Below are 114,834 nucleotides of genomic sequence, written 5' to 3' on the forward strand. Positions count from 1 at the left end.
ACCTTTCCACCGATGGACATATCTTATTTTGTCATTCTCTTGTCGATGGGCGTTTAGGTTTCCACCATTGAGCTATTGCAAGCATTGCTGCTGTGAGAATCCTGGTACCTGCCTCTTTTGTATGTAAAGTAATAACACAACATCTTACCCATTGTAGGTGCTCTTTTTATGCCTTATGGACAGGAAATTAAAGTTATTAAAAGCTCTAGGGCAAGTCCCCTGGTGTCTCAGCTGGTTAAGGATCCAGGATTGTCTCTGCAGCAACTTGGGTCACAGCTGTGGCATGGGTTTGGTCCCTGGCCCCAGAACTTCTGCATGCCGCAGGCATGGCCAAAAATAAAAATAAAAACTCCTAGGGCTTTGGAGTCTAACAGAACCTGGATTCAAAACCTGACTCTACTGCTTCCTCTCTGGGTGCCCTTGGGAAAGTCACTTCACTTACCTGAGCTTTAGTTTCCTCAGTCTTTTGGAAGAGAGCAAGTGCATGCAGTTGTGAACATTAGCTCTCTAAGTGGGAATCTGTCTGAGTCACGATCTGACTGGAGTTAGATAGAGCTCGTAATAATAACAACTGCCATTTGTTAGTTGGAATGTTAGGCTAACATTTATTGAGTGTTTCTTAACTCTTATGAAGTATTGGTATTATTCCCACTTTGCAAATGATGAATAAGACTAAGGCCCCGACAGAGTGACCATGCAGAGGCCACATAGCTAGTAAAGTGGTAGGAACAGAATTTGAAGCCAGGTCTGACCAATTTTCAAACTTGCATTCTAACCACTGGGCTCTAGTGCCTGAAACGCCTTCAGCAGCTGCCCATCATTCTCAGCAGTGATCTGAAAACTTCTTTAGGAAATGGAAGCATTTTGCCCCACAACATCTTCTAGAGAATCCCAGTTTGGAAAGCAAATGAAGGTTGTACAACTCCAGTTGAAGTGGGGGTAATGTCATAGGTCCATGTGGGTTTAATCCTGTCTCTGCCAGGTACTGGCCGTGTGCGCCTAAACCAATGACTTCATCTCTCTGGGATTCAGTTTCTTCATTTCCGACAGGGAGACAATGATCAACCAACAGCCTTGTTATGTGGATCAACTGAGATAATGTATGCAAAGCACTTGATATAAAGCTTGGCTTGTGATAAGAACCAAATGAGAATGGCTGTTGTTACAGTTTGGCTGTGGTTGTTACCACCTGCAGGACTGACCACAGGATGGAGTGGAAATTTCTCAGCCTGTATTCAGGGCCCTCCATCATCTGACCCAACCTGCATTTCCAGCCTTCAGCACCTACACTGTAGCCCCGCTAAATTACAGCGTCCCCAATCCGGTATCCTGCACCACCAGTTCTGTGTTTATGCTCTGTCCTCCCCCTTGCTCCAAAATTATGAAAGTATGCTATTTGGTGGGGGGCTGCATTTGCAGAAGTTCCCAGGCCAGGGGTCAAACCTGCACCACAGCTGTAACCAGAGCCACAGTATTGACAATGCCAGACCCTTAACCCACTGAGCCACCAGAGAACTCCAAAGTATGCTTCAAAAAAAATTTTTTTTGTCTTTTTGTTTTTTCTAGGGCCACACCCGTGGCATATGGAGGTTCCCAGGCTAGGGGTCAAATCGGAGCTGTAGCCGCCGGTCTACACCAGAGCCACAGCAACGCGGGATCCGAGCCTTGTCTGCAACCTACACCACAGCTCACGGCAACACCAGATCCTTAACCCACTGAGCAAGGCCAGGGATCAAACCCACAACCTCATGGTTCCTAGTAGGATTCATTAACCACTGAACCACCATGGGAACTCCCTTATTTTAAAAAAAAATTAAAAATTGTTAATACAAAACAGGAAAGAATTCAAGGGTGAATTGTCAAGGTCTCTATTATCCAGAATTCAGTTTAGGTTTGAGTATTTTCTAATTAGATATGGATCATGGTGGGAAAAAACAAACACTCTGTGAATATGAAGCAATTTGTACAGTCATCTCTTTGCACATTTAGTAGAAAAACAATCAGTAGATATTTGCTGCACACCTACTGTATGCTTCTAACTCTGCTAGGTGCTATGTGAGGAGAAAAAAATAATCAAACCAAAGCCAATGTCCTTCATTTCTTGACTTCCTAATTCTGAAATTCCTAAAGAGATCAAAGTAACACCTCTCAAAAAAATTTAAAAATTTCTTAATGTCAACCTGTCCAATTTTCCTTCATCTTATAAATCTTTTTTTTTTTTCAGTTGATTTGTTCAAATCAGGATGCCATCCAGATCTATATACATTGTGTTTAAGGGATACACTCCTTAAATTTGTTTTTATCTTTTAAGTTCCTTCCCCTCTTCTCTTTTTTTCCTACAGCATTTTTGTTGAAGAAATGGGAAATGCCAAAGGGGGTTTGCTAATTTCTTCTCTACAATCTCTTAGGTGGGGAATCAGACATGACTTACTAGGCGCCACCAAAACTCTAATCAGACTTAAAATCTAGAAGGCTGATTCCCCCAGAACAATGAGCTGTCTTGGAGGCCAGTTCAACTTAAACTATCCTTCGAGTTCATGCTCCTTTACAACTTCCCTCTACCCCTACCCCAAACTATTACCCACCTTCCTAAGGAGACTGCCTCCCCCAATCCTTGAATACGGACTTAGCCCAAGAACAGACCTGTGCTAAAAATAGAAACTGCCCCTTTTCCCCTCTAACTAACTGCTCCCTAAATGGTGGGGAGTCTAAATTCTCTCTCAGTGCTCCTGGCCAATCCGTTAGTCAGTAAAACTCACTTGAGGTCTTGGGTGTGGCCTCTCGCTCCTACTTTGATTTTCCATCTAACAGAATCCTTTACCAGGTTCTTATTTTCCCTGCAAATTGGTAGTTCTAGATTCCAGAGGTTTCTATTTGGGGTTAACTTTTGGCAAGTTAGCCTTCATAGGTGGTGCTCTGCATAGGTAGGTCTCCTGAGCTTTCTTGTCGCCTTGTATGAATCTGGGGGTTCACAGATTGTCAGCCTCATCCAACATTCTAAAGTTCTCCCCCTCCCCTGCCAGTGTTTCACCTGACAGTTTTAGGGGTCATTGGTGCTAGCCTAGACCCATTATCTTTTTGTTTTGCAAAATGATGTTTCTGTAATTCTATTGTTCCTTCTGCATTTAGTAGTTTCAAATCCTTGTATAAAGAAAGACTTTTGTTTTGCCGGGAGGTACGTTTCATACAGGAAAGAGAATAAATGCCTGGTCCATTCCCCTTATTTAGCAGTTTTCAAAATAATGAATTGGTTCCCAGCAGTCTCTAAAGGTAACCAATGAGTTTGTTATTCTTTTTTAGTCCTATTATGAATTCTTTAACGCCTAGCTCAAAAGTTACCTCCCCTAGTTTTTTCGCCCTGACTCAAAAGAAATTCTCCCTCCTGCTGAATTTAAACACATCTTTTCTAGTGGTATCCAGGGCTTTCTAGTGTGCACTGCCTATCTTCAGCTGGATCAGAAGCTCTTTGAAAGCATTCTGTAGCACTTGACATAAAGCCTCAGGCAGTCTCAAACTTCATTGTATTATATTGTATCAAACTTCATTTGAATCATATGTTAAAACGCATATTTTGTTTGGTTGGCTCTGGTGTGGGCCGAGATTCTGCTTTCTCACAAGCCCAAGTGATGCCGCTGGTCCAAGGACCACACTTTGAGTAGCCAAAGTGTATGGGAAATGTATGGGAAATCCATTTCATTCACTCAGTAACAAGTGCCTCCTGTGGGCCAGTTCATGGGCTAGGCCCTGCCACCTTAACATGCAGAGGGGTTGTTGGTGTGTTTGTTTTTTTAGAGCTTTGGGTTTTTTGTTTTTTGGGTTTTTTTCGTCTTTTTTGCCATTTCTTGGGCCGCTCCCGAGGCATATAGATTTTACCAGGCTAGGGGTCGAATCAGAGCTATAGCCGCCGGCCTAAACCACAGCCACAGCAACTCGGGGTCCGAGCTGCATCTACAGCCTACACCACAGCAACGCCGGATCCTTAACCCACTGAACAAGGCCAGGGGTCGAACCCACAACCTCATGGTTCCTAGTCGGATTCGTTAACCACTGAGCCACGAGGGGAACTCCTAGAGTTTTGGTTTTTTAATTTATCCTTTTGAATATGAAATAGTGCACATGGTTAAAAAAAAAAAAATTCCGTAAAATCCAAAAGGGCACACAGTGAAAGTACATCAGTCCCCAGAGGCGATCACTACCACTTCTTGAATTTTATTCTAGAGATACTTTATGCATATAAGAGCATATATTTGTACCATCTTTTAAAAAAACGCATTCACACTGCTCTGCCACTTCCTTTTTACTGTATCTTAGGGATTTTTTTCGTATTTCAGCGTATCTCTACATCCTCTTTGATGAGTGGCATGGTGTCCACATAGAATGCATTTGTTGTTTTTATGAAGTATAAAGTATGGCTACTTCTTGGCATCTTCCTCATCCTTCCACAGTCTCCAGAGAGAACAGGTTCTCATCTTGTGCTCTTTGAATCCTCTGAATTATCTCCCTCACGTTGGTACATTTTTGTCAGTTTCATTTGCTTTGGAGTACATCCATCACCTACTTACGCAAGCATGTCTACATCTTCCCGGACTCAAATTATCTCTTTATTCTATAACCCCTCAGCCCTCACAAATTACTCAAAGACATTTTCTTATTTTGGTAATATACTCTTGTGGACTACTGTGTACATAAGTGTGTATAAAATGTATGTTGGTGGTGGGGAGTTCACATCGTGGCTCAGAGGAAACGAATCCGACTAGGAACCATGAGGACACAAGTCCGATCCCTGGCCTCGCTCAGTGGGTGAAGGATCCGGCATTGCTGTGAGCTGTGATGTAGGTCACAGATGCGGCTCAGATCTGGCGATGCTGTGGCTGTGGCCGGCAGCTGCAGCTCCAATTGGCCCCCTAGCTTGGGAATCTCCATATGCCCTAGATGTGGCCCTAAAAAAAATTTTTTTTAAGTGTATCAGTGGGGTTCAGGACCCACTACCCCCAAATATGGTGCCTTAGCATATTGAATATTTCAAGCTGAAGGAATTCTAGCCAATAGATGCAGAAAGGACTCTCTACCTTCTCTGGAGGAAGGTCTTCCCAGGTACTAAGACCCTCATGTGAGAAGTGCCCTCCCTGCACCCAGAGGAGGGGATCATCCTCATCTCCAAGACGGAGGGGACCCCAAGAAGAACACACCTTGCTAAGTTTCCCGACTTTACCACACTGAGCTCGTATCCCTTTTGTCCTATCCCATTTTCCCATGACTCCACACTCTTCATGCAACCTAGAACAAAACTAAAACCATACAGGTTGAACTGCTCCCTCAGGTCTTCATCTACTTAAGGCTCCCGTGTCATGTGTAAAACTTACACTGGATACATTTGTGTGCTCTTCTCTGGTTAAACTATCTTTTGTTACAGAGAACCAGCCAAGAACCCAAAAGAGTAGAAGGAAAAGAAGTTTTTTCCTCCCCTGCAATATGTTTAAGGAAAAAAGCAAAACACTAACAAAAGAAGACTTCTGTCACTTCCCTCCTCCTCCACGTGCCTCTTCCCTGTCATGCGATGGTTTCTCCACCAACCAGGTAACTACTGTCCTGAACTTTACATTAATCATTCTCTGCCTTTCCTTTTTTTCTCAGTGGTTCTCAAGCCATTAGAAACACCTAGAGAACTTGTTAAAACACGGATTTGTTGGGCCCCACCCCCAGCTTCTGATTTAGTAGATCTGGGGTGGAGCCAAGTAATTTGTGTTTCTTATAAATTCTCATGTGATTCTGATGCTGCTGATCCCAGGACTGCGCTTTGAGAACTGCTCTGTCTCTGAAATACCCTTGCCTTGGGTGTGATAACTCACATACATCTTCCCCTTAGGGAACCCAGCTGCCCAACCAGTGGGGCTTACTCGGACTTCCCCTCCTCCTTCCCCCACGCCCTTCCCTATCATGCACTTTATGAGTGTTCAGTCTTTTCGAAATATTTTAATCGATTGGGGCATTTGACCCGTTTTCTCTTTTTTCCTTCTCTGTTAATGATGCTATTTATAAGTTACTTCTCAGTAGTGTGTGCATGTCTCTTATTGTTGGTTAACCAGAAAGACGGGTATAAGCATGTCTTGTACATCTAGACTTTAAGCTCTTTGAAAGCAGGAACCAAGTGAAGGGACTCAGAGCGCGCCACCCCAAAATATTCTAGGATATTGATTATCTTGGCACATTGATTACTTTGAACTGAAGATACTTATGAAACAGCAGACACAGGAAGGGCTGTCTGACCTTCCCCTTTCTACCTAAATATGGATTGTAAGTTTTTCCTTGAGAAAATGCTCTCCTGTGCCCGGAAGAGAGGAACATTCTTATCATCAGAGACTGGGAGTCAACTCCAGCCTGTATAAACAAAGCTACTAAAATAACCCTTCTCTTCCATTCGTTCCCTTCACACGCTGCCTAGTCACTGGCCCACAATTTATTGCCCCTAGTCCAAGCTCCTTTGCTTCGTCATATCCCTACAATTTACCTTTTTTTTTTTTTTGTAAGGTATATAAAATAAGCTTTCGGCCTAATGGCTTCTTCAGTCTGAAGACGACCATGTATATGTAAAAAAAAAAAAAATTAAATTTGTATGTTTTTCTCCTGTTAATCTGTCTCTCATCAGTTTAATTATTAGGCCAGCCACAGAACTTAAGAAAGTGGAAGGAAGTTTCTCTTCCTCTTACACAAGTTTAATTTCCCTTGTAGTCCACTTCCCCAAGTAAGCTACAGGCCAAAATTTGCAACATTGGATGTTCCCAAGGCCAAAAGGCAAGTAAATAAGTGAAACCTGCAGTATGGAACTTTGCTGATCTGGAGACCGTGTCCTGTGCAAAGAGAGCAGCTGTTACTTGGATTTAAACCAATCATGGGCCCATTGTTCTCTCATTTTCCCAGTTTTAAGAGAAACCAGAAATACCCCAACTAATGCAACATTTTAAGTACACAGAGGCGGCACATTGAGTATGTACATGGATTCCACACCGAAAACATCTGCAGGAACCGAAGCTGAATCCATGCCATGTTTCTATTCCTCTGTAGTGAATGGATGGATGAATGGATGGATGGATTAGTGAGTGAGTGAGTGGATAATGAATCCGAGTCTTTAGGCAGCTCCCGGGGTAGAGATTGTTGAGTACAGACTATATGCCTGGCCCTGTGAAAAGCACTTTACACACTTTATCTCATTTGACCCCATAACAGCACCTCAAGGTCATTCTTGTTTATTTCCACATTAATTTCACAGATACAGGAGGCTGAGAAAGGCCCAGGGTCACACCACTCGTTTTCTTTGTTTATATCCTACCTGTTTCTTCTCCTTTTTTTCTGTTTTATTTTTAGAGGCACACATGCAGCACATGGAAGTTTCCAGGCTAGAAGTCGAATCAGAGCTGCACCTGCTGGCCTATGCTACAGCCTCAGGAACTCGGGATCCGAGCTGCATCTGCGACCTACACCACAGCTTGTGGCAACGCTGGATCCTTAACCCACTGAGCAAGGCCACGGATGGAACCTGCCTCCTCATGGGTACTAGTCAGGTTCCTAGCCTGCTGAGCCCCAACAAAAACTTCATAACCTACATAATTTAAAAAAAAAAAATCAGGAGTTCCCGCAGCGGAAATGAATCTGACTGGAACCATGAGGTTTCGGGTTCAATCCCTGGCCACACTCAGTGGGTTAAGGATCTGGTGTTGCCATGAGCTGTGGTGTAGGTCGCAGATGCAGCTCGGATCCTGTGTTGCTGTGGCTGTGGTGTAGGCCGGCAGCTGTATCTCCGATTGGACCCCCTTGCCTGGGAACCTCCATGTGCCATGAGTGCGGCCCTAAAAAGACAAAAGACCAAAAAAAAAAAAAAAATCAGATGGGCTCTTATAATTTAAGCTGGGTCCGGAGCCTTGGATTCCAGATAGCTCTCTCTGCCAAATTGCCACCCCCAGAGGAATCAGGTTCTCAGAAGGCAGGTCACAGAGGGTGCCAGGAGTTCAGGGAGCAGGTTTGATTCCTTGGGGGACTTACCAGGCAGCTCACAGCCTCGTGCTCCTCGGGGGTGTCAGCCAGCACTGAGGAGCCAAGACGCAAGGGGTATCTTGCCATCTTGATACATCCTTCCCACTTCCTCCTGTCTCACTACTCGCTGCCCTCTCAGAAGTCAAGATTTCTGCCTACCATCCTTGGATCCCACTCCATCTTAATCCCTTTCTAGAGCCTAGTAGGATAAGGACAGGATAAGGATAAGATGCAGATACAGGAGCTGTTTGGAAAACATTTTATTGGCCTTCCTGAGTGATTAGAGGACGGTGACCAGATCCCACACCCGCCCCATCTCTCGTGGGTATCAGCAGTGCCAGGCCTCTAAGGGAGTGGTCACTGGGCATCAGGAGTCGAGCTTCTCAGTCCTTTCAGCTGGAGGGAGAGAGGGTGTGGTCAGGCGGGCGTCCTGAGGAAGCCCAGGATGGGGTGTGGCAGTGGTGGGAAGAAATCCTCTGCCCAGTCTCAGTTCCCATCCCCTAAATAGAGCAGCTGCTGTGCCCCTTAGTTTGGGTCCAACGAAGGAGTATCGTCCTTCGGCTTCCCCACCCTCCCCCTCGGCGCCTGGCTTCTTTCCCTCACCCCCGCCACCTCTTACCTTAGGAAAGGCATCCCAGTTGAGGAAAGGAAGTTTCCTTTTGATAGTCTAAAACGGGAAAAGATGTGTTTCAGGGCAGGTGAGAACGGATCCGTGCGCACTTGCCCAACGAGCTCTGTCGTGGGGATGGTGTTAGCGATTTATAATCACAGTAAGAACTCCTGTTTCTGGAGCCCTTACTCTGCACTTGCCTCGTACTAACTGCTTTAAGTCATGATTTCGTTTGGTCTTTGCAGCAATCTTTTTTTCTTTTTTCTTTTTTACGGCCACACCCTCGGCATATGGAAGTTCCCAGGCTAGGGGTCGAATTGGAGCTGTAGCCGCCGGCCTGCGCCTACACCACAGCTCACAGCAAGGCCAGGGATGGAACCCACATCCTCATGGATACTAGTCGGGCTTTTAACCCGCTGAGCCACAACAGGAACTCCTCGAAGTGACCTTTTGATGTCAGTATTGTCATCACCCCAGATCACAGATGAGGAAACGCGGCTCAGAGGACTGATGACACCCGCGTGCAGGCACACGGCGAGCATGCGCGGGGCCCTGCCCCACAAGCTCTGACTCCAGCGCTGTCACTGACTAAGCCTCCTAGAGGCTGAAGGGATTCAAGTAAACTCATGGCTGTTTCAGTTCTGCCTTTTCAGGGATTGACTTGATGGGCCTGCTCCCCCACTGCCACGTTAGGAAAATAAACTGTGGTCACGACGGGCTCCCGGGGACGCTGTCTCCCACCGGGTAGCGTCCAAGTGGGGCACTCACTCCCTCCTAGAACCCAGGAAAGAGCCAAAAGGGCTAGAACTCGAATGTGTCGTCACTACCCAGGCAAATAGTCGGGAGAGAAGAGGCACCCAGCACGTACCTCAAAGAGGGCATGCCAGTTCAGGAACTCGTCGGGCTTCAGGACCTGTGCAGAGAGACCAGAAGAGGGTCAGTTCTGAGGAGGGGGCGGGGGAGACAGAGCGTAGCCCCTGGTCCTCTGGGGAAGGTGAGGGACCGCGGCAGCTTTGCAGCCTCTCTACCCAGGCACTGATGTCCCCGAGGATGTGGCTCTTTGGGGTGAGGGGGCGCGCTAGAGAACCGAACTCACAGATCGCAACTTGTCAACGTTCAGGAACTGGGCGTTAAAGGCCTAGGCAAAGGAGCAAGGCATTAGGAAAGTCACTAAGGAACATGAGAAAGGGGATGAGGTCACAGTCACAGGTGGAAAGCAGGTGTTTACCTCAGGTTTTGCCTCGTAGTTGTCCACGGTGGTTTCTTCCTGGAGAGCGAAGGGGAGAAAGGGGCCAGATGATCACACGATGGCAAGTCCCTCTTTCCCAACCTTCTCTGCTAGCTCTGCCCCCCACCTCAGGCCGGTTCCACTGTCCACCCCCGGGGGGCCTCAGCGAACCCGCTCTGTCCCAGTGAGGCAGATGGTTGGCAGACATGCAGATGACGAGAAGGGATGGGAGAGGGGCTGCGTGTGTGGGCAGAGACCCTGCCCCGCATCCCGTGTGGGCAGCAGGCGGAAGGGTGGAGAAAGAGGACCCCTCCCAAGAAAAACAAGCTCGTGTTGTCCTGCCCTTGCCTCGGGGTGTTCCTGAGACACCCAGGCTTAGCGGTGGAGCTGGGAGGGGAGATTAGCATGCAGCTGGGGGCCGCTTTTCTGAGAGGCCCTGCCTGCCTTTGACGGATGGAGGTCGGTACACTTTGTGAATTTAGCGCCACCAGAACCCAAATCCCCCTGGCCCTCCCCCGTCTGGTAGCCCCTAAGACCTCAGTGCATCCCCTCTGGTCACCCTCGTAACCTCAGTTGGGGGCTTCCTTGCCCCTTATTCCTTGCTTCCCACAACAGAAGTCACAAAGAGGTAGCCCACATGCTTAGACCTCATAATAAAATTTGACTTGTTAGTTTCTCCATTTGAATCAAACATTTCTAATTGGTAAGAAGTCATACATCAGATTTCCAGTTTCTCTTGAAAACTGTTCGACTCCGGCCACACTGGGTACATTTTCCCACTTAGCGGCCGTCGAGTGGAATGCAGACCGTCCCCTCGCGGGTGGGGCAAGTCCGCGCCACCTCCCCGGAGACCCCGCCAGCCCTCTGACATCACTTGCTTGGATGGTAAGCAGTTGAGTCCAGGACCCCTACCAAAGACATTTAATTCCAGCACAGGTGGTGGGGTGAGGACGGGGGAGAGCGACCTCAGGAAATTTCCCGGCTGGAGATGGGCTCCTAAGGCTAATCTTGCTGTGCCCGAGGCTAAAGGACACCTCTGGCCACCTGGGCGCCATTCCCAGGGATGCAAACAAAACAAAGGTGGGGACTGAACTCGGATGACCAAGCTCGGCCCTGTCGCCGTCGCCTCCGGAATGTGCAGCCTCTGCCTCACCCTTCTCATCCCTCCCAGAGACGGGAGCCTCTCCATCCCCATGTGTCTTCCCAGAGATGCCTGTCTCCTTCCTCCCTTCCTCCTCTCCCCAGAGTCCCAGCTCCCCAGTCAGCCCCTGGTCCTGCCCAAAGACCAGAGCCACTTATCAGTAACTGGCAGAAGGTAAAGAAATTGAGGGGTAAGTGAGCTCACAGGTGTCAGCGAGGGAGAACCCAGGGGCCGTGCTCACCTCAGCCCCGCCCAGGGCAGCCCCCTGAGCCGAGTGGAGCGCCAGGACAGAGAGGAGGACCATGGCGGGAAGAACGGGGATCTTCATGGTGTCGGGTTTGGGGCGCTCTGAGGCCAGGCCTCACCACTTGCCCTTTATATTCCCGGGGAGGCAGCTGTGAGCAGAAACGGGATCCCCACCCCACTGACTCACCCCCAGATCCCATCGCCCACCCCCGGGGCTCTGGGGAGGGGGGGTGGAGACTACTCCCCACTTACCTTGGGTTTCTCAATTCACATTCTGCTCCAGGCACTGGGCAGGGGCGCCGGCAATGGGGTTCTGCATGCAAATGGAGCTGAGATGCAGACAGGTTGGACCTGTCCCTCCGAGGGGTTGGCAGTGGCGCCCAAGCAACCTCTCCTTTTGTCTTTGTCTCTTTTCCTTACATCTTTTCGTTCCTCTCTTATAATTTAGGCTGTCTTCCACCCTACCCGATTCTGCCCAGACTCCTTACATGGGCCTGCCACGTGCTGGCCTCCACTGGCCTTTCTCTTCTCCTGCTTTTACTCCCGTTGCACATACCTCACATTCCGGCCAGACTGGACACCTTAGCAAAGAGATCCTTCTTTTTCCCCCTCCAAGCAGCTGCCCCTGCTGCCCCATATGCCTAGAATGCCCTTCCCTCATCTCTTGTTCTCGGAGCCCCGCATCCCTGGTATCTCCCATCATCCGCCTCCACACCCCCTCCAGACCTTTTCCTTCTGGGAATTGCCACAGCAGTTCATTCCATCTTTCTGGCGTTGTGCCTAGAGTAACCTGCGTTCTTCCCTCTGAGAACATCAAGTTCCAGAGCTCCCTTGTGGCATAGTGGCTTAAGGATTCAGCATTGCCGCTGCTGCAGCGGCTTGGGTTGCTGCTGTGGCGCAGGTTTGATCCCTGGCCCAGGAGCTTCCACATATTGCAGGGGCAGCCAAAGCGGGTAGAAAAGGAGGAATTCTCACTGCGGCGCAGTGGGTTAGGAATCCAGCTGCAGTGGCTTGGGTCGCCGTGGAGGTGTGGGTGGGACCCCGGCCAGGCCTAGTGAGTTAAAGTATCTGATGTTGGAGTTCCCGTCGTGGCGCAGTGGTTAACGAATCCGACTAGGAACCATGAGGTTGCGGGTTCGGTCCCTGCCCTTGCTCAGTGGGTTAACGATCCGGCGTTGCCGTGAGCTGTGGTGTAGGTTGCAGACGCGGCTCGGATCCCGCGTTGCTGTGGCTCTGGCGTAGGCCAGTGGCTACAGCTCCGATTGGACCCCTAGCCTGGGAACCTCCATATTATGGGGGAGCGGCCCAAGAAATAGCAAAAAGACAAAAAAAATAAAAAAAAAATAAAGTATCTGATGTTGCTGCACCTGCGGCTCAGATTCAGTCCCTGACCTGGAAACTTCCATATGCCCCAGGTGCGGCCATTAAAAAAAAAAAAAAAAAGTTAGAAAAATATAAAAAAGAGAAAAGAATGTAAGTTCCTTGAGGCCAGGAGCTATGTCTTCATCATCTTTATATCCCCTGAGCCCTGAGCCTTACACAGCAGAGGTGAAGTCAGTATTTGCTAGACTGGCCATCTTAAAACTCAAGCATCCTTCCACCAAGTTGCACACTTTCTCCTTTTGAAGCTGGGTGCATTACCCAGCTGCCCATCTTTTACTCTTGGGTCTTCAAAGATGTAACTGTCCTGAGCTAAGAAGACAAAGAATAGAGAAACAAAAAGCAAGCAAAAGCGGGTCTTAGAACCACCCAGGTGGAGATGGGGTCTAGGGCCTGAGTGCCTGCTCCATTTTCACTGGGCTTGTCCAGCTCCCCGACCCACTCCCCCAGCTTGCAAGTGGTGTCACTTCAAAGTAACAAAACCTCCTAATCAAGCAACCTTCTCCACAGTGAGGCTCAAGTGGCGCAGCTGGTTCCTGGCGTCATAGGGAGGTGCTGGGACAGAGACTGGAGCTGCCAGGACAAAGCAAGACCTCATGTAAGAGGAGGCTCTTAACCCCAGCCCGCTGCAGCGCAGGGATCACAGGCCGAGGGTGGGAGGCCTGGCTGCTATTCACCGGCTGTCTTAGGATCCGAGCCTTGTCTGCGACCTACACCATGGCTCACGGCAACGCCGGATCCTTAACCCACTGAGCGAGGCCAGGGGTCGACCCCAAGTCCTCATGGATGCAAGTTGGGTTCGTTAACCACTGAGCCAGGACGGGAACTCCGACCGAGGGTCTTTATGGACCCCGGAAGCTGGCACTTCTGTCCAGCTCTCCTGCCACCCCCGCAGCCAGCCCCTGACCTCCTGCCCTTCTTTAGCCTCAGGACGCCTCCTGTTTCTCTAAGCCCCTCTTCGCAGAGCTTCCTGAGGACATTCGATAAGCACAGGTGACCGTGTCACCGTGGACGTCGTGTGTGGTTGGTGCTCCTGGAGGGGATGAGTGAGAAAATGACAGGTGGGTGGAGCACCTCCCAAAAAGGTTTTCTGGAGGACACAAGTTTTCATGTGTCATGAATTCTTACCAGCCAGTCAACAGGGACTGAAGGAGCTCATTAACCACCGCTCTGTCAGCATAGGGTCAGCTCCAAGAGCAGAAGGAAGAGGCGACACAAGAGGACCGAAGCCATGTAATGAAGTCCACACTCACGGATCCAGAGCCACAGCCCGACGCCATCAGCTGTGGGGCTCCAGAGGTCTTTTGCAACAAATTGACTTCCCCATGTTTTCCTTCCCACCTCATGCTAAGGCTGCTAATAATAACATTAGCCAATTTATTGACGCCTTGCTATGTGGCAGGTCTTGCGCTAGGTGCTCTAAATGCCTGAGCTCATTGAAAGATCACAGTGCTCCTGTGAGGTTGGTGTTCCAGTTACCCATAGTCTGTAGGCCGGCAAACCTCAGCACCTAGAGGCTAAATACCTCCCCCAGGTCACGCAGCCCATGTGTGGCCAGGCCAGACCCCAGGATTCCAGAGCCTGTACCTGCATTGCTCCTTAGCTTCCTGTGAAGTAGCATTCTACGGAGACCCTGGGCCAGCCCACGTAGCACCTTGTTTGAATTAGACCCATGCCCTGGAGTTGGGGACAAGGTGGCAGTTAGCCCCCATTTGTCCTCTCAGCCAGGTGTCCTTTTGCAGTGCACAGCCATAGGTGGCAGCTCTGAGCATAAGTGCGTTCATTGCAATGAATTAAACTGTACACTCCTGCCCAATGGAAACTGAGACCTGAGAGGTGAGTGGTGCTCGCTGAGCATATGCCCCGCAGTGACCTGTGATTGCTTCAGATTCCAGGTGCCTTTTATAGAACGAGCATCTCAAGCATCTCGCCACACCAAGTGTGTGTTTAAAGATAGACTTCTCGTTCTAGTTCTAGTGTTTAAAAGATAGATACTTCTGTAAACACAAGCCTACTACTTCATGCGCACAACCAAAGAAATACTGTTCTTACGCTGGAGGAAAAAAAAACTGTGTTGGACTTACTTGTTTCCATTTGGTAACATTCCTGATAGGTTTTTGTTTCATTTTGTTTTGTTGTTTGTTTGTTTGTTTTTGCTTTTTAGGGCCACACCTGCGGCATATGGAAGTTTCCAGGCTAGGAGTCAAATCGGAGCTATAGTTGCCAGCCTACAACACAGCCACAGCAACGCCAGATCCTCAACCCACTGAGCGAGGCCAAGGATTGAACCCACATCCTCATAGATACTAGTCAGATTCATTTCCACTGTGCCACCGCAGGAACTCCCCTGATAGATTTTCAAGGTGATTTGGGCTTTACATGATTTAGGCTGTAGGCGTGAATCTAGAATCTAGTGTCTCTCTCCAAGCTTCCTCCCCTTCTCTCATCTAAACCGCCTCGGTGAGCTTGTGTTCCCCAGGTGTCCAGGGGTCGGCGGTCTGGGGAACAGAGGAGTAGGGGGATCTTTACTGGCAGGGGCTTCCAGCAGTTGGGGTGATGGGGGCAGGAGAATGTGCCCAGGCTTGAGCGTTGGAGGCATCCCCTGGGCTAGTGGGTCAGACAGAGTCCCAGAGCCTGGCTCTGCATTGCCCATCCCAAGTCAGGTGGACCTCCTAGCTCCCACTCTGAGAATACCAGCAAACCCCTGCTTTCCCACAGGCCTTCCCTTACCCCACCCCAAATCTGCCAGAACTTGAGCGTGGGTAGCAGGCGAGGCCCAGCCCCGATTGCCACATTACAGACACACCTCGGGGCTGGGAGCCAGCCTCCTGGGTTAGGGAGGCAGGAGGGGTTTGAAGAGATGAACACTGGGGCTCCAGGGCCTGGGTGAACATCTAGGTGAAAAGCCTAGAATCCTTGGCAAGAAGGGGGTCTGGGATGTGGGGTATTGGGAGGCAGAGCTCAGGCATCCCTGTCCTGTCCTTTGCTCCCTCTGCCAGTGTTATTGTCACACCCCAGAAGGCAGCCACGTTGCCCAGCAGGTCTGGTTTCTTCCTTTGCCGCCCACCCTCTGCCCTGTGTTCCCTTGGCTTAAACGTCTCCCAAGAAGACTTCCTGGACTGAGCCCACTTAATTCGGATCCCTCCTTCCATTCTCTACTTCCCAAATATTTTATTTATTTATTTATTTTCTTTCTAGGGCCGCACCTGCGGCATATGGAAGTTCCTGGGCTAGGGGTTGAATCAGAGCTACAGCTGCCGACCTACACCACAGCCACAGCAACACCGGGTCCTTAACCCGCTGGGGAGGCCAGGGATTGAACCCTCACCCTCACAGAGACAGTGTCTCATCTTTAGCCTGATAAGCCACAACGGGAACTCCCCCAAATATTTATTAAATAGCTACTTTGGCTCTTGGTGCTGGGAATTCAAGATGGGCAGGGCACCTGTCTTGTAAAGCTCCCAGAAGGAGAGACAGATCATAACCTGATAAAAAAAAAATTTGGGGGAAACCAGGTAAGTTCAGAGAATGACAAGTTCTGTAAAAAAAATAAAACAGGGTGATGTGGTAGTGATTGGGTAAGTGTCTTTGGTTAAGCTGGCTTGGGGAAGGACATTTGAATTTAGACCCAAAGTCGTTTAAGTTCCAGCCTTCTGAAGATCTGGGGTTCCAGGGACAGGTCACAGTAGCATTCCTTGGGCCCCTTTCCCAGCAGGTCCGGGATGACGTTGGAGAGTGCGGTCAAAGCCAGATCTCCCTGAGCCTGGGTAGGGAGAGGGGATTTTATTCTAGGGCTGGTGGAGCTTGTGGGGATTCTGAGCAGGGATCCTCCCTGGCTGTCATGGGAGAATGGATTTTAGGGGGAAAATGAAAGTCAGAGGCTACATCAAGAAGCTGCTCCTGGAGTTCCCGTCGAGGCTCAGTGGTTAGCGAATCTGGCTAGGAACGATGAAGTTGCAGGTTCAATCCCTGGCCTCGCTTAGTGGGTTAAGGAGCCGGCGTTGCTGTGAGCTGTGGTGTAGGTCACAGCTGTAACTCCGATTTGACCCCTAGCCTGGGAATTTCCATATGCCTTAGATGTGGCCCTAAAAAAAAGAAGAAGCTACTTCTGGTGTTCCCCTTGTGACTCAGTAGGTTAAGAACCTGACATGGTCTCTGTGAGGATGTGGGTTCTATACCTGGCCTTGCTCGGTGGGAGAAAGATCTGGGGTTGCTGCAAGCTGTGCATGGGTTACAGACGTGACTTGGCTCCTGCGTGGCTGTGGCTGTGGCATAGGCCAGCAGCCACAGCTCTGATTCGACCCCTAGCCTGAGAACTTCCATGTGCCACCAGTACAGCCATAGAAAGAAAACAAAAAACTACTTCGCTGAGTCCTTTACCCAGAGGGCCTTAGCCTGCTTCAGCTGGTACTTTAACCTTTAGAGGGTGGCTTTTAGCTCTCTGGACCAGGAACATCCCTAGTCCAGAACCATGTCAACCACCTCAACTTCTCCCTCCAACCCTCAGGGATTGGCAGGAGGCCATCTGAGGTCCAGCTGTTTCCCATCCCTCACCGGCACTCAGGAAGCTTGCTGTCAGTAGCTGGAAGGACTCGCCTCAGCCCTGGGGCGGCCGCGCTCGCCTCCCTGTGGCTTCAAGTAGGTACTGCAAGGCTCTCCCTACACTCTTGAAACCCTAAGCAGCCCCAGTCTAAGGACAAAAGTGAGAGAGAAAAGGATCACGTCGGTTTCCCCAAGTCCGTCTTGGGCCCCGTTTTCTTTCATTTATCCATCAACTGTGAGGCCTACCCTGCGGCAGGCCCTGTGCTAAGCCCTGGGGATGGAGTAATGATCCTGAGGGCAGGGTCATGCCCTCGGGAGCTTGCAACCTCGGAGGCCTGGCAGGGTGCTTCATGTCTTAGGTTTGTTTGGGTATATTTTTTTGGTAAGATTTTTATTTTCTTCTATTACAGTTGATTTACAATGTTCTGTCAATTTCCATTGTACAGCGAAATGACCCAGGCTTGCATATATATATATATATATACACATACATTCTTTTCCTCACATTATCTTCCACCACGTTCCATCCAAGTGACTAGATATAGTTCCCTGTGCTATACATCATGTCCTTTTATTTCTCAGGTCCCCCAGGGATGTCAAGAACATGAGAGACGTCAGGGGGTCTCGGAACACGTAGGACTGCTTTAAGTGCGGTAAGCCTCGTATTCGGATGTAAGTTGGGCAACGATTCTTTCTTTCTTCTTCTTTTTTTTTTTTTTTTGCCTTTTTAGGGCCACACTCGCAGCATATGGTAGTTCCCAGTCTAGGGGTCAAATCGGAGCTCTAGCTGCCAGCCTGTGTCACAGCCACAACAACACCAGATCTGAGCCGTGTCTGCAACCTACACCACAGCTCGCAGAAACTCCAGAGGCTTTAGCCCACTGAGTGAGGCCAAGGATTAAACCCACGTCCTCATGGCTACTAGTCTGATTCTTAACCCGCTGAGCCACAACGGGAACTCCGGCAAAGGTTATTTCTTCCGGATGGAGAGGCTGAGGCCCAGTGAGATCAGCTAGCTACTTCTCGTCAGGACACCCAGGCTCCTCTGTCTCAGCCCGTCACTCTGTCCAGCAGGCTCAGGAGGGAGGCAGATCACTACCCCGAACCCCTCTTCCCTCCTCCCCATCCAGGCTGTCAGTGGAGCACTAGAGAATAAAGCTTGCCAAAGTCAGGGAAACAAGATTCATGTTTTATTTCCACAGAGAAATTCTAAAGTGGGACACTCCTGAATATCTGTCACAGTGGCTTCAGGTCACAAAATGGAGCAGGTGAAGAAATGGCCGGTGTATCTGATAAGGCTGATGGTCAAGGAGACCCCACAGTGGGTGGGACGAACCCAGAAAAAGCAGGTGGCAGCACCCAGACCAGGAGCAGGTGATGGATGTTCCTCAGGGCCTCATTTGTGACTGGCGGTGATTTTCTAGAAGAAAAAAGCCAATGGCAGAACATGGCCACTCCTAGATCTGTTGAAACCAGGCATCTCTCACCCAGCTTCTGTGTCCACAATTCCCCCATGTCCTGCCTATGTCACCTGCCCACCTCCCTGAAACACCTATTTCCTCTTCACCACTGGCGCCTCACTTCTTCCCGCCTTGGAACCTGAAAGGCTCACCTCTCTGCAGTTCCTCCCCTGTCCCTGCTGCTTCACAGAGCCCGTGTTCTTCTCCTGCTCACAGCTGCCGCCTGGCCCCGCCCAGCACTCGGGCATTCTAGATTTTCTTCTTCTGGGCCTTCCTCCACACCCCACACTGGGGTCTCCTCCTCTCTAATATGTTTCTCGCATCCACCCAGAGCCAAGGTAATGCCCGGCTCCGAGCCCTGCCCTGGGTGACTCTCGGCTCCGGCCGCAGCCTCGCGCTGCCCCCTCTGACACTCACCTACCAAAACTTCACCCACTGCAGCAGGCCAGGTTTTGCCCGGGAAGCCTGCGGGACAAGGGACAAGAGGGGTCAGTGGCTGGTGCCCGGTCCCCAGCACCCCTTCTCTCGGGGGCGGGACTTTCTCTGCCCCAGTACTTACCGAGGAGGAAAGCGTGGCTCCCCCCTGCAAAGAGAAGATCAGAGGAGGTGAGGCCGCGTCTACCCGGCCTCTCTCCCCCCGGCCGCGTTCTCGGGGCTCAGGAAGAGCCCGGGAGGGGCAGGCTCGGACGGATTATTAGCAGATGTATCATCCTGAGCGCGTTCTCCCCAAGCTGGTATTGGCTGTGGTCCCCGGGCGCACGGGGCATGAACAGAGGAAGGGTGGGGCTCCTCTGCCTGCTGGGGGGCTAGAAACTGGCCGCAAGTAAAGGGCAGAGGGAGATCCACAGGCGGTGTTTCTGCCTCGGGCTCACTGCTCTTTCGGCAGCAGTGAGCCTCTCATCTCTCAGTCCAAGTCCCTCCCCGGGGCAGGGGCTTTATCCTTCTGAGAGATGGAGGGAAACGCTGCCGCCGCTTTCTCCTTCCCCAGCCTTATAGTATTCGGCACCTTCATTTACTGAATTCAGGGGACTGCTTTCTTTTCAACTAAATGAAACAAGATCCTCAGATTTTTTTTCCTGTTATTGCCTTTGTGAAATGAAGCATTTATTTTCCCACCAATCAAGAGCTGTTAAGCTAACCTCCTCTCCCCTAGAAGTCAGCAGTTAAAGAGGTAGAGAGCAGACACTGCAGAAGAAGGCTGTCTTTTTGCCGTGTGCTGTGTGATTTGGTGGGGTTTGGGGTGCCTTATAGTCCTCATTTTGTTTTTAATTTGGCCGCACCCGCAGCATGTGGAAATTCCTGCACCAGCGATCGAACCCGCACCACAGTAGCAACATGAGCTGCTTCAGTGATAACACTGGATCCTTAACCCACTGAGCTACAAGGGAACTCCCTTATATCCCTCTTTGAGAGGTACTGGATGCTGGTTTTGGCACATGATGCAGCCACTGCTCCCTTGGGACCTTTTCTGGGTGGGTGGATATGAACCTCCTACCCGCCTCTTCCAAACTGCTCCCAGGGACCAGAGTGTCCCCCAACACAAGCGTAGAGAAACCTGACCATCAGAGTGAACAGGCCTCAGCCTCAGCTGCCCTACGTGGAGGACCTTGGCTGTGAACACCTCCCCGCTCCCCCCCCCCCCACAGGCCCCAGCGCGGGCAGGGCAGTTGGGAGTCTCACCTTAGCGGGGATCTTGGCTGGGTACTGCCCTCCAAAGGGCATGGGGTACGCCTGATGGTTATAGTTGTTCTGTGGAAGGAGGCGGGGAGCGGTGGGCAGGGGCCGGGAGAGAAGGGGGAAGGCGGCCTGCTCCCATCTCCCTGCCCTGGCCAGGCCCTTCTCAAAGCCCCTGCCTCCCACCCGCCTCATGTCATGCGTTTTCTTCCACAGAAGCCCCTGCACCCAGCGGGAGCCACACGCTCGCCTCCCTTTAGGGTCCCAGCCCAGAGGGTCCTGCCTCCTCCCCCCACCCTACCTCTGCCACCTCCTTGGCTTCCTGCGGAGGTGAGGTCGTGCGACCAAGGAAAGAAGCGAGTCTAAATCAGGCGGTCGGCCGGCAGTTTTCTTACCTTAGAAGTCACAGCTGCCACGTTCTGCCATCCTGCGCCAGGCTGAGGAAGGAGAGAAGGGGGCGTGAGGAGAGAGAACTTCCAATGGGCCAGACCCCGGAGCAGGCTGAGAGGAGCCAGGGCCTTCCCAGGGCAGGGCGAGGGGGCAACTCACCTGGCCGGCCCCGCCTGCCCTCTTCTGAAGCAAGGAGGATGACGATGACGCGTCAGCGCCCTGCAAGCGAGAGGGAGCCCCGGTGAGGGCGTCTCCTGGTCCTTGGGGCCTGGCCAGGCTCGCGGGGCTCCAGCATCCCACTGCCACCGAGGCTCTGCCCTCCTCCGGGGACCCCAGCGTCCCACCCCTCTCCGTGGCCCGTGATAAACGCTGCCTGCAGAGAAGGCGGTGAGCCCAGGACACCGATGGTCCAGATGGACAGAGGACAGATTCCCACACTCTGTGTCGGGAAGTGAGGCCAGAGAGCAGGTTTGGCAGCACCACCGCCACCGTGTACCTGGAGCGCCGGCCTGAACCTGAGCTAGAACAGAGGAGCGGTGCCCACACGGGCTCTGCCCAGCCCACCTTCTGCCTGTGACAAACCCTGCTCCCCTGCTCTCAGGCCTTCTAATTCCCGTTCCCAAGTGCTGTTCTCTACAGGGTCCTTACAAGGACGGGGTGTTATCCACAGAAGCAAAAGTGAAGGGCATTCGGTTAGCTCCGGGTCAAAGGAGAGAAAGGAAGGTGCGGAAGGAAGCAGATGGAGCCCTTAAGAAGCGCTACCGATGCGCTTGCCACCTCCCCTCCCCCAGTCAAGGCAAAGTGCAGTAGGAGAGACGTTTAGTGCCTGCCATGGTCACTTTTCTCCTGGGAACACGTGTGCACACACACACACACACACACACACATGCACACACACAGATGCAGGGGCAGGATGTTCTTCCCAAGTCCGGCTTAACTTCCTTTCTAATCCACCCGACCCTGAATTCTAACCCCATTATTAACCCTAACACTGAGGGCACAAACTGGTGGCCAGCAAGCCTCCAGATTTTTTTTTTTTTTTTTTTTGCGTGATCTGCATGTTTAAATTTGTTGCATACAATTGGAAACCAGATTTCCAAGTTTTCTTGAAGACCGGTCCCATCTGTCCAGCGTCCCGTGCCTGGCCCACGTGGACCAGTGAGTGGGCAACTCTTGCCTCAGTTCCCAAGGGTCCTGATTCCCAAAGGCCACTGCCCATGCAGAACCTGGGTCCTTCTACAGGACCCGGAGGGCCTGCCCATCCTTCCCAGAACCCAGATGATCAGACCCCCTGCGCCTGCCTGCCCTTGACCAGCACCTAGCCTCCCTCCTTATCCCTCCTGCCCTCCCCTTTCCCTTCAACTTTCCTCCCTAGCGACCCCTTTCCAGCCCAGAGAGTTGACCCAGCCCCCGCCCTCTTCCCCACCTCGTGGTCCCTTCCACCTGTTCACGCTGCTGTACCCACCCAGATGTGGCTCCCCCTGAGCCAGGCCACGCCCAGCAGGAACAGCAGCAGAGCAGAGACAGTGGCCGGCTTCATGATCTGGTGCCTGTGGAGGCCCCAGCCCTGGGCCTCGGCTTTTATCCTCCAGAGGACCTCCCACCCTACTCCTTCTTCAGTGACTCACAGCGTTGCATCAAGGGAGGAAAGCTGGGGGGGAAGGCACCCTCCCTCAGCCAGGCGGGCAAGGAACTGGGTCAGAATCTGCAAGCCACTGCCCAGGGCCCGGGATCCCCTGTCTCCAGAACCGAGAGTTTCCTGATCCCCAAACCAGAAGTTTGACCGCCCTTACCTCGGTAATTTCTTTCCAGTTCAAGAAAGGAGTTTTGTGTTTGAAATCCTGGAGGGAGAAGGAGAGATGAGTGGGCCACAGGGAAACAGGATTCAGAGGGTGGAGTGTGGCAGCTGGTTGGGAAAGTTTCAAGTGATCACATGCAAGAATGGCTTTGGCGCCTGGGCGTAGTTCAGGCTTAGATGAAGATAAGCCGACAGCAGGAGTTCCCATTGTGGCACAGCAGAAATGAATCCAACTAGGAACCATGAGGTTGAGGGTTCGATTCCTGGCCTCGCTCCGTGGGTTAAGGATCCGGCGTTGCCGTGAGCTGTGGTGTAGGTCGCAAACGCGGCTCGGATCTGGTGTTGCTGTGGCTGTGGTGTAGGCCGGCAGCTACAGCTCCAATTGGACCCCTAGCCTGGGAACCTCCATATGCCACGGGTACAGCCCTAAAAAGACAAAAGCCAAAAAAAAGATAAGCCGACAACAGACTGAGGGTGTTGGAATTTCTGACCGGTAGGTGATAGGACTTGGCTGAGATTACCCATCTCAGAAGGGAAGAGGCGGGAGTTTTGTGACAGCTAGACTGGAGCTCGCAGCAGCTGCCTTGAGGGAGAGAGGCTGGGGACAGGGGGACCAGGATCCCAGGTCTTCAAAACATGAGAATTCTCCTACCTCCCAGAGTCGACTGAAGTAGAGGAGGGCACGCGTGCTGGGGGGTAGGACTTGGCCCTGTGGATGAAAGTGGGGTGCAGGTGAGCAGCCAGCCTGACCCCCGGCTCACCTAAGCCCCTGTTCCTGCGACCACCATTCCTCAGCCTTCCGAGTTCACTGTGACCAAGGCCTCGGGAGCTGGGCGTCTGGAGACAGAGGGGGAGAGAAGCTGGGTCTCTGGAGTCATTAACAGCCCCTCATCACATACACAGCGCAGGGCAGCGTCCCGTCCCCCTCCGGTCCCCCAGCCCCAGTCAGAGCACAAGTGTGGCAAAACCTCAGAGCCAGGACCTTCCCACCCTTCACCTGCCTCGCCACGTCCAGCCCATCCTCCAAAGCTGTGGGGCGGAAGTCACCCCTTCCCACCCCGCTGGGACAACAGTGGAGGCATCAAGAAAGGAGCAGAGACCAGGCGTGTGGGACAGCTAAGGTTTATTTCCAGGGTGGCGGGAGGTTAGCGGGGAGCTAGGGGTGTCTTAAGAAGGGGGTGGGGACTCCCGTCCTCTGGTAGCTCCTTGTCTGGAGGTCACGGGAAGCGAAAGTTCCTCTGGTCCTGGGCAAAGAAATAATCCTAAGAAGGAGCTCAAGGAGTAGAGATTCAGGGCGTAGCGCCAGAGCAGACTGCGCCCCGGCTCCAGAAATCAACAGGGACCGTTTTGCCCACAGCTGTCATCCTGCCAAACCCGGATATTCCAGCTTAGGCTTGAAAACCCCCATACTTGCCCCCTGTCCTTACTCCTCACGCCCCCCAACTCTGTGAAGGTGCTGGAGCGCCCCCTCTGCTCTCTGCCCCTCCTGCCCCTTTCCTAGCAGATCTGCCCCTCGGGGAAGCCACCCCAAGGGAACCCTGCCTGGCTGCGAGCACTGCCCCCGAGAGGTGCAGGGAGGCCTGACTGTCGGTCCTGGCCCTCTGGGTCCTGGCCCTCTGGGACATGTCTGAGTGTGCCCTGGTTCTCCCGCCAGGCCCTAAGTGCCCCAGAGCAGGGGCCTGGCCTCCCCAGGGTCCAGAGTAAAGGAGCCTCGCCCCCACCAGAGATAGTTCTCTATGAAAGAGAAATCATCTGTTCTGTTCACTTTGTTTTTTTGTTTTTTTGTCTTTGTCTTTTCTAGGGCCCATCCTGAGGTATATGGAGATTCCCAGGCTAGGGGTCTAATTGGAGCTGTTGCTGCCAGCCTACACCACAGCCACAGCAACGCAGGATCCGAGCTGCGTCCTCGACCCACACCAAGGCTCATGGCAACACCAGATCCTTAACCCACGGAGCGAGGCCAGGGATCAAACCCGAAACCTCATGGTTCCTAGTCGGATTCTTTAACCACTGAGCCACGATGGGAACTCCTGTTCTGTTCACTTTGTTCACCCAACCCAGGACCCCGCTGTGGCTGGAGCTCCCTCACCTTCCCACCTTATTCCCAAAAGGTGATTCTCCTGAGGCTGGACCTCCCCACCTGCCACTACCCCTGTCCCCATAAGTTTTGGGGGGACGGGGATCCTCGTCTGCATTGTTTTATGTTAAGGGGTAGCAACTCAGCTGCTCACAGGAGCCAGTCTGATGGCTACAAGAACTGTGACAGGAGAGGGAGTCTGACCACTGGAGAGCAAGCCACCGCCCCCTGCCCCCCCCCGCCCCCCGCCAGGCAAGAAGCAGCTGCCACTCAGCTCCACTGTCACAAGCCCTAGAAAGAGGGGCCTGTTGTCACCATATTGTTTTTTAAGAATGAATCAAACAAAACAGTCAGTGGGCTGCAGACTGCAACTTCCGCCTTGGGAATTTGGATTGTTTGTTTAGCCTTCATCCCTTCTTCCAGTCCAGCCCCTCTGCTCCAGGGCTACACCTGCTATTCTGGCCAGGGGTCCCCTCAGGGGGAAGGGGTAGGCTGGGAGGAAGGAGGAGCCAGTTCTGGGCCCCAAGTTTCTCCTAAGGTCATGTATGTGCAGGGCCCAGAAGGAAGCTGGGCCCCATCAGGCTCTCAGCAAGCGTTCCCTTCTTTTCCCTTCTCTCTCGGGTCAGTCCTCAGGTGGCCCTTTAGCTGCACCTGACAGGTCAGTCCATCCCTCGCCTCTGCCTCCCACGTGGTTCCCGAGGATCTGCTTCTCGAACCTTCTGGTGTCAAAGGGGAAACTGAGGTTCAGGCCTGTTCGGGTCTGAAGGTTAAGACATGAAAGAGGCCTGTTCCCCCCTCCTCCCCTCCTCCCAGCTGTTTCCAAATTCTGCCTCTTTTCAGGTCTCTGCTGTCCCTCTTCCTTGTTTTTATACTTGTTTGTTTTTTAAAGCACTGGACGAAGTGCTTTCTTACAGGCCAGCGTCATGGCTCCCAGGCTCATGGTGCAGGGGTTTAACCACCTTCCCTTTATCCTTATGCCACAAAGACCCGGATGACACGGCCTTCCAGACCTTACCTTGTCTATGGCATCCCAGTTAATGAAACCCAGCTTAGATTTAAATTTCTGCAGAGAGGGGGAAAAAAAGAACGTCCAAACTGGGTGAGAAGGAAATTGGCTCAGGGCCTCAGGACAAGAGGGGTCAAGGGGGACCAACTGCTGACGGTCCTTATAGAAAGAGGACTTCAGCCTGTGGGGGGTGGGAGCCAGGGATGAAGGCTTGGTTTTCCCCAAAGAGGGTGTCTAGAGTCCTCCCGCCGAACTCACCTTCCAGAAATTGTCGAAGTTGAAGAGCCCCGGAGATGAAGGCGTCTCAGAGTTCTAAGGAACCGATGGGAAATGGGATGAGAGTGAGACCCCACTCAGGGAGCATTGGGGAGCGGGGGAGGGACAGGAGATGTGGGTGTTGGGCCTGGGGTGGGGGGAGGTGGTGCTTGACCCCATGACCCCAGCCCAGGGAGGAGGGATGCCTTCCCTCACCAGAGTGTTGATTCCATTGGCAGCTTCATCTGCTCCTCTGGACCCTTGACCCTGGGAGGGGAAGAGGGGACGGATGGTCAAGGCTCGTACTTCCTGTCACACGTGCCCCCGCCCACCCTGCTGCGCCTTTGTACTGCGGACTCTCTGTGAAGCCCCCTTCTCTCCTTCTTCACACAGCACCCAAGAGCCCTGCCTCCAGAGAGCTTCCCGCAGCACCTGCTCCTCCTGGCTGCCCGGCAGAGCCCCGTCCCTTCATCGCATCCACGTTCTCGCTTCCCCCCCCCCTTGCCCCACCCCCTACACACAGCCAGTAGCCAATATGTAGTCCCACTGTGTGCAGAGCACTGTGCCCCATCCCCCGCTTTCCCCGTGGAGATGCCTCTGCTTTACAGATGGAAACAGACCCCCAGGGCTGTCCAGCAGCTTTTCTCAGCATCTGTTTCCATGTCAGATTCCAGTGCCAGGACCTTGAACCACTTCGGTCTGGCTCTGATGCTGAAAGCTCTGCAGTCACCGGGGCGGGGGGAGGGTGACCAAATTAGGCTTCACCGTCCCCCTTTTACCTAAGAGGAAGCCCAGCCTCAGAGAGGTCAACTGACTTGCCTGGAGACCCACAGACCACAGCTGATACAGCTGGCATGCGAACCCCAGCTTCAACTCAAAGTTCACTGCCTTTCCACTTGGCAACACTGCCTTCTTAAATATGATTTAGAAAAATATCCCCTTGACTATTCTTCCCTTTTTCTAATTTCTTTTTTATTTATTTACTTATTTATTTATTGGTTCTGTTTTTCCCCCTCACTGCTAGTATTTAAGACTTTGGTAGATCATAAAGCTAGGAAGAGAGTTACAGACCGGGAGCAGGGCCCTTAAAGCCTGCCTGCCTGTAAAAGGTGAGTGTCCTGTGTGTGTGGAGCTTTGCAGAGCCACCCCACCCCACCGCCGCCTCCGCCCACTGGGCGTGCTCCTCGCCCTCTGGGCCACCGGGCACAGACCAGCAGCCCCACCAGCAAGCTTGTTAGAAACTGGAATCCCAGCTCCACCTGCTGAATCAGAATCCGCATTTTCACAAGACCTCTAGATGATCCCTGTGGACCTGAGCTCAACACTTCCCCCGTCAGCGCTGCAGGTGCTGACAGCTGGATTTCCAGAATAATTAGGAGGGGGATGTATACATTCCAGACACCTCCAAAACTCTGTCAAAGAGGTGACCGAGGCGTTCCCACGGTGGCTCAGCAGGAACGAACCCGACTAGGATCCACGAGGATGTGTGTTCAATCCCTGTCCTTGCTCAGCAGGTTAAGGATCTGGCGTTGCTGTGGCTGTGGTGTAGGCGGGCAGCTGCAGCTCTGATTTGACCCCTAGCCTGGGAACCTCCGTGTGCCGCAGGTGCAGCCCTAAAAAATGCAAACAAACGAAAAAGAGGTGACCGAATTCTGTTCACTGGCAGAGTACAGGACATTTGAAAAAACTACGTTTCTAAAAGGGCTGGTTTTCTTGCAATTTTTCACAGCCCCATCTGTGAGGTGTGTCACGTAAGGATTTGCAATTAATTATTACTTAGGGGCTTGTTAGTCTTTCTAGGAGCAGGCGTATGGTTGTTTCCCCCCGCCGCCCCAGCTTGTAAATGCCCCACAGAGGTTGGTGTGGGGAGGGGGCTGCGTGGAGTGGAACTGGGGAGCAGGTGCTTCGCATTGCGAACTGCAGGTCTGGCTCTCACCTGACCCCCGGATCCTCCAGAACCGCGGATTTCGGTCCCTGGGTTGTCACACTGCGGGAGAGAGGAAGACTCTCAGGTCCCACCCAGACCCAGATTCCAGCCCCCAGATTGCAGCACCTTCACCCCGGATCTAGCCCAGGTGGCTGCCCCAGCAGTGGCCCACCCCGTTCCTGGCCACTGGCCTTTCCCATCCACCCCACCCCTCAGCCTCTCCTTCCCACAGTTCAGGAAGGGGAGTCGTGCAGGCCGTGCCCCCCAGGCACTCACTCCGGGTTTGCTTCGGCCACCACTTCCACCTGTGCTCCCTGAGGAAGAGCCGGTATTGTACGCCTATAAAGGAAAGCAAGAGGCCCATGGAGTCTTCTTTTTTAATTCTTTTTAGGGCCACACCTACAGCATATGGAGGTTCCCAGGCTAGGGGTCGAATCGGAGCTGTAGCCACTGGCCTACACTACAGCCACAGCAATGCCAGATCCTTAACCCCCTGAGCAGGGCCAAGGATCGAACCTGCATCCTCATGGATCCTAGTTGGGTTTGTTACCACTGAGCCACAACGGGAACTCTGAGATGGGGGTCTTAAAAGGACTTGGAAGGGCCCACATAGTTCCTGGAATAGGTATTTATCCCATAACAGGTGTTAAAATGATCTCTTAACCCTCTCTCGCCCACTTCCTTTCTCTCCCACCTTCAGCCGGTCACTGAGGGAAATTACTCAGAGCACAGAGAAGGCCAGGTGTGGCCATGTGTCTTAGGAAATGTAGCATAATTTAGGGGTTCCGATCTGTTGCCATCCACCCTCCCACCACCTCATGCCAGGGTTGCAGCAGCCTCTGGAGCCTAACTTCATCAGACCCTGGCCCCTAGGGGCTCTTCTGTCCCCCTCCTGTCCCACCTCCCCCCGCCCCTTCTCCTGGACCTAGAAAAGGGAAAGGACCGCTGGAGTCTTCACCTGGGAACCTGAGCCTTGATCGAAAATCCTGGAGCTTTCTAAGGGTTGGTCCTAGAGGGAAAGCACATAGTACCAGAGCAGGAAGTAAGAGCAGCCTGTGGCACCCGGTCGGCTCTAGTGACTTCCCTCCTCTTGCCTGACCCCCAAGGAAGCCAGCTGGGCACCCTGCTGGGAATGCCCTCCTAATCTGGCTGCCAGCTCCCAGCCCCGATGTAGGGACTGGGGGTGGTGTATTTATTAGTGTCTACACCGCAGCTCTGAAAACATGCTGAAGTCTCCATGTGTGGGCCTGTCCCCGTCCTCCTGGGAGCTTCCAAACAAACTGGCACGTTTTCCTGTGCCCACTTCCCTCGTTCCACCCACCACTCAGCTCAGTCAGATCTGCCAGGTGGGCCCGCCTGCAGGAGTAGAGGTTAGACAGACAGAGCGGCCCCTCCATCACGGAGCCCAAGATGAGAACGCACAACAGTGCGCAGGATGCCTCTTCTGGAAATTAGAGTGCATGTGTAAGTGACACGGCTCGGTGGGACAGAGGCAGAGGGGGCCCCAGGACAACTCCAGTGGTGCCACTACTCTGGGCTGGCAGCTTTCAGGAGGACCTTGGAGCGGGGCTCCTCAGCAGGGACCACCAAAGTCCCCACCTCTGTCCTCACCGAAGGGGCAGAACTTACCCCGTTGGGCCCAGAACTGCTGCTGCTGCTGCCACCGCTGCCACCACCACTGTTGCTGCCACTGCTGCCACCACTGTTGCTGCCACTGCTGCCACCACCACTGTTGCTGTCACTGCTGCCACCACTGTTGCTGCCACTGCTGCCACCACCACTGTTGCTGTCACTGCTGCCGCTGCTGCTGCCGCCACTGCTGCCACCACTACCGCTGCTTCCCTGAGGGGCAGGGGAAACCAGAGTGAGGCCAAAAGCATAGAAACACCAAGATTCCCCCCCGCCACTTCCCTGCCAGCCCACCACCACTCCCACCCCCCAACCCCTGGCTCAGGTGTATTTCCCGCCCTGTCTGAAGGGGGCAGAGTTTCTCCGTTTTCTCCCAGCGCAGACTGGGTGCCTCAGGGCGCCCTGTCCTCTTACCCCAGAGTTGCTCGAGCTTCCACCTGAGCCGGATGGCGGGGGGTTGGTGCACTGCGGAGGGAAGGGGCGGGTGAGTTTCGAGACTTGGGTCAAAGCCCACAGGCAGGCTCTCATGCTTCCCCAGGCTTGGCTCTCTTTCCCAGTGCGTCTCCCCCAGGCCCGGCTCACACTTCCAGCCTGACCCCAGGCCCAGCTCTTCTCTGTCCAAACTGCCTCTAACCTCAAGTCCCCGCCCCTGCCGTCTTTCTTGCCTCTTTGTCTCCCCATGTCCTGTCCCACGCATCTGACACCTCTCCTTCCCCAGACCCTTCCTCTTACCTCTACATTTGCGTTGTTGCTGCCTTGCACTGAGCCATAACCAGGTTGGGCCACAGCTCCCTGCAGGGAGGGTGACACTGAGTGGGGGATCAGGAAGGACTCGAAGGAGCACGTGGGCTCCAAGGGAGGGAGGGAGGTGGCAGGAGGTAAGGACGGGGTGGTCCCTTTACCTGAGCATTGGTCCCCAGGTTGGATGGCTTTCCGTTGCCTCCATGGGCCCAGGGGCCTCCCTGAGGGTTGGTTCCAAAGCTGCCACCTGAACCTCCAGAGTACACCTGGTCCCAGGGTGCCCCTGGGCCTCCAGGACTGCTCGGAGAACCAGAGATGCCATGGCCTCCAGACAGAGGCTGGCCATGGGTGCCCTGCAAGAACAGCGAGGCGGCACTGAGCATGTGTGACCCTCTCACTCTGTGATGGGGGGAGGCCGGCAGAGCGACTCAGAAAGAGAGGAGCCCGAGCAGGACGCGGGGAGAGGCGGGTAGAGAGAGACCCCGGGGTGGAGGAGGAGGGGGGCATAAGCTGGAAGGACGCCGGCCCAGACAGCCACCCCCATACCAGCATCCTTTCACCTGCTTCCCAAGATCCTCAGCCCGTCTGCCCACGCCTCCCATCTCCACACTGGCTTCTGACCACACTCACCCAGGCACTGGGGCCACCGGACGCCCCCTGCCACGAGCTGTGGGCTGCATCCACTCCATGTCGAATGATGTTCTCAGCCTGTCTGCCAGCCTCAGCGCCAGTGTGGCCAAGTGCATGGGCCACTTCCTTAGCCCCGTGGGCGAGAGCATCGCCTACCCCAGGGACCGGGGCCTCCCGGACTCCAGAGCCTGCTGGCCCTCCAGCCGCTTGGCCAGTGGTCTCCCCGATGCCGTGGCTGATGGCGTCGCCCACTCCCCTTCCGACGGCTTCTCCCACCCTGTGTCCAATGGCCTCCCCGGCACCCGCTCCAGGGCTCTCCCTTCCATTCAGCAGCGGGCCAGCCTCCCCACCGCCCAGGCACAGGGCCAGCAGGAGGCAGGCCAGGGACCGCCGGAGCTTCATCTCGGCCCCGCTCCCTCTCCCCCGCGCGTCTGCTTCCCGCCCGAGTTGACTTGTCTGCCCTTTCTCTTCCCCAGGCCTGCGCGCCCTTCTCTCCTCCTTTCTGACTGCTTGTTCCCCTCCTCCTAGGTCTGCAGCCTCCTCTCTCCTTTACCAGAGCCCCGGCCTCCCCAGAGTCCTCCTCCCTGCCCCTACTCCTTATACCAGGTTTGGGAGAAGGTGGCAGGGCTGGGCTGCCCTGAGTCCCTCCCCGGAGTGACTCAGGGCCAGCCGCCCGATAGGGTAATGAGCTGTAATTGAGTCTGACAGTCTGTGTTGAAACAGAGAGGGAGCTTGTGCATTAGGAAGGGAGGGAGAAATGGGATGAGACTGGTGCAAAAGTGTTCCGATTGCCCAACCCCAGGAATTTGGGGCGCGGGGTGGGGGCATCTGAAGAGCTAGGCTGTTGGCATCTCCTAGAGGTGGCGGGATGGAGGGGACTTAAGAAAGAGGAGCCAGGCAGGATGTCATGGGGGGGCTGGGGGTGCAAGGGCAGGGGACGCAAGGAACAGGACCCTCCCTGGTGCAAGCGGCCTGGGTCGGGGCCACGAGGATGAGTGGCAGGTGTCCTTTCTCGGCCTTCCTCTCAGTTTCAGTCAGCCTTTGTCTCTCCTGGCTCTCTCGCCTCCCATACTGCCACCTATAGGTGGGCACCTCATACTCCTCCACACTCTCCAGCCACAGAGCGCCTGGGACCACCGGGAGAATGCCATCAATGAAGATGCTGGGTTGTTGGGGGGGAGTGACCATGACCCTGAGAGTGGTCCTCAGGGTGTCTTGGTTAGCAGGTTAGCACCTGGGCTGCTCTTGGCTGAGAAAGCTGGGTGTGGAGCAGGGGAGCTGGGCGGGCCAGCCACCCCCAGGGAATGAGTGGGAGGGAAGGACCTAGGGAGGGTGCCACTGACCCAGGCACCCATCCTGTTTACCGGGCCTGGAGGGAGCACGTGTGTGAGCTCACGGCCGGCTGCAAGGGCTGGGATGCCACCAGCTCACCTCGCCCAGCCCCCAGCCTCTTGCAGAGGGACCCCAGGTGGCCTTGGTGAGAGAAGGGGAGTCTGCACAGAGGCAGGAGCCCGGGCCAGGCCCACGGTCCACTTCCCCTTTTCCCCAGGCCCGGCTCAGGATGCAGCCCTCTGCATCCTCCCCAGGTCTCGTGGCTGCTCAGCAAGCACGGCTGCTTCTCCACCCCCAGGAGCCCCGGTCCTCCCACTTGGCACTGCCTTGTATCACTGGGACTCATCACCAGGCTAGGAGGGGCCGGTTTCCATCCACCTTTCTCAATGTCTCTCAGTCTCTCCCCACCCCAGCACCTGCACCCCAACTTGTAACATCCAACACCTCTCACAGTGTAAACACAGTCCCTCTCTGTCCTCCGCTGCTCCTTCCTGCCTCCCTGTTATTCCATCACTCTTTAGCGATGATAATGGTGGTGGCTGTGACAGTAATAATTAATAATAATAATCGCAGTGGCTCCAGTTGAGCCAGAGCTTTCGATGCGCCCAGCACTAGACTAAGCCCTTCGAGGCTCAGACAGCCCTGAGGAACAGCGTCTTATTACCACCCCACTGAGAGACAGAGAACTTGGGGCTCAGAGGGGACAGGGTGCGTGCATGGTTCCTGAGCCCGGCTCCTGGCATTTTCCGTCGCCTCAGTGTCCCAGACCTTCCCCCGCTCGCCAAAGCCCTCCTTCTTCTCTGGATAGAATTGCCTTTAGTTTTGCTGCAGGGCCATGCAAGGGGAACAGAGCAGGGGTAAATCTGAGACCTCCAGAGTCGGCAATGAACACCCCAGCCCCCAAGCCTGCTGCTGCTTCCCACTCCCACGGGGCAGGACCCCAGGGCAGCAGGGGATGCACGCACTCACTGTCTCCAGGACGCCTTCCCGTATTTCCCTCGGGGACACTGTCACAGCGGCGCAGGGCTGCCCTCTCCCTTCTCTGTTGCTAACGTTTTTCTTTAAGCCAGCTTACTTTCTGAAGCGTATTTAAAGAGAATATTTCAGGAGTTCCCTGGTGGCCTAGCAGTTAAGGATTCGATGTTGTCACTGCTGTGGCTCAGGTTCAATCCCTGGCCCAGGAACTTCCCCATGTCAAGGGAGTGGCCCCCCAAAAAAGAGAGAATATTTTATGTCATTACTCTAAGTGGAAAGCCAGGATCACTGGCCCATAGATAGAAAGTATCAGAAAGACAAAATGAGAAGCAAGAATGCTATCATCTTGGGAGTTCCCATCGTGGCTCTGCAGAAATGAACCCGACTAGTATCCATGAGGACACAGGTTAGATCCCTGGCCTTGCTCAGTGGGTTAAGGATCATGCATTGCCTTGAGCTCTGGTGTAGGTCGAAGATGCAGCTCAGATCTGGCGTGGCTGTGGCTGTGGCGCAGGCCAGTGGCTGTAGCTCTGATTTGACTCCTAGCCTGAGAACCTCCACATGCCACGAATGCAGCCCTAAAAAGCAAGATAAAACAAAACAAAACAGAACAAAAAAAAACAATGATATTACCTTATAGCTGGCGGCAGTTCCTGTACCCTCTTTGTTAGAAAGGGAAATTAGCAAGTGTGAGAGGGGTGTCTGAGGCACCCCAGCATGGAAATTGAGTCTTGCCCTTCATCTAATTGGAAAGCTCCTAAGAAAATTAAGAAAAGAGTCTCTCACTCTGTGATTCAGACTTACTCAAAGCCATGTTCATGAACCACATAAATGCTCCCATGCCACCAGCAGGCCCACGTCCCACCTTCTGGGAAAAACCGCCCTCAGATATCTCTGAACCTCAAATCAGTCTTTCTTTTTTAGAGGTTAACCTCTATTTAATTTATTTATTTAAGTCTATATATAGGGAGTTCCTGTCGTGGCTCAGCACAAATTAATCTGACTAGCATTCACAAGGAAGCGTGTTCAATCCCTGGCCTTGCTCAGTGGGTTAAGGATCCGGCATTGCTGTGAGCTGTGGTGTAGGTCGCAGACTCAGCTCAGATCCCGTGATGCTGTGGCTGTGGTGTAGGCCAGCAGTTGTAGCTCCGATTCAACCCCTAGCCTGGGAACCTCCATATGCTGCAGATGTGGCCCTAAAAAAGCAAAAAAAAAAAAAAAAAAAACCACCTCCCTCCTTAGGGCGTTCCCCTAAGGATGGGAGAGTAAGCATGGCGGGTGGTGACGGTGCTGCAAAGGAAAATACAATGGGGGAGGAAATAGAGAAGACAGTGGTTTTTTGGTTTTGTTCTTTTCCTGGCCACGCCCTGGGCCTATGGAACTTCCCAGGCCAGAGATCGAATCCGAGCTGCAATTTCGAGCAACACCACAACTGCGGCAACTCCAGATCCTTAACCCACTGCTCCGGGCATCAAACTGGTGCCTCCACAAAGACAAGCCAGATCATTAACCCACTGCACAACAGAGGGAGCTCTCGACAGAATATTTGAAGTAGCAGGGTCAGGAAAGGGCTCTTGGAGATGTGATCTCTGAACTGAGACTGAAAGGAAGCGAGAGAGTGAGCCATGAGGCCACCTGGGGATAGAGCATTGCAAGCAGAGGGGACAGCAGTGCCAAGGCCCTGAGGCAGGAGCCTGCTTACTCTGTTCGAGGACCACAGTGGCTGGAGCAGGGGGAAATGGGAGGGAAGTGCTCTTGGCCAGGAGCCGGCCATCCTGCTTACTAGCTGGGTGGCCTCCATCCAGTCTCCCGCCACTGGGCCTCGACCTCATCGTCTCTGCGGGGCATAATCCTGGTACCTGCCTCCAGGGGAGGTTGTGAGAGTAAACGTATCATGTCTGTATGTGCTTGGCCCGGAGTGAGCACCCAATAAAAGATGGTTGTGGGGATCCCACCCAAAGTCCTCTCCCTGTTGCTCCTCAAGTGCAGAAACCGGCCTCCTCTCTCTCCCTGACTCCCTGGCCTGGCTCTACCCGTCTGTCCCTGGTGCCTAGTTCTTGCTCACACTTATTCCAGGGCCTCTCCCAAGTCCACTCAAGCCAGTAGCCTCCCCTCTCCTCATTGCCAGATCTTTATCCAGCCTCCTCCCCTTGGTCTGGGGGGAGAATGGCTATGAAGCAGGTAAATATATAATTACGGTTTGTCACAGCACCCTGAATACCAGAAGAGAATAACAAAGGCTGGGTAAGATGGGGATGAGCCAGAAAGGCAGGACAGGCCTTCCTGGGAGAGGGAGCTACACCCCAGGCCTCAAGGCAGGAGTGAGCTGTTGCCTCTTTTACTGCTCAGATCCGGCTCTTCTCTTCCAGAAGCCTCCCCGGATGGACCCCCAGCACAAATGGATTATCCTATAGCTCTGGCACTTTCAGGACCCCCATCCAAGCAAACCCAGCCGGACAATGGGCATACAAATAAAATCACCTAACGCCGTTAGCTTTATGAAAGGCTCCTCCAGTCTGGGTGAAACCATGCCCAGCACAGAGTAGACGCTCAATAAACGGGTGGTAGGAACAAATGCTTCTGTTTATCAAAATGCAGGAAACAGGCGTTCCTGTTGTAGCGCAGTAGGTTTAGGAGCCCATCTAGTATCCATGGGGACGTGGGTTCAATCCCTGGCCTCGCTCAGTGGATTAAGGATCCAGCATTGCCATGAGCTGTGGTGTAGGTCGCAGATGAGGCTCGGATCCCGCACTGCTGAGGCTGTGATACAGGCCTGAAGCTGCAGCTCTAATCCCACCCCTAGCCTGGGAACTTCCATGTGCCTCGGGGGCAGCCTTAAAAAAGGGGGGGAACAGTTGTTTTCTTTTTTATTTTGGGTTTTTTGTTGTTGTTGTTATTTCCTTTTTTTCTTTTAGTTCTTATTGATGCATTTGTTTTCATATTTGTTTATATGTCTTGTCTTCCCGGGAAGCCTGTAAATTCCCCAAGGGAGGAACACAGTCTCCTATTTCTGGTCGCCCAGTTGATGGAATTTAGGAGCTGGTAGCCGTGTTTGCAGTCCTCCGCTGCAGACATCCACCCCCCTTTTTATAGGAGGGAGTTGTGGCCTGAGAGGGAAGGACACAGCCTGCAGGCACACCGTCCTGCATGTAGGTCTACCAGCACCCAGGCCCGTGCTTGGCAAGTGTTCTAGAGACTCTATAAGCAAGAGTGCAAGCTCAGGTTCTGGCCATAGACAGGCCTGCTGCTTCCTATGGGTTCCCCCGGGCAAGTGCCACGGACCCCTCCAAGCCTCAGTTTCCTCATCCGTACGATGGGGCTAGAAGGGCACTTCTGATTTGGGTTGGGAGAGGCTTACACGGTTACAGCGCATGAACAGCCCTTCACAGGGTAACTGGAACCTACCTAACTGGATGGTTGGGAGGCTTGGTGAGGTCACGCGTGCAAGGCACGGGGGCGGGGGGAGCCAGCAGCCTGAATTTCACAAGGCACACAAGTTTCTCTTGTTTTTCCTTTGATGCCGCATCCCTGAATGGGGATTTGCTCTTCTTTGGGGCTCCACCAAAGGTCCCTGCCACCTTTTCCCTGGTGCTTCTGCCCCAGTCCTGGCCCAGACGGGCTTTTCCTGAGAGGATTTCTTCCCAGTGCTGAGCGGGAACTTTGCACTAGTGAAGCATGGCTTGTCCCTGTAACCACCCTCTTCCACCTGATCAGCCTGAAATCCCCAGCTCAACCCACCCTGGGCATCAGACACCCACCCCCACCCCCGTCCCCCCACCCCACCCCACCCCCCACCCCCGTCCCCCCACCCCACCCCACCCCACCCCAACTCCTGCAGCAAAGTAGCAAGAGGGAAAAAGACAAGCCTCCCCAGACCAATCCTGCCTTAGGGAGCAGAGTGGACCATGACCGTAGTACAATATGTGTTGTATTTATTCACAAATCTCAGGACATCTCGCTTAAATGACTCCAAAAATCTATTCCCCACCCCCAGCTCCTTCAGGTCATTTCAGCCGGTATGACAACAGGCATGTCAGTCTGTTCACCAAGACCAGTTCATCAGTTTAGGGAATGATGTTGGCGACGCTCTGGAAAGGAGAGAGGGAGTGAACGCAGGGCCCACAGTCCCCAGACCTATTGCCCCTGCCCCCCCACACACCCCACCCCTGAGAGATGAGAGGGGTCTGGCTGCTCTGGCCCCAAATTGCCCCTGTTTGGGGGAGTATCTTAAGGAAGATGGTACCTAGACTCAGGAAGAATAGGGAGCCAGCCCTCCCAGGCCGAGAGGCCTGAGGCCTCTGTAGGGACTGGGCAGCCTTGTCTGTTTTGCCGGAGAGGCTCCCTTGCCGCCTCCATAGCCCGGGAATAAACAAGGGTGTGCCCCTGGGTTCCAGGCAGTCGTTAGTCTGTTACACACCCTCCTGCCTCTGCCTCAGTTTCAGGCAGCTCAGTGGACTAAACGGGAAGAGAAGAGCGCGGCCTTTTCTTCAGGCCCAGAGAGAGGACTGGCATCCCACAGGGCCTGTATCGGGGGAGCGGGGAGGGAGGGAGGGTGCAGTCAACCAGGGAGAGGTCAGAGCTGCAGGCTCCCGCCACCCAGAATACAGGACAGGGCAGCCGAGGGATTCACGGAGTAGAGAGGGGTCTGAGGAGAGGTGCTGAGGAGGGACCACTGGCGCCCTGAGGAGAGGGTTTCAGCAGCCCCTCCCCCACCCCATCCAAACCCCCGCCCCCGTTCCTGGATGCACCCTGGCCCCTGCAGGTCTTTTCCTCCTCAGTGGGAAGGGAAAGCACCCAAACAGTGAAAGCAGGATGTGATGGGCAAAGAGCAGTGAGGAAAGGGAAGTGGCTTAGATGATGTCTGCAGAGGCTGTCTGTCCACGGTGCCCTGAACGGGCAGTCAGAGGTGGGGGTAAGAGTATCTCCCAAGCAGGAAGCAGGAACCACCTGGACACTCACCTTCCACAGAGCTGGAAGGTCGATGAAGGGCTTGTTGACCGAAGCCTGAAATTTAAGGACAAGAGGATGAGTCCCACCACCATCCTAGGAGAGCCACCATGCCCCCCCCCCCATCTCTGAGTCCACACTGTGCTCAGGAGACTTACTCCAGATGTTAAGTTTGTGGTTGTGGCCCCTCCGTGCTGGCCGGTGGATCCGCCTTGATGACCGCCCTGTGGACGAAGCCCAGACTGTCATGACAACCCCTGGCCCTTGAGGGTCCCCCCGAGTTCCTTTGCCCCAGTGGCTGGCTTCCCCTAGGGTGACTGGGACTGGGATGGGAGGCGTCGGCTAACCCCCCCCCCCCCCCCCCGCCCCTCACTGTCCAGAGAGAAAGCCAAAACCGTGTTGCTGTGGGAGCTCCCGGGAGAAGCCAGGAAGGACACCTGCCCCTGCCACCGAGTCTTCCCTCCAGCCCCTTTTATTTTAGCCAATGAGATGTTCTCAGTCACTAAGAAGGGGACTGACTGCGAGGGGCCATGCAAACACCAGGACCAGAATTTAACCTGCGCCCTGACCTCAGAGCTGTCCCTTCCACACACACACTGCAGCCAGCCCCCTAACTTGGGTTGATCCCGGTCCTTAGTTCCCTCCCCCACTGCACTGTCGCTGTAAGCCTGCCTCCCCAAACAATCCACCCTCTCCTGGTCTCCATCCGGTGCATCCTGGCATCTGACTTGGCGCCTTCTCCCTTCTCCACACACTTTCTCCATAGTTCCGTCCTGCCCACCCACCCGTTCTGGGCTCCTGGCAGGCAGCCCACGCAGCCTGGGCATCTTCAAGATGGGGATGCAGAGGCTCCTCCCGAGGGCGGGGAGGGGGGGACCAAGGCAGGCAGGAGTCAGCCTTCCCTTAGTCCTCCTTGGTGCTTCTCATGCTGTGCAAGGTGCTGCTGGCCTCTGGTACCTGGTCCCTCTACACAAGCGGGGGTCAGAAACCCTCCTCCAACGGGGCGGTGTCAGGGAAGTGAAAGAACCCTGACTTGAGATTTGCCAAAGCTGTGTGCCAGCCACACGACCTTGATGAATCCCCTAAACCTCACTGAGCTTCTTTTTCCTTATCTGGGAATCGGGGAGTCACATCCTCACCCTGCGTCAGAGGCTTGTTAGGAAAATTAAACAGAAGAGGGCTTATCTCCCAAAGAGACTCCTCCGCTCACTCTGAGGCTGGGGGTGGGGGTGGGGGTTTGTCTGCACTCTTTGTCGTCACATTAACGGATCCGAGGCCTCAGTACCGGCTTCCTGTTCCCTGGGAGAGACTTGGTGTTCCCCCCTTTAAGCCCCTTAACTAGGAGACAGCTCCCTGAAGGTGGGGCCCAGCCCCCTGTTCATTTCACACTCTCTGATGCAGGGCTCTGAGGATACGATGGCCCAGCTGACCACCAGCTCCTTGCTAAGGGAGATGGAGAGGGAGGAGGACTCGGTTCCATAGCTGCCCAGGCTTCTTTCACCAAATCCTGGCTACCTGGGCTCCCCAAATGTCCCAAGGGTTTAACCTCTCCCTCCCGCAACACCCTTCTCCCCATTTCCCCGCCCTTGTTCACCTACATTCAGCAGCTGGTTGGCCTCCTTGCCGGCTTGGTTGACCCCATTATGAACATTCTGCTGCAACCTGTCCTCCTCCTTCCCGGCCTGGCCGGCAGCTTGGTGGACACCTTGGCCAAGTTTCTCCGCTTCCTTTCCAGCCTGGCCAGCAGCATGGTTGACCCCATGGCCAAATTTCTCTGCCTCCTTTCCGGCCTGGTTGACCCCATCATGGATCCCTTGGACCACTTTGCCTGCCTCCTTTCCAGCCTGTTCAACGGCATGGTGAACCCCCTGGCCAAACCGCTCCACCTCCTTCCCAGCCTGGTTGACCCCAGGATGGACCCCTGGGACTATTTTTTCTCCCTCTGTTCCAGTCCGCCCAGCGGCATAATGAACATCCTGGCCAAATCGCTCCACCTCCTTCCCAGCCTGATTAATTCCATGATGGGCCCCTTGAACTATTTTGTCTCCCTCCTTCCCGGCCTGCCCAGCGGCATGGTGGACCCCCTGACCAAACTTCTCCGCCTCCTTCCCGGCCTGCCCAGCGGCATGGTGGACCCCCTGACCAAACTTCTCCGCCTCCTTCCCGGCCTGCCCAGCGGCATGGTGGACCCCCTGACCAAACTTCTCCGCCTCCTTCCCGGCCTGCCCAGCGGCATGGTGGACCCCCTGACCAAACTTCTCCGCCTCCTTCCCGGCCTGCCCAGCGGCATGGTGGACCCCCTGACCAAACTTCTCCGCCTCCTTCCCGGCCTGCCCAGCGGCATGGTGGACCCCCTGACCAAACTTCTCCGCCTCCTTCCCGGCCTGCCCAGCGGCATGGTGGACCCCCTGACCAAACTTCTCCGCCTCCTTCCCGGCCTGCCCAGCGGCATGGTGGACCCCCTGACCAAACTTCTCTGCCTCTCTTCCTGCTTGGTTGATCCCATGGTGGACCCCTTGACCAAACTTCTCTACCTCCTTCCCGGCCTGCCCAGCGGCATGGTGGACACCCTGACCAAACTTCTCTGCCTCTTTTCCGGCCTCATTGACCCCGTGGTGGACCCCCTGACCAAACTTCTCTGCCTCTCTTCCTGCCTGGTTGATCCCATGGTGGACCCCTTGACCAAACTTCTCTGCCTCCTTCCCAGCCTCACTGACCCCATGGTGGACCCCCTGACCAAACCTCCCTGCCTCACTTCCCACCTGGCTGACCCCATGGTGGGCCCCCTGAATCACTTTGTCTGCCTCCTTCCCAACCTGTCCGGCAGCGTAGTTGGCCCCATGGACAAACTTCTCTGCTTCCTTTCCTGCTTGTCCGATGCCATGGTTGATGTCGTGGGCTACCTTGTCCATGCCATGGTTGAGCCCCTGGATGCCCTTGTCCAGCTCCTTGCCGGCCTGGTTCCCCATGTTGTTGAGTCCATGAAAAACTTTCTCTACTTCCCTTCCAGCTTGAGTGATTCCATTATTGATGCCTTCCAAGGCCTTGCCCATCTCTCTCTCTGCATTGCTCAGCCCTCGGTTGATCCCTTCAATGACCTTTTCGATGGGGTCATCATTGGCTGCCCATCCAGGGAGAGTCCCCAGTAGCAGCAGGAGGGAGCAGGAGCTGACCAAACTGGCAAGACGCATGTCGTTGGGAAAGTGGGGAGGATGCAGAGAGGAGCCAGGGAGGCAAAGCTGCTATTTATCCTCCGTCTCCCTTCCTCTTCTCCACCCCTAATGACTCAATTACCCTGTGAGGCACTAACTTGGTCCCCAGTCAGGGAGGTATTTCCCAGGGAGATTTGGGGTTGAGCAATAAAGAGGAGGAGGACAGAGGGTGAGTCATGAATGGAGAAGACTCACGTGGCATCTGTGCTCCTTGCCCACCTTGGGCCCTCCACCCGAGCCCAGATGTCTGCCCTTCCAACCACCTCCTCTTTTCATTCCTCGCCCACTCTCCAGGCCTCCTCTCTCCCCACCCTCCATCCCTGAGAGCCAGGCCTGGCTCTTCAGTAACTTCGTTCCTCTCGGGGGACCTCAGGATCCAGCTGCCCCAGGGGTGAAGTCTGGGAAGATGGGAGATGCACTTGGGGATTTGACCTTGTTCTCTCTGATCATGCTGACCCCCAACCCCACTGCTTACTGTGCTCCAGCCACGCAGGTCTTCTGCCTGCTCCATTCCTGCCTCACGGCTGTTGCACAGGTTATTTTTGAGGCCTGGAATGTAGAACGCATGTTTTCACTAGGTGGGTTCTTCCTCATTCTCTTCTTGGCTCAAGTGTCCCCTTGCCCAAAAAACCCTCCCTAGCCAGCTCCTGGTTATACTCTGTACTATCATCCTTTAGTTTTCATAGCTCTTCCCATGGTCTGAAATTACCTCCTTTATTGTCTGTCTCACCTATCAGATCGTAAGCTTCCAGAGGACCTTGTCTATATTGGTCACTGCTATATCCCCAAGCTTCTAGAACACCGCCTGGGGTTCAGTAAATATTCATAGGTTGAACAAATGGATAGGTGAGAAGAAGCCAGAGGAAGAGAGTCCAGGCCTGAGCCTGAGTCTCAGAGGGTGCTGGGGGGATGTTTGCCTGGATCCCCAGGGCAGCAGGAGGTCCCTGGGTGAAGGCTGCGGTTTTGGGAGCCAGGACCACATTCCTGGCCTGTCTCCCAGCCCTTGGGCAAGGGCAGGGGGCTGACTGCCATGAGCTGGGACAGGACGCAGTGTCTCCTGAAAAGCCGGTTGAGGCAGCCCCGGGGAGGGGCTGAAGAGCCGGGGCAGCAGGAGACTGTCAGCCAGAACCTGGGCTGAGGGCCAGGAGCGCATCCTTCCTGCTCTCCTCCCCCTGAGGCCTCTTAAGTCCCAACCTGGAGCCCCAAGTGTGGACATATTACCAAGTGCTGGGAGTTTGGCTAGGTGTGAGCAGGGGCGTCGAAGGAAGGGGTGGGCGGTGGCTGGTAGGTCTGTCGCAGCGTAACCCTCTAGTGCTGGTTCAGAGGGAGGCAGAGGCCAGAAGGATGCAGGCTGGTGGGTGAGTAGAGCTGGGTGCAGGGGTGAAAGATGTTTGCATTGTGGTGCCAAGGGGAGAGCCTGGGGGCGGGGCTGGAGCTGGGACTGGACTACGGGTGGGAAGGCCAGGCAGGAAGGAATGTGCAGGGTGTGAGCAAGTGGGGGCGGCAGGGCTATGTGTGTGAGTGCCCAGGTGTGGCAAGAAGCTCTCTGCCCGTGTTTTCAGGCTTGGCTCAACAAGGGTGACAAGGGCCCACTCCCCTTGGAGGACCCAGGGTTCCACCCCAGCTCCTGGGCACTTGGCTCCACCCAGAACCGGGACTCCCAGACCCAGGAGCTCCTTTCTGCCTTCTCTAGGCTCTGCCTATAGAGGGTGACTAAGGGTGCGCAGGGTGTGAACCAAGCTGGGGCTCACCAAATCTGTTTCCCAGTTTCATGGTGCAGGGACAAGGCCACATCCATGGGTCACTTCAGGTGTAGCTCTTCTGCCCTCATGCAACACCTGAAGGATGGAGTTTCCTGTGCCGGGAGGTGGCTGGGTGGCGAGCTTCAGAATCCTGATCTGCCCCAAGCTTGAGAGCTGGGGTCTCTCCGTCAGAAACGGACTCCATTTCTCTTGTCCACCCCCCACCCCCCGCCCCCTCCTACCCCTTCTGTGAGCCTCAGCCCCTCTCCTCGGTGCTTCACTCCCATTTGCCACTATCTGACTCAGGACGCTGGGCTCTCCAAAGTGGAGATGAGCCTGGGCCTTTGCCCTTCACCCTCCTCTCCTGGGGCGAGTGGAGGTTTCAGCAGCTGAGCTCTCTCCCAGTGCCCCCAGAGCACCCCCACTGTGAAGGTGAGCAATGAACACACACACAGGGTGCCTGCTACACCGCAGGGCCTCAGGACTCGTGTCTACCCAGTGCCTCTCAGCACAGGAGCCGCCCTGGGGCTGCCCAGCTCTGGTCAGGCTCTGCAGCAGGTCCTGTAGGATGGCAAACTTTTGTTCTCCATGCTTCAGCAGATCTTGCCCATACAAACATCAGGATCTGAATCGACCTTTGGGAAGAGAGAGCTTAACTCCTAGTTTCTTCTCTTATTATTGGCCTGCTCAGATTTGCCATTTCTTTTTTTTTTTTTTTTTAACGGCCACACCCACAGCATATGGAAGTCCCCAAGCTAAGGGTCGAATCAGAACTACAGCTGCCAGCTTACACCACAAGCAACAGCAACGCAGGTCTGAGCCCCACCTGTGACCTACACCACAGTTCCCAGAAACACGGGATCCTTAGCCCACTGGGTGAGGCCAGGGATTGAACCTGCATCCTCATGGACACTAGTCAGGTTCGTTTCCACTGAGCCATGGCAGGAACTCCCTGCCATTTCTTTTGGTGCCAGTTTTGATCCCTTATAGTTTCTAAGAAATTTTTAACTGCATCTAGCTTTTCACAGATATGACTGTAAAGTTGTACAAAATCCGTCCCTTTTCAGTCCTGATTTTCTTGGTGCACTTTTCCCCTCGCCTTGACTGCACGATGTTAAATCTGCCCTCCTTCATTCTGTTTTTTGGTCTTGGTTCACTGGAATCTCCACAGCTGTACCCTCAGTTAACTCTCAGTTCCACCTATCCCGGGCTGTCCAAGCAGGAGGGCCTCACCCTTACTCTGTGCCATGGCAGGTGCTCAGCAAACTGAGTTCCCGTGGAGGTTTGGGGAAGGAAGAGGTTATGTCATTCTGCCGCTTCTTGTTTCCACACCTGTCTCTGGGATGATGACTCCTTCCTGGCCTAAACCCTCACACCCCCTAAATCTTGGTCACAGCTGTGTGTCAACTGGCCCTGCAGGTGAAGGTGCCTGCCCATGAGTCACAGGTGGGCAAGTAAGCCCCTTACCCCTAGGGCTTTGGGGGAAGGGAGTCGCGGGTCCATCTGTGCTTTCCCTAATGTTTTACTGAAAGCCTGCTTCATGTCAGGCATAGCATTAGGAGCTGGGGGACCAGTGGTGAACAGAACAGAAAAGAATGGGCCCAACGGCCCAACAGGGAGACAAAAGACAAATAAATCAGTACCTAAATCATGGCAAACCACATAAAACCCCATGAGAAAAGAGCAGGGTGTTGTGAAAGAATAAGACTTGGGGGTTGCTCTAAGACTGGGGCTCGGAAGAAACCTCAGGAGGTGACATTTATTCATTCATTCTGGTAATTAGTCATTGAGCAAGCACATTTCAAGTGCCAAACATTCTTCCAGTCAATGGGGTACGAAAGTGACAAAGGCAGACAAGCACTCTAGTGGGCAGAGACAAGCCGCAAGAAAACCAATGAAGAGGGACAGGAGCTGTGAGGAAAATTAACATGCCGGCTGTAACCCTAGAGTATTTCTGCATATCGGAGTATTTAACCCAGGATGGGAGCCGGACCAGGCTTCCTGGAAGATGACAGATGTAGGGAGTGGAGTGAAGGGCGGAAAGTAACTGAGAGAGAACATGAGCTGGGGAGTCAGGAGGGCTTTTCTTAGAGGGCGGCACTGGAGGGAAACCAAGAGGCAGCAAAGGGAAGACCTGGGCAGGGCTTCCAGGCAGAATGAAATAGCTACGGTAACTATCCAGAGGAGGGTGGGGAATGGCATGGCGCCAGTGTGCCCAAGGAGATAAAAGAAGAGAAAAAGCATTCTGAAGATCAGTGTAAAGTGTTGGATTCCATTCCAGACGCTATTGATGGACTTGGAACGGTGGTACACAGGGGGTGGATGTCACGTGCCTCGACTAGAATGCGGCCTCCGCACCGCCGCCTCTGTGACGTCACTAGGCTTTGTGACTTCATGGTAAGAAGCTCTAGCCTCTCCAGCCTTTGAGCCCCCAGCTCACAGTAACATCGCGGCGGGTGCTGGGGCGGCTGACAGGGCATGAAACCTTAGGAGGCCATGGCTAAACGCGACATCGTCTTCACCAATGTCACCGTTGTCCAGCTGCTGCGACAGCCTTGCCCGGGTGAGGGAGGCAGCGAGCGACCTGGGGGAGGGGAAAGAGGGGCGGTCGGGGAGCTCCTGCTCAGGGTCCGAGCCCCTGCCGGCAAGCGTCGCACCAATAGCGACGACCAGGAGCGGGGCGGGAGGCGCGGGGTGGGTTAGCGCGGGCTGGCAGGGGCTCCTCCATCGGGGGCAATGCCCTCGCTCCCTCCAGCCCCACCCTCCTTACCATCCGGCTTGCTGGCAAAGTGGTTTCTATGGCGATGGTGGAGGGGACTGGGACGCCCACCCCAGGCATTGCACCAGTAGTGGAGGGGAGAAATGGGCTGGACAGAGGCCTGAGCCGGGTTGCGAGGAGACACCTCTGAGGGCAGCCGCTGGTTGTTGAAGAACCTCGGCGGGTGAGGTTTCACACGAAAGTGACGCTGCTGTGGGCCAGCGCCAAAGGGCCGCTTGGGGGTTGGTGGACTTTGTCCTGCCTGGATGGCACAAAGCGAGGACACCTGCGCCCTCCAGGCCCCAGCGGAGCACTTTACAGGCATGCGCTCAGCGAAGCCTCCCAACCACCTTTGAGGCCAGTGCTTAGTGTCCCCATTTTACAGAGGTAAGAGAACACAAAGCAGGCCCCTGGGTTTCAGCACGGGAATAGTGGAGCATGGACTCGGAGTCCCCGCTCACTGCCATTGGGCAGCCCTACCTCCCCCGGCCAGAGGTGCGCGCACACAATCCAGCCAGCCGATCCCAGGCCTTCCAGAGGGGCTCTGGGTTCACTTTTGGCCTCCTCACCAGCGGGGTGAGGCAGGGGCCAGCCAGGGGGCTGGGGGTGGACATGGCTTGGGTGGGGCGGGGCTCCAGGGTCCAGAAGACACTGCGGCAGGCAGGTTGACTGCTGTAGGCCTTGAACCCCCTCCGTGCTCATCACTCCCTCAGTGATCTCGGGCCTCGGTCTCCCTCTGTGAAATGAGTATATAGCTCATGTCTCACAGGATACAGTGAGCTGATGCACTGAATTGCTCGGCTCAGCACCTAGCCCGTGGTGGCAACCAGGAAATGGGAGTCTCACTGAAATTGGTAGAGAGCCCGCTGGTACCTGTCACCTACCCGGTGATGCTTCATCACTGAAGCTCCTTCGCTGAGCATGTCCTTCTCAGCTCAGGAGCTCTCCTCCAGCCCATGTACCCCACCCTGGAGCAGAGGGAAGAAGGGAAGACCGGAGGAAGTTGTGAGAGAAGGGCTGCCCAGGTTTCCTTTTGCAAGGCCCAGTTCCCCACTCTTAACCCAAAGGGACAAGTCTCCCCTTTTCCTGAGAGCAGAAACAGAACCCCCAGGAACAGACATTCTTAAGGGCCCCAAGAACCACCAATAAACCTGATTAGTACCTTTATGAACTCGTAATGCTACTGCAAACACACACAGCCCAGCCTCAGGCCACAGGGTCTGTGGCAACCTGAAGTGGTCAGGGAGAGACAGGTCAGCTCACCCCAGTTCCCAATCCCACCCCCTCCAAGTGCAAAGGCACCCCCCACCCTCATCTTCCAGGCTCCCTCCAACCCCTTCCCTCTCTCTTTCCCCATGAATACTCTTGACTTTCTTCCCTCTATTAAAGTCAGCACCTACTGGACTTCAGATCTCACTGAGTTCTCACCGTAGTCCCCAGGCAGAAGGTCAGATGTGACACGAGCAAACACCAGTTTCATTAACGTGCTCGAGACAACACAGCTGGCAGATGGCTGAGCCAGGGCTGAAACCCCCAGCTGGAAACCCTCTGCCAGCCAGACCTGACTGCTGTTTCTACCCCATCCTCCTCCGCCCCTCAAACCCTCACCTGTAGCTCAGGTAGTTCAGCTTCAAGCGCAGGTGTCTTAAATGCCGTATGGGAGCACAAGTGTGTGTCTGGAGAGGCAGAAACAGATAGGGGTTTCCATTTGTTTCATATAACAGACCTGTGTTTCCTAAACTTCTCTGAAACCCCCTTTTACCCCACAATTAACTCTACCAGAAGAAGAATGGTCAAGAGGAGGAATGGGCAACTAGCTTCTCAGGATAAGGATCACCTTATTGGAAACAGGATTCCTTTTGTCTTTTTTTTTTTTTTGTCTTTTTGTCTGTTGTTGTTGTTGCTATTTCTTGGGCCGCTCCCGCGGCACATGGAGGTTCCCAGGTTAGGGGTTGAATCGGAGCTGTAGCCACCGGCCTACGCCAGAGCCACAGCAACTCGGGATCCCAGCCGCGTCTGCAACCTACACCACAGCTCACGGCAATGCCGGATCGTTAACCCACTGAGCAAGGGCAGGGACCGAACCCGCAACCTCATGGTTCCTAGTCAGATTCGTTAACCACTGCGCCACGACGGGAACTCCGGAAACAGGATTCCTGGGCCTCGGTGCAAACCCAGAGTCAGACTTCCCTAGGCAGAGGCCTCCTTGGTGATTCTTACCAGAACAGGGTTGGGGCCCACCGGACTAGACCTTTTATCAGGCACATTTGGGAAATGCTCTTTGAAATACTAATGTATGTGGGCTGATTCCTAGGCTCTATCATAAGCACTACATATGTCACCTCACAGTGACCCTCTGGGAGCAGTACTATTATCATCTCCATTTTACAGAGGGGGAAACTGAGGCACAGAGCCTATCACCCCAAGTAATTCTTAAAAATACATACCCACTGAGTTAGAATCTCCAGGAAAGAGGCTTTGGCGTTGCTATTTTAAGGCAAACCCACCCCTTACTCATTCTGTGGATCAGACAGTTTTGGAAAACACTGGGCTAGCTGGCTGGCCACTAGGGAAGAGCAGCCAGCAACAGGTTCTGGGTGGCAAAGACGGTTCATTCTGTGGCTGTGATGGTGCAGCTCGTTGCCCCTTTCCCCCACTCCTAACAGTGACCAGAGCACCACCACCCCAACCAGAGCCCAAGCCTGAGCCCAAGCCTGAGCCTGAGCCCCAGCCCCAGCCCCAGCCAATCAAGGAGGAAGCCTCACCTCCTCCACCTCCTGCACCTAAGAAGGTTCCTGTGACTCGGGAGCTGACAGTGGGCATCAATGGGTGAGTCGCCCGGGCCCTGAGCCGTCCCTGAACTTTAGCACCCAGCCTCTTTGCTCCTAACTGAGGCATTTCCACAGGTCTCCCCCCAGCGCTTTCCTTTTGCCTATCCTGGAGAAACACAGGGATAAGGGAAACAGGGCCTGACCTTCAGAGAGCTCACACTCTGGACACGACAGCTCAGTGATGACCAGTACGGAAGTCAGGGGCAGAGTGACACAGAAGAGGGAAGTGTTAATGGGGAGGGGGGCTCAGGGAAGGCCTCTGGGAGGGGACACTGGAGTGAGGCCTGAGTGACAACTGTGCAGCAAGCAATGCCTCTGGAGCATAGGTGGCAGCTCAGGGTCCTAAGGCCGGGCAGGAATTCTGCATGAATGGTGTGGCACAAGCGAAGAAGAGGAGGGAGGGCAGTGGAGAGCCAGCAGGCACCTGGCAGGCCATGGTAAGGAGTCTGGATCTGGTTTTACCGGCAGACAGTTGTGGAGGGTTTCTGGGCAAGAGTCCTAATCTGACCTAAAGTTCTACGAGATCCATCCAGCTACATGGTTAGGAATGGGGGAGGAGGACGGATGGGCAGAGGAAGCACAAAAAGCGGTGAAGAGGCTGCTGAGGCCATCTGGGCAAGATGACAGCAGACCGCACAGCTGACAGCTGCTTCCCTCAGACTGAGAAGCCCACCCAGTCCCCTTGAGTGGGCCTCCTCTCTGCCACCTCTTCTCTCCTGTCCCCTCCTCTGCCTGCTGGACAGATTTGGTCGCATTGGCCGCCTGGTGCTACGTGCCTGCATGGAGAAGGGCGTGAAGGTGGTAGCGGTGAATGATCCATTTATCGACCCAGAATACATGGTGAGCAGCAGACAAAGGGCAAGATGGGGGAGAGTGGCCCTGAATGGGAAGGGATTTAGGGGAGCTCTGTGGAAGGCTCCCAGCTGCGGTATAGAACCTTTTTTTTTTTTTTTAAACACATCTTTTATTTTTATTTATTTATTTATTTATTTTTGGCTTTCTGCTATTTCTTTGGGCCGTTCCTGCGGCATATGGAGGTTCCCAGGCTAGGGGTCAAATTGGAGCTGTAGCCGCTGGCCTACGCCAGAGCCACAGCAACGCGGGATCCGAGCCGCATCTGCAACCTACACCATAGCTCACGGCAACGCCAGATCGTTAACCCACTGAGCAGGGGCAGGGACTGAACCCGCAACCTCATGGTTCCTAGTCGGATTCGTTAACCACTGCGCCACAACGGGAACTCCAGTATAGAACCTTTACTGAGGTGGGGGCTCCCTGGGGATGCTTGCTCCCCTTCCACGCCAAGACTAGGAGCCATTCTGCTTCCTGCAGGTGTACATGTTTAAGTATGACTCCACCCATGGCCGCTACAAGGGGACTGTGGAGTGTAAGAATGACAAGCTGGTCGTGGACACCCGTGAGATCAACGTCTTCCAGTGGTAAGGGTGGCTCTCTGCTGCAAGCCTGCAATGCAATAATGCAGGGGATGTGGAGGTGGCTAGATGGGGACTCCAGCCTAGACATGGGGCTCATAACCCAGATGGTGTGTGCACATGCCTCTGGCTACTTGTTTGGAGACGGGGGGGTCTCAGAGAAGTCCTTGCCCCTAGAGTGGCTAAGAAGCACTAATCTAGAAAGATGCCCCACTGTACTCAAAATACTTTTTTTTTTTTTGTCTTTTTAGGGCCACACCATCGGCATATGGAGGTTCCCAGGCTAGGGGTCGAATCAGAGCTACACCTGCTGGCCTACACCACAGCCACAGCATCGCCAGATCCAAGCCGTGTCTTCGACCTACACCACAGCTCACGGCAATGCCAGATCCTTAACCCACTGAATGAGGCCAGGGATCGAAACCACGTCCTCATGGATACTAGGCAGACTCATTTCCTCTGAGCTACGACGGGAACTCCCAAAATACTTTTTATTTAATACACACGTGCATGTTTTCTCACAGGCATATCAACTCCATCTATCTAAAACTCAACTCTTGGAGTTCCATTGTAGCTCAGCAGGTTAAGGATTTGGCCAGTGTTGTCACTGCTGTGGCTCTGGTTACAGCTGTGGTATGGGTTTGCTCCCTGGCCCTGGAACTTCTGCATGCTGTGTGCGCAGCCAAACAAAAACAAAAACCACACAAAAAACAAAACAAGCAAAAAACACCCTCAACTCTTCATGATCTTTCAACCCTCAAATCTATTCATCCTCCTGCCCAGGAAATGGCATCACCATCCAGCCAACTGCTTCCACTCTGTTCCTACACAGCAGCCACAGGCCTTTTTAAAACATCAACAGGATCTGGTTACTCCCCTACTTAATGGCTTCCCATCACCCCACAAGTAAAACACCAGCTAATGACAGGGCTCCCCACAAACCACAGGCCCCACTCCCCAGCCTTTCCATGTCACCTCAGCCACACTGGCCATCAAGCTCTTGGGACCCTCCACAGCACCTCTTCTCAGGACCCATCTCAGAGTTCTTACAGATGGAAATACTCCCTCTTCATTTAAAGATAAGTTTAGCATCTGTAAGTCAAAAGCAGTAACATTAAATGTTTAATAGGCTTAAAACACACTCTCAAGATACCAAAAAAGTTAAAAATTTATAAAATGGGAGTTCCCATCATGGCGCAGTGGTTAACGAATCCGACTAGGAACCATGAGGTTGCGGGTTCGATCCCTGACCTCACTCAGTGGGTTATGGATCCGGTGTTGCCGTGAGCTGTGGTGTAGGTCACAGACGCGGCTCGGATCTGGCATTGCTGTGGCTCTGGCGTAGGCCACCAGCTACAGCTCCGATTAGAAGCCTAGCCTGGGAACCTCCATATGCCGCGGGAGTGGCCCAAGAAATAGCAAAAAGACCAAAAAAAAAAAAATTATAAAGTGGGAAATAGTAAACCCACTCTATCTTTCCAATGTAAATTATTAGCCACTGGTGACTTCGCACCACCTTGAAGAACCAACGAACAGGATCCTCAGACCAGGCCCCTGGGCAGGAAGGCAGCCTAGGGAAGGGGCTGGGGTCTCCTAGGTCACCGACTCTGCCCCAGGCCAGTTCAAGCCAGCTCAACAATTGCTGCAAGGGCATTTGTTGAGGTGCCCTTCCCCCAACTTCGAAAGCAGGAAATGGGGGTGGTGGGTATGGAGAAGAGCTACTTAGGTCAGATGATGAGAAGTGTGGCCTCACAGAGCAGATGCAGGGAGCAGGAAGCATGTGCGACGGCCCAGGGAGAAGAGAGGAGCGTGCTGGTCATGCCTCCCGAGGGCCAGCCTGCCTGTGCTCCCAGCCAGCTCTGCCTCCCACTCTCGCCACCTCTCCCTGGCTCCTCTGAGACATGCCAGTCACCACAACACTCATCTCACATCATCAGGGCTACATGAGTTCAACGCAGGTAGAACACTGACAACACGGGTACATGGCTGGTGCTCAGGAAGCATGTGTAGAACAGCTAAGTTCTTAAAACCCCACAACACTGAACAGACCCCTCCAGGGAGGGTCTAGAAGATGAGACAGACACTAACAATCAGAAAAGCAAATACTGCAGTTGTGATAAACCCTGTGAGGGAAAAGATTAGAACACAGTTTATCCATGTATTGTTCTGCTAAAGCCAAGTAGAAAACAGCAATACTAGATGTTTAGTACGTCTCAAACACAAATGTTTGACAAAACATCCAGGGAAAATGGGGAACAGAAAATCTCCTTTACTTTTCCAACATAAACCACTAGTGGCCCTAGTGGTGCCTCTAGATCGGCCCCCTGGGAGCTGCTCTCTGGATGTGGTGTCTGTCTTCAGGGACTTGCTTGGCCTCTGGCAGCAGGATCCCTGTTGCAGGAGCTAAGTAGTACAGACAAGACAGGCTGGGAGGGCTGAGAAGTTGCCAGCCTCACCCTCCCCGGCTCTGAGTTCTGGGCAGTATAGGGCCTGGCTGGGAATAGACATGATGGTGCCCTGGGGCTGGGGCAGTGGCAGTGGCAGCTTGTACCCAGGCACAGCAGGTACAACAGAGGAAAGAGAAGGGGCCCACCAGGGGGGTCAGCCATGAGAGGCAAGGCCAGCAGGGTCGAACCCATCCTAGGAAGCTAAGTATGTGTGGTGAAGGCGAGGCCATGCAGGGGGGAGAGTGGCTGACGGTGCTGCCGCCCCTCCGCAGCAAGGAGCCCAAAGACATCCCCTGGAAGTCTGTCGGGAGCCCCTTCGTGGTGGAGGCCACGGGCGTGTACCTGTCCTTAGAGGAAACTTCAGTAAGCTGGGGAGAGGTGCCTGGGGCTGGCTTTGGCGGGGGTCAGGGAGGTGTGACACTTGGAGTACCTCATGACACACGTGCTCCTTCCCTAGCCCCACCTCGAAGCAGGTGCCCAGCGTGTGGTCATCTGTGCACCTTCTCCGGATGCCCCCATGTTTGTCATGGGGGTGAATGAAAAGGACTACAACCCTGGCACCATGAAAATTGTCAGGTAAAGGGCAGCAACATTCTGAAGTGTGTGGGTGGTGCCTGGAGACAAGCCAGCCTGGGGCAGAGAGGAATCTGTCCCCCTCCCCACTCCACCCCTGGTGCCCTCTTCACATCAGTCCACCTCTGCTTCCCAAAGTCTGAACAGCCGTCTTGATGACATTCCCCTAAAACCACGTTAGAACTGCACTTCCAGAGAACGTGCTTGGGGAGCCTCCCCCAGCTGCAGCTCTGGTGCCTCCTTCCCTCTTGAAGACATCCCCTCTCCTCATCCCTATCCTGACTTTTCACAAACCCAAGCCTGCGTGCACCCCTGAAAGACAGGTAAGGGTGGAGGCGTGGCTCTGCGGCTCACCTTGCGGTGCCCTTGCACACCCGGGCCATTTCAGCAACGCCTCCTGCACCACCAACTGCCTGGCCCCCCTCGCCAAGGTCATCCATGAGCGATTTGGGATTCTGGAAGGGCTGATGGTGAGTTGAAGAGAGGGGTTGGGGTGGGAGGGGTGGCTGGGAAACTGTACCTCTTCTTGCCAAACTTACTCGGTTGTGTGGAGCTAACTGGGAGACTGGTTTGGAGAGAAGGCCACCAGCAGTGAAATCTTTTAAAACTCTGGGCAATTCGCAGACAAGGCTGGACCCTGCCTGCATGTGTCCTTCCTGTGACCAGTGGTGGTGGCCCTGCCAGCCCCCACCTGGGTCACCACTGTGGGCCTGGGCAAAACAAACACAGGAGCTTGGGAGCAGGAAGGCCTCACCTCGGCCCTCTTCTTCCCCAAGACCACAGTCCATTCCTACACTGCCACCCAGAAGACAGTGGATGGGCCATCGAAGAAGGCCTGGAGAGATGGACGGGGTGCCCACCAGAACATCATCCCTGCCTCCACAGGGGCTGCCAAGGCTGTGGGCAAAATCATCCCAGACCTCAAAGGGTATGAGGGCATGGATCTGCAACCAGGGTGGGGGACACAACCAGGAAGACTGAACCAGCCCCCAATCCTTGAGGTGTCTACTGAGGGGAAAGCAGAGACAAGGCGGGATGATGAAGTCCCTGGCTTCTGAGCACCACCCCTGATGTGGAATTCTCCAGGAAGCTGACGGGGATGGCGTTCCGAGTGCCAACCCCAGACGTGTCTGTTGTGGATCTGACCTGCCGCCTGGCCCAGCCTACCCAGTACTCGGCCATCAAGGAGGCCATAAAAGAAGCAGCCAAGGGGCCCATGGCTGGCATCCTTGCCTACACTGAGGATGAGGTAGGGGCTGAGGAGTGGGGTCCCTGGGAGGAGCCCCCTGGGGAGGGAGAGTGATTTTCCACTTGCCAAGGAGCTGCTTGCAATGTATCAAGACAGGAACTGCAGAGCTGGGAAGATCAGACTCCCTCCCTTGGGGTCTTTGGGGTCTGCACCTGCTGCCCCTTTGGCCTGGAAAGCTTTTCCCCCAGGTGGCCGCGTAGTCTGCCCTCACCTCCTCCAAGTTTCTACCTGAACTTCTCACCTCAGAGAGATGTCTTTTTGGTGGCCCTTTCCTTACCTGAAATGTCATTTCATAGTCACTGTTGGCCGTGCTGGCATGTGCACTCCAAGAAAGCGGGGACCTGGGGACTCTTCACTTCTGTAGCTCCAGCTGTCCTCCTAGGGCGTGGCACACAGCAGGTGCTCAATTCATGCTCAGTGAACAAGACAAGAACTCCCACTGTTCAAGGCTGCTCAGAGCAGGCCATGGCCAGATACCTTCCCTGTGAGGAATGGATAGCACCAACCCTTTGCTCCTGGTGTCATCCCTGCTTGATGCTGTCTCCCTGCTTTAGCTCCTGAAGGTCCACCTTCACCAGGACCTCTTAGAAAAATCAGATCACATCACCCTGCTGCTCAAGGCCAAACCCCCAGGGCTCTGTGCTGCAGCTCCTTCCACCCTGCTGAGAGCTGGAGTTAGCCAGATTCTCCTAGTCGTCCAGCGCCTGACTCACCACCTCCCCTCAGGGAGGGCCTCCTGGCTGAGCCATTCCAAGTGCAGTGTGCCAGAAAATGTCTATTGGTGCGGCATCAGGGTGTTTGCCGTCTGTATCCTTCGGCCAGTCCCCCACCTGCAAAGCTCCCGCATGTCTTCCTTGTACCCTATCCCCACGCAGAAGGGCTCCATCGAAGACTGTAGATGAATGAATGGGTAATGTGCCCAGAAGCCTGAGCTCCTGGAGGTCCTAGCTCTGCGCTCCATATGTCTTTGAAATTCTGACGCTCAGGTCGTGTCCACGGACTTTGTTAGCGATACCCACTCGTCCATCTTCGATGCTAAGGCTGGCATCGCGCTCAACGACAACTTCGTGAAGCTCATTTCCTGGTAAGGGGGAAGGAAGGGGTCAGGGAACGTGCGGGGAGCCTGGGATGGTGGGGAGGGATCCCCCGACCGCCCTCCTCCCTCCCCAGGTACGACAACGAATATGGCTACAGTCACCGGGTGGTGGACCTCCTTCGCTACATGTTCAGCAGAGACGAGTGAAGCAGGCTGGCCCGCCTCTGCTTCCCTGAGCTCCCGGGTCAGAACTCATCCCTCCTGTCCCCGCCCTCAGTCCCCCGTGGGAAGGAGGGCGCCCCGCGCGAGGGGCCCGCGCTGCTGGGCCAACGGTGAAATAAAAACCCAGAGTCCTCACAAATTGCGCCCCGTGTCTCTGCGCCGGTCACGGCGGGGTCAGGTCCGGGCTCGAGGCTCGCCCGGGCCCGGCGCCTGGACGCGAGCGCGGCTGCCGCGGGACCCGCATCTCGTCGGCTATAGTTCTGGCCCGCTGTCCCTGGCCCCGCGGCTGAGCCCCGTGACGTCAGCGCGCCGCGCCGCGCACTCCCGCTCCCAGAAGGCCGCGCGGGCCGCGGCAGAGGCAGGTGGGCGCCAGGCCCGGGCTCGGGAGACAGGCAGCCGAGGTAGAGAGGCGGGCTCCGGCGGGCCGGGCGGCCGGCACCATGACGCTGTTCCACTTTGGGAACTGCTTCGCCTTGGCCTACTTCCCCTACTTCATCACCTACAAGTGCAGCGGCCTGTGAGTGCGGGGCGGCCGCGGGGCGGGGGCGGGGCGCGGGCCGGACAGACCTCTCACCGCCTGCTCCCGCAGGTCTGAGTATAATGCCTTCTGGAAGTGTGTGCAGGCCGGGGTCACCTACCTCTTCGTGCAGCTGTGCAAGGTGAGGGCGCCAGCTTGTGCTGCGCCAGGGCTCTCGGGACCCGTGGCTGTGCCCCTGCCTAGACTCCCGGTATGGAGCTGCCCTGGGCACCCGGCCCAGGGCGCTTCCAGAATACCTGTGGGGGCTGGGCTTGGAAAGGCTGACACCTGAGGAGAAGCCCCAGGCAACTTTTGTATAGCACTCTTAGTAAAGTTGGGAACATTCAGTTGTATGGTTAAGAGGGCTTTGGACGCTGTTAAGCGATACTAACCCCCAAAGTTCCACTGACACTGCTCCCACGGCCCTGGTGGGTGGCCAGCCCCGGCACCTACAGGCCTGACCCCGATCTCCTGTGATCAAGACAGAATCCAAACTTCCAAGCCCCTACCCTCTGTCTCTCCTGCTCCTGCCTTCTTGTCTCCATCCGCTGGTCCCTCTTTCACTCGGGCCCCCAGAACCCCAATGTACTGCCCCCACATACATGCTAACTTCCCTCAAAACCCACATAGTTGATCTCCCTCACCTTGAGGTGACCTCCATTTTCTGACCTCAGATGCTGTTCCTGGCCACTTTCTTTCCTACCTGGGAAGGCGGCATCTATGACTTCATTGGGGTGAGTGGGGGAGGGGAGGGGGAGGGAGTGCAGGAGTGGGGCCCCCCTGGCACCTGTGCTTACTCAAGCCTCAACCTGACCCACAGGAGTTCATGAAGGCCAGCGTGGATGTGGCAGACCTGATAGGCCTAAACCTTGTCATGTCCCGGAATGCCGGCAAGGGGGAATACAAGATCATGGTTGCTGCCCTGGGCTGGGCCACCGCCGAGCTCATTATGTCCCGGTGTGTGCAGCAGCCTGGAGCCCAGATTCCTGAAAAAGGACACTTGGGTTCCAGGAGGGTGCTGGAGGGCGGGGGCTCAGATTCTGGGTCCTGAGTGTGTCTGGGTACTGGAGAATCCCTCCCTTTGCCTTCCTCAGCTGCATCCCCCTCTGGGTTGGAGCTCGGGGCATTGAGTTTGACTGGAAATACATCCAGATGAGCATTGACTCCAACATCAGTCTGGTATGCAATCCTGCTCTCCCCCTGCACGTGCACCTTTTTGCCGGCGGCTGTGTACTCGAGGCCTGGCCCTGACTTCCTGCCTCCCTCCAGGTCCATTACATCGTCGCATCTGCCCAGGTGTGGATGATAACACGCTACGACCTGTACCACACTTTCCGGCCAGCAGTCCTCCTCCTGATGTTCCTTAGCGTCTACAAGGCCTTTGTCATGGAGTGAGCTGGGTGGGGTTGGAGGCGGAGTCCAAATGGGTTGGATTTATCTCTTCTCCCTGCTTCATTGTGATGTTTCCCCACAGGACGTTCGTCCACCTCTGTTCCCTGGGCAGCTGGACAGCACTGCTGGCCCGAGCGGTGGTGACGGGGCTGCTGGCTCTCAGCACCCTGGCCCTGTATGTCGCCGTTGTCAACGTGCACTCCTAGGCTTGGTGTCCCAGAATTTCACGTACCTTCTCTCTGTCTCCAGGTTTCAGTGAAGTAAACAGTATTTGGAAAGTTGATTCCGCCTCTGTTTTTCTCTCTCTGGAACTGTGCTCACCTGGTCCCAGAGGCCCTGGTTTTGGCTTTGGAGCCAGGTAGACAAGCTGGGAAATTAGCCAGCACTGATTTGTCCTTTGTTCCTGGACCAGTTCCTCTGCTCTTTCTTTTCCCAGAGTCGACAGAGACCTTGAAGTAGACCGTCTTTGAGCAGTGGCAGAGACCAGGGCCCTCAGGAAACAGGTGACAGAGGGGTGCTAGAACCCAAGAGGGAGCTTCTCCTCACAGCCATAACCTAGCCCTTCCCTGGCTGGTCACCTCCTAGGCTCCCAGCTCTAAATGCCACCTCCCTCCCCTGTCCACCTTTATGGCAGTCAGGGGGGTCTGTCTGCAACCGAGATCTTACTAGTTCACCCCTCCTTGCGTGTAGCCATCTAGCGCTCCTCCTTGCACAGGAACAGTCCAACCACTTGACCTCTGGTTTTGCTCTTGAAGGGCCTGTTTGGTGATTCTGAGGTCCTCAGTGCTCTGTCTCAGATTAAGTCCTGGTCTGAGTTCTCTGAGGGTGGAGTACAGAGACAGCTGTAACCCAGCAGCAGAGCAGGTGACCCCCCAGTATGGATGTTGTCTTGGATGCCATCTTCATCCCAGTCCTCTCCTGTCTAGTGGGGCTGGCTTCTGGCCCCTATCTCTCCTCTTCCCAGAGGGAGGTAGATTAGAAGCAGGGCTTTTGAATGTCCTGCTTAAGCTCCACCTTGATGCAAATCCTGCCCACCTGGGAAGGTGCTCCCCAACCCTGTGGTCCCAGTGGGGTCCTCCAGAGCATGGGATAGGACAGTTGCCGCCTTCCTATTTCCACTAGGCTGTCCAGGTCCTGCCATGATGTTATTTTTTTTTGTCTTTTGTCTTTTTGTTGTTGTTGTTGTTGTTGCTATTTCTTGGGCCGCTCCCGCGGCATATGGAGGTTCCCAGGCTAGGGGTCTAATCGGAGCTGTAGCCACCGGCCTACGCCAGAACCACAGCAACGCGGGATCCCAGCCGCGTCTGCAACCTACACCACAGCTCACGGCAACGCCGGATCATTAACCCACTGAGCAAGGGCAGGGACCGAACCCGCAACCTCATGGTTCCTAGTCGGATTCGTTAACCACTGCGCCACGACGGGAACTCCTTTTTTTTTTTTTTTGTCTTTTGTCTTTTTGTTGTTGTTGTTGTTGTTGTTGTTGCTCATAATGTTATTTGACACTCAGCATAGGCAAGTGCCGAACACAGCTCTGTTTGGTTTTCAGAGGGAGCATTTACCCTCAAATGGGGCAACCGCCATCTAGCCCCATCCTCTCTTCATTGCTCCTAGTCAAGACAGGGTCCCATAGGTGTCTTGGGAGTGGGCAGGGGAGGGGAGTGATAGGTCACCCTGACTTTGACATGGTGCTCCTCCAGCCATGTGGGGGATATGTAATGGCATTGCTTTCTCCCATACCTCCATCCTGTGCCCAACCCAGTTCTTAGCACATAGCAGGACAGTGAAGGTTGCAGAAATGACTGTTAACAATTTGCTGAGCAGGGGCTCTGATCCAAGCCCCCTGCGGGTGGCCACCTGTCTGTGAGAGAGTCCCAGCTTTCATGGGGCTCAGGGACTGAGTGGGGGAGCACAGGCCAGAGGGATCAGGGCTGTAATGGGGAAAGAGGGCTGTGTGTCCTGGATGAGAGGATGTGTGAGCTGAGACCTAAAGGATGAGTTAGTGAAGCAAAGAGAAGAAAGGTGTCATGGCCCCTGTAAAGGCCTTGAGGTCAGAGAGAGGGCCTGGCCTTTCCAGTGAAACATAAGAACTGGTTGGCATGAGTTGGTGGGGGCTTGTGAGACCGTAGAAGTCAGCAGGGGCCAGATCACAGAAGACTCAGCCTGGGCTGGGGAGTTAGTTGATCAGGGGTAGTGGGGAACCATGGAGAATTCTAGGCAGGGGAAGGACAGTCAGTTTGGGCTTTAGAAAGAGCTCCATGGCTGTCCTGTGGTGGGGAGACTGGCACCAGGCCAGGCCTGGACCATGGAGAGTGGCTGGAAGCAGAGGAGAGAGGTGGTGACCGGTAGGCTGTGTGTTTTTATTTCACGGTGGGTGGGAGTGGGAAGGAGTAGGGAGCTGACCGGTGCGGAAGGAAGGAGTGAAAGAGTCCTCGGTAACACGTTAGAGGCTTGTAAGCTCCCCAAGGGCTCACCCTGTTTCCCAGGGAGAGGGAAGCACCATGATTGGACAGTGGTCGGGATCAGGTTTGAAGGATGATGCAGAGGCCAGTGGGGGACCCCATGGGCAAGCTGATGGAAACTGGGGACAGCTGTGGGCACCACTGCAGAGACAGCTGAGGCCCATGTCGGGAGAAGCCTGGGGTCCAGCCAGAGAGGCTTGTCAAAGAGAGAGAGGCAAGAATGGGGCCTGGGGAAAAGAGTGGCAAAGTGGGGAGGGGCCTGTGGACAAGGGGTTTCCAGCAGTTGGAGGGTTAACTTTGCAGGTGAGAGGGGTGTGAGGAGGGGATGTGTGACTTCAGCCTCCAGTTGTTTGGGACTAACCAGTGACAGGGCACCCCATGCAGCTGCAGAGACATGAGCGAGTGGAACCAAAGTGGAGACACCCATGAAGGGTGGAGTCAGGATTCTGACGCCTGTGTCAGGGAGCCTCCAGAGGCAGTGGGTGCTGAGAAAGGAGAGCCCGGGAGTTCCCACTGTGGCTCAGTGGTTAACGAACCCATGAGGTTGCGGGTTCCATCCCTGGCCTCTCTCAGTGGGTTAAGGATCCAGCGTTGCCGGGAGCTGTGGTGTAGGACACAGATGCAGCTCGGATCTTGTGTGGCTGTGGCTGTGGCGAAGGCCAGTGGCTACAGCTCCGATGAGACCCCAAGCCTGGGAACCTCCATGTGCCGAGGGAGCGGCCCTCAAAAGACAAAAAAAAAGAGAGGAGAGCCCAGAGGCAGTGTTTAGCTAGTGGAGGCGGTAAAGGCCCTATTCTGGAGGGTACCTGCAGCCACCTCCAGTCCCCCTTGAAATGCTGTAATCCTAGGCAAAGAAATGGGAATTCTCTCCCCAAAGCAACATTTACTGAATACCTACTATGTGTCAGGCCATGTTCTAGGAACTGGAGGTACAGCCTGGAACCTGGGACAGGCAGCCTCGGGGTCATAGGATTGTGGAAGACCAAAGGGGCTCATGAAAAAAACCTGAAGATGATGCCACACACCGAGTAAAAGCACAGTCAATGTGAGCTGGTTTATTATTCTTACGCGGACACAAGTGTTTCTAAAGCACCCCAGGCAGGCCTCTTACTGGGCTGGAGTCTAAGGACAGACCCACCTCACAGGAGCTGCTAGTTCCCACTCCCCATCAAAGCCCTCCCACCCTGGGGGGCTTCCCTGAGGCCAGCTCAGAAGACTGGGCCTAGGGACTGCTCCTCTGTGGGGTGGGAGTGTGCCCCCAAGGTTGAGGGGCTATGGACTACAAGAGCAGACACAGGCGGGGCTGGGACTCTTGACTGCGCAGATGTTTCGGTGGCTGTCCCAGGGGTTCCGTGCGTCCCTGCCCGGAGTGTATGCAAGGATGGCTTGCAGGCAGTGGTCCCTCTAATAGTAGAGTTCCTGGTCCCACCAGCCTGGGAGAGAGAGAGAGAGGAAGAAAGGAGACTCAGTGCTGGGGGTATTTGGGTTGGGATGGGAGCCAGGGGCTCAGAGATCATGGCTTGGTGGTGATTTGATATGGAGGATCAAGGGCTTGAAGGTCAAGTATTGAAAATCCAAGGGCAGGGCAGCTGCTCCGAGAATGGCTCAGCCCTCCACCCTCACGCCCCCAATCCCCATACTCACTCCCTGGGCAACAGCGAACTCCAAGTTTCCTGATCTCATCATAGACGAAGATGAGGAGGCCAAAGGGCATGGGAACCAGCCACCACTGGAACCTGCAGGCACAGGTGAGATGGCAAGGTAAGGACTATCCCCAGGTCTGCGTCCTGCAGACCCACCCTGATGCTCAAGGCCACAACCCCTTACCGAATGGGCATGAAGTTGAAGATGTTGGGCATCCCGGGGCAGTAGCACAGGAAGCAGCCGATGCAGACCTGGAACACGATGGCGATCACCAGGATCCTGTTCCTGCAGGTGGGGCAGGATGGGATGGGCTCAGACTGGCAGGCTCAGGAAAAAGGCCACGAGGAGTTGGGGGGCAGATGGAAACGGGGGCACTGAGTCAAAGGAGGTCAGACTGCAGCAGGCGGGAGATGTTCTAAACATTTAACACGGCAACAGTGGGTGCCGGCCTGTCAGCCTCACCCCTTTCGCTGATGGGACATGGGGAGGCAGTTGAGAAGTATGTGGCGGGAGCTACTGGCCCGCCTTGATATGTGCGGTGCTGGGGTTTGCGGGCTGCAGTAAGCCCTGGGCAGGATCTGCTAAGAAATGGGACCAGAGCTTGGAGGGCAGGGTGGGGCCGGGCTGGGGCCAGGGACACCTGAAGAAGCCCTGCTGGAAAGCCGAGAGGCGGCGCGTCTTGCGGATGAGGACGTCAGCAATCTGGCACATCTCGATGCTGATGAAGAACACGGTGTAGCAGGTGTACTGCTGGTATAGGCGCTGCCCGAACGTCTGTGAGCCAGGAGGGAACCAAAGCAGCCTGAGCCCAGGCTGAGACCCTCTACAGCCAGCCAGGCACTCAGAGCCCTAAATGCTCTTTCCTTTGCATCGGAGCTGGGTGGGGGGAGAGGAGAGATGTGGCATCTGCCAGGCTTGCAGGACCCCAGAGCATGGGGCCTAGAGACAGGGTCGAGCAGAGCATGGTGTCAGTGCCTGGGCAATTGGTAGGTCAGGCCCACTGCCTTCATAATGAAACTCCTGGATACCCAAAAGGAGGTGCCTGGGAAAAAGGAATTCAAATCCTGAGGAAGGATTTGCAAAGTCCAGCAACTCCAGGGCCCCAGGGCACATGGCAAAAATGAGTGAAGTGGGCCAGGTGGGCCTTTGAGGAACAAGGCACATGTCCCATTTAAAAGAGGCAGCCTGGAGTTCCCATTGTGGCACAGTGGTTAACGAATCTGACTACAACCATGAGGTTGTGGGTTCGATCCCTGGCGTTGCTCAGTGGGTTAGGGATCTGGCTTTGCCCTGAGCTGTGGTGTAGGTTGCAGACGCGGCTCAGATCCTGCGTTGGTGTGGCTCTGGCATAGGCAGGCAGCTGCATCTCCGATTTGACCCCTAGCCTGGAAACCTCCATATGCCACAGGAGCAGCCCAAGAAATGGCAAAAAGACAAAAAATAAAAATAAAAGAGGCAGCCAGTATTCAGTAACTTTTTATACACACCAGCTAATTGTGTAAGGAACACTTACTAAGCTCCAGGTACCAAGTATTTCACATGTATTGTCATTTAATCCTTCAAATAATCCTATGAGGTAGACTGGTGGTATTTAAGCTTCAACATACATCAGAATCCCCAGAAGAGCTGGTTAAAACACAGGCCCCAGCCCCTGAGTTCCCGACCCCAGAGGTCTAGGGTGAGAACTGGGACTCTGCATTTCAAACAAGTCCCAAGGTGACGCTGATGCTGCTGGTCCAGGCTGAAAATCACTGAGGTGAAAATCACTGTGCTCTCCACTTCAGAAGAGGGAAAACTGAGGCACAGAGAGGCTAAATAACCTGCCCAGGGTCACACAGCTGTGAGGCGCAGTGCAGACAATGGATCTGCTCCAAGATCCATATATTTTTTTCTCATTTGTCTTTTTAGGGCCGCTCCCATGGCATATGAAGGTTCCCAGGCTAGGGGTCCGATTGGAGCTGTAGCCGCCGGCCTACACCACAGCCACAGCAACGCCCAATCCTTAACCCATTGAGCAGGACCAGAGATTGAACCTGTGTCCTCATGGATACAAATCGGGTTCATTAACCACTGAGCCACGACGGGAACTCCTCCAAGATCTATATTCTTAACCACGACAGTAAATGTTTAAGGGGAGTATCCTGACCTGTAACTCTAAGGCCCTCTAGAGGGCAAACGAAACACACCTGCTGGCCAGATCTAGCCTCTCTGCCCCAAACTCATTAAAGCCTGCCAAACATGTAGATACTTGATGAAAGTGATGCTGCTGGGAGAATAAGAGAATGAGGGCCTGGTTCTGCACCTGAGATGATGTGTTACTGTCAGAACAGAGCAGGACACATCTCCAGCTGGGGTCATCGAAACAGGAGTCTTGAACTCGAGACAGTGGTGGGAAAGGCCCCTTAACCCAGAACTAGCAAAGCACCTGGGTGTCTGGGAGGCTTGGGCTGAGCTCAGCCACAGGGGGAGGAGTGGGCCAGGCCACACACAAGGTAGGTGGCATCGGAAACAAGGGACTCGCGGTGGGGCGGGGCTCACCCACTCCTGGCCATAGCTGTCCTGCAGGTCTTGTAGGTGGTGGTTCTCCCACTGTGGCCGCAGCCCCACACACAGCAGTGGGAACCAGCCCTCCTGGGCCATGGCCGTGAAGTAGTCAGTGAACCCAGCAAATGACTGGATGGCACCTGGGGAGAGGCAAGGAGACACAGGGAGTCAGAGATAGAGACAGAGAGGCAGACACACAGAGAGACAGGGACACAGATCCAGTGGATGGAGACAAGAGCACAGTGGCTCAGTGGTTAACAAATCCGACTAGGAACCATGAGGTTGTGGGTTCGATCCCTGGCCTTGCTCAGTGGGTTAAGGATCTGGCGTTGCCGTGAGCTGTGGTGTAGGTCTCAGGTCTCAGGTCTCAGATGCTCCGCTTAGCCTGGGAACCTTCATATGCTGCGGGAGCGGCCCTAGAAAAGGCAAAAACAAAAACCACAGACAGTGACAGACATGGAGACACAAAGAAAAGGACTCCAAGAGAGATCCATAGAGACACAAGAGACAGGGACGGAGACACACCCAGAGAACCCAAAAAAAGACAGGAGCAAAGACAGGGTCATAGAGAACCAGGCCAGAGGCAGAGAAGGGACACGGGGACCATAGGGACCATTATGTGCAGACCAGGACTCAGAGAATGAGAGAGAGCCAGGGTCCAAGGCAGACACGGAGATCCAGAACAAGGCTGAGCCTCAATGAGAGGCCCCCATGACAGGCCAGCAGCCCCGCAGGAAAGTTGGCTCCCTGGCCCCGGGGACGCACCGATCTGAAAGTAGGAGTAGGCAGCCAGGGGCTCGTTGACCAACCGATCACGCTTTGGGTTCCGCGGGCGCAGGTGCATGATGTCACTCTCGGCCTTCTCATACGCCAGGGACACAGACGGAAACTGGCCGGGAGCAGAGGGAACCGGGGTTGAGGGTTTGCCTGGGCCCCTGTCCCTGACTCTCCTGAGCCCCCTCCCGCTGCACTGGGCAGGGGCAGAACAGAGGCCAGGAGGCAGGGCCCACAGTCACCACACAGCCACACCTGCCTGGACAGCCTGTGTCCAGCTGGCCCTTGTCAGGAATGGCAGCATGCCCAGTCCACATGTGTCCACATCTGTCCTGGTATCCATCTCCATCAGAGCATCTGCATTCATCTCTGCTGTGGGGTGTCTCCCTTTGTCTCTGTCTTCCTCCCTCCCTTCCTTCCCCTCCTCCTGCTCTGTCGGCTTCTTCTCTGGGGTCCTCTGGTCTTGCCTGTTTCCCTGTTGCGCATGCTCTCTCTTCCTGTCCCTTACTTTCTTCATTCCTTTGTCCCAGTCTCTAGTCTCTCTGTGACCCTGTCTCTGCTTTGGTGTCTCTGTGTCCCTATCTCTATGTCTCTCTTTGTTACTCTCTATCTCTGCATGTCTTCTATCTCTCTGTGTACCTGTGTCCTCCACCCCGGCCCCCACCCCATCTGTTTGTGACCACAGAGTGGCAACAGAGTGTACTGATCGAGGCCAGAGGCTCTGGGGCATCTGACTGCTGGGGCTTGAATCCCAGCCATGCCACTTATTAGCTGTATGACCTGGAACTAGGTGCTCAACCTGCCTCAATTAGTTCATCAGTAATATGAGGATGATAAATAAAGCTCACCTCACAGAGTAGTCATGTGGACAAAACGAACCCGATGAATGTGTTCCTGGCCTAGAGCAGGTGCTGTCGAGTGTAACATAGCAATGGGTCTGGCTGCATCCTCTGCCTTGGGATCTACCTGATGCTGTTTATCTGTCCATGTCTGTTGAGAAATGTCTGTCCATGGTCCAAGTTTAGCCAGATACAGTGTCTGTTAAAATCTCTGTGTGTTGAGTGTCCATATGTGTGTCCCTGTGTGCCCATGAGTGTGACCATGCCTACCGGAGGGTCTTCCTGTGTACCCACACCTGTCATTCTGTCTGTGACTACCCGCCTGCCTACCTGTGTGTCCACATCTGGCTGTCTGTTGTACCCACATCTGTATCCCTCTGTGTCCAAGAGTGTCCACAGTGGTCCCTGCCCATCCCGCCTGTTTGTGGGCCTATGTCTCTGGGCACGAGCAGGGGCGTGGGGGCTGCAGACTCACGATGTCAGTGCAGAGTTCAATGAAGAGGATGGTGATGCACCCGAGGGGCAGGGGCACGCTGACGGTGATGTAAATGAGGTAGGGCGTCAGTTCAGGGATGTTCTTGGTCAACGTGTAGGCGATGGACTTTTTCAAGTTGTCAAAGATCAGTCGGCCTGTGGGGGGTACAACAGGCACCTCAGCCTCCTCGCAGCCCCTGTCCCTCCTGCGCCCACCCCACCTGCCCCCGGCCCTGACCCTGCTCCACGCCGGTCACGATGGAGGCGAAGTTATCATCCAGCAGGATCATGTCGGCTGCATTTTTGGCAGCATCCGAGCCGGCAATGCCCATGGCCACACCGATGTCTGCCTTCTTCAGGGCTGGGGAGTCATTCACACCATCCCCTGTCACAGCCACGATTGCACCCTGCAGGCAGGGGGTGCAGGTGGGAGGCTGGTCAGGGCGAAGACAGCCCAGGGCCAGCCCCACCCACCTGCCCGCCTTCATCAGCAGGCCCGCACCAGTCGCTGGCAGCTCTCCACAATCACCAGCTTCTGCTGGGGACTGGTGCGAGCAAAGACCATCTCAGGGTGGGTACGCAGGGCTTCAACCAGCTCTGATGGGTCCATGTCCTTCAGCTGCATGCCGTTGATCACGCAGGCTCTGGCATCCCTAGGGAGGGAGGAGGGAGAGCATCGCTGGGGCTTCCGTCTGTGTGGTTCTGTAGGAAGAACCACAAAGAGGGCGGAAGAGGGCTTACTTCCGATTAACCTGGTCCACGGGCACACGGAGGCGGGCAGCAATGTCCTCCACTGTCTCGCTGCCTTCCGAGATGATGCCCACACTGGCTGCAATGGCCTTGGCTGTGATGGGGTGGTCACCTGTCACCATGATCACCTGTAGGGGGAGAACCAGCAGACCCCTGACCCCTTCAAATCAGCCACTCTCCCTGTCCTCCCCAGTCAACATCCCCCAGCCACAGTGATTGGTTCAGGGATGAACACGCGACCCTATCTGATACAACTGCCAAAGAGGCACCCCTTTTTTTTTTTTTGATAGGTCAGCTAAACAGGTGGGGTGTAAGGTGGAACTGCTAGAGAGTGGTGATCTTTGTCCACCAAAATGGAGGGACTGCTTGATAATAAAGCCAGCAGAGAGAAAAGCAGAGCTATACGGAGAAAGGCAAATTCCTAAAGACTCTGAACTCCTGAATCCAGCTATACCTGAAGCTCCACTCCCCAGAACGTTTCAGTTCTTGAACCAACATATTCCTTTGTGGTTCAAGCCATTTCCAGGTGAGTTCCTGTCACGGGGTTCCTCATCCCCAAATACTGCCATCCTCTGTTCTCACCCCTGCCTGGTCCCATCCCCAGGGGCCATACCCGGATGCCTGCTGTTCGGCACTTGAGCACGGCATCAGGAACGGTGGCCCGGGGTGGGTCTATCATGGATACGAGTCCCGCGAAGCACAGGCCACTGGTTGGAAAGTTCATGGCCTCCACGTCGAAGGCATAGCCAGGCGGGTAGTCCTTCTCACTCAGGTACAGCTGGCAGAAGCCTGACCAGAAAACAGGGACGTCAGAGAGGAGGCCTGGGCCAGCCCTTCCATAACAAGGCCGGATGGTGAGTAGCATAACCAGGCCTTGCTCCAAGCACCTCTGGATGCCTGACCCTGTACCACATCCTTCATTCCCATTACAGTCAGTCCAAGGGGGCCACATCCATGGACTCAACCAACTGCAGAGCAAAAATAGTCAGAAAAAAATTTCAGAAAATTCCAAAAACTTGAACTTGCCACACACTGACAACTACTTACACAGCGTTTACATTGTACTAGGGACTATACGTAATCTAGAGATGATTTTAAGTATTTGGAAGGAAGCCATAGGTTATACACAACTACGACACCATTTTACACAAGGGATCTGAGCATCCACAGATTCTAGTGTCTATGGGGTGACATTGCAGGGGAGTAGAGTGGGTGTCCTGGAACCAACCCCCGTGGATACTGAGGGACAACTTTGTCTGAATCCATCCCCACAACCATTCTGTGAGGCAATTAGCATCCTCATCTTGCAAATGAGGAAATGGGCTTAGGGAAAGGACATTTCTTGCCAGAGGTCATACACCAAGTAAAGTGGGAGATGCAAAATTGAACCACAGGTTTGTGCCTTCTAGGGTTGAGACAGGGGTTAGGGAAACTTCAGGAATCAGGACAAAAACTGGGGAGGTGGGGGTTGGTCAGAGGTCAGGACAAGGATTGGAGAAAGTCTGGAGTTGAGGTAGGGACTGGGGAAGGTCAAAGGCTCAAGAGGAGGATGCTGAAAGGCAGAGGTGAAAACAAGGGCAGGTCATCAGTTGAGAAAAATCAACCAACCACAGGTCAGGTCAGGATAGGTAAGATTGAGGTGAGGACAGGTGGGGAGAGGTTGGGTCTAGGTAGGAATTGAGGACAGGGGTCATGCCTGAGACCGAGAAAGTCAAAGGTGAGTGTGTGGACTGGGGCAGGTCATCTGTCAACCAATGATAGGAAAGGTCAGGGTGAGGGCTGGGCCGGGAAGGTTGGGCAGGGTCTGGGCTAGCTCCTCCTCACACGCGGGTTTACCCTCTACCCCAGTTTTGGGGTCTCACCCAGGACCCGCTCTCCTAGGCCTCCCAGGCTGAGGTAGGCAGTCTGGAAGGCCTCGCGCCATTGCTCATCCAGTGGCAGCTCCTGGCCCTTGATGAGGATGGAGCTGCAGCGCTCCAGGACGCGCTCGGGGGCGCCCTTCATCACAAGCACGTGCCTCGGGTCCCTTGGGTCCTCCAGTGTGTGGATGGACAGCTGTGGGCGGGGGAGGAGGCGGTGTTGTGGGCGAGGTCAAGAAGGAGGGGCGGGGCTTGGGAGAAGGGCGGGGCTGACAGCTTCCAAGCGAGGCCTGAGCTTGGGAGGGTCAGGTTCGGGCTGAGGGTGAGGGGCGCGCTGGGCAGGTCCTTGGTAGAGGCAGAGAACTGGGGCGGGGAACCGACAGAACTAGGGTCGAAATTGGGCTGGGCGGGATTTGGATTGGGAGCCTCTTCCCACCGAGGACCTGACAGCTGAGAGCGGGCGGAGCGCCCTGGCGGTCTGTGGGCCTTGGCTGTGGGCGGGACTGGAGGTGTGGGTGGGGTTTGATTGTGGAGAGGGAGGGGACTGAGAGTGCAGCCCCGCCACAGGCCCGCTCTGAATGTGGATGGGACCCCGCCGTGGGCGGGGCTTTGTGGGAGGGACTGGACTGTGGGCGGGGCCATCCGCAGCGGTTGCACACCTGGAACTTGTTGGTGGAGTTGAAGGGGATCTCGCAGACTTTGGGGAAGCGTTCACGGTAGCCCATGGCATTGCCCAGCGTCAGCTCCGAGAACTTGAGCAGCGCCGTCTCGGACGCGTCTCCGATCACGATGCGCTGGGAACGCGGGCCAGTGTCAGAGGCGAGCCTGGCTGCACGAGGCACCTCGGATCCCCCTGAATACCCCAGGTTCTTACCTTGGGCACAGGCACCGCGTCCTGGCCCGACTTGAAGGCAGCGCGGTTGCAGAGGGTGAGCACGCGGCACAGCGCCCGCCACGTCTCTGAGGACTGGTCAAATGTCTGCCCTGGAAGCCAGGAGTCCAGGCTGGGGCCGCGAGGGGGCTCTCCCATACCGGAACGGATTCCCTCCCGCTAGATTCGGGTCTGGATCCCCACCCCAGACCTGGGTGGAACCCAAACACCTCCTCCTATGCCAGGCCGCCAGGACGGTGATTTTCTCTCCAGACCCAGTATCGCGTCTCCCTTGAGACCCCATACCAAGCCCCTTCACCGACCTGGAGCTTGGCTCCCCCGAGACCCAGGATCCCACCCTTTGCCTAATGGGATGGTGCCCCCTCTCCATTAAGGCAAAGCCCTCCTAGGCTCCCTTCAGTAACCTCAGTGCTCCGACCTCCGCCTCCACTATGTCCAGATCCTGCCCAGCCCCATGTCTCCTCCCATCTCCACACCTGACTGGTCTTCTGTAGTGTCAGCCGAGTGGATGTGGTTGTCGAACCACAGGTGGGACACAGTCATGCGATTCTGAGTGAGGGTCCCCGTCTTGTCAGAGCAGATGACTGACGTGGAGCCCAGTGTCTCCACAGCTTCCAGGTTCTTGACAACACAGTTCTTGCTGGCCAGCCGCTTGGCTGTCAGGGACAGGCAGACCTGGGGGAAGGGGTGAGCAATGCAGGCATGGAGACCAAGCCTTGCTCCCAGTCCCACTTCCCTCCTTTCTCAGCACTGGGGATCCTTTATTCCTGCCACAGTACCTCCACATTCCCCTGCAAAAAATGAGGGTTTTTCTTGCCTCCATGACTTTGTCTTTCCTCTTGGGTTACCTCCCAACCTGTCCAGATAAACATAGCAAGGTCCACTCTAAGCTGTCCTAGTTGAGGTTCTGTAATTTTTCTTTTTTTTTCTTTTTTGCTTTTTAGGGCCGCACCCACGGCACATGGAGATGCCCAGGCTAGGGGTCGAATTGGAGCTGTAGCTGCCAGCCTATGCCACAGCCACAGCAACACAGGATCTGAGCCACATCTGCAACCTACACCACAGCTCACAGCAACGCCAGATCCTTAACCCACTGAGCGAGCCCAGGGATCGAACCTGCATCTTCATGGATGCTAGTCAGGTTCATTTCGACTGAGCCACGACGGGAACTCTGGTTCTGTAATTTGTCTTATCAGCACAATCAAAACGAGAAAATTGACATTCCCTGGACCACCTGTCCTGGCCCTGGACAGGATGCTGACTCTTGAAGGCTGCCTACAGCCCTCGATACCAAACCTCAGCCTCCTGCTGTCAAAGCCCCTCCCTGTCCAATTCTGAGCCCTCAGTGTGTGGCACAGGACATGGCCCAGAGTAGCCTTGGGGAGTGTTTGCCGAATGGATAGGTGCAGAGCTGGGGATGGGGAGGAGGTTGGCTGACAGGAAGCAGGGTGATGGATGGAAGGTAAATGGATAGATGAAGAGAGAGGGAGATGATGGAGAGAAGCCTGGATGAACAAAACGACAGACGGCCAGGCCTCTCAGCTCCCGGCACCACTCTCCTGCTTCCCCAACTCACCGTGACTGTGGCCAGCAGTCCCTCAGGCACATAGGCTACCACGATGGCCATGAAGAAGACCATGGCCCGCAGGAAGGTGTAGCCGATGCACATGGCCACGATGAAAAACGTGGCACCAAAGAGGATGGCCAGGCCTGCGATGATGTCCACAAAGTGTTCGATTTCGATAGCGATGGGTGTCTTCTCGTTTTCTACCCCCGAGGCCAGGGACGCGATGCGCCCGATGATGGTGCGGTCGCCGGTGTTCACCACCAGGCCCTGTGCCGTGCCTGTCATGGGGCCAAGAGGGTGACTCAGGGCTGGGTGGGCAGCACTGGGGGCGTGGGCAGTGGCGTGCCCTGGAGGAGGGGCATTTATGGAAGGCGGTGGAGGAAGCGTGAGCTGGGAAGGGGGCGGCAACAGTGGGAGCTAGAGGGGCAGTGTGACATGAAGCGGTGGCAGTCACATGGAGTGGGAGGCAGGGTGTCTCAGATTGAAGCAGAGGGGGTGGTGGAGGCAGTGGTGGGGAGTGGGCAGGTGGCGCAGTCAGCTGGGCAGCAGGGGATGGGTGGGGCCTCACCCTCGAGGCACATGGTGGAGAAGAAGGCAATGTTGCGGGTCTCCAGGGGGCTCTCGTGTGTGCACTCGGGTGAGCGGGTCTGCGGCTCCGACTCTCCGGTCAGCGAGGAGTTGTCCACCTTGCAGCCCTGGGCCTGGAGGATGCGGATGTCGGCTGGCACTCGATCCCCGCCTTTCATCTCCACCAGGTCGCCTACCACGAGCTGATCTGCATTGATCTGGAACTTGTCCCCATCTCGGATCACAGTCGCTTGCTGCGGGGCAAGGGTATCAGAGTTGAGGGGGGCAGGAGGTGGGGATGGAAACTACCAAGTTGCAGCGGGGAGGTGGGAGCTTAAAGCGGGGGAGAGGTGAGGACTCGTGGGGAGGGATGGTGGTCAGGGATGACGGGCTGGTTGGGCCTAAAGGGAAGGGGCCCCACAGAGATGCCAGGAGCCTGCCTGTGGCACTGTGGACACTTGGAACCTAAAAGGGGGGGGGGGCAGCTAGAGACCCACCTGGGGCACGAGGTTCTTGAAGCTGGCGATGATGTTGGTGCTCTTAAACTCCTGATAGTAGCCAAAGCAGCCCGTGACCACAACCACAGCGATGAGGGCCAGTGCCAGGTACAGCTGGGGAGAGGGGCTGAGTTCAGACTAGGGGCTGGAAGCTCCCTGCCTGAGGCCACCCGCGGCTCTCTGGTCCCCTGGTGGTTTTCCTCCAGGGTCACTGCCATGGTTTTCTACACTCTCTTAGGAAGCCTCGGGCACCTCCTGTGACTGGTGTCCCTGCCCCCATGGTCTCCCTATCCCACATCCAACTACCCTGTATTCTTGGTGTCTCCTGTCCCTGCGTCCATACAGCCTACATTCTCTGGTCCCTTTGGCCCCATACACAACGCCTGGTGCCCCCGTCACCATGCACTTTGCTTGTGCGTGTCCCCTTTTCCTGTGTCTCCCAAGTCTCGCATTCCCCACTGTCCTCTGACTCCTGTTCTCTATATTCCCTGTGTTCCAAGGTTCATATTCTGTGTTTTTATAATCTACGTGCCATCCTCTGTGTCCCGTATGCCCACGGGTTCCTGTGCCCTCCTGTCCCATTTTCCATGTGTGCTGCAGTCCTCACAGTTCATGTTCGGTGTCCTCATGATCACTGCCCCATGTTCCACATTCCAAGTCGCTATGTCTGATGTCTCCCCATGTCTATGGGGAGTCCCCAGTCTGTGTCACATGTTCAATATCACATGTCCCCCTGTCCTGACTCTTGTCATCTATCCAGTGTCCTCTTGTCCTGCTTCTCAAAGTTCTCTCTGTCGCTGCGGCTCCATATCTCTCTTACATCTCTCCATGCACTGCGTCCTGAGTCTTGAGTCTCTTGTGTCCCCATGTCCTTGTGTCCCCATGTCCTTGTGTCCCATGTCCGAGTCATGATGTCCCCTGTACCCTCTGTCCTTGGTCTGCCCCTTGTCCTCATGTCCTCTGCTTCCCAAGCCCCACACCTTCAGTGTTGCCTTTCTGTGTCTTTCTAGCCCTCCCTGTGTCCTCCATCTCTTTGACACGGTCTGGCCGTGTCCCCCATGACGCCTGTCTTTGGGGCTGTCTCATATCCCAGTGTCCTTCAGCCCCCACAACCCATGTCTTAGAGTTGTATTTCCATGTCTCTACATCCCCACCCCATGCCACTTGTGTCCCAAGTCCCACGCTCCATGTCCTCTGGCCCCCACGCTCCATATCTGGCCCCAGCACCCGCCACTCACATTGTCGTCCGTGGTGAGGTCACCCTCGCTGGCCTGGATGGCAAAGGCAATGAGGCAGATGGCCGCTGCTACCCACATGAGGCACTGCAGACCGCCCGCCAGCTGCCTTGCGAACTTGACGTACTCAGGGGTGCCCCGCGGCGGCCTCAGCGCGTTGGGCCCGTCCCGCAGCAGCAGCTCCGCAGCCAGGCTGGCAGACAGGCCCTGGGGACGGGAAGGGTCGGGAAGGGTCGGGAAGGGTGGGGTGGCGGTGGCCGCCAAGGGCTCTCTTCTCTCGGGTGAGAGCCCTTCTGTCTCTGTCTCCTTCCCCCTCTCTCGGTCTGTCTTGCGTCTCTCCATTTCCTTCTCTGGCTCGGTCTCTTCCTGCCCCTCCCTGATCCCTCCTTTGTGTTTCTTTTCTCTCCCATCTTTCCATCTCTTTCTTCCTGCTGTCTCTGCCTCTGTCGCTCTTTCAGTCTCTTTGTATCAGCTTCTCTTCTCTGGCTCTCCATTGGGGGCTTTCTCGCTGATGCGTTTCTCCCTTCCCTCTCTCTCCCTCTCCCCCTGCGCCCACCCCTCCCTCTACCCCAGCTCACCTTGGTCGCACTGGTCTGGTATTTCTGTTCCAGCTCTGCCACGGACAGCTGGTGGTCGTTCTGTATGGTGGGGGCATGACACTCGCTGTCCGACTCTCACGGGGGCACCCAGCCCTGCCCTTGCCTGGCCCCCCACGCTCCCCACCCCCACCCCACCCCTAGCCCTGGACCGGCCCCGGCTCACAATCTCCATCTCCTTCTTCATGTTCTCCAGCTTCTCCTTCCTCTTGCCCCCACCACGGCCCGCCTTCTTCTTGCTCATCTTGGCTGCCATGTCCCCACCAGGACCAGGACCCAGCTCTACTTGGTACAGCTCATAATTCTCCTGGGAATGGGTGGGGAGGGGACAGGAAGGCATCAGATCCCACTGGAACCCCTGCCTCCAACCTCCATTCCCCGTCCCTGACCCCTCTCACCGCCTTCCCCATGGTGCCCAGTGCAGCCACCCTCCTTTGCTGAGACGGAGCCTGGGGTCTGGGCCAGCCCTGATATACTCCGGGAGGGAGGAGGTGGAACAGGACAGGCCTGATTACAGCTGATTACAGGGCTCCTTGGGGTGACCTCCAGGCCTGAGCTGCCTGACCAGCCCGGACCCCATCACAACCTGCCCCTGAGATCAGGGCACCAGTGGGCATAGCTGCACTAACAACGATGATGAGAGGCATAGCAAACACAGGGTGCTGACTGTGGGCCCTGCATGGTGCCAAGGGCTTTCATGTATTAACTTATTTAACCTCACAACCACCCTCTGAGGTGAGTGCCATTCTTCCCCACTTTCAGATGGGGATACTGAGGCAGAGCCAGGTGAGGTCGCTTCGCACTGTCCCAGGCTAGGCCATGAAAGAGCCAAGACTCAGAACCTGGCAGACTGGCAGCAGGATGTCCTCTTTAAGGCCACACTGCAGGCTCCAGCCTCCTGGGGGAGGGGGGCTCCAATGGTCCCCATAATGGCTGTGGTTCAGGGAGCGCTCACCCTGTTCTGGGTCTGCCCTGTGCACTCTGCTCCAGTGTTTCCCTACTCCTCACAAGAGCCCTATAGAGTTGGGTTCTCTCTCTCTCTCTCTTTTTTTTTTTGTCTTTAATCTTTTGTCCTTTTTAGGGCTGCAACCGCGACATATGGAGCTTCTCAGGCTAGGGGTCTAATCGGAGCTGTAGCCACCGGCCTACACCACAGCCACAGCAATGCCAGATCCCGAGCTGTGTCTGTGACCTACACCACAGCTCATGGCAATGCCGGATCCTTAACCCACTGAGCAAGGCCAGGGATTGAACCCGCAACCTCATGGTTCCTAGTTGGATTCATTTCCGTTGTGCCACGATGGGGACCCCTGGAGTTAGTTTCTCTTATTAGCACATTGCACAGATGAAGAAACCGAGGCACTGACATGGTTAAGGACTTTGCCTAAGGTTGTGATGACTAAGTAGAAGGGACAGGCTTCCAGCCCAGGTTTGACCCCAGAGCCTGGCTCTCATATGGTATCTCCAGTGAAAACACCCAAACTTCAAGGCAGCGGCACCAAGCATGTGCCAGGCACTGTGCTTACATGACCCTGTGGGTCCGTGCCAGAAACCCCTGTGAAAGTGGCACTATTATCCCTGTTGTGCAGAGGGGGAAAGTGAGGCTCAGAGGACCCTAGAGACACGCCACACTCCAGCTAGAGCCATCACAGCCCTCAATCATTCCCTGGCCCCCCCCCCCAAAACTGCCCAGCTGGGGAAACCAAGATGCAAAGTAAAGGAAAGATGTGTCCCAAAGGCCTGGCTCTGGCTGGGTCTGGATTTGAGGTCTGGGGACCCCCTCCAACCCCCCACCTCCCAGGCAGGAACCTCCATGGGCAGCAGTGAGGGGTTGGCTTGGTGGGATGGTGGGTCTTTAATATCCCATGCTTGGGCCTCACAGGGTGGACATGTCTCCAGGGGCACATGTAGGTAGATCTGATAAGATAATTGCCTTGGTGATGTCCTTGTCCTCTGGGCAGGGCACCTGGGAAGGCTGAAGCTGTGGAGCAGCCAGAGCCCCGTCCCACCGGCGCCAGGCTGCAGGAAACCCCAGGAGAGGTCATACTCACTGCCTTTACAACAAACCCCTTCGCTCACCAGGGGCTTCATCTCTCTGAGCCACACATGGAAATCAGCTTGTGCCATTCCTCTGCTTACACCCCTCCAAGGGCTTCCTTCTCAGAATAAACTCTAAAATCATTCTTGCAAGGTCTGGCCCCAGCTCACCTCTCCCGGCTCTACTACCCATCCAAGGGTACCGACCTTGATGTACTTTGTACAGGCCAAAGTCATTCCTGCCCCAGGGCCTTTGCACTTGCTGTTCCTTATGCCTGGTACTCTCTTTCTTAGATGTCAGCATGGCTTTCCCTTCCCTCCAGGTCTCAGCTCATATGTCACCTCTTCTGGGAGTCCTCACTCAGAGAACGGTATCTGCATGAGGCTCCCCGTCCCCTCACCCTGTTTCCTCACACCCTTTATCCCAATCTGACATGGCATCTTATTCATTTGGTGTCAATTTTGTTGCACTAGAAGGAAGACTGGGCCTTGGTTGTCTACTGCTGTGTGCACAGCACCCACAACAGTGTCCTCAGACACACAATAGATGCTCAACAGACACAGTTGGATGTTGAGCAGGTTTTAGTTCTCTGGATGGTTGGGAACATTCACTAACAAACCTGGAAGGCCCCCAGGAAGTCCCAGTCACTAGGAACTCCTCTGGGGCCCCTCAGGAACCTATCTTCTCTGGTCCCTGCTGCATTTGTTTTCTCTTATATCTTGTTTCTTTATTTTATTATTTTATGTTAATTTTCAACATTTTATTTTAAACATTTCAGACCTACAAGTCACAGGCATATTAAAAAGAACACCTGCCTAACCACGTAAATTTAATGATTTTACCACTTTTTTTTTTTTCTTTTTAGGGCTACCCCTGAAGCATATGGAGATTCCCAGGCTCAGGGTCATATCAGAGATACAGCTGCCAGCCTACACCACAGCCACAGCAATGCAGGATCTGAGCCACATCTTCGACCTACACCACAGCTCACGGCAACATGGGATCCCTAACCCACTGAGTGAGGCCAGGAATCAAACCCACATCCTCATGGATCCTAATTGGGTTCATTAACCACTGAGCCACAAAGGGAACTCCCAATTTTACCACATTTGTGATTTCCAGACAGACAGTGTTTTGTTTTTTGTTTTTTGGTTTTTGGTTTTTTTTGGCCATGCCCACATCATGTGAAATTTCCATGGGCCATGGATCAAACCCGAACCACAGCAGCAACCCGAGCCACAGCAATGACAACATGAGATCCTTCACCCACTGCACCACAAGAGAATTCCCTGAGTGGGTTTGAAGGGGAATTTGAACAAAAGTCTCCCAGGACTAGAGCTCCTGCTGTGGCACAGTGGGTTGAGGATCTATCTGCAGCAGCTGAGGTCGCTGTGGAGGCACAGGTTTGATCCCTGGCCTGGGACCTTCCATAGGCCACAGGTGCAGCCATAAAAAGCATGAAAGTGTCTCCCAGAATCATGATCACACACACCCTTAGGGACTCAGCATCCTATGAGCCCTATTGGGATCAGACCCCTGGCTGTCCCTCCTTCTTCCCACTTGCCCTTCATGCTTCAGGATGTCCGCTTGTCCAAGTTATCAACACAAGACCTTGGCACAAGCAGAGTCCTCTGCCTGAAACACTGGACTTGCAACCTGTTTCTACTCCTCATCTTTCCTGCTCCAGCGCAGACGTCCTTCCTCCAGGAAATCTTCTTCGACCCACAGACCTCTAGGCTTCTCCATCCCAGCCCTGGCCACTCTGACCCCTAATTCCACCTTCACAGCCTGACCACTCTTTTGTGCCTATTTGCTGACATTTCATCTCCCTGCTGGACTCCTGATGAGGGGATCCAGGATGCCTCTGTCGCCACTGGGTGCCTGCATCACCCAGCCCTGAGTCAGCCCAGGCTGGCCTTAGCGAGTGTTTGCTGAGCGAGAGTTCTTTGTGACCTTGATTTTCTGTCTGTGTTTGGTCTCTGATAAGATGGTGGACTCAGCAATGCCCTTCGCCTCCTGGGCAGGTCACCCTTCCCCCACCTCCAGACCCCGGGGAAACTGAAGCAGGGACCCAGCAGGCAGCGACCTTGCTTCCCCTCCTCCTCGAGCTGGCACAGGAGCAGGCAGCAGGTCGAGTGAGGGGCAAGGTAAGCTGGCAGCCAGGTCTCCCGTGTTCTGCTCCTCTCCCCCCTTGTCCGGATGTGGAAAGGCCAACTGTCTCAGGCTTCCGTGTCTAGGATTGTGAAATCACATCCTCAATCCAACCATCTCTCCCTTCTCTGCTCCCACTCAGTTCGACCTCCAGCCCCTCCTGCTGGGGTCTCACAGCAGCCTCCTCCCCCTCTCCACCCCCTCATGCTGCTCCCCACCAGCAGGCAAAGAGACCCCTGAGTCAGACCAGGGCCCTCCTGGCTCAGAGCCCTCGCACGGCTCCACCTCAAAGCCACGTCCTCACATTGAGGCTCAAGGCCCTAGCGAGCTGCCTCTCAGACCTCCCCTCCTCCCACCTCCTGCTGCTGGGTCCCTGCCAGCCCCACTGGCCCTGGAGATTCAGGGCCCTCCCCCAGATTCTGCACAGCCCCTCGCTCCCTCCATTGGATCTTTTCTTTTTCTTCATTTTCTTTGTTCTTTCTATGGCCACACCGGCAGCATATGGAAGTTCCCTGGCCAGGGGTCCAATTGGAGCTGCAACTGTGAGCTACGCCGAAGCTTGCAGTGATGCTGGATCCTTAACCCACTGAGCAAGGCTAGGGATCAAACCTGCATCCCCACAGAGACAATGCCGAGTCCTTAACTCACTGAGCCACAACGGGAACTCCCTCCATCAGACCTTTACATGACTGTTGACTTCCCAGTGAGGCCTCCTTGACAAACCTCATTCAAATGGTAACCCGAAGTCTCCCTCCTGCCCTCTCCATTTCATTACCTTCTCCACTTTTTCCCCCTAGCACTTATCACTTTCCAACCTATGCAATTTTTCTTACTTCTTGCATTTCTTGTGTATTTTCTGAATCCCCAGACAGAATGTGAATAACAAGAGGGCAGGAATTTTTCTCTGTTTTTCTTTGGACAAATGTATCTCTAGTGCCTAGAATAGCAAAGAGTGGGCTATTCAACACCAGATCCTTAACCCACTGAGAGAGGCCAGAGATCAAACCTGCATCCTCATGGTTCCTAGCCGGGTTTGTTACAGCTGAGCCATGATGGGCATTCCGATGTGATGTTCTTTGTCCACCAAAGACACATGTCCCCAACATAAACAGAGGGACAGACGCACAAACAAAATGACAAGAAACCCAAGATAACAGCTGACACTCATTGGAAACTTACTGCACTGAGCCTGTCTTCAGCACTTATACGTGTGAGCTTGTTTCATCCTCACAATAACCTTATGAGGAAGGCACCGGATTTTGTTTTTGTTTGTGTCTTTTTAGGGCCGCATTCTGGGCATATGGAGGTTCCCGGGCTAGGGGTCTAATTGGAGCCATAGCTGCCATCCTACACCACAGCTCACAGCAACGCAGGATCCAAGCCACATCTGCAACCTACACCACAGCTCACAGCAACGCCAGATCCTTAACCCATTGAGTAGGACTAGGGATTGAATCCACATCCTCATGGATACTAGTCAGATTCGTTTCCACTGAGTCATAATGGGAACTCCAGCATTGCTGTGGCTGTGGTATAGGCCGGCAGCTGCAACTGGGATTCAACCCCTAGCCTGGGAATTCCATATGCTGCAGGTGCAGCCCTAAGGAAAAAAAAAAAAAAGAGAGAGAGAGAGGGTGGGGGTGCGGGGGGGAGAATTGGTTTTCTTCTCTGTTATTTGCAACCAGGGAATACAGATGGATTCCTTGCCCAAATTTGTTGACATCAGCCTTTTTACCTTTAGGTATTCTTTGGGTATATAGTGGTATCCCATTGCGGGTTTAATTTGCATTTCCCTAATGACGAAGGATGCTAAGCGCCCTGCATATGCTGCTGTGGCCGTGTGGAAATTATATTTTGTGAAATGCATGTTCATGGTTTTTGCTCATTAAAACAAGTCAAATGGCTTGTTTTTCCTTTTTCTTTTTCATCTGGTGGCACCCACGGCATGTGGAATTTCCCAGGCCAGGGATTGAACCCATACCAGAGCAGCAACCCAAACCACTGCAGTGACAATGCTGGATCCTTAACCCACTGCGCCACAGGAAAGCTCTGAACTGCTTGTTTTTTCCTATTGCTTTCAATTTGTGACTTGACTTTTCACTTTCTTAGTGGTGTCTTAACAAACAGAAGTGTAAAACTTTGATGAAGATCCAATTATCATTTTGAATATTATGCTTAGGTTTTTTGTGTTGAAGAAATATTTGTCTACCTTTCCAAAGGTTATAGAAAATACTCTCGGAGTTCCCGTCGTGGTGCAGTGGTTAACGAATCCGACTAGGACCCATGAGGTTGCGGGTTCGGTCCCTGCCCTTGCTCAGTGGGTTAACGATCCGGCGTTGCCGTGAGCTGTGGTGTAGGTTGCAGACGCGGCTCGGATCCCGCGTTGCTGTGGCTCTGGCGTAGGCCGGTGGCTACAGCTCCGATTCGACCCCTAGCCTGGGAACCTCCATATGCCGCGGGAGCAGCCCAAGAAATAGCAACAACAAAAAAGACAAAAAAGACAAAAAAAAAGAGAAAAAAAAGAAAATACTCTCTTGTGTTTTCTCATGGAAGCTTTATAGTTTTACCTTTCATATTAAGCCTGTGATCCATCCTGAATTAATTTTGTGGCTACCATCCTGGACAGGACATTTCTAGGTTGATGATACACAAGATTGAAGGCCAGTTGCCATGGGAACCAACCAAGTAATTAGAGGATTTGAACTCTGTATACCCACCCACCCCCACCAACCTCTGGGGAGGAGAGAGGGGCTGGGGGTTAAATCAATTGCCAGTGGCCAATGAGTTAATCAATTATGACTGTAATGAAGTGTAAAGCAAAGAAAAACAAAGCACATCACTTGCCCCCCAGTTCTCACTGACAGTGCATCCTGATGGGAATTCAAGATGAAAAAACAGGATGAAGCATCCGGTGCTTTGGAAAAATAGGCCCTTTTGAGAGTCAGATGTGTATCTTAGGAAGAATTTGAATGAACCCAGATTCCTGCTTTTTTCATATACAGAAAAGCACTAAAATCATTCACCTGAGTTAACTGTTCTTTGAGACTAGCAGTAATCTTTTACCAAGATTACCAAGTAATCTTTTTGCCAATATACACATATTCCCAAGCCCAAAATCATACATATACTGGCTTCTCCCCCTACCTCTTTGGAGCAGTTCCTTAGAACCACTGAGAGGGTGTCTCCTGGGCCAGCATCCCTAGTAGTCTCCCTGAATATAACGTAAACTCAAAACTCTTACATTGAGCATTTTTCTTTAAGTCAACAGAGTTCTCTATCAAAACCTAAAAGGATGGGTTCCAAGAGCTTCTGGGTTGGTGAACATGAGGAGGGGCTAAGAGAGGGTTGCATGGAAGCTCCACGCCCTTTCCTCGTATCTTGCTCTGTGCACGTCTTCCATCTGACTCTCCTTGAGTTACATCCTTTTAGAATAAACTGGTCATGATGTTGATCCCTATCTAGACCCGGCTACCCAGGACAGTAGCCACTGACCACACGTGGCAAATTTAACTTAATTATTAATTATCACTAAATTACCTACAAAATTGATTCTTCAGTTGCACTAGCGACATTTCAAGTGCTCAGTAGCCACATATGCCTAGTGGGTATGATATTGGACAGAGTGGATGACAGAGAATTTTGCCACTGCCAAATGTCCTCTAAGACAGTACTGACCCAGAACTATCCTGTTGCTTTACATCTTACTCTTCTGTGTGCTCTCAGTGTAGAGTAGGTGTTATGGAGGCAGACACCTCATCAATCTGAGTCAGCACTGAATCACTAAGGCCTAAAATAGTGCCTGGTACAGGATAGTGGTTGCCCAGCAAGTGTCTGCTGAATACATAAATAAGCCCCATGGAAGTTCGTGAAGTGGATGCAGGGGCACACAGGTGCCTGTGCACATACACATACATACAGCAGATGAATGGAGCACAGAAACTTCCTCATAAACTTCATTGCTCTTAAAAATCTGGTGGGGGGGGGAGACGTCCCTCAGTAAGGTAGGTTACTGATGTTCAAGGTCAAAGGTTCCAAGAGGACCCAGGAGGTACCGTTCATGACTCTCCAAGGGAGGTGAGCTTTCAAAACGATCTCATATTCGATGCTTCAAGATTCGGACTACAATGGAGCAAATGACCATAATGGAGCCCACCAGGATGCTTGAGATGCTGAAGGCCAAGGCCCGTCTGGAATTTATCTGTGCTTTCCTTTGATTCCCAAGGAGGTTGGCTTCACGGGTCTGTGGGGAGGAAGCAAACTGGTGGGAGCGTTTCCAAGGAGGAGGGAGATGAGCGAGGGACATCTCGGGGGGGGGGGGGGGGGTGCAAGGTCAGGAATGGTGGAGTGAGGGAGGTAAGGACAGTGTTCAGCCCCTCGGTGGAAAAAGGAAGACAGAGGGGAGCCAGATGGGGGATGCTGGGGCACAACACAGGAGGAGGAACAGAGAGGAGGTGCTGGGGAGGAGCAGGGCAGCTAGACATGAAGAGGGAGGGAGTAAATCCTTCAAGAGGAAAAAGAAGGGGTCCCTGGGGAATAGCAGGGAGGTGGGGTGGGACAGAGGAGGCAGATGTGGGGAAAATGGGAGTTGATGGTAGCCGGGAGGTGCCCACCTTGATGGAGAACAAGATGGCTGGTATTGCCAGCAGAATGCAGAAGAAGATGGAAATGATGGAGAGAAACAAATAATCCTTTTCTGGGGGATTCAAGGGCATCAGGACGACTGGCTGCATCGGGTAGACCTTCTGTATCTGGATGGCCTGCTGCACTGGAATGACCTCGGACTCTAAGTCCCTGGGGTCAGTCCCAGGAGCCATGGACCTTGGCCTGAGGAGCAGACGCTGGGCAGGTGGAATCTGCAGACATAAATGGGGCCAGGAGAGGTGAAATCCGAGCTCCCAAGAAATGAAGGACACCCTGAAACCACCCCTCTGCCTAGAAAGGCACTGAAAATGGACACTGCCCGGAACCAGAGAACAATACTCCAAGCCAGAACCCAGCACACCACGTATGTTCCCTGATGGCCCTATAACACAATTTAACCCTCTGCTATCCTCTAGTTACTCCTCTGTACCCCCTCACCCACGTCACCCCCTCGGTGTCTCTAACTGCTTTCCTCCGATAATTTCTCCCCACACCCATACATGTGTTTTATGTGGACATAAACGTGGACATTTATGTGTGTTTTATGTGTGTTTACGTGGACATAAACACATGTAAACTCCCATACTCTTGTCTAATAATCCATCACAAACCTAGTTAACGTCCTTGGGACTTTCCTTCGCCTCTCTGTCCCTGAGGCTGCCTTGGGGCATTGAGCCACTGGGCGTGGCTTCGCTGCTGACCACCCCTTCATTATGATTGGTTGCTCCCTTATATGTGTGTCGCAATGCTCAGTCCCGGCTCCTGATTGGTTCAGTGCATGTAAGGGGTGTTACCTAGCCAATCCCCTTTCTTCCTACCCTCTTGAGTCAACAAATAAAGGGGCTGAGATACAGTTATTTGCCCTTTTTATTTTTCTCAGCTTGAAGTCCTGATTGGTTCAACACTGAGACCCCATAAGTGATTGTGGGTCTCACTTCCAGACTAAATCTGAGCTCAGTGGGCAAACTGATGTTCCTACAAGGAACCTACTGTACACTAGACCCAGGTTGAGCCCCGAGGGCCTGAGGCAGACAAGGCCAGGGCTTTCCTGGGATTCACAGCCACTGGGAGAGAAGGAGGAAAAACACCCAAATAAATAAATGAAAAAATTTAATGGAGGACTAAGGGCTACGAGCAATAATGAAAATGAAGCAGGAGCGAGAGACACCTGCGGTGGAGGGGGGCAGGGGCACATGAGGCTGAGGGGTGGGGTTGAGAGGGCAGGAAAAGCCTCTCTGAGAAGGAACATCTAAAGTGACACCTGACGTACAAAAGGAACTAGCCATTAGAAGATTTGGAGGAAAGAGTTCCAGGCAATGGGAGCAGCCAGTACAAAGGCTCCGTGGTGAGAAGGAGGGTAAGAAAAAGAACAGAAACAGGGCAGGGTAGCTGGACCCAGTGATAGATGAGGATGTATAAACAGCACATAGGACTGCACATACTCAAACACACACACACACATACACACACACACACACACACACACACACACTGCAATCTAGCAAATCCTCCCGAGACTTTTCTCTCTTTGCTTTCAACATTTCCTTCAAATGAGTAGCCCTGTGAATGGCAGTGGAGGGAACCCAGAGCAAGTGAGTGAGGTGCCTGTGCTGCTTCCCTTGAAGAATTAGGCTGAATGGCCCTAGGATCTCTCTGCTGGCACTTCCTTGGCTTGAAGATTCTTTAGTTAGTGTTTCCCTTGGCCTTTGATGGCCATCAGATAATGGTAGGAAAATGTAAGATGAGGGGGGAACACTCATGATTCAGAGTGACCCACTTGTTCTTCTTAGCTCTCCTGGTCTGTGGAGATGGGAGGGGGATGTGCCTTCATGATGTTTGCTCTGGGAGACCTTTGAAGAGAAGACCAAAGCCTAGGCTGAGAGCTACAACCGTCCAGCGACAGTCATCACAGGGAAGACACACAGAGGGTGGGGGCTTTTTGGTTAAGGCATGACACCGGAGGGTGGCGAGGGCTCAGAGAATGGCCACCCATTCTCTGATAGAAAAAGTCAGGAGATGGGACCGCCAAGGGAAGAATCAGACCTGAATGGTGATTTTCAAAGCGTGGTCCTCTGACGAGCAGTGTCAACATCACCTGGAAATCTCTTCACAATGCAAATTCCTGCCCACCCCTAGACTTCCTGACTATGAAACCCTGGTGAAGCAACCCACCCCCCCAGATCTGCGTTTAATAAGCCGTCCATGTAATTCTGATGCAAACTAAAGTTTGAGAACCACCAGACTAGAGGAATGAATGAGAAAGGGTAGAAGTGCCAAGGCCCCTCTAAGAGCTTCAATCTGACCCCTGGGCTTTGGCTTTAGGAGGTTCCTTGGCTTCTGGAGGTACAGAGGCTCCTCAACGGGGTCCTGCATGAGGCTTTATCTATCTATTCATTCATTCATTCATTTATTGGCTGTGCCTATGGCATGTGGAAGTTCCCAGGCCAGAGACTGAATCTGAGCTACAGCTGTGACCCAACTCGCTGCAGTGACAACGTTGGATCTTTAACCTACTGCACCACAAGGGAACTCCTGCATGAGGTTTTATATCCATAAATAGTGGGGAAAGATAACAAAATAGCTTCACTTAACCCAAAGAAAGACATTGGGTCTTAAATCAATTGAGAGTACTTTCAAGGAAACACTTATAGACATGCATGCCTATATCTAGACATATTGTCATCCAAATACTCAATTCCAAGGATAAGAACAGATTTTTGCAAGCTTGTGGACTGAACATACGAGACTGTATTCCAAGTACTGTGGGAACCTGTCAAAGGATATAAGCTGAGGAGAGATATGATTGGATACACATTTTCATGGTTGTTTGGCTGTCCTCAGTAGAATGGAGAGAGGGAGTAGAATGGAGAGAGAGCAAGTTTCTGCTGTTCTTATGGGCACAGAGTCCTTTCTTATGCCTAGAAAGAGAAGGGAGCAAGGCCCAGATTATGCAGGTTCTTGGTGTGCAGAGATATGTCTGAAACAGACAAGGCCCCAGGAATATCAGACGAGAACAAGCCATGTGGGGCTACGAAATTGTGTGTGTTCATGTGTATGTGTTGTGTGTGTGTGTGAGAGAGAGAGAGAAAGACAGAGACAAAGAAAAGTGTTGATGGAGTCTCTTTGCCTCCTGGAAAGTCACAGACCCTTTTTGCCTGGTAGGGTGGGCACTGGAGGTATGGGCAGAGTAGGGCAGGGTCAGGAATCAGAGTGACCTTCATGCTTCCTTGCCTTCACGGTTCCAAACAATGTCACAGGCCATCAAAACTGAGCCCCATGTGGTAAAAACCAAAGACATTCATGAACCCACCTACATGAAAAGCATATTTATCTCTCTTTTACACAAACAACACACACACACACACACACACACACACTCCACAAACCAATATGTCCCTCTTAGAATTCACTGGTTTTAAAGTTTTCAAGATTTCCTCCACAATAAAATCCCCACTGAAAGGAGCTAGAAGAAATAAACACAATTAAATCCACTACTTTGTGATGATCTCTTTTGGGTGAGCAGGGAATCCAACTGACTCAACAATCTATGAGCTAGTGGGAATCTTTTCTGCAAATTAAAAAAAATTTTTTTTGTCTTTTTGTCTTTTCTAGGGCCGCTCCCGCGGCATATGGAGGTTTCCAGGCTAGGGGTCTAATTGGAGCTGTAGCCACCCGCCTACGCCAGAGCCACAGCAACTGGGAATCTGAGCCGTGCCTGCAACCTACACCACAGCTCATGGCAATGCCAGATCCTCAACCCACTGAGCAAGGCCAGGGATTAAACCCGCAACCTCATGGTTCCTAGTCAGATTCGTTAACCACTGCGCCACAATGGGAACTCCTAAATTTATTTTTTTAATTTTTATTTATTTATTTATTTTTTAGCTAGTGGGAATCTTGCCTGGAGGGTCTTGTCACTGGAGAGTCCTTTGCCTGGTGGGTCCATTGCCCAATGTGTTCCTTGTCTATAAATTTTCTTGGTCAAAATGTCTCTGTTGGATGTTCCCCTTGGTTTTGCTGATCAGCAAGGAAAGATGAAAATATATAAGATGATGAAGAGCACTCTCCAGTTCCATGTATTCTCAGCCAGCTGGATCTCACAGAAAACTGCTGAGTTCTATCGAAGTTATTCTTCGTGTTATTTTTTGGTCAGTGGTGATGCCCAGATGTGATTTTTATGAGGTCACATGCAGGGTGATGGTAGGTGGGGAGGTATCACTGAAGACCATAGTCGTAACAGTACTGTCCCCCATAAGATTAGGACAGAAGACAATGCAGGGAGCGGAGGCTTTAGAAAAGGGACTTGGGAGGGGGAGCTGATGTGTGGGTATGGGTGTGTGGCTCAGGCAATGACCAACTTTGAGAGAGATGCAGAGTTTGGACTTCAGACTTCTCTCAAGAGGTGTGTGGGGGTGGGGTGGGGGGGCATTTGCGTGTTTTTTTTAAATTTTTTGTTATAGTTGATTTACAATGTTATGTCAATTTCTGTTGTACAGCAAAGTGACCCAGTCATACATACATATATATGTATATATATATATATATATATATACACATTCTTTTTCTCCTATTATCTTCTATCATGTTCTATCACGAGCGATTAGACACAGTTCCCAGTGCTATGCAGCAGGACCTCATTGCTTATCCATTCTAAATGTAATATTTTGCATCTACTAACCCCCAACTCTCAGTCCATCTGACTCTCTCCCCCTCCCCCTTGGCAACCACAAGTCTGCTCTCCATGTCTGTGAGTCTGTATCCATTCTGTAGATAGGTTCATCCCTGCTGCTAAGAGCCCTCTAGGCTCAAGCCAGCCCTGAAAAATAGTGACAGCTGCCCTGATGTCTCCTTGCTTCAACTCTGCACTCTCCCCACCCCCACCCCAATCCACCCTCCTTTGGGCAGCTAGAGTGGAGTTTCTAAAAATACAAACCACGAGTTCCCTGGCGGCTCAATGGGTTAAGGACTCAGCATTGTCACTTGACCTGGGAACTTTTGCCTGCCATGGGCATGGCCAATGTATAAATATATATATACAAACTACATACCACATGATATCACTCTCTTGTTTAAATCCTCCAATATCTCTCCTTCGCAGGTAAAATCTGAACACTCTTCCTGTGGCCTATACATTGTTATGTCATCATCTGGCCACTGCCCTCTGCAAACTCATCTCCTGACGTTCTCTCCTGCTCAACTCCTCAGAGCCTTTGCACTTGCTGTTCTATCTGCTGGGACTCCTTCCTCTAGCTCTTCAATGCGGAGGCTTCGTTCCACTCTACACATCTGTGCGTATCTCCAGTATCTTTATCGTAAGGAGTACGCAGACTGCTATCACATCACGCTGTTTCCTCTGTAGTGCTTACACCTACCTGAAACTAGCTCATTTACTTACATCTTGTTTACTTCTTATAATCATATGTACTTATGTATAATTATAATAATTCTTGTCTATAATCTCCTTAATTTATATTAAATGATTATATTATGTAATAATACTATAGGAGTTCCCATGGTGGTGCAGCAGAAATGAATCCAACTAGGAATCATGAGGTTTCAGGTTCGATCCCTGGCCTTGCTCAGTGAGTTAAGGATCCTGCGTTCCTATGGTTGTGGCGTAGGCCGGCAGCTGTAGTTCAGATTCGACTCCTAGCCTGGGAACCTCTATATACAGCGGCTATAGCCCTAAAAAGCAAAATAATAATAATAATTATAATAATAAAAGTGATTAGCACTTTTCCTACAATAATCGACGTGCTTATATGGTGATTAGTATATTTCTAATTTCTTTTTCATTTACTTTCAAATTTAGGACATATGTTCATATCACTTGCTATTTATCCAATATATGTTCAAAGTTACTACCTCTCATTTATTGTAAGCAAAGGAATAGACCTTCTATTAAGTGTACAGATTTATATATATATATGTGGGTATGTTCTTTAATTAAAGAGGTTTATTAATTTTTCCCACTGGTTCAAAAAATGTTCCCATGCAGATAAATAGCAAACTGTTTGTAATCTACTGGAACCAAGATGCTTTTGATTTTAGCATAATGCATTTTGTCATTTTATCTTATATCTCTTAATATTTAATAAAGAAATGCCTTCATTTTTGTGCAAAGTACCTTGATTTCATTTGCTATTGATGGTCATTGGGTAGCCATTATTTTAATGCAGCATTTATTTATTTATTTATCTTTGTCTTTTTAGGGCTGAACCCGCAACATATGGGGGCTCCCAGGCTAGGGTTTGAATTGGAGTTATGCCGGCCTATGCCACAGCCACAGCAACATCGGATCCAAGCTGCAGTCTGCAACCTATACCACAATTCATGGAAATGCCAGATCCTTAGCTCACTGAGCAAGGCCAGGGATTGAACCTGAGACCTCACAAGGTACTAGTCATACTAGTCAGTTTCGTTACCACTGAGCCACAAGGGGAACTCCCACAGGCAGCCTGCAACACAAGCCAGTCAGGAAGCTACCAAGCTCCACCTCCTGGAGAGAAGGAGTAGCTACATAAATTATCCAGACTTCTGTAAAGATTTGTCTCTTCTCCAACATTTATTGATTTCTTCACTCAATCATATATCTGTATAAATAAGGACTTGTGGATTTGTTTTTAGTGCCGCACATGCGGCATATAGAAGTTCCCAGGCTAGGGGTCGAATCCACAGCAATGCAGGTTCCGAGCTGCATCTGCAACCTACGCTGCAGCTTGCTGCAACGGCGGATCCTTGACCCACTGCGAGGGGCCAGGGATCGAATCCGCATCCTCTTGCATACTAGTCAGATTTTTTTTTTTTTGTCTTTTCTAGGGCTGCTCCTGCGGCATATGGAGGTTCCCAGGCTAGGGGTCCAATCGGAGCTGTAGCAACCAGCCTATGCCAGAGCCACAGCAACGCGGGATCCGAGCCGCCTCTGCAACCTACACCACAGCTCAGGGCAACGCCGAATCCTTAGCCCACTGAGCAAGGCCAGGGATCGAACCCACAACCTCATGGTTCCTAGTCTGGTTTGTTAACCATTGCGCCACGACGGGAACTCCAACTAGTCAGATTCTTAACCCGCTGAGCCACAACAGGAACTCATGTTGTCATTTTTATTGCATTTTAAAACTAACATTCCGTAAAACTGACTTTTATACATACATAAATAGATTTATAACCACCATTCCAATCAGGATATGGAGGAGTTTCATGACCCCAAAATATCTCCCTCATGCTGTCCCTTTACAGTCATATTCCTACCACCACCCCCAGCCCCCACTGATCCGTGTCAATGTCGTTTGGCCTTTGTGAGAACTATGAGTGAGAGCGACGTGTCAATGGAGTCATACAGGTTCAACTTTAGGTAGTTAGGTCCCAAGATCCAAGGGCGCTGATTCAGTCCACATTTATTGGGCATCTACTTCGTCAGGCCCTGTTCTATTTGTAGGGCTACAAGGGGGTGCAAACAAATGTCCTCACCCCCATTAACTCATGTCTCCCCTCATCTGGCCTACCCAAAACAACGAAATATTCCTCTTGACCCCTCAGCTCCATCAAACTATGAATCTGGGTTAGTTGGTTTGTTTGTGTTTAATTCCACAAAAGGAGAGTCAGAACCTGAAACCATCCTCCCTTTATTTATATATTTACTTATTTATTTTATTTATTTTGCTTTTTAGGGCCACACCCGCGACACGTGGAAGCCCCCAGGCTAGGGGTCGAATCAGAGCTACAGCTGCCACCCTACACCACTGCCATAGTAACACGGAATCTGAGCCATGCCTGCGACCTACACCACAGTTCAAGGCAGCGCTGGATCCTTAACCCACTGAGCGAGGCCAGAGATGGAACCTGCATCCTCACGGATACTAGTCGGACTTGTTTCCACTGGGCCACAACGGAACTCCCCATGCTCCCATCTTTTTAGAATCTCCATCCCAGTTGAATATGTTCATGTCTCTCCCATCTTAAATAAAAATATCACTCCTGCTCCCCTACTTCTACCCCAGTCCTGTCTTTCTTGGCCCTTCACAGACAAACTTCCTGAAAATAGCACCTGCATCATTTCCACTTCCACACTTCACAGCCCGTCGCTGGCTCTCTGAAATCGGGCATTGGCCCTATCGTGGCGCAGAAATTGGAACCCACATTCTTCTCAGCCATTGCACTGCCTCGCCTTCCTCCTTCACCTCGAAGGTGAACGCAATGTCCACATGCTGCCTACACTCTCCTCTTCTTGCAAACCATGTGTGTCACTGCGGTGTGGCACCTGCCCCCACTAATCCCTCTGAAACTACCCTCAACAAAGGCAATTTTTTCTTAAATCCAGAGGATACATCTCAGGTCTGGACACATTTGTCCATGCCCTCCTTTTGGAGACCTTTCCTGGCTCCTTCCCAACTCTGGCTCAGGTGCCTTCCTGCCCCTCTCACTCCCCAGAGCCACAGAACACTCTGGCAAGCTGCCACCAAAGGTGCTGGAGGGAATTTCTTGGGAACCTTCATGTAGGTTCCCCTGAAGACAGCCAATCAGAAGGCAGGTCCTCGGAGTACATTAAGATGAGCGGTCGGTGCGTCTGTTTGATGAACCAGTCAGTAGTTGAAAGCAAAGAGAGGGATAGGCTGGCCTATCTCAATAATGGAAAAGCTTCTTCTTTTTCAGACTTGTAGCTGACTAGGAGTCAGGAGGAGATTGCCTTCTTCTTTCCTGCCTAATGACTCGCACCAAGTCCTTTACTTTCTGGAAACTGAAACCCAAGTGCCCAAGCCAGGAAAGCTACTCTTTAGGGAAAGAGGGACCAAAAAATACAAAATCAAAACAAAAAGGACATGAGAGAGTGAAAGAAGAAAAAGAAGAAGCAAGAGATAAATGGGAGAGAGAACTCATCAGATCCATTCACTGCCTTTAGCCATTATAACCTTCCCCTTGGGGATCCCAGCAGTCATCTACACTATGAAGACTGGGCACTGTCTCCACTGCTCAAGACCTAACCTGCAGCATATACGACTCCTCCACTCCTGCACCTCCTTCTGCTGACAACTGAGCACTGGAGGTGGAAGATGTCCTAGCTCTGTTACCTTTGTGGAGAGCCTAAAGAGTTCCCTCAATTCAGTCTATAAAGCCACGCATTTCTTCCACTGCCGCCACCTCCCCTCCACAGATCAAGGAAGACAACTGGGAAGCAAACTGCCACACGACAAGGAAATATTCACAGTAAATGCTTTTCCCGAGTTTTCTGCCATTAAACTGAACATAAATATAGTTTCTACATTCAGCCTTTTGTTGGTTAGGTGACACACCAGCTAAGGGTCATTCCAGTCAAAGGATTCACCTTCCAAGGGATACACGAGCCCAGGTACACAGAGCCCAGACAGGTCACCATCCCAAAGCCACATCAGGCAAGAAACCCTCTATTCAAGAGCATCCCTCCCCCGCCACCCCAGGGACCTGCTAGAAATCAATCTGCATCCTTCATTCCACCCAACCTTGAGTCCTGTCCCCATCAGCTCACAGTTTTTGCTTTGGCATTTCCAGCTTGCCCCTTGAAATGTTCTGAGCCAGTTCGTTCCGTCAGACAGAACAGCACGTACTGATTACCAGTGCTGGGAGTGGATTCCAGCGACATGCAGGAGAGCAAAGATCATGCCCACCACCAGAAACAGAAGTTCAAACATTTCTGAATGCAGAAAACAGAACACAGTCAAGCGCTGGATGAAACAACACCTTTACTCCCATAGGCGAGAGACAGAGAGAGGTTAACTCCAAGAGTGGGCATCTGTTCCCCATGGCTAGCAGGTGCAACTGGCCTACAGGAATACTAAAAGCTGGAGTTCCCGTTGTGGCGCAGTGGTTAACAAATCCGACTAGGAACCATGAGGTTGCGGGTTCGATCCCTGGCCTTGCTCAGTGGGTTAAGGATCCGGCGTTGCCTGTGAGCTGTGGTGTAAGTGGCAGACGCGGCTCGGATCCCACGTTGCTGTGGCTCTGGTATAGGCTGGCAGCTACAGCTCCGATTGGACCCCTAGCCTGGGAACCTCCATATGCTGCGGGAGCGGCTCAAGAAATGGCAAAAAGACAAAAAAAAAAAAAAAAAAACTAAAAGCTGGGCATGTGTCTGAAAGCCACGGATACACAGGCACACCCAGAACAAAGGAGTACCCAGAGAACCTGCAACAGTGAAAGATATTCATTCCTACACAAGCCCTGCACGGGCTGTGTGGGCTCTTCACTCCTTGGTGAGGGAGAGTTCCAAGCCCAAGGCCCATGCTTAGGTGGTAAGTGGAGGTTGAAACACTATCAACACTGTGACCCTGCTTTCCCCAACACAGGCCATGAAGAATTTCCTGATTTCTGGATTGTGTGTGCTGCTGCTATTCTACTTGCTGCTTCTAGGTCCCTGACTGTGCTTAAATTCAGTTGTGTCTTTGACAAACCACGTTGGAGTGTATATTTGTGAACGTTACTGTGTTACTTCCTGTTCACTGACAACTCCCTGAAAACTGGCTCATCACAACCCCTGTTGCCCTAAAAACACAAGCCGAGGGAACTGTCAGCTAAAACCTAATAGAGTTAGCATCCACTGATGGCTCTTACATGAGTCAGTAATTACTACGGTGTTTAAATGGTTGCTGCTTTTCTAATGATGCATAACAAATTCCCACAAACTTAGTTATTAGCACAGAGTTCTATAGGTCAGAACGGCTGGGTTTTATGCTCAGAACCTCACAAGGTTAAAATCAAGGTGCTGGCCTGCACTCCCATTTGGAGCTAGGACCCTCTTCCAAATGAATATGGTTATGGAGCACAGAGATTAGAACTTGAATGAGTAACCAGGAGCAGGTATACGTACACCAAGGAGCAGGAATCTTGGGGCCTCTTTTATTTTATTTATTTATTTATTTATTTATTTATTTATTTATTTGCTGCAGCCATGCATAGAAGTTCTTAAGCCAGGGACTGAACCCGCACCACAGCAGTGACCTGAGCCACAGCAGTGAAAATGCCAGATCCTTAACCTGCTGAACCACGGAGGAACTCCTTGGGGCCGTCTTAGATTCTGCCTCCCGCAGTGTTGATTTCTCAGTCCCATCATTCCATCAACATTAGACGTTGTTCTACTCTAAAGACCTTCCCTCTCTTCACCTTCTTTCTCTCTTCTTCTCTTTCTTTTGTCAGTATGGACTCGAATTCTTTTTTAAGTTAATATTTTATAATCTGTTACTGACATTTTTCATTTATCTTCCCTTTTGTTTGTAAGACTCCTGGTTTTCTTACTAGGCGTGTCTGCTTCCTGGCTCCCCTAGTTCTTGGGAAGCATCTCCGGTCCTACCCTCCTTCCCTGTCTGTGGACAGGGGTCTGCAGGAAGGAGGAGGAGCCAGAATCCAACCTTATGTCTTCCAACCAATCCCTATCTGGGGGGATGGAGTTAAGGTCCTGATAGAGGATGAAGCACCCCCCCGAGTCGGGGAGGAGCAGGGAACAGTGGGACCACGCCCCCTTACAGGGGCAGCCAATCAGGACTTGCGCTGATTTCTCCATTGTGAAGTTTTGGCCTTTGAGGGTTTGGGTCTTGGGATTCTAGTTAGAACAAGGGGAGGCTCTCTGTAGGCTTGGCTCTCTGTTTTCAAGATACTTGGAGTCTTCTAAGGTAGAAAAACCATGCCCCCGAAACCTGCTGCAGATGCCCCCCCACCAGCTGCTGCAGCAGCTCCACCAGCTCCAGGAGCCCCACCAGCCCCAGGGGCCCCACCAGCTCCAGGAGCCCCACCTGCCGAGACCAAGCCACCTGAACAGACACCTGAAGAAATGTCATTTTATGCTCCAGATTACCTATATTTGACCATCGTGGCTCTAATTCTTTTCCCTCCCCTGGGAATACCAGCCATCCTCTTCTCTCGCAAGGTAAACCAATGCCTAAACCATGGCCCATCCTGTCCTCTACCTGCCCCCTTGCATCTGCTCCTGTCCTGGGGATGTGGGTAGGGCTTTTCCCTCAGTTACTGAAGGTGTCCAGCCATTCCCCAAGTGTGTCACAAGGCTGGACTCAGAAACCCACATCTAAAGCTCCCATTCCCACAGACCAAAGAGGCCAACAAGAACAGCAAATGGGAAGAGGCTTATATCAACTCAGGCCGAACTGGATGGCTGGATGTATTCGCCATACTTATCGGTTTAGGCCTCATTTATTACCTGGTCCTATTTATGTGAAGGCCAGGCCCAGTAGCCAATGGGTTCATCCACTCCATCTGGACCCAGCCACCAAGACACTAACCAGCTAAATCAGCCACCATGCAAGAAACCAACAGCTGAGACATCTCTTAGCCAGGAAACCTACCAGCCAAGGGACTCGACATCCAAGCAAACCACTAGCCCCGAAACACCATATGACCTCATCCTCTTAGCCTCCAAATCTGGCATCTTCCTCCTTGGGGGCCCTCGCTTTGCTCTAGATACCCTAAGCTCCTTGATATTGGGCTGCTCTTTCAGAAAAATATTTATTTAAGCCATTAAAACTGAAGAGAATGTTCTGGCTTCCACTGCGTGTGCCTGTGTGTCTTTCTAAGTCAGCGTCTGGGTTTCTCTAGAGCTATGCGTTTCCCAGATCGTGGGAAAATCAGAATGATCTAATGGTGACGCACAGAGACATAGAAATCAGCCAGATGTGGGTTTACATCCCACCTCCGACACTTAAAAATTGTATATCCTTGAACAAGATGATCGTCTTCAGCCCGGTTCCTTTGTAAAACGGACATAAGAATTGCCAATGTGGGATATTTAGGAGTTTGAGTCAATGTTCTCTGGGTTCATTCAAGCTGGAATTCTAGGCTTCCAGTGTCTCAGAGCAGAGATAGGAAAACAGAAACCACCTCCAGCTTTTGAGATTTAAAAGTCAAACTCTTGGGGAAAGAGTGGTAAGACCTGAAGAAATAAATAGTAGATTTGGCAAAAGAACGGAGAGAGACCAGCTCTCCCCCAGTTCTGAAAGGGAAATGGTCCTCTATTCATGGAATAGGGAAGCAGAGAAAGTCTAGATGCCAGTATATCCATGAGAAGGCCCCCAAAGCCTCAGGAACAGGCAGAGTCTCAAAGACTCCAGATAATACCTATATTCCCACTTCACGTATAAATCCTAGAGAGGCTTTAAGATCGCAAAGGAAATATGCTGTATGGTGTGGAGGCCTAGGAAGAAATGGCCTCTGACAACCAAGTAGGATATCTCATATCCTCAAGCTTGGTGAGGAGGCGGTGAAGGTTATAGGAATGCCAAGTGCCAGAGTGCCAATGACTATCAGAGGGGAACCAGTTATAACTCAGGAGCCACCCAGAATGAATGAACGCAGAGATCTAGGCTGATTCCATGGATGATAAACACTCAAGGGTTTCTTCTAGGGCCCTAGCTTCACAGGACAACCCCAAATTCAGACCCAGAAACCCTAGACTTAGCAGGATTAAGTTTCCATACATAACCAAGGGAATGGGGATTATCAGTAGAAATTAAGTTGAATAGCCATGGAAAAGACGGCTGTCTCTTTCCCAATGCTCATCTCCTTTACTTCCTGGGAGCATGACTCAGACACAATTCCTAGGTTCCCTGTGTGGCCATGACATTATCTTTGGCTTCATGGAATGTGATCAGAAGCGACACGTGCCACAAATAACTCTGGCCTTAACCCACCTCACACAGGCATGCCCCCATTTTCCTCCTCCCCTAGCTGATTGGACAACTGATACCCATGGTGATTTGAAGGCTGCATGTTGTAGAGATGGAAAAACTCCCATCCCACTTGGCTCCCGGGTCATTCTAGGAACAGTCACTCTTCTCCTCACTGCCTCCCATAATTGAGCAGAAAATAAATACTTGTGGAAGTTACCTTCGTGGCTCAGTGGTTAATTGAACCCGACTAGGATCCATGAGGTTGCTGGTTCAGTCCCCGGCCTCATTCACTGGGTTAAGGATCCGGCGTTGCTGTGAGCTGTGGTGTAGGTCAAAGTCATGGCTCAGATCCTGCACTGCTGTGGCTGTGGCACAGGCTGGTGGCTATAGCTCCGATTTAACCCCTAGCCTGGGAACTTCCATATGCCTCTGGTGCGGCCCTAAAAAGCAAAAAAGAAGAAAGAAAACAATTGTGTTGTGCCATGTCACATACGGCCCTCCTATGTTCACAACTTAATCCACCCCAACCAGTGCAGATACAGGAAAATATAGTTATATTTCTCAGACATCTGGGGTTAGAGCTTTAAATTCATACTCAACAAGAGATTCATCTTGGAAGGTTTATAGAAAACAATGAGTGAAGGAAAGAACGAAGGTGTCAGTCTATGGTTAACCTTAGCCTTGGCTGTTATCATGCTTCTATTTCCTTCATGGCCCTGGATGTCTCCACAGATTACACTTGTTTGTGGGATAATGTTGCCCTGTATGGATATGTCTGGAAAGGGCGTTATGCCTCTTTGTCTGCTATGTTAGCGGGTCTGGAGGGTTAGCTATTCCTGATCCTCCCCAGGTCAGCCCAAGCCAGGCCTGTCACATTTAGCAGCAAAGCCATGTGAAGTCAGGATGGCCCACATTAGCACGAGGAGCCAAATTCAAAAACGTCATATTGTGGAAGTTCCCTCGTGGTGCAGCGGGTTAAGGATCCAGGATTGTCACTGTAGCAGTTCGGGTTGCTGCTATGGTGTGGCTCCAATCCCTGGCCTGGAAACTTCTACATGCCAAAAAAGAAAGTCACGGTGTTCTGTAAGACTTGAAAAGCCAACCAGTCTTCTCTGCTTCAGCTCCCTGACTTCCCCCAACCTTTATTCTACTCTCAGGCATTCACCTGGTATTTTCTACAAAGAGAAATATAAAACAAACCAAAAATGTATATCCTTATATTTTGAGACATCATCAGTTGAATTACTATAATGAAACATGCAAATTTAACACTTCGCCCATTCTTCTCTCTCCCCCATACTTTCCACAGAATGAGATTACAATTTTGAACTCAATTTATAGGGCTTACATTTCACCACGCCTCTGTAAGTATGCTCCATTCCTGGACCTGGGGGTTTATGACGATTACATACTCTTTCTTTCTTTTATTTATTTATTTATTTTTGTTGCTTTTCTTTAGGGCTGCACCCGCAGCATATGGAGGTTCCCAGGCTACGGGTCAAATCGGAGCTGTAGCTGACAGCCTATAGCACAGCCACAGCAACGCAGAATCCAAACCACATCTGCAACCTACACCACAGCTCACGGCAACACCGGATCCTTAACCCACTGAGTGAAGTCAGGGATGGAACCTGCAACCACATGGTTACTAGTTGGATTCATTTCCACTGCACCACAACGAGAACTCCTACATACTCTTTCTAAACAGATTTTTTGTTTTTTGGTTTTCTTTTTTAGGGCCACACCTGTGGCGTATGGAAGTTTCTGCACTAGGAGTCAAATTGGAGTTGCAGCTGAGGCCTGTGCCACAGCCACAGCGATGCTGGAGATCTCAGTCGCATCTGTGACCTAAGCTGCAGCTTGCAGCAATGCCAGATCCTTAACCCACGAGCCACAACAGGAACTCCTATTTCCATCTTTGGGCTGCCACAGGCAGTCTTGCAAAAAAACATCTACAAACATGCTTCTCTGTGCAAGTGAGCAAGAATAACTCTAAAATAGAATCCAAGAGGTGGGACTGCAGGGTTGAAATATTAGGACTTCAGACACTTTGATGGCTCATACCGTGATGACGTCTGCAAAAGCTCTACCAAGTCACACTTCCAATCCCACGGCTTGAAAGGATCATTCTTTGTCTTCTTAGCATGCAGTGCCATCAATCCTACTAATTTTTGCCAGTTTGATGGGTGAGAAATTATAGCTCCTTTTTGCTTTAATTTGCATTTCTCTGATGAGTAGGGAGTTTGAGCATTGCTATGGACTGAATTATGTCCCCACAAAATTGACGCGTTGACACCCTAACCCCTAGTATGATTATATTAGGAGATAGGACTTTGAGGAGGTAATGGATTAGAGGAGATCGTGAGGGCAGTAATCCTGGTGGGATTAGTGTCCTTATAAGAAGAGACAGTGAGAGGTTGCCCCCTTTCTCTCCTCCATAGGAGAACAAGAAGAAGGCGGCCATCTGCAAGCCAAGAAGTGAACTCCCACCAGATCCCAAATATGCTGGCAGTATGATGACAGACTTCCAGTCTCCAGATATATGAGAAAACAAATTTCTGCGTTTCAGCCACCCAGTCCAACCCAGGTCTACGGTATTTTGTTATGGTGGCCCAAGCTGACTAAGACAAACATCTTTTTCCCCAGCAGGGTCATACCATATCAAACAGGGAGATGCTGTTATATCCTCAACCCAGCAGAACCAGGCAATCCTCCAATTCTCCCACAAGGGCAGTGTTGGCAGGGCTGAACGGGGAGCTAATAGTTCATCCCTGTCTGGTGGAGGCAGGAGGTGCTCCAACCAGGGTTGTGTCACCTGGGTCCAGCAGCAAGTTGCGCTGCCACCCCCAACAACAGCGGTGAAACTTATCGAGGCAGTGAGAGGTGGGCTAGCACCCCCAGACTTCACACATCTCCTCCCTCCTCTGTCAGCAGTTCTGCTGATAAGCTGAGCCAGCAAAGGATACAGACTTTTAGTTATAAGATGAATAAGCACTCCTGATTATATTTATATCACATATTATCATAATAGATATGTTATATGCTTCAAAATTGCTATGAGATTTGATCTTAAAGGTTCTCGCCACAAAAAAAGAAATGGTAATTTTGCAACATTATGGAAGTGTCAATCTTTTCACAATATATACGTGTATCCCATCAACAGGTTGTACATCTTAAACTTACACTGTGTTATATGTCAGTTATAGCCAATAAAAATGTAGAAAAAGGGGCAAAAAAAAAAACTTGGGCACTTCACCTAAGAGGATATGAGGAAGGCGAATGAACCCATGAAACGACATTCAACATCACTGATGTTTGAGTTTCCAGCTATTGTTGTAGAACTATGTCTCCCTTTAACTCTGTTAATTATTGCTACATATATTTGGTGGCTCTGTTATTATGTGCATGCATATATTTTATATTTTAATTAATTTTTTGTCCATATGCAATGTGCTTTGTTGTCTCATAAACTATTTTTCTTATTTCAAGTCTATTTTGTCTGACAGTAATACAGTTATCCTAACCCTCTGTTGGTTGCAATAGCATCAGCGTTCTGTTTTCAAACCTCTTACTTTTGCCCTCTTTGTGTCTTTATATCTAAAGTGAGTCTTTTCATACAGATGGTCAACAGGCACATGAAAAGATGCTCATCATCACTAATTATTACAGAAATGCAAGTCAAATTGACAATGAGATACCACCTCACACCAAACATAATGGCCATCACTAAAAAGCTACAAATAATAAATGTTGGAGAGAGTGTGGAGAAAAGGGAACTCTCCTACACCGTTGGTGAGAATGTAAGTTGGTGCAGCTGGTCTGGAGAACAGTATGGAGGTTCCTTGAAAAACTAAAAATAGAGTGACCATATGAGCCAGCAAGCCTACTCCTGGGCATATATCCAGAGAAAACCATACCTGGAAAAGATACACCCCTTTGTTTGTTGTAGCACTGTTTACAATAGCCAAGACAGGGAGTTCCCATCATGGCTCAGTGGTTAACGAATCCGACTAGGAACCATGAGGCTGTGGGTTCAATCCCTGCCCTTGCTCAGTGGGTTAAGGATCTGGCATTGCCATGAGCTGTGGTGTAGGTTGCAGATGTGGCTTGGATCCTGTGTTGCTGCGGCTGTGGCCTAGGCTGGCAGCTGCAGCTCCGAGTCAGCCCCTAGCCTGGGAACTTCCATATGCCACAGGTGTGGCCCTAAACAGAAAAAAAGGGGTAATGCACCCCAATGTTTATAGCAGCACTGTTTATAATAGCCAAGATATGGAAGCAATGACGCAAGTGCCCATCAACAGATGAACAGATAAAGAAGATGTACACACAACAATGGAAAATCACTCAGTCTTTAAAAAGAATAAAATTTTGCCATTTGCAATGATTTGGGGGGGGGGCTGCGCTTGTGACATATGGAAGTTCCCAGGCTAGGAGGTGAAGTGGAGCTGCAGCTACCAGCCTACACTACAGCCACAGCAACACTAGATTTGAACGACATTTGCAACCTATGCCACAGCTTTCAGCAACACCAGATCCTGAACCCACTGAGCAAGGCCAGGGATAGAACCTGCATCCTCATGGATACTAGTCAGGTCCTTAACTCGTTGAGCCACAATAGGAACTTCCCATCTGCAGTACTGTTGATGGACCTAGAGAATATTAAGCTTTGTGAAGTAAGTCATACAGAGAAAGACAAATATTGTATGATATCACTTACATGTGGAATCTCAAAAACAATGCAAACAAATGTGCAAAACCTGAATGTCATCCACTATATTAACTGTCTAAAGAAGGCAAACCACATGATCAACTGATGCAGAAAAGGCATTTGAGAAAACTCAATATACATTCACAATAAAAACCTCAGCAAACCAGGACTAACAGGAAATGTGCTCATCCTGATAAAGGACATCAACAGAAAACCTATAGTTAACATCATATGTGGTGGCAAAATGTATGCAACAAGGCAAGAATGTCCACTCTCACTATTCCTATTCCTCATCAGACTAGAAGTCCTAACCAGCACAATAGATCAGAAAAAGAATAAAAGGAAGGCACACAAAGAGTGAAGGAAGAGAAAAACTACACGTATTTGAAGATGACATGATTGTCTATACAGGAAATCCCAAAGAACACACACACACACACCCTAGAACTGGTAAAATGAGTTTAGCAAATGCAGTTTGCAATACATTTTCAACAGCAATTAGTTGAGTGTACATCTAAAATGTCATGTGTACAAGCTGTGTGTGTAACTGTAGCTGCTGCTGCAAGAAAGCAAAGAAGTCCCAAATAAATGGAGAGCCCTTCCATAGTCCTGAATTGGAGCTGAACATCTCTCCCAAATTGCATCGAAATTCGAATGCAATTCCTATTTAAAAATTAGCAAGGTTTGGTGATTTAGACAAGCATGGTCAAAACAATTCTTAAAAAGAAGAATAGGAGTTCCCACTGTGGATCAGGGGTTAAGAACCCAATAGTATCCATGAGGATGTGGGTTTGATCCCAGGCCTCACTCAGTGGGTTAAGGATCCAGCATTGCCATGAGCTGCAGTATAGGTTGCAGACATAGCTCAGGTCCCGCATTGCTGTGGCTGTGGCATAGGCTGGCAGCTGCAGCTCCAATTCAACCCTTAGCCTGAGAACTTGCATATGCCACAGTTATGGCCCTAAAAAAGAACGAAAAGGAGAAGGAGAAGAAAGAGAAGAAGAAAGTCATTCACATTGTCCAATTTTAAGAATCACTATGATGCTAAATGAATAAGATAGTGTGGTATTTGGCAAATGGATAAACAATAAGTTAATGGAATAAGGAGTGCAGAAAGAGGCCCACAACAAATACGGCCAATTTATTTAGAAACGATTCCAAAGGCAATTTATCAAAGAAAGGATGGGTTTTGTTTTTTTTTATGGTGCTCAATTGGGCCACCATACGTAAAACATAATTAATCTCAACTAAAACCTCACATCTTATACAAGTATAAACTCAATATGGATCATAGATCTAAATGTAAATTGTAAATCTATCAAACTTTCAGAAGAAAACATAGGAGGAAATCCTCCTGACCCTGGGTTAAGCGAAGTTCTTAAACATGATACCAAAAGCACTCTCATAAAGGAAAAAAAAAGTAATCTAGACTCTGTCAAAATCCTTTGGTCTGCAATGGACACTCTTAGAAAATGAAAAGATAAGCTACAGACCCGTAGAAAATATTTGCAAATGACACATCTGATATCTGGATATCTGGATGCAAAATATATAAACTCTCAAACTTTGGTAAAAAAAAAAACAAAAAAAAACACTTTTTTTTTGTCTTTTTGTTGTTGTTGTTGCTATTTCTTGGGCTGCTCCCGCGGCATATGGAGGTTCCCAGGCTAGGGGTCCAATCGGAGCTGTAGCCACCGGCCTACGCCAGAGCCACAGCAACGCGGGATCCGAGCCGCGTCTGCAACCTACACCACAGCTCACGGCAACGCCGGATCGTTAACCCACTGAGCAAGGGCAGGGACCGAACCTGCAACCTCATGGTTCCTAGTCGGATTCGTTAACCACTGTGCCACGACAGGAACTCCAGAAATACAATTTTTAAAAATGGGATAAAGGAGTTCCCGTCATGGCTCAGTGGAAATGACTCTGACTAACATCCATAAGGACGCAGGTTCAATCCCTGGCCTCGCTCAGTGGGTTAAGGATCTGGCGTTGCCATGAGCTGCGGTGTAGATCTCAGTGCGGCTTGGATCTGGCATTGCTGTGGCTGTGGTGTAGACTGGCAGCTACAGCTCTGATTTGACCCCTAGACTGGGAACCTCCATATGCTGCAAGTGCTGTCCTAAAATGACAAAAGATAAATAAAATAAAATGGGATAAAGAAATGAAAGGATCCTTAATCAAAGGGGATATACAGGTGGCAAATAAGCACATGAAAAGGTGTTAATTCTTGCAAAGATCACACTCCACTGCGAAAGAACCTGACCTCAACTTGTTAAATGACCCCTCTCAAGGTGCCTGAAGCAACCCAAGACTCCTAGGCCCACATCACTCTTGTACCAAGTGGTGGTCTTCCCCAAGGCACTCCTGGAATTGACCAATCATCAAAGAGAATAGGAGGAACCTGAACTCCCTCAGACCAATCAGCGGCCAGGTGAGCACTGGCTTCCCCAACCCTAACAGACAACCTCCAATCACCCAATAGAAATAGAAAGGTGGAGTAGGAGGCAGGGCCTGTCTGGTCTCCATGGTAATCCCTGGCAGGCTGGAAGGAGGGAGAGGCTTCATGTAGCCTTGGTAGTGCCAGATCCAGATGCACTCATGGAGGTAGGGGGGGTCTTTGAAGGGGCAGGGAGAGAAATTTTGGGATGAGGGAGAGAATTAGAGGGGGTGGGGAGGATGAAGGGGCAAGGAGGGTTTCATAAGGGGGGAATGAGGGTTGTATAAAAAGAGGAAGTATGGGAGTTCCCGTCGTGGCGCAGTGGTTAACGAATCCAACTAGGAACCATGAGTTTTCGGGTTCGATCCCTGCCCTTGCTCAGTGGGTTAACAATCCTGCATTGCCGTGAGCTGTGGTGTAGGTCGCAGACGCGGCTCAGATCCCGAGTTGCTGTGGCTCTGGCGTAGGCTGGCAGCTATAGCTCCGATTAGACCCCTAGCCTGGGAACCTCCACATGCCGCAGGAGCGGCCCAAGAAATGGCAAAAAGACAAAAAAAAAAAAGAGGAAGTATGTTCAAAGAAGGTCCTAGAGGAGCCAAGTGAGAGGTTATGTGGATGAGGTGGGAGGTGGGGAGAAGGGAGGTGTTCGTGGGGGAACAATTAGGGTCGTAGCAGGACCATGACAGAGTCACAGGGACAAAGTGAGTGATATTATAAAAGGGATAAGCAGAAAGCTATTAAAGACATTAGAAGCTTTATAGGGTGAAAGAGTTGAAGGGGACAGTGAAGGTTTTACATATAAAAAGTGAAAGTGTTGAGTGAGGGTCTTCTTAGGTGGTTTATAGGGATAAAAAGAAGGTTGCTTAGGGTACAATGAAGGTGTTAATAAGAATAAAGTGTGGCAGTGGGTCAGTGGAGGTACAAGAAGGCCAAGTGAGAGTCATCAGAGTCAGTAAGGGATTTTGTGGGGACAGTGGAAGGGGAGATGTGAGACATGCTGTAGGGAGCCGCAAGGCAGTTACAGAAGACAGGAAGGAGCTTAGAGGAGACGGGAAAGGTTACCAGAGAACAGAGAGCGGTCATAGGGCATGCAGAGGGAGGCGTGGGCTGGGAGTTCTGGGGACAGAGAGGTATTAAAGGGTTAGGGAGAGGCTAAAAGGAGATATGCTGGGAGTTAGAGGGAGTTGGTGAGAGTTTTCAAGGGGATTGGTGAAGATTTTATGAGAGAGGTGTGAAGAGGAGGTCAGAGGGGATGTTAGAGTCCAGAAGCCATATTAAGCCATAACTCACTCCCTGCCCCAGCCGCTTGAAACTGTATCTGAGGAGCTCCCCAAAGACCACCACCTGCTGGCGATCTTGGCCTTCATGATGTGCTGTCCCTTAGGCAGTGTGGCCCTGTACTACTCCTCCCAGGTGGGAATGTGCATCATGCCTACCCTCTCCCTCCCCCTCCATCCTGACCCTGACCCTGACCCAACTGTATCCATGTTCTCCCTCCTGTTGGTTCAGATGCTACCCTGTGTCCTACAGACCCATGGTTCACCCCTATTCCATAACCCTTTTAAGTCCAACTATTCCTGCCCTGCCTCTCCCATCCAACTCAGACAAGGAGCCACATCGATAACAATGAACCCGCCCTGGCTGCCGAGACCTCCCATAAAGCCTTCGCATTAGCAGTCTCAGCAATTATTATGGGATGCATCTTCATACTCAGCGTCTTCATAATCTTCATCTCAATTGCAATCCTAGCATTCATAATTTCTCGGTAACCTCCTTTCCAGTTCATGATAAGAACACCAAATATATGTAAGTGTTAACTTACCATGGCTCTAAGCATCCATGTGCCAAATCGGACCATACTCCTTATGTTTGGGAGTAAAAAGTGTCACCAGCCTGACCCAGCACCTTGAGATGGTTGATGGGAGAGGGACGTGGTAGCTCAGGTAGCCCTTTGGACCAGAGCACAAGACCAACTCTGGACACCAGTAAAACTGGGCCATGGGAGACAAGGGAGGGCACTCTTTCCCCAGGGCAGCCTCCCCTCCTGCCTACATGCATGGACTCATGCCAACCAAGGGCCTTGACTATGCTGTATGACTCTGGGTACCTAGCAGTCATCACTACAGATTCAACTCATCCCCTCAGAACATTTAAACCAGGCAGTGACAGTCCAGAGTGGTATTATATCTAATGGGGAATAATGCAGAAATTGGTTATAAAAGGCCAGACCTAACCTGGGGTACTTGTGAAAAGCAGGGAGTTCCCACCATGGCTCAGTGGTTAACGAACCTGACAAGTATCCAATCCATGAGGACACAGGTTCGATCCCTGGCCTTGCTCAGTGGGTTAAGGATCCGGTGTTGCCATGAGCCATGGTGTAGGTTGCAGATGCAGCTCAGATCCCGCATTGCTGTGGCTGTGGCATAGGCTGGCAGCTACAGCTTCAATTCGACCCATAGCCTGGAAACCTCCATATAGTCTGGGTGTGACCCTAAAAAGACAGACAGACAGAAAGAAAGAAAACCAGGTAGTCAAGCATCTATCAATGAACTGGTTAAAATTCAAGTCAGATTATGATTGCAGAAAGCTTCTTTTTTTTTTTTTTTTTGTCTTTTTGCCTTTTCTGGGGCCGCTCCCGCGGCATATGGAGTTTCCCAGGCTAGGGGTCGAATCGGAGCTGTAACGTAACAAATAAACCCCACCCTCTAGTAGCTCACAACATAGACGTTACTTTCACACTCACAGAACCTCAACTGTGGGCATTTCAAGTGGCCCACATACAATTCAGGGACCCAGTCTCTTTCCGCTTGGTGATTCTACCATCTCAGAAGGGCTCAGAGTCTTTGCTTTTGTCCTGTTTTGGCCGCACCCGCCCCAAGCCACAGCAGTGACAACACTGAATCCTTAACTGCTAGGCCAGCAGGGAACTCCATCAGAGTCCTTTGAGTCCGTAAGCTGGAGACAATGAGAACTCTCCCTTGCTTTTTAAAAGCCTTGGCCTGTTAAGTGAACCCTTGTACACTCTTGGTGGGAATGTAAACCTGGATAAGCACTGTGGGAAACGGGATGGTGGTGTCTCAAAAATATAATTTGAAAATTAATTATGATTGCCTGCCATATGATGCAGCAGTCCTACTTTTGGTTTTATATCCCAAAGAAATAAAACAGTGGTCTCAAAGAGGTCTCTGCACTCCCATGATCACTGCAGCATGATTCACAATAGCCAAGGTAGGAAACGACCCACGGGTCTGACAATGGATGAATGGATAAGGAAGAGGTAGTATATACACACAGAGGAATATTATTAAACCATGAGAAGTATGAAATTCTGCCATTTAAGACAACATGCATGGACCTTAAGGTGTTATTATAAGTGAAATAGGCCAAGCAGAGAAAGATAAACACTGTGTGATATCACTTATATGTGGAATATTAAAAACCCATACCCTGGAGTTCCCATCGGGGCGCAGTGGTTAACGAATCCGACCAGGAACCATGAGGTTGCAGGTTCGGTCCCTGCCCTTGCTCAGTGGGTTAACAATCCGGCGTTGCCGTGAGCTGTGGTGTAGCTTGCAGATGCGGCTCGGATCCAGCGTTGCTGTGGCTCTGGCGTAGGCTGGCAGCTGCAGCTCCGGTTAGACCCCTAGCCTGGGAACCTCCATATGCCGCAGGAGCGGCCCAAGAAATGGCAAAAAGACAAAAAAAAAAAAAACCATACTCATAGAAACTGAAAGCAGTACAATGGTTACTAGGGGCTAGAAGGTGGTGCAGGGGAACAAACTGGTTAAAAAACAGAAATAGAAAGTTTCGGCTATAAGGTGAATAAGGTGTAAGAGTCAAATATATAACATCATAACCATGGCTAACAATACGGCATCGTGTACTTTGACTAAGAAAGTAAATCTTGGAGTTCCCATTGTGGCTCAGCAGAATCGAATCTGACTAGCATCCACAGGCATGCAGGTTTGATTCCTGGCCTCGCTCAGTGGGTTAAGGATCCAGCATTGCCGTGAGCTGTGGTGTAGGTCACAGATGTGGCTCGGATCTTGTGTTGTTATAGCTGTGGTGTAGGCCAGCAGCTGCAGTTCCAATTTGACCCCTAGCCTGGGAACCTCCATGTGCCGCTGGTGCGGCCCTAAAAGACAATAAATAAATAAATAAACAAACAAACAAACAAAGTAAATCTTAAACATTCAACACACCCCTCAAATAAAGATGTAACTGTGGGAGCTGATAGATGTGTTAATCAACTTGATTATTGTAATAATTTCACTACAGATACATATATCAAATCACTATGTTGCATACTGTGATTTGTCAAATATACCTCAATGAAGCAGAGGGGAATATTTTAAACAAAACGTTGGCCTCAAAGTAACACATGTCACTTTTGCTCTCAATCCACTGGACAGAACCAGTCTTATGGTCTCAACTGAATGTAGTGTCCTCTGGGATGAAGCCCCCAACAGAACCATAGAACTTTCCAGACTCTGAGATGGAGCCCAAATGCAGGATGCTCAGATGGTAGCATAGAAGCCAGCAGTGGACAAGGCCCCACAGGCTCCAGAGAGCTTGAAAATGCAGAGGTACCTCTGGCTGAGTGTCACCCAGGTACCTCAGTCATCTTCTCACCCTGGCATCCTGGCTTGCCTCACCTCTCCAAATGCCTGGCACACCCCACCAAGACCCAGCTTTAGGCCCAACACCAGCCTCTGGGGAGACTATGTGATCAGAAGAGGTGCCCATTCCCCTGGGCCAGTGAGGCAGCTCCCACCAGCTCCCCTGCCAGGTTAGGTCATGGGCAGTGAGGGCCAAACCTAAACACCTGTAGGTGGAAGCCCTGCCCAACCACTGTCAGTGCCCCCCTGTGTGCTTCTGGTAAAAAGTCTACCAATAATAAATGCTGGAGAGGGTGAGGAGGAAAGGGAACCCTCCTACACTGTAGGTAAGAATGAAACTTGGGGCGGCCATTATGGAAGACACTATGGCCGTTCCTTAAAAAACTAAAAATAGAACTACCATATGACCCAGCAATTCCACTCCCAGCAATTCCAGAGAAAATGCTAACTCAAAAATACACATTCACTCCAACATTCATAGCAGGATTATTTACAATAGCCAAGACATGGATGCAACCTAAGTGTCCATCAACAGATGAATGGATAAAGAAGCTATGATGTATATATGCAATGGAATACTACTCAGCCATAAAAAAGAATTAAATAATGCCATTTGCAACAACATGGATGGACCTAGAGAATATCATACTAAGGGAAGTAAGCCAGACAAAGACAAATATCATATGATATATGTGGAATCTAAAATATGATACAGGGAGTTCCCATTGCACTGCAGCAGAAACAAATTCGACTAGTATTCATGAGGAAAAGGGTTCAGTCCCTGGCCTCAATCAGTGGGCTAAGGATCTGGCATTGCCCTGAGCTGTGGTGTAGGTTGCAGACATAGTGCAAATCCCACATTGCTGTGGCTATGGTGTAGGCCAGCAGCTGCAGCTCTGATTCGACCCCTAGCCTGGGAACTTCCATATGCTGCAGATGTGGCCCGAAAAGCAAAAAATAATAATGGTAATAATAATAATATAATAAAATATGATACAAAAAAACTTATTTACAAAACAAGTAAATGTCTTATTTATGACTTAGAGACATAGAAAACAAACTTATGGTTACCAAAGGGGAAAGGGGACAGGGAGGGATAAATTAGGAGTTTGGGATTAGCAGATATAAACTACTATAAATAAAGAACAAGGTCCTACTATATAGCACAGGGAATCATATTCAATATCTTGTAATAACCTATAATGGAAAAGAATATATATGTATGTATACATATATATAATATATAAGTACATATATATAACTGAATCACTTTGCTGTATACCACAAACTAATACAACATTGTCAATAAACTAAACTTCAATTTAAAAAAAAAAACCTTGGTAAAAATTCCTAATGGTTGAGACAAATCATCTTATTGCTCTTTTTACTTTCTCTTTTAAAAAAATAATTAGGAACCATTTTATACTGAAATCTAAACAGAACACAGATATTTTGTGTTTTGATTATTATTCCGCACTGTTTATGATGCCAATGACATAAACTCATGTGTCAGAAAAACAGTGCATGAGGTGGGCTGACTATATTAATTAGGTTGAGGGTGAGCAGCAACACACACACACACACACACACACACACACACACACACACACACACACTATTCTGCTCCCATCACACTGGCCAGAATTTAATCATGTGGTCTCCTCTGGTTGGGTCCCAGGGAACCTGGCAAATGCAGTCTTTACTCCAGGTAGCAAAGTGCCGGGCTAAAACAAGAATTTCAGGATTGGGGAACACCTATGCCATAGTGTCATAGGTGGTGGCACAACGTGTGTCACCTTTAGTCTGGAGAAACAAATATACCTGTTATAGCTTTTTTTTATGAAGAGTGAACATCAGCGATGAAAAGTGAAAGAAAAAGAATTAAAATGGCAGCTGGAGAATGTGCTTCGGTATGAATCTGACCAACTTTCAATCAGTCTAACTAAAAGTCAAGATGCAAGCCTATGCATTACCACACTAAGCACACACATTACTGATTTTGTCTGGCCTGAAGAACTGCTTTCCAGGACTTAATGTTATGTTCGAGAAGATTTCTCGTATTATGCCGCGGGGTGCCCAAAAAAGAAAACAAACAAACAAAACAAAAAAAAAAAACAATTTTTTCAAATGGGAGAACCTAACTGACCCTTCATCAAAAAGGATATACAGATGGCAAATAAGCACGTGAAAAGACGTCAATTCTTGCAAAGATCACCTTTCACTGAAGAACTCAAAACTGTTAAATGACACTTCTCAAGGTACAGGAAGCAACCCAAGACTCCTAGGCGCACATCACTCTTGTTACGACTGGTGGAATTGAGCAATCACGTAAGAGAGAGTAGGAGGAGCCTACTCCTTCAGGCCAGTCATCAGCCAAGTGAGTAGTGGCTTCCCCTCGCCCTATCACACACAACCTCCAATCACCCAATAGAAGTGGAAAGATGGAATAGAAGGCGGGCCCTGTCTGGTCTCCATGGTAATCCCTGACCGGTTGGAGTGGGAGAGCGGTTCTATGTAGCCTTGGTAGTGCCAGAGCCAGATGCCCTAATGGAGGTGGAAAGATGGGGGGTTGAAGGAACAGGGAGAAAATTTATGGGGTGACAGGTGCGAGGAAGAAAGTTAGAGGGGATAGGGAGGATGAGGGGGCAAGGAGGGTTTCAAAAGGGGGGAATGAGGGTTGTATAGAAAGAGAAGTATTTGTATAGAAAGAGAGCACAAGTTGAGAACGGGGAGGTTGTATTTAATGGGGGGAGAAGTAATTCAAAGGATCACCAAGCTGGTTTCAGATGTAGAGAGAAAATTTTAGTGGGAGACATGGCAGGTCTATTCTAATGGGAGGGAAAAGAGGCTATGACTGCACAAGGAGAGGACTTAGAGTTTATAGTTATTCAAAGAAGGTCCTAGAGGAGCCAAGTGAGAGGTTACGGGGGGAGGGAGAGAAGGGAGAAGTTTATGAGTGAACAATTAGGGTCATAAGAGGATCATGATAGATTCACAGGGACAAAGTGAGTCACATTATACAAGGAACAAAGAGGGCTACTGAGGACATTGGGAGCTTTTATAAGTTGAAGATTTTATAAGAGGACAATGAAAGTTTTTACAGAAGAAAAGAGTATTAAGTGTTGAATTAAGTGTTGAGAGGTTTATAGGAGCAAAGAAAAGGTTGCTTGGGGGATGATGAGGGGTTAATAGAAACAAAATATGACAGTGGGTCAGTAGAGGTACAAGGAGGCCAAGTGAGAGTCGTCAGAGTCAGTAAGGAATTTGTGGGGACAGTGGAAGGGGACAAGAGAGATGTGCTGTAGGGATCCGCAAGGCAGTCATAGGAGACAGGGAGGAGCTGAGAGGAGACGGGAAAGGTTCCAGAGAACAGAGAGGGGTTACAGGGCACAGAGGCAGGGAGAAGGATCTGGGAGTTATTGGGTAGAGGGAGTTATTAAAGTGGATAGTAAGATTAGAGGGAATATGCTGTGAGTTAGAGTTTGGTGAGAGCTTTAAAGGGTGTCAGTGAAGATTTTATAGGAGTCAAGAAGAGTTAATAAGGAGGTTAAAAAGAATAGTAGAGTCCAGAAGCCATTCTGAGCCATACCCACTCCCCCCCACCAGGCATCTGAATCTGCATCTGATGAGCCCCCCAGCGACCACCTCTTGCTGGCAATCTTGGCCTATTTGCTGTGCTGTCCCTTAGGCAGTGCAGCCCTGTACTACTCTTCCCAGGTGGGAATATGCATCGCGCCTACCCTCTCCCTTCCATCCCCAACCTGGCCCTGACCCTGAACCAGCTGTATCCAGGTTCTCCCTCCTGTTGGTTCAGATCCCAGCCCAAGTCCTACAGTGCCTGTGCCCCCTCCAATAACCCTTTGAAGCCCCTGGATTCCTGTTCTGCCTCTCCTCTCACACTCAGACCAGGCACTACAACCGCAGGAATGAACGAGACTTGGCCGTCGAGTCCTCCCATAGAGTCTTCAGTCTTGCACTCGCGGGAATTATTGTGGCATGCATTGCTGCACTCAACAGCTGGATCCTATTCCTAATAATCTTTTTCACTCGGTAACTTCATTTCAGCTCATGAAGAAAACCATGAAAATATACGACGGGCTTTACTTACCTCGGCTCTAAGGATCCATTTGGGCCAGGGTCTGATGTGCCAAGTGTTGCCAACCTGAGCCACCACCTGGTGGTAGCTGATAGGGGAAGAAAGTGGTAGCTCAGACAGCTACTGGACCAGAGCACAAAACCGACCCTGGGACCCTACCAAGGGATGTGGGGGGTTCACAGGAGATAGTGTAGGGCACTATTTCACCAGGAAGCCTCTCCTCCTGCCCAACACTTGCCACAATTTTTTTCTTTTATTTTTTGTTTTTAGGACAGCACCCACAGCATATGGAAGTTCCCAGGTTAGGGGTCAAATCAGAGCTGCAGCTGTCAGCCTACACCAGAGCCACAGCAACGCAGGATCCGAGCCGTGTCTGCGACCTACACCACAGCTCATGGCAATGCCGGATCCTTAACCCACTGAGCGAGGCCAGGGATCGAACCCGAGTCCTCATGGATCCTAGTCAGGTTCATTAAGCGCTGAGCTACGAAAAGAACTCTTGCCACAAATTTATTTATGTCAACCAAGGGCCTTGACAAGTTGCTATCTCTGGGGATATAGCATTCACCACTTCATATTAAATCCCTACCCTCTCAAAACTTAGGAAACAGGGTGGAAGACATCTTACCAGACAGTGACAATCCATAGTGGTCCTATCTGTGATGGAGGAAACTAATGGAGGGAGTTGTAAGAGGCTGGATCTAATCTGCAGTATTTTCAGTCTATCAGAAAACCAGGGAGTTAAGCAGCTGTCAGTGAACTGGCTAGAATTCAGATCAGGTAGGATTGCAAAGAGCTTCTATTACTAGCTATGGTTGCCTCCTCTCCCTACCAACTCCATTGATTGAATTTGATCATTACTCAACAATACTTTCTGAGCACCTACTATGTATCAGGCGCTGTACTAGGAACCAGGAAAGCAAAGGAGAAAAATAAGTAAGACCTCTTTCTGTGGGAGCATACATCATAAAGGGAGTTCCCTTCATGGCTCAGCAGTTAACAAACCCAACTAGGATCCATGAGGATTCGGGTTCAAACCCTGGCCTCGCTCAGTGGGTTGGGGATCTGGCGTTGCCATAAGCTGTAGTGTAAGTCCCAGACCCAGCTCAGATCCTGAATTGCTGTGGCTGTGGTGTAGGCCAGCGGCTGTAGCTCTGATTCAACCCCTAGCCTGCGAACTTCCATATGCCATAGGTTCGGCCCCTAAAAAACAAAAAGAAAAATTTTAAAAAACCACAAACAAATAGACCTCTAAATAGTAAACAAGGTAATTACAGGCAATGCTAAATGCTATGGAAAAAAAATAAAGCAGGGTAATAAGCTAAAGCGTGCCAGTACAGTCCAAAAACTATTGTCTACAAGACAACTGCAGAAATTGCCAGTAGGTACTTCAAAACTTGGAGCAATTTGACATTGTCATGACATTCCAGTATATGATCAATATATTTGTCCTACTGAACACAGGATGGACCAAAAGGATTGTCCGGTGACAGAATAGAGGTATCAAAAACAAGTCCTACTCCACAACCACAAATAGTTTGTGATGCACTGGGCTGGTGGGCAATGAGGTCTAGAAGATACATTGTTTAGGCTCGTGCTAGAAGCCGTAACAAATAAACCTCACCCTCTAGTAGCTCACAACATAGACGTTACTTTCACACTCACAGAACCTCAACTGTGGGCATTTCAAGTGGCCCACATACAATTCAGGGACCCAGTCTCCTTCCGCTTGGTGATTCTACCATCTCAGAAGGGCTCAGAGTCTTTGCTTTTGTCCTGTTTTGGCCGCACCCGCCCCAAGCCACAGCAGTGACAACACTGAATCCTTAACTGCTAGGCCAGCAGGGAACTCCATCAGAGTCCTTTGAGTCCGTAAGCTGGAGACAATGAGAACTCTCCCTTGCTTTTTAAAAGCCTTGGCCTGTTAAGTGAACCCTTGTACACTCTTGGTGGGAATGTAAACCTGGACAAGCACTGTGGGAAACGGGATGGTGGTGTCTCAAAAATATAATTTGAAAATTAATTATGATTGCCTGCCATATGATGCAGCAGTCCTACTTTTGGTTTTATATCCCAAAGAAATAAAACAGTGGTCTCAAAGAGGTCTCTGCACTCCCATGATCACTGCAGCATGATTCACAATAGCCAAGGTAGGAAACGACCCACGGGTCTGACAATGGATGAATGGATAAGGAAGAGGTAGTATATACACACAGAGGAATATTATTAAACCATGAGAAGTATGAAATTCTGCCATTTAAGACAACATGCATGGACCTTAAGGTGTTATTATAAGTGAAATAGGCCAAGCAGAGAAAGATAAACACTGTGTGATATCACTTATATGTGGAATATTAAAAACCCATA

General features: G+C 52.0%; 7 protein-coding genes and 2 long non-coding RNA genes across 12 annotated transcripts; 3 read left to right on the forward strand and 6 right to left on the reverse strand.

Moving 5' to 3' along the window:
* Window positions 1–8,273: 8,273 nt before the first annotated feature.
* On the reverse strand, window positions 8,274–11,394 carry KRTDAP (keratinocyte differentiation associated protein). 2 transcript variants are annotated; one of them, XM_047790827.1, is made up of 6 exons: window positions 11,249–11,394; window positions 9,867–9,905; window positions 9,735–9,776; window positions 9,507–9,551; window positions 8,648–8,695; window positions 8,274–8,424 (listed from the first exon to the last, which is right to left on the reverse strand). In XM_047790827.1, exons 1-6 carry the CDS (start codon window positions 11,333–11,335, stop codon window positions 8,386–8,388), a joined length of 300 nt encoding a protein of 99 aa, XP_047646783.1. In that variant the 5' UTR covers window positions 11,336–11,394; the 3' UTR covers window positions 8,274–8,385. The 2 variants fall into 2 exon arrangements, with proteins under 2 accessions (XP_047646783.1, XP_047646784.1); XM_047790828.1 differs by lacking the exon at window positions 9,735–9,776.
* Window positions 11,395–18,343: 6,949 nt separating this feature from the next.
* DMKN (dermokine) lies at window positions 18,344–31,400 on the reverse strand. The gene is made up of 20 exons (XM_047791319.1): window positions 30,763–31,400; window positions 30,294–30,485; window positions 30,124–30,183; window positions 29,806–29,856; window positions 29,545–29,604; window positions 29,392–29,463; window positions 28,721–28,771; window positions 28,039–28,101; window positions 27,772–27,822; window positions 26,052–26,102; window positions 25,839–25,892; window positions 25,590–25,637; window positions 23,150–23,206; window positions 22,493–22,540; window positions 20,859–20,918; window positions 20,705–20,746; window positions 20,316–20,384; window positions 19,195–19,218; window positions 19,053–19,100; window positions 18,344–18,595 (listed from the first exon to the last, which is right to left on the reverse strand). Exons 1-19 carry the CDS (start codon window positions 31,162–31,164, stop codon window positions 19,053–19,055), a joined length of 1,503 nt encoding a protein of 500 aa, XP_047647275.1. The 5' UTR covers window positions 31,165–31,400; the 3' UTR covers window positions 18,344–18,595.
* A 5,584-nt stretch (window positions 31,401–36,984) lies between these two features.
* Window positions 36,985–41,673, reverse strand: SBSN (suprabasin). 3 transcript variants are annotated; one of them, XM_047794072.1, is made up of 5 exons: window positions 40,833–41,673; window positions 39,615–39,860; window positions 38,175–38,240; window positions 38,029–38,073; window positions 36,985–37,157 (listed from the first exon to the last, which is right to left on the reverse strand). In XM_047794072.1, exons 1-5 carry the CDS (start codon window positions 41,205–41,207, stop codon window positions 37,134–37,136), a joined length of 756 nt encoding a protein of 251 aa, XP_047650028.1. In that variant the 5' UTR covers window positions 41,208–41,673; the 3' UTR covers window positions 36,985–37,133. The 3 variants fall into 3 exon arrangements, with proteins under 3 accessions (XP_047650028.1, XP_047650027.1, XP_047650026.1); XM_047794071.1 differs by having other exon boundaries at window positions 39,615–40,064; window positions 40,119–41,667; XM_047794070.1 differs by having other exon boundaries at window positions 39,615–41,664.
* Window positions 41,674–44,685: 3,012 nt separating this feature from the next.
* On the reverse strand, window positions 44,686–55,798 carry LOC125134593 (uncharacterized). The gene is made up of 5 exons (XR_007136695.1): window positions 55,656–55,798; window positions 54,539–55,342; window positions 47,337–47,404; window positions 46,891–46,958; window positions 44,686–46,696 (listed from the first exon to the last, which is right to left on the reverse strand). It is a non-coding gene; the product is annotated as an uncharacterized LOC125134593 (long non-coding RNA).
* Window positions 45,467–55,657, forward strand: GAPDHS (glyceraldehyde-3-phosphate dehydrogenase, spermatogenic). Its single transcript, XM_047794074.1, has 11 exons — window positions 45,467–45,533; window positions 48,395–48,557; window positions 49,303–49,399; window positions 49,892–49,998; window positions 52,712–52,802; window positions 52,897–53,015; window positions 53,401–53,482; window positions 53,789–53,940; window positions 54,099–54,261; window positions 55,248–55,345; window positions 55,432–55,657. Exons 1-11 carry the CDS (start codon window positions 45,467–45,469, stop codon window positions 55,502–55,504), a joined length of 1,212 nt encoding a protein of 403 aa, XP_047650030.1. The 3' UTR covers window positions 55,505–55,657.
* A 56-nt stretch (window positions 55,799–55,854) lies between the features above and the next one.
* On the forward strand, window positions 55,855–57,711 carry TMEM147 (transmembrane protein 147). Its single transcript, XM_047794073.1, has 7 exons — window positions 55,855–56,036; window positions 56,109–56,178; window positions 56,711–56,770; window positions 56,857–56,993; window positions 57,131–57,215; window positions 57,306–57,427; window positions 57,511–57,711. Exons 1-7 carry the CDS (start codon window positions 55,960–55,962, stop codon window positions 57,632–57,634), a joined length of 675 nt encoding a protein of 224 aa, XP_047650029.1. The 5' UTR covers window positions 55,855–55,959; the 3' UTR covers window positions 57,635–57,711.
* Window positions 57,712–61,098: 3,387 nt separating this feature from the next.
* Window positions 61,099–74,538, reverse strand: ATP4A (ATPase H+/K+ transporting subunit alpha). The gene is made up of 22 exons (XM_047791320.1): window positions 74,527–74,538; window positions 74,295–74,435; window positions 74,111–74,170; window positions 73,536–73,739; window positions 72,298–72,411; window positions 71,802–72,054; window positions 71,243–71,511; window positions 70,143–70,341; window positions 69,649–69,758; window positions 69,434–69,568; window positions 68,778–68,970; window positions 67,529–67,704; window positions 66,907–67,043; window positions 66,668–66,818; window positions 66,404–66,572; window positions 66,167–66,321; window positions 64,844–64,967; window positions 64,073–64,218; window positions 62,175–62,308; window positions 61,718–61,819; window positions 61,535–61,626; window positions 61,099–61,169 (listed from the first exon to the last, which is right to left on the reverse strand). The coding sequence occupies exons 1-22, from the start codon at window positions 74,536–74,538 to the stop codon at window positions 61,099–61,101; spliced, it is 3,147 nt and encodes a 1,048-aa protein (XP_047647276.1).
* A 6,564-nt stretch (window positions 74,539–81,102) lies between these two features.
* On the reverse strand, window positions 81,103–83,166 carry LOC125133756 (uncharacterized). Its single transcript, XR_007136503.1, has 2 exons — window positions 82,928–83,166; window positions 81,103–82,557 (listed from the first exon to the last, which is right to left on the reverse strand). It is a non-coding gene; the product is annotated as an uncharacterized LOC125133756 (long non-coding RNA).
* Window positions 83,167–94,608: 11,442 nt separating this feature from the next.
* PMIS2 (PMIS2 transmembrane protein) lies at window positions 94,609–95,186 on the forward strand. Its single transcript, XM_047791321.1, has 2 exons — window positions 94,609–94,851; window positions 95,029–95,186. Exons 1-2 carry the CDS (start codon window positions 94,609–94,611, stop codon window positions 95,155–95,157), a joined length of 372 nt encoding a protein of 123 aa, XP_047647277.1. The 3' UTR covers window positions 95,158–95,186.
* The last annotated feature ends 19,648 nt before the right edge of the window (window positions 95,187–114,834 follow it).

The sequence above is a fragment of the Phacochoerus africanus genome, chromosome 8, assembly GCF_016906955.1.
Source record: "Phacochoerus africanus isolate WHEZ1 chromosome 8, ROS_Pafr_v1, whole genome shotgun sequence".
Lineage (NCBI taxonomy): Eukaryota > Metazoa > Chordata > Mammalia > Artiodactyla > Suidae > Phacochoerus > Phacochoerus africanus.

Bases quoted from the DNA above. Each gene is read 5' to 3' on its own strand.
- KRTDAP (XM_047790827.1), bottom strand. From the start codon at position 11,335: ATGAAGATCCCCGTTCTTCCCGCCATGGTCCTCCTCTCTGTCCTGGCG. The intron at 9,552-9,734 runs GTGAGTTCGGTT...CTCTCTGCACAG, and splicing joins ACGTTGACAAGTTGCGATCT to GTCCTGAAGCCCGACGAGTT. The intron at 8,425-8,647 runs GTAAGAGGTGGC...CTCTCCCTCCAG, and splicing joins ACTGGGATGCCTTTCCTAAG to CTGAAAGGACTGAGAAGCTC.
- TMEM147 (XM_047794073.1), top strand. From the start codon at position 55,960: ATGACGCTGTTCCACTTTGGGAACTGCTTCGCCTTGGCCTACTTCCCC. The intron at 56,037-56,108 runs GTGAGTGCGGGG...CTGCTCCCGCAG, and splicing joins ACCTACAAGTGCAGCGGCCT to GTCTGAGTATAATGCCTTCT. The intron at 57,428-57,510 runs GTGAGCTGGGTG...GTTTCCCCACAG, and splicing joins TACAAGGCCTTTGTCATGGA to GACGTTCGTCCACCTCTGTT.
- PMIS2 (XM_047791321.1), top strand. From the start codon at position 94,609: ATGCCCCCGAAACCTGCTGCAGATGCCCCCCCACCAGCTGCTGCAGCA. The intron at 94,852-95,028 runs GTAAACCAATGC...CCATTCCCACAG, and splicing joins CCATCCTCTTCTCTCGCAAG to ACCAAAGAGGCCAACAAGAA.
- GAPDHS (XM_047794074.1), top strand. From the start codon at position 45,467: ATGGCTAAACGCGACATCGTCTTCACCAATGTCACCGTTGTCCAGCTG. The intron at 49,999-52,711 runs GTAAGGGTGGCT...GCCCCTCCGCAG, and splicing joins GAGATCAACGTCTTCCAGTG to CAAGGAGCCCAAAGACATCC. The intron at 55,346-55,431 runs GTAAGGGGGAAG...CTCCCTCCCCAG, and splicing joins TTCGTGAAGCTCATTTCCTG to GTACGACAACGAATATGGCT.
- ATP4A (XM_047791320.1), bottom strand. The intron at 66,573-66,667 runs GTGCGGGCCTGC...CCCTGCCTGCAG, and splicing joins TGGAGAGCTGCCAGCGACTG to GGTGCAATCGTGGCTGTGAC. The intron at 66,322-66,403 runs GTCAGGGCCGGG...TACCCCCCACAG, and splicing joins CGTGACCGGCGTGGAGCAGG to GCCGACTGATCTTTGACAAC.
- DMKN (XM_047791319.1), bottom strand. From the start codon at position 31,164: ATGAAGCTCCGGCGGTCCCTGGCCTGCCTCCTGCTGGCCCTGTGCCTG. The intron at 29,605-29,805 runs GTAAGAGGACAG...CCTGCCCCTCAG, and splicing joins GAAGCTCGAGCAACTCTGGG to GGAAGCAGCGGTAGTGGTGG. The intron at 29,464-29,544 runs AGTGGTGGTGGC...GGCAGCAACAGT, and splicing joins GCGGCAGCAGTGACAGCAAC to GGTGGCAGCAGTGGCAGCAA.
- SBSN (XM_047794070.1), bottom strand. From the start codon at position 41,207: ATGCGTCTTGCCAGTTTGGTCAGCTCCTGCTCCCTCCTGCTGCTACTG. The intron at 38,241-39,614 runs GTAGGTGAACAA...CTTCGTCCACAG, and splicing joins AGGCCAACCAGCTGCTGAAT to GGCGGTCATCAAGGCGGATC. The intron at 37,158-38,028 runs GTGAGTGTCCAG...TCTCCTTTCCAG, and splicing joins ACCTTCCAGCTCTGTGGAAG to AGCGTCGCCAACATCATTCC.